This window comes from Rhinopithecus roxellana, chromosome 10 (genome assembly GCF_007565055.1).
Source record: "Rhinopithecus roxellana isolate Shanxi Qingling chromosome 10, ASM756505v1, whole genome shotgun sequence".
Taxonomy (NCBI): domain Eukaryota; kingdom Metazoa; phylum Chordata; class Mammalia; order Primates; family Cercopithecidae; genus Rhinopithecus; species Rhinopithecus roxellana.
Window position 1 is genome coordinate 24617541 of NC_044558.1, and position 144179 is coordinate 24761719.

Here is a 144179-nt window from a genome sequence, read left to right on the forward strand (position 1 = left end):
TGGGGCTGGCAGTTCTCTTACCCTGCCTCATAATGGCCAACCCTCCTCTCTGGCACTAGGCTCTTTCCTGTGCCCCATTCCAGTGTCTGTAGTCTTGCCACATGTAGATGGACATCTGATACCATGATCAACTTCACAAACAACTTCATTTAATTCAATAAACATTTACTGACTTGAGTTATGTCCCAGGCACTGTGCTAGGTGCTGGCGAGATGAAAAAAGGAAAATACTCACAGTTTAAAGGGTGTGACAGACACATAAAGAAACAGCCATAATATTGTGTGATAAATGCTTTAGCAGAAGCATGTACAAAGTGCTATGGAAACTCAGACGAGAGCGTGATTAATTTCTCCTGGGAAGGGTCAGGAAAAGTCACAGAGAAGAGTTTACATTTGGAAGGTAATCAAAAGTTCTCTCAGAGGTCAGAGAGAGGGGAGGGCATTCCAGGCAGAGAGCAAAGCCGAAACAAATCCAAGGAGAGTGAGAGTGCTTGATTTACTCGGGCAACTTGGACTGAGTCACCCAGTGGGCCAAGAGCAGTGTTTTTTCCAAGTGTGGTCCTCATGCCATCTTCATCTGTAATTCCTTGGGGAGCCTATTGGAAATATACATTTCAGGATCTTAACCTCATACTTACTGATTTGTAATCTTAACAATGTTTATTCATAACTACCCCTTCAGTGATTCTTTAAACCAAAAATAAAGCAGTTGTTCTCTACCTTGGTACGTTATAATCATCAGGGAGCTTTAGAAAATAGTGAGGCCTGATCTCATCCTCCAAGGTTCCCATTTAAGAGGTTTGGGATATAGCCTGGGCGTCTCCATTTTTAAAGCTCCCCCAGTGATTTTAATGCATGGAACCACTGCACCCAAGTTTGAGGACCACAGAACGAGAGCATCAAATTCAAGAAGGCAAAGCAGGCACTCAGAGACCTGTTACAAATTATAATGGAGGTGTAAAAAGTTCACACAAAGTTTTCCATGCCATGTTGGGGAGTTTGGTTTAGATTTTGTAGATGGTGAAGAGACAATGCGGGAGGTGGCTCCTACAAGCTCATCTTTCTTTTTTTTTTTTTTTTTGAGATGGAGTCTCGCTCTGTTGCCCAGGCTGGAGTGCAGTGGCCAGATCTTGGCTCACTGCAAGCTCCGTCTCCCAGGTTAACGCCATTCTCCTGCCTCAGCCTCCCCAGTAGCTGGGACTACAGGCGCCCGCCACCTCGCCTGGCTAGTTTTTTTGTATTTTTTAGTAGAGACAGGGTTTCACCGTGTTAGCCAGGATGGTCTCGATCTCCTGACCTCGTGATCTGCCCGTCTCGGCCTCCCAAAGTGCTGGGATTACAGGCTTGAGCCACCGCGCCCGGCCAAGCTCATATTTCTGTATAGGTCTCAATGAATGGTGGTGTAGAAAACACGATTGAATCTGGTTTGTACACCCATGATGTTGAGGGAAGGGATGCTTACTACCGCTCCATAAAGTGGGCTCATCTGTGCCCTCACAGTAACTGCTCTTCTTTCAGATAGAGGCTCTGAATACTCCTGTTGCTTTCTTAAGAGACACAGTGGGCACCTATCCTGTGCTCACTGTTAAAAAATCCTCAACTGTATCCCAAGTAAATTCTGAGCCATGCAAAGCTTCATGGAAGGAAGACCTAAGGGAGATTGGTGGTGGGCATTATATATTCACATGGTCTCCATTAGGCCCAGAAGTTACAGGTATTGACTTCAACCTTGAAGTTCAGGAATAGAAGAAAATGTGTTGCATGGACTATGGTGCCTGCAGAGCACAGAGAAGTTTTGGGATGGACCGCAATGGCATAGAAGAAGGAGAGGTGAGAGGTAAGGGGGAAAAGTGTAGTTAGAAGCCAATCACCACTCCACAGTGAGGTGTTGGGACTTTTGTGGACCAACTTGATTAAAGTAGAACCAGATATGCTGTGGGTACAGTTGTGAAGGAAAAGGAAAGGAGGTCAAAAGTCTAATGCCGGAGCCAGCTGAAGGCCCTAACTAGCAGCTAGTCACACAGAACTCAATGAAGTCTCTCCCTCTCATTGTCTCTTCGATTTTCTCCCCTTTCCCTCTTCTATCTTCTCAGTCTTTTCCCCTCTTCTTTAACCCTCTACATCCTCACTACCCATAGTGCTCCCAGAAACAATAGCAAAGCCTACCAGACTCCAACATTTCTTAATGGGCCCACAAGTTACAGCCTTTGTTGAAACTTAGAGCTAAGAAGAATGTTGGTGATTCTTTGGTACAACCTCTTCAATTTGCGAATGGACAAATGGAGGTCCAGAAAGGAGACATGATTGTCCAGAGAAAAAAAGGTCACATAGCTAGTTAGTGGTAGAATTCAAACAGATTCGTATCTTCTGACTTTCTCTATGAGCCTGCATCTGCTGTGCTACGCTCTGGTCACAATGCGGAATTCTCATGCTTTGCATGCTTTGTGGGGTAAATTGTATACACTTCATGTTTGGTTCCTACAACCACTTTGTAAGAAGGGTATAGCAATTAGTTCATCATGTCTGCTAAGTTCACTAAAGAAAGAATGTGCTTTGCTTAAGAATGCAAGTTTCACCAGAAAGGAAGTAGAAATTTATAAAACAGGAAAGTTCAGGTTTACATAATTTTAGGCCATATGAGTAGAATTTTTATAGAGTAGATTCTAAAATCACTGTTTTTCATTATCATAATGTAGAGTCCCAGAACCGTTACCCTAGGACAAGGAAAGACTTTGTCTGATGGTTGTGTGTTTGAGTGCAGGAAAAGACAGGATGTGGTTACATAACTTGTACAAAACACCAAGATGTTTTGACCTTGGTCTTGCTTCATTTTGAAGGCTTCTAAACTTGTTTGCTGGTGCCATCACGAGTAGGTGGAAGATGAGACCGTTGCTTCTCTCACAAAACGGTGCAATAAGAATGTTATCTGTGACATTATGGAGTCTGGGAATCCAGTGTAGCATCTGACTCGGTGCCTAGCCCAATAGCAGACACTCATGGGTTATTTTTTAAGTTGAGTTGAGATGAGGCCTGCAGGTCTGCAGCAAATTACTATTGATGTCATCTTGAACAAGTCGTTTTCTTTCTCCAAGCTCACTCTTCTCTCTTACAAAATAACAGACAAGAACAAGACAACTTCTGACATTCCTTCCCACTCAGAGATTGGCATCCCTTTCTTAAAAAAAATCCCAGAAATTTGGACTTAGGAGACCCTTTGAAGGTCAATTAGCCCAACCCACAACTTGTTCAAAGCAGAGCCAGATTATTCAAAGAAGTAGAGATTTGGCAACTTCATGGCTTGCGTAATAGTGAAAATCAGCCAAAAAGAATAATTGAGGTTAAAAAATCATTTGAGGGCCAGAATTACTCTCTTTGATCAATATCCATCACATTAATGAGGAATAGTTAAATCTCTATTTTGTTTTGGTTTTCTCCTTTGCTCTCTACTGATATATAAATATATACATCAGCAAAATGCACAAGTCTTAAGTGTACAGTGTGAGGAATTTTTACATATGTATCCACCCATGTAACTATCTCACAAATTAAGATACAGAACATTTTGACAACTGGAGAAAATTTCCTCATGCCTTCACTACCCTCTGTCAAGGGATAGATCTAATTTCTATCACTGTAGGTTTGTTTTGCCTACTTTTGAACTTCATATGAATAGAATCACAGCGTATATAACCCATTGTGTCTGACTTTTCACTCAACCTTGTGTCTAAGATTTATCCATATTGTTGCATATGTCAGGAGTCCTTTTGTTGTTGCAATTTGTGAATTTTAAGACTACCACAACTTAAGAATTCATCAGTGCAGAGTATTAGCTACAGACGAGCAGAAAAAGTCAGAATATTTGTGTCCTAATCTTGTTATTAAGTAGCTACATGAATCTCTCTCTGGGCCCATTTTCCTCAACTGTGAATGAAGAGGTCAGGCTAAAGAATCACTGGCAATTTTTCTAACTCTAAAGGCCAAAGAATGTATGTGAATTGGAGACCAAACAAGCGTCTGGAAGATATGAAAAAAATCACACATCTGACAAAGAACTCATACTAAGAATATGTAAGTGACTCCTACAAATCAATAAGCAAAAAAGAAAAGTCAATTAAAAATGGGAAACATGAGTGTGTGTGTGTGTGTGTGTGTGTGTGTATTTGCTGCTGTTGTTATAGTAGAGAAAAAATTGTTCAGTGGGAAACCTTAGGGTCATCATAATGACCATGTAACAAATATTTTCAAATATGCAGAAATGTTGGGCCATTCACATGATGCAGGAACTGATTTTTGAAAAAGGATCCCTTTGTATTATTTTCTGTAAGGGAGGCACCATGTTTAATTTTAGTGAATACATGAAATGCATGTAAAAGGGCTTCATCAACTGTAAAGCTCTCTGCAAATGAAAAGCATTATTATTATTCCAGATACAATACAAGTGCAGCTGACATCAACCACCATTTATCCCAGTTGCAGGTGTAACAACCAACAAGGGTATTTTCCTTTGTTCCTTTGCCACGGCTGTGAGAGAGCATCTGAACCCAATACATAAATAACAGCTGTGATTTTAATTGAGACTTTTGAGTGGATAAGCAAGGTGTACACTGAACGCATAGCAACAGATAGGTTTTCATTTGGGCAGCCACATTATTATTTCCTCAGACTTTGAAAAGGGAAAGTTTTAACAGGCCTCTTGGAAGTGACCCTTGTTTTTCCCCCCACCTGTTCGCAGTTACTGTCACAGAATGCGTCATCACTCTCCCACGCGCACAGTGGGAAAACAACTTTGCCATCCAGAGCAAAGGGAATTTTTATGCTGTGTCAGGGATACAAGAGTCTGCGTATGGTTCATTGTCCATTTCCCAATTAGGCTCCCTCCCTAGGGGCTGGAGCTTCCTGCCCAGAGAGCCTGCCTGAAATCCTTATCATTTCAGCAAAAATATGTCAGCACGAGAAGTCACTGCAAATCAGATTTTTACCAGAATGCTTGTGGTCTCTGCCTTACCCTGTTTTCCCCCAAGATTTTGCAACTCTGGTCTTGTCTTAGGAGGGTGAGAAATTATTCCATCAACGTAATCAACCCAGATTGGTCAACCAAAGGGAATTTGCTTGTTGAATCACATTTGCTGCTAGTACCTTCTTGGACAAGGATACCTCCATGACTCTGTCCCTTGACTGGGTTGTCTAACTATTGGGTATTTTCTTTCTTGTATTGGGCATAGATGTGTTTCAGACTTTGTATTTGCCCCTTAAAGCTTCCCTTATGATAGATTTAGCAGCTCTGTAGTAATACACACCGAAAACTAATCTAAACACTATATAGTTGTAGAGTGGAAAGAGTTTCAAAGCCTAGCAAATCTGAATTGGAATCAAGATTTATCACTATACCTGGGTGATAAGCCTCAGCTGCCTTATCTGTAAGATGGTGATAAAAATACCTCCCTAGCTCTGAAGATCATTGTAAGGTCAAGAGAGGCAATGCATGTACACCTTCCCAGAGAGGGTCTGGCCCATAGTAATTGCCTCATAAATAGTGAATGAGGTGATTGTTCCATAAACTGTACAGCTAGGGAAGATCCCCCAATGCAGGCACATGACTAGCCCAAGTTTAACAATAGCTTAATGGCAGATCTAGGAGAAAAATTAAGATCTAGAGCTTCTTTCCACTCTGGAGCAAAGGGGGCTACATCTAAGAATTGTTTCCTCAGGTTTGGGGAGGAGACAGCAAAGCAAAACACATCAAGGTAAATTATGATGCTTTGATGATTTCTTAAACTGAGTGGTCTATAGTTCATTGGCATGGAAGGATGGTTTTTGTTTTAGAAATATCATCTCGCTTATGTTTACAGCATATGTTTCCTGTTCAGCCAGAGGCATCCATATTGCTTTGAGGAGAGTTAGGACTGTTAGATTAGGACAGCAAAAATAAACTAATAAAATTGATTCTTGCATCCCACAATAAAACATGGATTCGAATGGTAAAGCTTTGACTTGCAAGAACCGGGTTCTTTATGAGAGAGGAAAAAGCTTGAGAATCCAAAGGGAAGGTCTTTAAGGAAGCAAGTTGTCTATGACATAAAGTTAGGTTACAAAGAGAATAGGGGAAGAGCCAGGTCACCCCACCCCCTCTCCGGGCTAGTGGGTAGTTGATAGTCACCTGACTGGAGGAGGGAGAAAAGTGATGGGCTGAGGGTTGGAATGAAGATGCTAGAGGGAACTATGGGGAGGAGACCTGGCAAGTGTAAGGGGACAGTGTACCTTGCAGACCATGCTTTGCCATTTAGGGGAGGGCCATGTTAGCTTTCTCTCTCAGTCTTTGCTGCTGAGAACCTTTTGTAAACATCTGCTTACATATCAACCCATAGATTTTCAGCAAAAGTGATACCCCACAATGTTCCCAGATTTTGCTAAGGTCCATATGAATTACCTATTTGGATATCTCTTTTTCAGTGACCAAGGTCACTAATAAATACCATGAAACATAGGCAAGATTTCCAGAAGATGCTTGGAGATGTGGAGCATAGGCCCTCAGCATTTGTACTGGATGCAGTAACCATCCTCATGTCCTAGGTTTAATTTTAGGAGTTGATACAGCGTGTCAATTAAGATTGTGGTCTCTGGCATCAGACCAACTGCCTTAGATCCTGGTTCTCTCCTCTTATTAGCTGGGAAATTTTAAGGAAGTTTATGAAACCCGTAGAGCCTTAGCTTCCTTGTCTCCCAGATCACAGTATCATAATTTCTGCAACATAGTTTGCAGTGACTAAATAAATTAATACACAGGAAGGACTTAGAACAATGCCTGCTACATAGTATAGTTTAATGATAGCTAGTTGTAGTTGTTCTTACTGCCTGTGCCAGTCAAATTTGTGTGTGTGTGTGTGTTTGTGTATGTGTGTGTGTGTGTATGGTACAGATTTGACAATCTTGACAGCTTTTTCTGTTTTTGCAATAACCAAAAGAGAAGTTATTTATTCACTATCTCACCTTTCTGGGGTTGTTAATTTGATTTTCTATTCATTGATTTGTATATGCTTTCAAGAAATATTTATGGAGTCTTTTCTATGTGTCTATCAGGCACTGAGCCAACTGCTGGGGATAAAATGGCATGTAAGACAGGCATATTCCTGCCCTCATGTAGTTTACAACTACAACTAGTCTATTCCAATAACTCTTTCCCTTTATCTGATTTTGGGGCCTGGGCCAATCTCCTGAGCACATTTCCTAGTACTGGCAATTGGGGTCCTGCAGCAGGCCATAAAATGCATGGTATATGGGTTTAATAATGTCAGGGGAAATTTTCAGTTAATCCCTTGGACTGTGGGTACACCCAGGATTCAAAGGCCAGACCAAAACGGCACGAAGAGAAACAGAGAACTGGTAATTATCTGGTGAATTTGGGTCATGTGGAAAGCCAAACCAAATTACTTTCGTGAAGGAAAAAATGATTTTTTTCTCTTGAAATGAATTCATTTTGGTGAGATTTTGTTAGGGTCTTCCCTTCCTTGCTTTGCATTATTAAACCAGGTATTTCCTAGAAACCAGTACAGTGTGGGTAAGATATAAAGACAAGGACTTCGAGGAAAATGAAAACTGCTGATCCACGGGGTATCTGGGGAGGCCTGGTCTTATTCCCAATATATAACATATAAGGAACGTTGTACTAAGTTGGCAGTGCTACCATAAATCCAGTCAGCTCGTAGGTGCTCTAATCTGACAGCTTCTGTTTATTTGTGAAACAGATGTTTTAAGTTAAACATTTTCTTGTGTCTTGTTGTTCAAAATTATATCGTATTATAATTTTGTATTTCTAAGGCAAAAACAAATGAAGGGAACATGCTTAATTTTTAGGTTATGAGTAATTTATTGTACTTTTAATAGAGGATTTCAATGTATTCCCCATCCAGGAAATGGTAATGGAAATTGCCTACTTCAACACGTAATCTATAAAATCTTGTTAAATACTGTAATGAGAATTTGTCACTTTGTCACCTGGCTGACCTTTTACAACCCTGAAACTCAAAGTGAAGTGACACCTCCCTCAATTCAGATGAAATGCCTGCATATTTTACTGTGTTTTCACCAAGAAATCCCTTCAGCCAAAATTTCAGCTAGTCCAAGTCAATTTTTAAGCAAAGTGCATAACCAGAAATTGGCACAAACATTTGTGTATCATCCTTTCCATATTCAAAAGCTGTCTGAGACTCATTTGATTAAGCATAAAAATAACTCTGTGAATGTCATTAGAAAGGCTGCTGAACATTCCATGTCTGGTCCCTTGAATTTGTATTCTGGGGATGCATTATTAAGTCACTGCTAAGTTGTTTCTCTTGTAAGAACCTGATCATGCTCTCTAGAGTCTGAAAAAATTATTTTCATATTGAGTTTAGAAGCCTTAGTTTTTCTATTTCCACTCAACAGAAAGGAAACAGCTGGTAAGTTAAGGAAGGCCAGTGTATTTGGCTACTGTAATCTCCACTGCCTTCCCTGGTTAACAGAATATCTTTATTCCAACCAGGGCTCCCTCCCTGCCAAATCTCCTTATTAAACTGAGTTGTGATTAGAAAAGAATAAATGACATTTTATTTCATATGTGGCTCCTTTCAAACTTCCATACTCCTCTTTAAGTTTTCCTCTTACAAAACTTTTCCTTGGCCTTCAGCATTTCTTCTCCCTGGCAGACCTTCAACATTGCAAAGTTCCTGACAAGTCCACACTGAATGAAGCACCTCCTCATTTGTTGCTGTGGGATCAACTGTTATCCATGCACTTATTCATTCCACAAACATTAATTCTTACACACAAAATGGCCATGTGTATTCCAGACTCAAGTGATCATCTCTGGGGATCATGTATTGGTTCAAAAATGGAATGCTCTTTTTCTGTCTCAGATTTGTTTTTCTGTTAGGTGCAGGTGCTTTATTTCAAAGTCAAGGAAGTCCAAAATACAGGTTGCACATGGTGGAATGGGTTCCAAATGGGGACAGATGTTGACAGAAGAAGTGTCAGTTGGGGAACTGACACTTATTACAAATGGATATTTAGGGTCCCAGTTTCTAGAAGTTCTGAGCCAGTTGGGTATGGCTCAGAGGTTTCTTATGTGCAGCTATATGTTGTCCCACTGATGTGTAGGGCTAGAGTGATAGCAGCGGATGTGGAGAAAGAGGATGGACTGAAAAACGACCTAGGAGGCAGAGTGTGCAGGGCTTGATGGCCACAGATAGTTGTAGGAGTGAGAACAGAGGAGTTGAAGATAACCTGTGTATACATATTTGTTCTTAGTTCATTTGTAAAAGCAAAAAAAAGATACTACTTATTTCAGCGATGGAAAATTACCCAGGATTGTTTCAGCAAGACAACACTAAAAATATTCCCCAAACAATTCTTTGGTCTCAAAAAATAAATACCAGATGGAGTGTACACTTTTTGATTGACTGCAAGGAATTTATTGAAGGTTGAAAGAAAGTAAAACTTAATGTTGCATTTAGCAAAGACTTTGACTTTTCTCCTTTGTACCTTCAACCTGGGGCGATAGTGATAGTCATATTGGTGTGACTATCTATTTGTAATTCAGAACTTCAAAGGAACCTTCTCTGTTGATGTATTTTTCTTTTTTCTACTAAAGTTGTCTTGCCTGCCACAATGAGCATTCTTTTTCTTTGTCTGAGACAGGGTCCCACTCCATTGGCTAGGTGCAGTGGTGTCATAATGGCTTACTGCAGCCTTGATTTCTCAGGCTCAATAGATCCTCCTACCTCAACCTCCCAAGTAGCTTGAACCACAGGTATGTGCCACCACACCCGGCTAATTTTTGTAATTTTTTTTTTTAAGAGACAGGGTATCACCATGTTGCCTGGGCTGGTCTCAAACTCCTGGGCTCAAGCAATCCACCTGCCTCCACCTCCCAAAGTGCTAGGATTCCAGGCATGAGCCATCATGCCTGCTCCACAATGAACATTTTATACCTTTTACTCTCACTTCAAACTTCCACCCTCCAGCATGCTTATTCACCACTGTCCTCACTTTGAGTGATGGCCTTGAATTCTACCTCATGGAGAAGGTAGACACTATCATATAGGCACACCCTACTTTTTCTGCTAAGTCTATAAACCTACTTGCAGCTGCACTTGTTTTTTTTTTTCTTCTTCTTCCCTTGCCGTTATCATCAAGGAAGTAGCATTTCTCCTGCAAGATTCTGGATTTTATGCCTTCTCATCTTCTCAAGGACTTCATTCTTCGAGTTTTCTCTTTTCTCTCCTTTTTCCCCTTAGCCTCTAACTTTATACTGGATTTTTTTTTTTTAATTTCCATAGTTTTTTTGGGGAACAAGTGGTATTTGGTTACATGAGTAAGTTCTTTAGTGGTGATCTGTGAGATTTTGGGGTACCTATCACCTGAGCAGTATACACTGAATCCAATTTGTAGTCTTTTATCCCTCACCCCCTTCCCATCCTTTCCCCCTGAGTCCCCAAAGTCCATTGTGTCATTCTTATGCCTTTGCATCCTCATAGCTTAGCTCCCACTTATGACTGAGAACTTACAATGTTTGGTTTTCCATTCCTGAGTTATTTCACTTAGAATAATAGCCCAGGTTGCTGTGAATGCCATTATTTCATTCCTTATTTATGGCTAAGTAGCATTTTATCATTTACATAAACATATATATACACACATGCACACACATATATACACGTGTGTGTGTATGTATATATATATATACACACACACATATATATATCACAGTTTCTTTGTCTACTCGATTGATGGGCATTTGGGTAGGTTCCACATGTTTACAATTGTGAATTGTGCTGCTATAAACATGCATGTGCAAGTATCTTTTTTGCACAATGACTTCTTTCCCTCTGGATAGTTACCGTAGTGGGATAGCTGGATCAAATGTTAAGTTCTACTTTTCATTCTTCAAATAATCTCTGCAGTGTTTTCCATAGTGGTTGTACTAGTTTACATTCCCACAAGCAGCTGAGAAGTGCTCCCTTTCACCACATCCATGACAACATTTATTGTTTTTTGATCTTTTTATTATGGCCATTCTTGAAGGAGTAAGGTGGTAACACATTGTGGTTTTGATTTGCATTTCCCTGATCATTAGTGATGTTGAGCATGTTTGCATGTTTGTTGGCCATTTCTATATCTTCTTTTGAAGATGTATAGATCTTGATTTTCTCCCACTCTGTGAGTTGTCTGTTTACTCTGCTGACTGTTCCTTTTGCCGTGTGAAAGCTCTTTAGTTTAATTAAGTCCAAGCTATTTATCTTTGTTTTTATTGCATTTGCTTTTGGGTTCTTGGTCATGAAATCCTTACCTAAGCCAATATCTACAGGGGGCTTTCTGATGTTATTTAGTTTCAGGTCTTACATTTAAGTCCTTGATCCATCTTGAGTTGATTTTTGTTTAAGGTGAGGGATGAGGATCCAGTTTCATTCTCCTACATGTGATTTGCCAATTATCCCAGCACCATTTGTTGAATAGGATGTCTTTTCCCCACTTTATGTTTTTGTTTTCTTTGTCTAAGATCGGTTGGCTGTAAGTATTTGGGTTTATTTCTGGGTTCTCTGTTCTGTTCCATTGGTCTAGGTGCCTATTTTTATACCAGTACTATGCTGTTTTGGTGACTATGGCCTTGTAGTATAGTTTGAAATCAAGTAATGTGATGCCTCCAGATTTGTTCTTTTTGCTTAGTCTCGCTTTGGCTATGTGGGCTCTTTTTGTTTCCATATGAATTTTAGGATTGTTTTTTCTAGTTCTGTGAAGAATGATGGTGGTATTTTGATGGGAATTGCATTGAATTTATAGATTCCTCTTGGCAATATGGTCATTTTCACAACATTGATACTACCTATCCATGAACATGGGATTTGTTCAATTTGTTTGTGTCTTCTATGATTTCTTTCAACAGTGTTTTATAGTTTTCCTTGTAGAGATCTTCTACCTCCTTGGTTAGGTATATTCCTAAGTATTTTATTTTATTTTTGCAGCTATTGTAAAAGGGGCTGAGTTCTTGATTTGGTTCTCAGCTTGGTCACTGTTGGTGTATAGAAGAGCGACTGATTTGTGCATATTAATTTCACATCCAGAAGCTTTGCTGAATTCTTTTATCAGTTCTGGGAGTTTTCTGGTGGAGTCTTTAGGTTTTCTAGGTAAATAATCATATCATCAGCAAACAGCAACAGTTTGACTTCCTCTTTACCGATTTGAATGACCTTTATTTCTTTGTCTTGTCTGATTGCTCTGGCTAGGACTTCCAGTACTATGTTGAAGAAGAGTGGTGAGAGTGGGCATCCTTGTCTTCTTCCAGTTCTTAGAGGGAATGCTTTCAACTTTTCCCTATTCAGTATTATGTTGGTTGTGGGTTTGTCATTTCACTTTGTCATTTCTGTTAGCATCTTTTCTAGCATCTTCCATTAAAAATAAATCTCTTAATTCTGCAGCCCTGTTTCTCTGATTCTTTCTGGTCAACATTCTTTTTAAAAGTCTTCTACACATTTTTTTTCTTCATTTCCACACCTCTCACTCATTCTTTACTTCAGCCTCAATGTGATGTTTGTTCTAATTTACCAAAACTACTCAGGAAAAGTACATATATCCTTTATATTATAAAATACCTTACTGAATATTTTATTTCCCTTCAATGCAGTAGAGCACTAACGGGCTCCTTGCAACACTTTGTCATCCTGACATTAATTTGGGGAAATTCCCAGCCATCATTATTTCAAATATTTCTTTTGCTTTTTTCTCTTCTCCTTTTGTGTTCCTATTATACATATGTTACACCATTTGTAGTTGTCCTACAGTCCCTGGATATTTTGTACTGTTTTTGTCCCCAGTATTTGTTCTCTTTGCTTTTCAGTTTTTTAAGTGTCTATTGCTATATCCTCATGCTCAGAGATTCTTTCATCGACTGTGTCCAGTCTACTAAGAAGCCCATCAGTCATTCTTTATTTCTGTTATGGTGTTTTTGATGTCTAGCATTTCTATTTCATTCTTTCTTAGGATTTCCATCTGTTTGCTTACATTGTCCATGTGTTCTTGGATGCTGTCTACCTTATCCACTAGAGCCCTTGGCATATTAATCACAGTTGTTGTAAATTCCTGGTCTGATAATTCCAATATGGCTGCCATATTTGGTTCTGATGCTTGCTCTGTCTTTTCAAATGGTGTTTTTGTCTTTTGGTATGGTTTATAATTTTTTGGTAGTTGGATGTGATGTATCAGGTAAGTAGGCCCCTTGTAATGTGGGGTAAGCTGTGGGGAGCAGGCAAGCAATCTATAGTCATATGCTTAGGTCTCAGTCCTTTAGTGAGTCTATGCCTTTGAACTGTGAACTTCACCAGTATTTCTCAGTTTTTTCTTCCCTTTTAGGTGGAACAGCATGGCTAGAGTGGGATGGAGTTGGGTATTTCCTTTCCCCCAAGTCAGTTAGTTTCTGATGATATCCTAGGAGGTTAGAATCTGATTAATTGGTTTCTTCTGGGGAAGATCTTTTAAGAACAGAATTCCCTGGCCTATTTCAAAATGGTTTCCTTTACCCTTCCCCTGCTGGAAGCATGAGGGGATTTTTCTCTTAGGCTTACTGTGGGAACTTGGTTGAGCTCCTGAGACCCCTAAAGTTTTTAATTATCTGACTTGTCAGCACTGAGTCCCCAGTAATTAGTCAATTACAGTTCAGGTGTTCTTCCACAGCACCAGTTCCCATGGCAGTTTCTGCTCATAAGCCTGTCCTGGGAAGCCATGATTCCCTGTATTTGCCTGTCTGTCTCCAGTCTTGTGGATAGCAATTTGCCTTGTGTCTTCCCCTCTCTTAGGGATCCGAAAAGAGTTGTTGATTGTTCATTCTGTTCAGCTTTTTACTTGTTTTGAGAATGGAGTTTTGACTTCTAAGCTCCTTACCTGCAAGACCGGAAAACGGAAGTTCCTGTGTTAAGAACAGACTGTAGAAAATGAAAGGATGGTGTATTATTTTTCTAGGGATGCCACAAAATATTACCACAAACAGAGTGGCTTAAGCCAATAGAAATGTATTCTCTCACAATTCTGGAGGCGAGAAGTAAGACATCACGGTGTCAGCAGGGCCACACTCCCTCTCTGAAAGCTCTAGAGGAGCATCCTTCCTTGTCTCTTCGAGGTCTAGTGGCTTCTGGCATTCCTTGGCTTGTGGCCTTTCCCCATGTATCAGTGTCTCTGTCCAAATTGCCCTCTCCTTGCTCTTAGAAGGACACCATTTATTGGATTTAGGATCCACCCTAGATCAAGGATGATTGAGTCATGGGATTCTTAACTAACAACATCTGCAAAGACTCTATTTCCAAACAAGGTCACATTCATAAGTGTGTGTGTGCAGATGGTAGGGCTCGAACATATCTTTTTGAGGGATACAGTTCAACCCGCTACAGCATTAGGTAACCAAATTAAATTTTAAGTGAGCAGTGGCAGGGCTTATGATGACAGTGCATATATGAAGATTGTAGGAAGTTGGATTTGGTGTATGTTTTTAAGAGAGAGATTATGAGATTTGTTCATGGATTTCATTTGCAGTGTGACAGAAAGAACAGCATCAAAAATGGCTTCAACTTTTGACCTGATATAGGGTGAATAGTATTTACTGATCTAGAAAGATGCAAGTTTTTGGGGGAGAGGACTATGAAGGACTTTCCCCAATTACTTTAATAATACAGCATTGAATTCAGGAGCAACACTTCTGGGGGCAAATAGACCTGGGCTCACAAATAATGTTATGCCTTGGGGTATATTACTTAATCTCCCTGGGTCTTGGGATTCCCATTTGTAAAATGGGTATAAAAAAAATACCTCTCTCATAATATTATTGGAATGATTTCATGTGATTATACATATGAGCCATTAATAGTCAGAGGCAAACAGGCAGTACTTCCTCTGTAAATCTTATCTATTCATCTCATTTTGAAAGAAGCCTACAGAGGACTGGGCACGATGGCTCATGCCTGTAATCCCAGAACTCTGGGAGGCTGAGGCAGCCAGATCACGAGGTCAGGAGGTCGAGACCATCCTGGCTAACGTGGTGAAACTCTCTACTAAAAATACAAAAAATTAGCCGGGTGTGGTAGCGAGTGCCTGTAGTCCCAGCTACTTGGGAGACTGAGGCAGGAGAATAGCGTGAACCTGGGAAGTAGAGCTGGCAGTGAGCTGAGATCTCGCCACTGCACTCTAGCCTGGGCGACAAAGCGAGACTCTGTCTCAAAAAAAAAAAAAAAAAAAAAAAAAAAAAAAAGAAAGGAGTCTACAGAAATTTGGAAGGCCCCTTCAAATGTACCATTCTTTTATTCTGACATCACTTTGTTGCATTAGGAAGATTGATGTGGCAGCAGCATACAGGTTAGACTGGAGTGGGAAGAGAAGGAGGCAGGGAGCCTACTAAGTTGTCCATTGAGAGATGTCAAGAGCAGTGGCATGAGAATAGTGGGGAGAGAGAAAACAGAGAGGACATTATTGAGGGAACTGTACAGGACCTGGCAAATGATGCACTGTGAGAAAAGATAAAGATGTCTGACTTTCTAACTCTGGAAAGTTGGAACACAGTAACTGATGAAAGTGGCAAAGTGGAAGTGTAGAGTAACCTTGGGATGAGAAAGGGGAAAGAGCATATTCAGTTTAGACTCACCAAATTGAAGTACTGACAGTGTAAGAAGTTAGGCACCACATAGAATCATGGCATGTGTAAGTGCTCCATATCTGAATGGTTGGTAGATCTAGGTCAATACTGTCCAATAGACATATGAGAGCCACAAATGTAAGCCATCTGTCATTTAAATTTTCCTAGTGGCCACATTTAGAAAAGTAAAGTGAAACAAATGAAACTAATTTTAATAATATATTTTATTTAACCAAATATAGCCAAAATACTTTCATTCCAATATGTAATTGCCATAAAATATTGATTATGTTATATTCCTTTTTTCAGGCTAAGTTTTCAAAATCCCATATGTATTTTATACCCACAGCACATCCTAATTTGTACTAGCCATATCTCGAGTGCTCACTAGCTACTCTGTTGGACAGTATAATTCTAGGTGGAGGTGATTGTCAGGCAGTAGATTGTGATAGCTGCATTTCAAAAGAGAGCATCAATCTAAAATCACCTGCATGGAAGAGGAAGCCAGGTAATAGGATGAACTTTTTAAGAGAGAGAATACTAAAAGAGAAGGGAAACTAAGACAGAATAGGGGAACAATTCATTTTGCAAAGGTTTGGTTTTTCCATTAGACTGCCCAGCCCCTGAAAAGAGGTGAATTGGTAATAGTGATTCAATGCATGTTTTTAACATATTCACCTCTTGGTTTTTTTAATTATACTATTTGCAAGCATCTTGCTCATGCATTTGTTTACTGTCCATCTCCTCATTACCATAATGTAAATCTGTTTTGCTCACAATTATATTTCCAGAATAACATCTCTCACACATTAGTGCTCAGTAAATGGCTATGAGATAAAAGCCAAATCTCTACCTTCAGAGAATTTACAATATGATGGGTAAGGAACCATTACATAGAGGAAAAATATACTAATGATAGATTCATAGAGAATTAGATTCCTAATGAATGATATTACTAATGTGGGGTCCAGGAGTTCAACAGAGAGAAAGAATCATTGATTTTGAAGGAGCCTAGAAATACAGAATTGAAGCATGGTCTGTGCCTTAAATGATGGCTAGCCTTTGAATATTTGGGAAGCAAGGGGAAGCTTTCCAAGTAGGGTGAATGACTTATGCAAAGGTGTGGTGCATGTGAATATTTTAGTTGCAATAGCTATTAAGAAGAAGAAAGATATCAAATTGAAAATGGTGGCCACTGAAGTTTTTCATAAAGTATGCCAAGCAAAACTTTTAAAATGCTATATCAAGTGGATTGAGAGAGGAGTACTGGTGAGCAGCCATTGCAATTGTCCAGAAGGCAATATGGGTTGGATTAACAAGGGTGATGCCTTTGGGGGTAGGCAGGAGGAGAGATATAAGAGATGTTTGAATAATGGCCTTAGCATATTTTGATCTCTATTTTTAAAAAGAGGCTGTTATTTGGCATAAATGACCTTGAAGGATGACCTAATGAGCATTGGATGTTTGAATGTGTTGCTGAGGAAAACTCCAAGGTTCTAAACTTGGTTGACTGAATTATGGTGCCATAGACAGAAAGTTCCAAATAGCAAATTGCTTTTAGAGGTGGAGACTGAGGGAGGAAAATGGGTTGAAGTCAAAGTGTAGGAAGATGTCCACATGGAAATTTCCAGTAAGCCTTCAGATGACTAAGGGATTCAGAGAATGTAGGCGCTTTCCAAATCTTCTGTTCTTTTTGCCTATATAGAAAGTGTTTACTTTATGTGTTTCCTTGTGGCTCTGTTGATTACATTTTTATGTGTGGTTTGGAGCTCCTCTGGCTTCAGACCTGTATTTGTTTTTGGCATAGTTAGAGTAGAGTGCTAACGAGCTCAAGGTCATGGGTTTGATCCCCAAAAGGGCCAGTTAGTTTCATGGAGAGGAAAATTGCATTCCATGGTTCACGGACTTCACCCCAATCCTGTCTGCTTGTCTCAAAACTATCTAGCATTGGTCCCAAGGGGGCCCAGTGAGAAAGTGTGAGTGGTTGTGTGTGCAAATCTATTTAAACTGCTGGAAGAATAACTCCAGATGGGTGGTTTATCTAGATTGCTTCTTCAGGAAACTTTGTCTGCCCTCCTTCCTCAACTCTTGGGACAGAGATCACCTTTTCAGAGACAACACCATGAACAAATGCACGCGAAACTGTCATTCTCATGTCTGCCCGCATCTGCATTCCTATGTTCATTTACTTCTCAAGGAAAGGGCAGTGTGAGCATCCAGGAGCATGTGGTTCTTTGGTACAAGTGTCTACTTTTAAGTATTGGAGTATTATCAGTTTGACTTTGAGAACTAGCTTACTAGTGTTGTACAAAAAAGCCCTAGAGAGCATCAATGTGCCCAAAAGACTCTCTAAGCAAACCTTTCCCCAACAGATTTTCCTTATCAGGCTGCTTTTGCTAGTTGCATACTTTTACTGGGAAATACAAGTCAACACAGAATTCTTGTGAAGTAGTCATACAAGGATACAGCATAGAATGCTCAGTGTTCTTAAGAAGAACGCCGGTATCCATAAAACAGCTCCTAAACAAACCCACCGAAGGCATCTTCCGTACAAGTACAGAGTTACCAGCACCTGCTGGGATGGCATCTAAAATCTGTTTTTGTGGATACTGCATTTTCAAAAATCAATCTTAGAGGTTCTCAAATTGCTTTTTTTTAGTTGACAGATATACCCTGGGTCCTACAAGAGTGACCCTGAAGAGGACTTGGAATAATGTTATGCACACACTGAAAGATTCAAAATAAATCTTCATGGCTTAAAAAGGACTTGAAAATTCTTTTCAAGTTCACTTCTCTTTCAGGGAATTGGAGATTGCTACACCAGGGGTATTTCTCTTATTTGGCATATGGAAAATTTTGAAGGCTGAGAAGTAAGAGACCAGACCATCAAATCCTATTTAACTGATTTCTAAGAATAATAATGATGTCTTAAAAGAATATGCCATGGAGTAAATATGACTAAAAGTAAAAGAATAAAATTATATGCTGATGAATCCAGCAAAACTGGTTGAAAAATTCTTAGTGTTCGGTTTGTGCACAGTGACAAGCAACATACTTATTTGCATTGTTCCTTCAAATTGATTACATTGAGGAGAAATTATTTTTATACTATAAAGGGACAGCCTGAAAATATCAAATAAGTAGTTAAAATTATTATATGAAAACGTTGTACGTCTGCTGGCTGGGATGGGCTGGAGTGAAGAAAGATAAAGAATTATGACACAGTAAGAAAATGCTAGACTTGAAATTTTTACATCTGCATTGTGGTGCAAGGATCCGCACTAGCCCTTTTTACCTGATTTTTCTGGTCAGAATCAAATTCGGGGAAATGTGGTCAGTGTCAGAAATGTTCAGGCCATGAGTTAAGAGTATATGTAGAAAATGGTGTGACATACACCAGGGCCTGTCAGAGGGTAGGGGCCTGGGGGAGGGATAACATTAGGAGAAATACCTAATGTAGATCATGGGTTGATGGGTGCAGCAAACCACCATGGCATATGTATAGCTATGTAACAAGCCTGCACGTTCTGCACATGTACCCCAGAACTTAAAGTATAATTAAAAATAAAAAATGAAAGAAAGAAAGAAAATGGTGTGACAAAGCCAATGGAGAGAATTCTACTTTGGCTATCTTAGATCCTTAATTAATACTCTCATTCTTAATAACAGCTGAAGTAATGATAATAAAAGTAATAGTAAAAATGCCAGAAACCACACAAAACAAGAGTTGATAAGCACACTAGTGCTGGACTATGCCAGTGGTTTCATCTAGCCACAGGAAAATTAAAAAGATGAAAAAAATTAAATTAATGATGAGTTTTCTATAAAGCTTAATTTACACAATTAAAGAGTCTGCCCTTTTTTCTTAGATTATATTCATGCCATGTTTTTAAAAAATTAATTCATTTTTAGTGATAAATGGTGATGATAGATGATTTTTTTATGTCCTTATTTTAGGCAAATAAAGATTTTGCCACCTTAGATTTTCTCAATTTCTACTTTTATTTTTGGAAATTTCACTATTTTGAGAAATCTAGAAGTTTAGGAACTATTGTATGATAATGTTTAATTCTTAAATACTAATTTGAGGCAGATATTGCCGTTTTTATCAAAATAAGAGGAACTAAACCCCACAGAAGTCATTTTAATTTGTCCAAAGCACATATTAGAGCATGACACAAGCCCATATCTGTCTGATTTCAGCGCTTGGTTCTTTTTTTTTTTTTTTTTTTTCTTCCTTTTTTCCTTTGTTTATTTTCTTTCTTTTTTTTTTTTTTATCATACTTTAAGTTCTAGGGTACATGTGCATGACGTGCAGGTTTGTTACATATGTATACTTGTGCCATGTTGGTGTGCTGCACCCCTCAACTCGTCAGCACCCATCAAGTCATCATTTATATCATGTATAACTCCCCAATGCAATTCCTCCCCGCTCTCCCCTCCCCATGATAGGCCCCAGTGTGTGATGTTCCCCTTCCCGAGTCCAAGTTTCCTCATTGTTCAGTTCCCACCTATGAGTGAGAACATGTGGTGTTTGGTTTTCTCTTCTTGTGATAGTTTGCTAAGAATGATGGTTTCCAGCTGCATCCATGTCCCTACAAAGGACGCAAACTCATCCTTTTTTATGGCTGCATAGTATTCCATGGTGTATATGTGCCACATTTTCTTAATCCAGTCTGTCATAGATGGACATTTGGGTTGATTCCAAGTCTTTGCTATTGTGAATAGTGCCGCAATAAACATACGTGTGCATGTGTCTTTGTAGTAGAATAATTTATAATCCTTTGGGTATATACCCAGTAGTGGGATGGCTGGGTCATATGGTACATCTAGTTCTAGATCCTTGAGGAATCGCCATACTGTTTTCCATAATGGTTGAACTAGTTTACAATCCCACCAACAGTGTAAAAGTGTTCCTATTTCTCCACATCCTCTCCAACACCTGTTGTTTCCTGATTTTTTAATGATTGCCATTCTAACTGGTGTGAGATGGTATCTCATTGTGGTTTTGATTTGCATTTCTCTGATGGCGAGTGATGATGAGCATTTTTTCATGTGTTCTTACTACTATGTAATTCCTGTTTGTACTAGTTAGGGCCTAGTGAGGACAGCAGAAACCCTTCTAGGCTAGGCATTTTAAACAGAGAGGATTCTTTCTTTTCTTTCTTTTTTTTTTTTTTTTAAGACGTCTCTCTCTGTTGCCTAGTCTGGGCTGGAATGCAGTGGCATGATCACTGCTCATTGCAGCCTTGACCTCCTGGGATCAAGTGATCCTCCCACCTTAGCCTCTTGAGTTGCTGGGACTAGAGGGGCACACCACCACACTCAGCTTTTTTTCTTTTTTTTTATTTTTAGGAGAGATAAGGTCTTACCCTGTTACCCATACTGGTCTCCAACACCTGGAATCAAGCAATCCTCCTGCTCTGAGCCCCAAAAGTGCTGGGATTACGGGTTTGAGCCACTGTGCATGACCAACAGAGAGGATTTAATACAGGTGATGGAAGAGATGAGTCGCTAAGTAAGGGAGGGGAGTCAACCCAGAAAAAATAACATCCTAAAATCACTACCATCCCTATGGCTAGAGATACACGGGGGACGGGGTGGTGTTTGGGAAAAACCATCTCCATGGATCTAGGTCCACTAGGGGAACAGAATGCTGCTTGCACTGGGAGGAAGGGATTATGGAGCCAAGAGCTGCAAGTACTGCTGAAGATGCTGTTGGAGGCAAAGAGAAAAGGAGGATAATACCTGGCTTCTCCCTTCTTCTTGTCTTTTGTCTTTTGCTAATGCCTCCTATTGCCCAAACTTACCCAGAAACCAGAACTCGCAGGTGCAGAGAAATGTAGCTCCTTGTGAAAATGAGCAAATCAAGGGAATGCTGGGAAATGAATATGAGAGCAAACAAGTAATCAGCCAGCACATTCTAGCACATATCTGTATTCAGTTTTTCCCCTGTACCTTTTACTATAGCAGTGAGGTCCAAACATACCAGAGGACGCTTTTCAGTATTAACTATCTAAGAGAATCTACTTGGTGATAGGTGAGAGATGAGGATGTCTCTATTTCCAATTCATCTTTAAAGCAGAAGAAATAAAAAGAAATTTGGCTCTGGGGTAACCTTACTTTTGAGTATTTTAGATCCTGTAAGGGTGGCTGAATTAGAAGCTCTGAACTAAATAGGATGGAGAAGCACAATCCTGGGTCATGTTTCTTTCTTATTGTTGTCTCCTTCCCTCTCTCCAGGAACAATCACCTCCCACCTCTGTTTCCATTTTAGAGATTTGGGGTTGGGAAAGAGTTCCATATTCATGGGGTGGTGATAGGTTCGGCCATAGCACATGTATAGGGACATTTCTATGATCCCTGTTATCACCTACATGTCCATTTGAAGGGAGAGACCCTACTCAGGGTCCTTTCTGAAGGAGGTTTGGACGTAAGCAGGAACCACTGGATAAAATAAGTGAGGTGGAGTTAGAAAATTATAGCACAGTTCCTCAATTTTTAAATCTCCTCTTAAAAGAGAAACCTCCCTACCAGGCCACATTTCCTACCTTACTTATGGTTCAAGGTCAAATTTTACTTCTGATGTACTGCTACAATTGTCTCAAATCCAGTGTACATCTGCTTCTGTTTTTAGTGATTGCTTTACTCTTTTACAAGCCATCTCATTCCATCACAGGGTGAAGAAAAGAACATGTAGAAACCAGATGTTGTATTAACTATAACCATTATCCTTTATGGGATCCCAGAGGTTTAATCTCTATCCATAAACAGGTGAGGAAGATACCAGCTTTCAGCTGAGCTTTATACTGAGGAGGCTTCACTGAGAAGGAGGCGAAGGCTCTGCCATCCATCTGTCATTATGACTCGGGAGGCTCATACTGGATGGGTATAGCCCAGTAGTTTCAACTCTATCAGACCCAAAGCTCTCCTTTTTATAACATATATTTTATGATCTACCCTTTAATGTCCTAAAGTGAAATTCACAGGTAATATCAACATACGCAATTTTAACAAAAAACAAAATGATACCTGAACTGTAACATAAAGGAGAAATAAAAGGAAAAGAGTTTGTAATAAAATAACATGCATTACAAGATAGAATGCTTAGGACAACTCTCCTACAAAACACACTGAAGTGGTCGGATGTTTATACTCGTGGAGAATCATGCGTGGGACAGCTGCATGTGCAGACTGATGCAGATGTGGAGTGGAAAGATTCAAATAGCACAATTAGCATCGCCACTGATGATGTGATTTTCTAAAACAGTGAAAAAGACTTGGTAAAGTTCTACCTTTTCTTAATTTGTATGGTAATTGCATCCCTGAAGAACTAGGTTTATGTTAAAATTGTGCAAAAACACTCTGAGTTTATAAATAAATTGGGGTTATATTCTGGACTTAGGTGATTATAAACAGGATTATCTCCTACTTGCAATGTCTGGAAACCTGGTGCATACTCAATAAATGTCAGAAATACTCTCCCCAGTCATTGCAAGAGTGCCAAATGTCTCCCAAATTATCTAGGACCAGCACCACTCCACCCATCGTGAATGCTTGTGTGGGCTGTCTAAGGCCACTTTGGAGGGCAGGGATATGGGAACATGCGTCTCATGGAACTCTAGGCTCTAAGTCCACAGTGTTTCTCCAGAAGCCCTGATTCGACCATAGCACTTGAGACTACACTAACTTTGATAAGCTGTCAAGAGAAAAATAGGTGGATTGTTGCCAGAGGTCTTGGTAAGATTCTTAATAATCAGCTTCCAGTGTCACTTAGGTGGGAGTGGTTTATTCCTAGACTGTATAAGAGCCAACACATAACCTTCCTCATGGAGGTATCCCAAGATTGGCTCTATATCCCTGGGTTTTACCTACATAGTGTGAAGCACTATCCAGAACTGACATACACATGTAGAAGAATGGCAGTGGGGAATGACACATTATTAGATACATTGGTTACCATGCAGAAATGCTTCTTTATCCTGATAATATCATACTCAATAATAGGTCATCACTCAAAGGTGCCATTAGTCATGTGTCTGTCTGTAGTGTGTAAAGCCAGTTTTGAACAAGAAAGTATCAGTGAGTATTCTGAGCTGTCCTCATGTCTGGATTGGGTGTACGTGGTGGAGTAGTAAAAGCAAATGTCTTCAGACTCAGATTTAATGTCCTCAGACCCAGATTCAAGCCTTCTTTGCTGGTCTGTGACCTTCAGTAAACTAAGTAATGTCTTTGAGCCTCCATTTCCTTATCAGTCAGTGTTTACAATAGTGCCTGATGCATAAGCTTGTTGGAAGGATGAATGAGATAATATAGATAAATCACTAGGCATAATGACTGACTCACAGTAAGTGCTCAGTAACTATTAACCACCATTATTGTTAGAGTGGTGGTAATTATCTCCAATAAAGATCTTACAGAAGAAAAAGAGGTTCTTTTAAAAAAAGAGGCTGTTATTTGATGTAGATGACCTGGAAGGAAGATAGAATTCCTCTTAGGGATAGAAGTGGTTTTTCCTTTAGGAAAGAACACCATTTGTACATATTCAGTAATAAAAGGTGAGCCAGCCCTGCCCCCACCCCTACCACCGGCAAAGCTGTGATAGTAGAAGATTGTCCTGCATAAGAATACAATATAATTTTCTTATAAGTTCTTTCCAAAGGAGGGGATAAAGGGTTTGATAGAAAGTGGTTCCTGGGAGAGTTTGCAGAAGAGTGGGAAAGATCTTGCTAAGATCACAGGAGGCACATGAGCAGCCAGAAATTCCTTGGATTCATAGTAATAGTGATGTTTGCCATTGAAATGGAAGATGTTTTCTGTCCTGTGCTTAACTCACCCCCTTTGCATTGTCTACAAAATCTTTAGTGAAAGGCTGTGGCTAGATCACCCTAGTGTGAATGAAAGGAGAGAGGGATTGTCTGGAGTGGAGCGGGGAGAGAAGTGATACAGAACACCATGACTACAGGAGGCAAAATGCTAAGAGCATGAACAAGACATTTGGAGGAAGAAGGGGCCCACACAATGATAGTCCCAGAGAGATTCTTGGACATCTTGAGGGAGCAAAGGTGGGAATGAATGTGAGATGGGACACCAATGGCACGTGAGAAAATATTAGAGAAAACTTTACTATAATTTCCTTAAAACTAAGTACAAAACTTATGAGACTTTTTTATATTTGGGTAACTTTCCAAATAGTTAATGAATTTTTAAAAAATGAAATGAGATGCTTTTAAACAAGAGGGAGATTACCAATCTTTATACCTTGTACTTCTATATATACTGTTGTGAGTTTGATATTCACAGTATCCAGTAAAAAATTGGAACGAATTATTGAAATGAAAACTCAATGCTGAGAGATCACATTCTTATAAATCTCTTGGTATGGGAATGTATTAGATGCCATTTATATATTATGTGCCTTATTTGATATGTTTGAATCTTCTGGCAAGAGAATATTTTCCCAACCACTTTGTGTCAGGGATTATAAGTCACTGTTGGGTGACAGTGAGGGGATTTTATGTACAACTGCTTTATTGTTAATGCATATATTGTACAATTCATACATCTCTTACATAGCTTTTGCAAGTCCTTTGAAACATATTTACTTTTAAATAGAATCTGTAAATTCTATGAGATATCTTCGTTTTTGTGTATGATTAGTTTTATTTTTCTGGGTATATTTTCATGTTTAATTGTTGCAATGACCTTAATAAAAATGCTATATAACAGTAGATTTCTTAAGGAATGACACATTACCCCAACATTATCCAAAAGAACTAATTAATCAAACATGACTAATTTTAATGTAATTACTAAAGAAAGATATACCATTTTATTATGACACTCTAGCCATACATTTTCAAAATATGCTTATTAAACAGTAAATGTAAGATAATGATTCAATTAGTTACATTTTTAGAAGTCATTAGGATTGATATTCCTCTGCCATAAGTGAATTGAGTAATAATTTCAAATACAATCAGAATTAATTTAATAAAAAATATGCTTTTCAACTAAGACAGATGTAATGAATGGCCAGTCATTATTTTCTGGTTTCAAAATAGCAGGGGAAATTAATTCAGTGTCTGTAAGTTTATTTATCACACTTGGCCTATAAGTGTGATAAAAATACATGAGGCAAAATACATGATGTAATCCCAATTCTCATAGTTCATTAACTCTTTTACCAAAAAGAGATCTGACATGGTATTTGGGCCCTTTAGGTAAACTGAATATAAGCTGCATGATATTTGAAAGGTTTTGATATTTTGAAGAGACATTTTCATGATACACAGACACAGATAAAAGATGTAAGTAGACAGCTTGAGGTTTCAGAGTCCCTCCTGTGGTGTGTTTAGCAGCGGGTACAAGATAAATATCCAAACAAAATCAGATTAAGGGATTAACAGAAGTGACTTTGCTATGAGTTGGTGAGTGGGGTCAATGGGTGGCTTGAAAGGGATTTTAGAGCTCTGTTTTTATTTTTCCTACTTTACATCAGTGCATTTTGGGCAAAATAAAATGAGTAATGTTTACTTTTAGGCCTCAGTAATATATAAAAAAAAAAAGGGCAGATTCTAAGGATTGTGGAAGGTCATGTTTCTGAAAGTGACAGGTAATTCAGCTCAGGTAATTCAACTCAGAGTTTCTCAGGAGAAACTCTATCTCCATCTTAACTCATATTTCAGTTGGGCAGTAACATTTGGTTTTGTGTCCTCTCTTTTTTTTTTAAATTTTAAAAAAGCTTGGATATTTTTCCCCTTGAAAGACCCCTATCAAAGATAGTTGAAGAATGAGGAGAGAAGGACCATGTTTACAATCAATGTAATTATACGTTAAGAGGGAACACATGGGCAGGGTGTGGTGGCTCACGCCTGTAATCCCAGCACTTTGGGAGGCTGAGGCAGGCAAATCACAAGGTCAGGAGTTCGGGACCAACCTGGCCAAAATGGTGAAACCCCGTCTCTACTAAAAATACAAAAAATTAGCTGGGCATGGTGGTGGGTGCCTGTAATCCCAGCTACTCGAGAGGCTGAAGCAGGAGAATCGCTTGAACTCAGGAGACAGAGGTTGCAGTGAGCCGAGATCATGCCACCGCACTCCAGCCTGGGGGACAGTGTGAGACTCCATCTCAAAAAAAAAAAAAAAAAAAAAGAGGGAACACGTGAAATATATGTTTTCAATGAGGTTCCTTTAATTCTAGAGTTTCAGCTTGGTCAGCCCTCTATAAAATTCTGAGCAAGATACTAAAATAATGACTGGGTTGGGATGGGGGCAGAATAAAGACAGCTTCAAAAATTCTCTGGGCCTCTGTCTTATCTGTGAGAGGTTTCTTTAAAAAACCAAAGCATTGTTCCAGATAGGAATTGATTATTTAAATTGATATCTTTATCCTGTACCATATGCACTTAAAGCTTCTGACAGTCTTCTTTCTTTTTTAAATAGAAATTACACAAAAAAAGATATCTATGTATCACTTTCTAATACCTAACAGGAAGGTCTTATAAAATATTAAAATAGCAATAAGCAAATATGTACTACAGGATTAAACACTAGCATTGGAAACAAAACAAAATCCAAAACCAAGAATCAACAACATTTTCCTTTTGTTGCTGCCCCCCACCAGATCTGGACTTTATGATCTTTGCAAGGGAGGGGCATAAAGTTTCACAATTCTATTTTAAAATAAATGATGCCATTGCATAAATCAGATTTATCTTTTGAAAATATTGGTGGAAAGCCCGTGTGATCTGAATGGAAAGATTCTTTCTTATGAGGAGAGTCAAACAGGTTCTGCTCTAATAAATTAGCACAATCTTTTAAGATTAAAAATAGCAAAACATTTTAAATAGTCTGATTACAGCTTCAACAAGTCAAACATACATTTCTATCTAGCCTATAGTTTTAAAGAGTCTATGTGGGTTTAACTTATTATTCCTCATTCCAATATAAAAAAAAGAAGAAAAGAACCAAGTCATTTTGAACATTAAGAAATTCATAAAGACTGTATAAAGTAAAAAAAAAAAACAAAAACAAAAACAAAGTAAAAACAAGAAACAAAATCTTCACAGATTGTTAGCCATCTCTTTCAACGATTTCTCAAAAATTCTTTCTTTATCAGTAGATAACCCCCATCTCATAAGGAAATACTTTCCAACATTTCCCAAATGAGATCAGTGACTGCTTTTCATGAGAGCTACTGCTCTTTGAGATGTCTGGGTGAAGGGAGAATATCTTCTATAAACCAGTAAATGCCAAAAAATACCCAAGGGGGATTTGGCAGAAGCTATTTTTTTGCAGGTAAATCTATGTATTTTTTCTTTTTGTTCTTATTTTCTCCACTTGCTGAATATCTATTTTAGAGCAGAGAGCACAAAAATCGATAAGGAACTTACTTATCTTTTAAATTCTTCTATTTGGCTGTAAGATCTTTTTTCCCACGTTTATTCTCCATGCTCTTGATCAAGTTCAGAAGATTGGATAATATATTGCTAATTTTGCTAAGTTTGAGAGCCAACAAAACAATGGAGCCTTCTAACTTTAAAAAATTTCCATCTCCTGCCCCTGCACCCCCAAATTCACAATTTGGTGAACAGTACACTACTTGTGAGTGATAAAAAGTTGAAAGGTGGTGGTGGCTAGATAGACCTAATGCTATTTTATTAAGCAATCTATCTATAGAATTGTTGTTTTTATACTTTAAAAAAATATGTCTATGCTTTCTTTTTTTTCTTTTTTTCTTTTTTTTTTTTTAGTCAAGTACTTTCTTAAAGAAACAATAGCACCACATTGGCATAGCTGGCCAAACAATAAATGGGAAAGCAAAATGTGCTACATCTTTTATTCTAAGCCTTCTCCCAAGTGCATAAAATAGTAACAGAAACCCTGGAGCCATAGAGCATGAGATGGTTTCATCTACACAAAGATTGATGTTCCAAGGGGAGGAAGGATTCTCAAGGGAAGACAGGCTTTTGTTTGTTTGTTCTTTAGTAAAATTTTCAAGGAAGTGATTTCTTTTCAGTATCCCATTGGATCCTAAGGGTGAATGTGTGTGTGTGTGTCTGTGTCTGTGTCTGTGTCTGTGTATGTAGAGTGGGTGTTGAGAGATTTTCATATCCCTAGAAGAGTGGATTCTGATGGAGCGCTGCATTAACTTTTCAGGGGAACCACCTCATCTTAAAAAGTTCAAATAATACTTTGATACTGTTTGGGGAAGAGAGAACAGAAATTTGACCTAAGTATCGAGTATGGTCAATTAAATTGGAAATAAGCCTATGAGTTGAAAGCTCATTCCTACCAATGTTTACCATTCCTTTACAAATATCTTGAAATTGCCTCATTCAAGAATTATAAAGCAATCTAATTCTGAAGCAAAGCTTGTAAAATTTTGGGTTGTGATATTTTGTTTGCTCCTTTCTATGAAATCCGAGTCATTCTGCTGGAGTATATAGTAATCGACTGACTTCCAGGGTTTGCATCAATTTGTCTTCTAGTGTTAATTCATTAAAAAATAAAATAGTGAGTTGGTATAATGAGTTATTTTCAATTTATGTATGATCCAGTTGGAGAGGATTATGTGTTGGAAAAAGTTAAGAAAGATAATATGGCAATGCATCTTTCAGCTTTTCTCCTTGGGGGATTTTTGACTGTGGATAGAATTAAGTGAAGGAAATAAGTCATAGACAGTCTCAGAATTATCACATCTAACTATGACAGAAAACACGTAAGTCTGCAGAAGTCTGCCTATAAAGTTTTTTTGAGAGGGAATAATTTTAAAAGGTACACACTGGGGACAAGAAATAAAAAGAAGTGCCATCTTGGGAAGAGGAGTCCAGTATCTTATTCCACAGAACCTGTATGTCTGGAAAACAGGCAGAGGGGAAAAATGATGTATAGTTTCTTTTACATCTGTCCATAGTGATTGGAATATTGCTAAGCATGCTTGAGGTACTCAATTCAAATAATGTTGGACTGAGAGTTAAAATACTTGTTGACTGAACAGGAATGCTGGCTCCACTAAATGGGACCTTCTTTTTGCATATATTCAGAAATCCAGGGAGTCTTTTTTTTTTTTCCTGGCCTCTGATCCTTGAGGTGACCCAGTGGGAGAAAAACTGAAGATGTTCTTTTTGTTTTTCATATAGACTTTCCAAGAATGTAAAATATACAATTTGCATGAAATAATCAAGTCTGGATACTTTTAACCAAAAAGTCCTAAGGTGAATAAAAAGATCTGAATGTTGGATAATTCATTGTTCTAATGAGAAAATCTTGATCTACAGATGGGGATCATTTTCTAGGCTGTGATGGACTAATACACTAACCAGTGGACTTTCTTGATACCAGTTTTCAGTTGAATGGATAAAACACATTCACAGAGAGCTAGGGGCTACCCTTCTAAGCAGGCATGGGAAATTTCTTGTTTTGATGGAAGTTTTTGCCTTTCAATTGGCAACTCTAGTCAAGCAAGTTTTAACACAATTTTTAAAAAATGTATATACAGCTAAGAATAAGAGTAAAGTTTGTTAAAGAAGATAACTTTGTGACTTTTTATTAGATATTATTTTAATATTTCAAATTTGGGGTCACTTTCCTTATATTGCGTAGAAAAGAAGGAAGTATTATGTTTTTCAAAATGAATAGAATATTATTTATAGTATTAAACAAAGTTTTACTAGATATATAGTAACTGCATAGAAGAGTCAGTGAGTACTAACAAATAGAGTAATTAACTCCCCTTTCACTGGTAGAAATCTCTTTGTTTTTCTCCTTTTTTCTTTTCCTTTCTCTCTTTTCACTTATCTTTGTATTCATAAAATGAAATGCAGAATTCAAAATCAAATTGAAAATCACATGCTTCTCACATATTTTGAAAAGTGTTTTAAAAGAGATTGAGCTGTTAGCTTTTAACAACTAGTTAGTTGGCCAGTTATTTGGATAGTTTCACTGACAAGAACTGAGATGTCAGGAGCATTCAATTCACCAATCTCTAGCTATGTTATAAATGGGTTATTTATAGAATTCCTTGCATCTCAGCAACTCAAGCGCCCTGATGTTGCACCCTTACAGCAACCCAGGGTAAAAAAAATCTGAATCTTTATCTTTTTAAACCTTATACCACCCCTTTGAGGTAGGTAGATGACATATTGCCCCCATTTTGCAGATGAGGAAACTGAGGCACAGAGAGGTGAAGTGACTTGCCCAAGGTCACACAGTGGTGAGTCCATGACACAGCTGGCAGATGTTTGTTTCTTCAGTGAGAAAAAGAAACCAGGACTGCTAAAATTCCTAGCCTTCTGCTTTTTCCATTCCACAGTTTCCTCTCTGGACTTACCAGTCCAATTTGCATCAGTGGACTTTTGTGTCTGAAGTTCCTCTCGGAAGGCATAATTGGGGGGACTTTGCCTTCTTTCCCAAATGGATGGCATTTTCAGTACCCTTCCCCTTGTGTCATCTTTGGCTCCAGGCTTCCCCTATTGTTTTGCTTTCACCTATTACCGTTTTGGCCAGACTCTTTCATATAACAAACTACAAAATAGCACCATTATACTAAAAAACAGAGTTTTACATACTGTTTGATATATCCTGTATAATTGATATGCTAAATTTACATAGTGCTCTATATGGAAAAAATAAAAAGAGGAAAGTTACTAATTAGGTTGTACATTAACTCATCATTTGAAGGAACTGTTTTGAGTTGAAGAAACTTTCTATGTTTAAAATATATGCCTAAAAATGATTGGCCTCAAAGTTGCAACTATTTGCATTATTCTTTTTTGTAAGCATGATGTGGAAAAATAAAGCTTTGTGTCTAAAATAAAATGCATCCAACTTATATTTGGTACAAATGCCACAGATGGAATCTTGTGGGTTAGAAATTGGTGTGCTTCTTGACGACTTGCTGCTGCTTTTGAGGAGGCCAAATTCGGCAAATATAAAGATTATGAAGGAAGGTGGTGGATATAGACTAACAAGATTATCAGACACTGTAAAACAAACAGCCCGTGTTGTGTAGAAAGAAGTGCAAATAAGGAAACAATTCATAAACCACTTAGACAACGTTGCTGAATGAATGGCTCCAGCAGCCAAGATTCAGAGAGGAATTTAGTGCAACTGGATCTATACAACACCCATGCATTTGTGGCTCTTGAGAGGCAGGGACTAAGGTATATATATATATATATATTTTCTTTTCTATAGAACATTATTGATAAAGGATCAACAGCAATCTACCAACTCCAGGACCATTTTTGCAAGGTGCAAATCACTCCTAAAGAAAATGTTGGAATGTTTACTTGTGTATTTCATTGGGGGAAACGCCCATCTTTTTAAATGTTATCAAACTTATTTTTTGGTAGGTGTTCCAAAGTTTAACAGGTAACTCGTGCAGAGCAAAGGATCCTGCGGTGGCATGTCACTCTTCACTCCTCAGGAGGGTCTTCCTACATTCTGTAGTTCTTGTTTCCTGCACTCCCTCTACTTGCGTTCTTCAAATGTACTTCCTATAAATAAGGGAGAAAAAGTGACATTAACTCAGTGAAGTTTTATGTATCCATCTATTTCTAACATTGGGTCTCAACTTTCCGTATCATATGCCTTACCAGTTGAGCTAATAGAGAGCTTGAACCTTGGTTTTCCTGAGAAGGGCATATATAGGTGGACAGGCCCTTAGTACTTTTGCCAAATCTCACTCAGTGACCTTTATGTACCCCTGGTGGCGTGAATACCACAGGCAGCTTTATAATCACACAAAGATGAGATTTGATTCATCTGCTTCTATCACAGATTCATTGATTGAAAGGAGATCCTGAAAAATCCAGCCCTCTGGCCTCTAGATCCTTTCCTAGGAAGAAAAAAAAATCCATCACATTCTGGGTTCATCCTCTGTTGTTTTATTGCAGTTTGTTCTGTTTTAATTTTTGTAAAAAGGAGATATTTATTTTTCATTGTTTTTCTTGTTTTCCTCTAGAGCAAGGCAGAGTTTTAGAAATCGAAGATTAGGAAATTTTATAATTTTGAGTCTGTAAAATCACAGACATACTGGGCTGAGCTCAACTCATAGCTCTTCTATTTTCTAGCTATGTAAACTTGTACGAGTGGCAATCTCTTGTGTTTCAGTTTCTTCATCCATAAACTAGGGTAACAATAATATCTACCTTATAGGATCAAAGATTAAATAATTTATATATATACTCACAATAGACCTGGAACATGGTAAGCACTACATAAGTATTAGCTGCTGTTATTATTATTAACTCATTTTTCCTCTTCTTGGTATTGTCACCTTTATTGGAAAGTAACCGTGCCAAGACTAAAAGTCCTGGGTTCCTAATTTAGTGTTACCATTCACTCACCAACAAGCAATGATGTTATCTTAAGGATATTGAGGTTTTTTTTCTTGAACAGGGTCTCTCTCTGTTGCCCAGGCTGGAGTGCTGTGGTGCCATCTCAGCTCACTGCAACCTCTGCCTTCCAGACTTACACAATCCTCCTGCCTCAGCCTCCTGAGTAGCTGCGACCACAGGTACATGTCACCATGCCTTGATAATTTTTTTTTTTTTTTTTTTTTTTTTTTTTGTAGACATGGGGTTTTGCTATATTGCCCAGGCTGGTCTTCAACTAGTAGACTCAGGTGATCCACCCGGCCTTGGTCTCCCAATGTGCTGGCATTCCAGGCATGAGCCACTGTACCCGGCCTGGATATTGAGTTTTGTTTAGAATAGAAGCCCTGTGAGAGCAGGGATGTGTCTGTCTGTTCACTGTTATAGTCTCAGTGTCTAGAACAGTGTCCAGATTATTGCAGGTACTCAATAAATATCTGTAAAATGAGTGAAATGAATGAATGTGTATGAGGGACCGTCTCGTGATGTGCAGAACTAAGTCATTATATTATAATACTTTTCCTACAGTTATTATTTTATCCTTGAATGTATTTAAATTGCAAAGTATGTAGACAGGAGTTTTGAAATAAAATCAAGGAGGAACTGGCACTTATATGCATAAACCTGAGGCACATCTTTTTTTTTGGTTTTACCTCTAGGCAGAGAGCCCTCTACAGAAGTATGTAATGGATAATTATTGGTATAGAATGAGGTTCATAACCAGAAACAAAAGTTCTCTCCATGATACCTGGAATCTTCAAACTGTTCCTTCTGGCTAAGGTGATGAAAACCCACACAGTCACAACATTGTGAGGAGCTAAAGCACATTTGAGATTACTCAGACCTGAGACCTGGAGAAGGTGAGAGGTTTTAATATGAAGTCTGGGGAAAAAGATCAACTGCCACCCCTTGGAAATAATGCCTATTGGCCAAGGTTCACAGGGATCTGGCAGTTTTTCTTACACATGTTTTCCAGTCCTACTTGGAACATTAGAGTTATCACCAAGTCCTTCATGAAAGGTAGTTGGCATTGTATGAGTTGATGGTCAACATCTTGTACTGACTGAGTAGAAGTAAGATGGCATTATTGTGTAAAAACATTCAAATAGCTCAGTGACCACTGCAAAAAGGAAAAAAAGCTGGTAGCAAGAAACTGGGCATTTGCATAGAATAACTTGAAATGCCATCTGTTTTAAATCCTGTCACTTTCCCTCAAATATCACAAAAGACCACTTAAGATATATTTGTTGTGGTGCAAAGCATCTACTGCTAAACTCCCAGTAAACTTGTGTTTTTCTTTTGTTTTTGTTTTTGTTTTGAGATGGAGTCTTGCTCTGTTGCCCAGGCTGGAGTGCAATGGCGCGTTCTCAGTTCACTGCAACCTCTGCCCCCTGGGTTCAAGCGATTCTCCTGCCTCAGCCTTGCTAGTAGCTGGGATTACAGGTGCCTGCCACCACGCCCGGTTAATTTTTGTACTTTTTAGTAGAGATGGGGTTTTATCATATTGGCCATGTTGGTCTCAAACTCCTGACCTTGTGATCTAACTGTCTTGGCCTCCCAAAGTGCTGGGATTACAGGTATGAGCTAAACTTGTGTTCTTAATCTTACATTGGGTTCTGCTTTCTTTCTTTTTTTTTCTTTTTTCTTTTTTTTTTTTTTTTTTTTTTTTTTTGAGTTGGAGTCTCACTCTGTCACCCAGGCTGGAGTGCAGTGATGTGATCTAGGCTCACTGTAACCTCTGCCTCCTGGTTCAAGTGATTCTCGTGCCTCAGCCTCCCAAGTAGCTGGGATTACAAGTGAGTGCCATCAGGCCCAGCTAATTTTTTGTATTTTTAGTAGAGACGGGATTTTGCTGTGTTGGCCAGGCTGGTCTTGAACTCCTGACCTCAGGTGATCTGCCTGCCTCAGCCTCCTGAAGTGCTGGGATTACAGGCGTGAGCCACCATGACTGGCCGTGTTCTGCTTTCTTATAGGAGTTCTCTAGAAAAATGAGAGAAGGACACATAGGGCCACAGAATAGCATCATTAACGTTCCCAAATTCCTTGAAACGTTTTTGTTCAATTCTCAATCAACACTGTTGATGGTCTGTAGCTCATCAAATCCCCAAAATAGATATTATTAAGGATGCCATCTCTCTGCCTAACTACTAACCAAATTAATTAACAGGCAGAGAAACACACTAATTTGAATTTTACCTTTTGTTTTTCTGTTTAAGAGGCATACCACCTCCAAATAAGAAGATCTTTAGGCATCTGCAATGCCCAAACTAAGAAAATGTTCAGGAATGAAATGGGAACAAATTAAAAGAAAGCCTCATAAAGCGTTTAATTTCCATTCTTCCTCTCAAGCCAAATTAATCCCAAATTTCTACAAGAAAACATTAAGGTACCATCTATGCTTTACTCTTTAAATTAGCGGGGGGCTATAGCAAAAAGAATTGAGGTTAGATTGGCCAACCACATACATCTTATTTTTTGTATCCAATAGAGAGATTCTTTTTCTTTTCTCTCAAAGCACAAGGCATAAAGTGTAAAGTCTAAGCAGAGGGATCCCCTGGTCTGTTTCTTCTGGGTCTGTCTCAGCATCACAGCAAAGCCAGGGGCTGAGACTCACTTGAGTGAAGCAGATGCTGTGCCAAGTAGCATGGTTCCCATGCACACACGTGCACGGTGGAGGCCATTCAAACCAGCTGGGATGTCGTCTGGTTTGCATTTGGCTCTCTTCCCAGGCTGTCACATGTGACTTCTTTGTTGCAGACAATGACAGTGACAAAACAAAAGCACTCAGGCACTTGGTCTCAGTTGCATCTGTTGCTTTGCTCATTGTCTTAACTTAATTACGCTGGCCACCCTTGACAATGGGCGGCAAGTGGAGGCATGTTAGAAGCAGCCGTCATCATCGGAGCTGGCACCCACCTTCAGTGCACTTCTTGAAGGGTTATGAAACTGTCCCACATTCAGTCAAGCAAAAACTTTTCACTTCAACAGCTTGTCCAAGACAAACAAACCAGCTGAAACTGTTTCTAGTATGCAAGTAGACAGATTTTTAAAAGGAAAACAGTAGTGAGTAAATACTGTTTCCTATTGACACCGACGAAGGTAAGACTATTAAGAAAACGTTGATCCTCCAGCTCACTGGGGTTGGTTAAAGAATTTTACCCTTCAGAAGGAAAGGTTAACCAACTCATTAGGAAATAAGTTTGTGGAGGGTTTAATTTGTGATATATATGATTACCCATTATGTACAGACAAACATATTTAGGGCGCTAGAAAAGGCCCTCAAGAGGCCATTCACCTTCTCCCATTATCTCTTGGTTCTTATCCTAGCTCCAAGCTTTCCTTTGGAAACCTATCCACAGACTTTTCAGATAAGATCACTGTGCCAAGTGTGGTGGCTCACACCTGTAATCCCAGCACTTTGGGAGGCTGAGATGGGCAGATCACTTGAGGTCAGGAGTTCAAGACCAGCCTGGCCAACATGGTGAAACCCTGTCTCTCCTAAAAATACAAAAAATTAGCCTGGTGTGATGGCGTGTGCCTGTAGTTTCAGCTACTAGGGAGGCTGAGGCAGGAGAATTGCTTGAATCCAGGAGGCGGAGGTTGCAGTGAGCTGAGATCGTGACACTGCATTCCAGCCTTGGCGACAGAGTGAAACTCTGTCTCAAAAAAAAAGAAGATCACTGAGGACTAATAACAATGGCAATAATAATAATTTTGCTTAACATTTGCAGAGGCTTTACAGTTTACAATATAATATCACTGAATCCTTACAATCACCATGTGAGGTGATGCAGTGTTATTCCTGTCAGTCCCATGTATAAGCTGAGGCTCGCTAAGATTTAGTAATATGCTTGAGGTCACAGAGGAACAAACTGATAGACCAAGGGCTAAGATAATAACAGTTCCCATTACTTGAACATTTGTTATGTGCTGGGGATTGTAGTATGTACATAAATTGCATATATTTTCTTTTTTCCTATAGTTCTCTCAGGGATAAGTACTATTGTCTTGACTGTTTTATCTTTAAGGAATCTGAAACCTAGGGTAAACAACTTGCCTAATTTCTTATGATGGAGATGTAATAGTGGTTGGAATTTGGACCTATTCCTTCTGATTCTGGAGCTCACCAGTTAACCACTCCGCTAAACTGCCTCCCCAAGAGGTAAAAAATATCTAGTGCTTTCAAGTCCAAATCTCTTTCCAATAGCAATAGTTGATAATATCATGAGCTGCCCCTGCTCCCAGATGGGGTTAGATGCTGGTTTAGAGGGCAAGGCCGTGCCATGGGACAGAAGACTCAATGAGGAGGGGGAGTATTACCACAAGCTGGGACCTATTTGTAATGGTATTTATAGAAGTCTAGGAGCACAGTATTCAATTAGCAAAAGCAAACTCCCTGGATATTATAACCCCTTTTTTTCCTCCCCACCCCACCCGCCGCCCCCCGCCCCCCGCCCCAGCTATCTTTATGAGATTTTGCCTGACAGATAGAATCTAAAAGGATAAAAATAGGCTCTTTAAACTTCAGAGAGGAAGCAGTGATGTTTTCAGTAGACTATGTTTCCATCTCCACCCACTCCAAACAAGTTAAGTATTGTATGACATGAAGTCTAGGAAAAGCCTGGCACTCTATAAAAAATACTGGGAAAATTCTGTCCAGCATGGAATATCAGCAGCTTATTGTACAGCATAAAGTACTAACTCAGCATTGACCTTCTTCCAAGAAGAGCAAAATGAGAAGAAAAGAGCAGTGTATGATTGGAAAGCGGGCTCAGATATCAGCCGTTTACCTGTTGAAAGGGATATGCTACAGCAATTTTGCTGGCTTGGCCTGGGGACATGTGAAATGGTGGAGGATGATTTAGATGTCTCACTATCAACTTTGATATCTCTTTACTTCAGGGAATCACAAGTTCAAATTCCAGGAGAGTTGGATCAGTCTTTCCTCTCTGGCAGCTAGGTAAAGCGAGGGTCATGCGATCTACTCAGCACTTTGGGATGTGACTTTAAAACCAAAGAACAAGGTGCACATTTTGAGGCACCTGTACTCCTCGTTTATGTGGCTGCTTCTTTAACAGAGTAAGGGACATGTACTTACTGGACACAGTTTTGGTCAGCCCAGCGTCACGTTTTTTTCTGGAAACCTCACCCCACCTTTTATGTGGTTGTGGAAATTCCCCCACCCCCCGCCACTATAATGGCTCTTCTTTGGCTCTAGTGTATTGGACCAGGGCAGGCCCCTCCCAAGAGCCAGTGACCAAGTGTGGTGGGGACATCGAGGCAGACCTATTTCTGAGAAACACAGAAATTTGTTGGGCAACTTTATTGCCCAACTTTAGCTCAAAAACTCTGTGATGACTTTGCTGAACTTTCCTTAGACCACAGACCCACCTAAAATGTTTCCAACCAATCTGCTCTCCCTCTCTTCTTCCCTTGGGCTCAGGCTTGCCTTGCAATCTGATGGCTTTGCCTATCCTCCCCTATTTCGAGTCACACATTAATTCCCTCTAATAAAACTCCTGTTCATTTAACACCTTCTCATCTTCTGTTTCTTGGAGGACCTCGTCTTACGCATCTGGTTTGAATCCCAGCTCTCCGCCACAGTAGTTGTGTGACCTTTGATAATCACTACATTGTGCTGTCCTCAATTTCCTCTTCTGTAGAATGAAAGGGTGGGGTAAGAGCACCTACCTCAGAGTGGTGTTGTAACTGGATGTAATAACCCTCAGTCATTTACCCGGCATGCGGTAAAAGTTGTGTGCAGGAGGGTCTACTGTTTAGAAAAAACTTGAACCTAATTGTTAGCACCATCAGTCTGTTCTGGCTTGTGTGCTGTAAGAGCCCTCTCTGGGTCTACATTTGTTCAAGCATTGATGTTCTGTAGGGTAAATTCTGCATGTTTGTCTCTCCACTAAAACATCAGTTCCTTGAGAGCAGGTAGAATATTTCCTTCACTTCTATATCCTCCCCAGACCCAAGCAAAGTGCTTGAGCAAAGGGGCAAACCAGGAAATGCTCATTAAATGGGCACGAATTTCCTGCAGGAATGATGGAATGGAGTCAGGTCAACAGCAAATGTTGCATGGCTGCTTACTTTTCCTCCTGTGGTATTCTCTACAAGGACAAATAGCATGGAACCCCCTTGCGTCTCATACAAGTGACAGGTTGTATATGGTAAATATCAACTAAGAAATGTAGGAGACAGTGCAGTGCTTGATTAACACACTGTGGTCTGTCTCAGGTTTGTATTCTGGTTGACCACTTGTTAGCCCAAGATGTTGGTGAGACATTTAGCCATACTCAGCCTGAGATTTCCTATCTATACAATAGTGATAATTGTGGTACTCACTCTGCAAGCTTCATGTGAAGATTAAATGAGGTGATTCCCTATAACCCTTGCCACAGGGCAAGTACCTAATCAATATCAGCTATTACGATTCTTTAAATTTACTTTTTAATTGTTACTATTGTCAAAGCAGTTTCCATGCTAGAGTGCTGCCCTTTCTCCTGCTGAATGTGGGGAAACAGTAGCTACCTCCTTGGTTTCCAGAGCTCCCTTGAGTGCTGGGAGAGTGGACTTACAGCTCTGTTTTCTAGTGACTGGGGCATTCCTAGGAATCCCCAGGAGTCAGAGGACTTTATTCCAAGATTATCTTGACTTAGCAACTTTCTTACTCTTTAAAGACTGCCACCTGATTCTATTTCAAATATTTCTGCCTATGATTTTAAAAATCTCTATCAAAATGGTTTAAAAGCCTGGGGAACAAAGAAAAAAAAATTGCCAAGGGTAGTTTCCCTTGCTGACAAGAGGTGTTTATGTTGCCTTTAATAGTCATGAAGGATGTTGTAAAATACTTCAGGATCAGGGCTCCCCAGACTGTTGATTTTATGGGCAGCTTGTTTAGTTAGCTGTTTGTTTGTGTTACATTTTTAAATTTAAAATATGTTTAAGCTTACTATCTTTCGCAGAGGGAGTTGATTTTGGAATTGTTGAAAGGTTCAAATGTGGTATTTTAAAAAGTGAAACACCAGATTCTAGTAATTTTGCTGATATATGTTAAAGATTCAGCACATTTGTACCTAAAAGCCGGATTTGGTTATTCTTTTTCTCTTAAGCCTCCGAAATGCCGTTGTTTCATCTGACATACAATTTAGGCTAGAGTTACTTAAACTGGTGTATGCAGTAACTCCTATTACAGTGTCCTTGGGAGATGTGAGGCCTAGGGTTTTTACTTTCTGGTGTCATTTCAAAGCAATAGTGATGAGTTCACAGGGTTAGGAGGAAAGGGTGTTGCCCTCTTTCACTCATTCCTTGTGTGTGTGACAAATCTGGGCAGAACATTCGAATACTGTGTTCTGAATTTTCCTCCTCACTGAATTGAGAGAAATTTTGGAAGTTTGGAAGCCTCTCTTGAACTTTTAGGATGAACAAAATAACACTGTGACAAGTTAAATTGATTTGCATCTGTTTGAGGTTGACGGCAGCCTTCAGCATATAAAAGTAAACATGCAGAGTGCCAGTCAGTGCTATTCCAAGGCAGCGAATAGCTCAAGAACATTTTATGCATGCATACAGTTTTTAAAAAAATCAGAATTGTGGCATTGTGCCAAAAGCACCTCACTTTCATCCTAGTGTTCTTTTGAAGAAGAAAACATATTATTATTTATAGAGAGACAAATCAGAGCATTCAATAGGTACCTCGGTAAAACAATACTGACAAAATAACAGTAATTATACTATGCATTTATTGATCCATTCATATTTTTCATTCCTTCTAGTCTTCCAGTGCCTCACGAGCTAGTCAAGCATGGCACATACTTGCACCATGACATAAACATTGCATACCCCCAACTCTACAATTGTCAGCTGATTGAGAACCTTACTCAACCCTCAACTTGCCATGGTCTTGCCCCTAATCCTTTGGAACTTTTATCTTGCTATAATTGTGAACTAAAACTGTGAAAATAGCACATCATATTTTCACAGATGGTAGGCCTAGTTGGTCTTCAATTACTTAACCTCTTGGTGCTGGCAAGACAGAAAGCCCCAAGTGAATGTTTATACATTGTACACAGAATTTTGTAGAAACTTTTGCCATGGATCCCAGCTTGGAAGCTTGGACCATTTGGCTGGTTTGGGTTTGATGTAAAGTTTCTTGGTCTTTCGCTAGTAACTTTGGGGTTATTTTACGAGACAAGAGTTGCCATCACGCTCAGCTTTTCATAGATCTTGCTCTTAACATTTTATCTTCATATGGACATTTTGACCATGTCAGTTAGAGAAGCCCAGGAGGACAAGGTAATCTATTGCCATCTTTTTTCCAGAGTGATCACAACAGATGCCTACTCAAATAAATGAATGTTCCTTTATCTGACCTGATGGGCATGAAGACGTATGACAGACTGAATAGAGGAAGTTAGAGACTAATGGTTCAGACATGGGAAAGTGGTGTTTGATGGGTTTTGTCAATAACCCCAGTCCCTAATAGAAGAAGGGGCAGGGGATGATAGAAGGAAGATTGGCTGGATGCATTGATCTTCGTTTGTAATGGGTCAATAATTAGAACTAGAAGTTTCTCAAGTTGCAAATTGGTTCTATGGGAAAGTTACTGCAATCTATAGATAGGGATCTACAGAATCCTTCTCTGCATATTAGATGAAAAGTGGTCAAAGTCCCTGGATCCTTGAAAGATACGATAAAAAGAAAACCAACTTCTTTCCACCTCCCCAATAATGCCCCTTTATTTCCTGAATAATTTTTGATTTAGGATGAGAAACAGGCTTTTGAGAAGACAAAGGAATCCTGCAGTTTTTACTGAATGATGATTAGTTTTTACATAGGAATTTACCTTCACTGAAAGAAAAGCCAGGAAACTGTTCTCACCTATAGTTTTGGAAAGTATTTCCCCCCCAGTTCCCTAATGGGTTCAACAATGCTAGAACACAAAGGTGCACACAGACACACACACACACACACGAAGAGGAGAATAGTCTCCTTCCCCTCAAAACTGTTTGCTATAGTTTATTACAGATTCTAAATTTCTGCCAAGGACATTTAGAATTAAAATCAGTTTGATGCACCTTTAGCATTCCTATTTCTAACCATCATACTACCACTTTTTAAAAAGTTAGCTTCTTGACCCTGGTTCTTAAAACTATAACCATACAATTAATAAAATAAAGGTGGGAATTTCCAAAATGTTTTCTAGCTCCTGTTACTTATCTAACAATAGGCAATGAGAGTTATAATTGAGTTCCTGGTATGGTAAGAACTTTCTTAGGGGCTCTCTGGAAAAATCAGACATGGACTCATAAACCTCTTGTCCCTTGTCTCTCATCATTTCCCTGCTGTTCTCAATCTCCATTTCTCTCTTCTGGAATTTAAACATAAGTTTATATTTTTAAATCATCTCTTTTGGTCACTGGATGAAAATGGGATGGCACTAAAGGCATTAAGGAGTCCCATTAAAGAAGGACCCTCAAATATGTGGGCATCAGGGAAAAGTTCTGATTCTAGTTAGGCCTTTGGGGATGATGGAAAAGCTGATTTTCACCTCGCAGGTCTGGAAGTTTAGTGGACCTGGAGAATTTTTGCTAACCTCAGCTACTCCCTCCTTAAAAATTGATCTGTCTTGCTTAGGCCAAAGGAATCAGTAACTGGGCTTTAAGTACTGAGGTGAGCATACAAACTGAGTATTTCAAATCTCATAAAAAGGGATTTGGATTCTGCTTCATCTAAAACTACTAATCTTTTCATTGCTCCTGAAGGCTTCCCTTTAACTAGAGACTATCAATGTTGCCCTTGGATTAAAAGTCAACTCTGTGTTATCTAGTGAATATTGCAAAAAAGCCCTACTCTTTTCCTATGGGCAAGTAAAAAGAATAGACCTCATCTTCCCCAGTGGATGTTAATGGTCTTAAGACATTGCAGAATTTATTACCTAAGAAAACAATGTTTCTCTTTAGTGGGAGGGAGGTCTTCAAGGGATGGAGGTGAGAGAAGGGGAATTGCTCTTTGGGAGCTCATTTATTTGCCTCCTTTTCCACCCTTAAACAGTGCACACATTAGAAGCTGTGTGAGGTTTTGTTTGTTTTCAAGAGATGTTTGAAGAAAGATCAAATGCTTGTGAAAGGCACTGGATTGGCAGCCCTAGAAACGAAAGTGCCCCGGAAGCTGTGTGAGCCTGGAAATATCCTAAATTTCTATTTATTTTGGCAATTTTACTTAAAACTACCAAGAACTGGAGTTCATTCTACAATTAAATTTTCCCCAGGCACCATGAAATGAAAACACACATTACATTTAATTTTAACTAGTTGAGAAAAATGGTGGTTTTCCGGAAGTTCATTATATGATCCAGAAACAGAAGCAATGGCTCTCACTTGGGACAGCCAAGCTACCCATTTAAGTTGGAATTATTCATAGAACCAGGGGTTCTCTGGGTTGGAATGTTTCTTAGGTCATTGAGTTCTCTTATTCTCCTACCACATGCTTGAAACTCTACTACCACATCATGGAATAGGGTTGGCAAGCTTGGGCTTGAAGGTTTTGGTGACACAAGACTGGCTTCTACTTCAGGAGACCAACTTCTTTTTCACATAGCTCCAATTTTCAGAGGTAAGTAAAATAATGTTAACTAAAACTTTAATAATGCTTACTATGGGCTAGATACCTTTTTAAGCACTATAATATGTTTTGGAATATACACCTCCCACTCCTTGCACAGACACACACATGCACACTCTACACTCACACACATACACACACACAATCTCAATAAACCCTCACAACTGTATAAGGTAAATTCAGTTGTTACCCCTATTTAACAGATGAGGAAACTGAGGCACACATAAGTTACATGATTTGCCCAAAGCCACAACGCAAGTAAGAGCCAAGATTTGAACCCAGGTAATCTGAATCTATATTTTATACTCTTAATGACTGTATTTTATTATTTTTTTATTTTTTTTGAGACAGAGACTTACTCTGTCACCGAAGCTGGCATGCAGTGGCAGGATCTCTGCTCACTGCAACCTCTGCCTCCCAGGTTCAAACAATTCTCATGCCTCAGCCTCCTGAGTAGCTGGGATTACAGGTGCGTGCCACCACACCCAGTTAATTTTTTTGTATTTTTAGTAGAGATGGAGTTTTGCTATGTTGCCCAGGCTGGTCTTGAACCCCTGAGCTCAGGCAATCTGCCTGCCTTGGCCTCCCAAAGTGCTAGGATTACAGACATGAGCCACTGTACCAAGCCTTAAAGACTATATTTTAGCATCTCCATTGCTTATAACTCTTGTTCATGCCTAGTACAGAGGTTTGCACATTGTAGTTGCTCAATAAAAAAATATTTTTCACCAATTTCATTTCAGGATGATTATTCCATACATATTCCAATTAGTTGTACACACAATTATCAATTTGCCCTAGGAAACAGTTGAAGTTGAAACACTGGAATTTTAAATGATTATTAATATTCTGCCTACTTCAAAGAAACATTAAGAGGAGTAACAGGTATATAACATTCACTATGAAATTCTTAGCCAGTTGCCACCTGTAGCAGTAGGTCCTTAAACAATTTCAATTTGGCCAGAGAAGGAAATTTCAAACATGCAAGACTTGTATAAACATAGCTCCTATGCCTTTCCTTTTTCACTCTGTACTTGCCTCACTGTCTTATGCAGGAGAATAAGGAATCATTTCATCTCAGCAGTGACACTTGTTTTCATGGTGTGTCTTTCTACCACTATTCATCAGCCTATGTCACTCATTTGTCCCATCCATCCATCCATCCATCCATCCATCCATCCATCCATCCAACCAACATTATATGCTATGTATCACTAGATGCTTGGGTATTGACACTAGAAAGAAGGTAATGGAAAGATAATAATAGATTCTTTCTGTTTTCTTTGTTCATATTATTCAGTAATCACATGTAGGCATTCAAGATAATTGCTTTAGAGTTGGTAAAACTCATTCCGAAAAGAACTGTCTTGTAGCACGTAGTTTGCTAGTTAAGCATTCTTTAACTAGAAAGTCTTTTCATTCTTCCTTCCCTCCTTTCCTTCCTTCCTTCCTTCCTTCCTTCCTTCCTTCCTTCCTTCCTTCCTTCCTTCCTTCCTTCTTTCCTTCCTTCCTGCCTTTCTTCCCTCCCTCCCTCCCTCCTTCCTTCCTTCTCCTCTCTCTCTTTGCCTTTGCTTTAGTTCTTCTTGAATAAAGTTTATGATTGGGTATAATTATAGTTTATTCAAACCTTTCCACAGGACATGAATTCTTAGTTATTCAATGGAACTCTGGTCCGTTGAAGAGCCATCTGTGTTTATATGCTACTCTAAGGTGATGGTTGTCGTAAGAATTGGCCTCTGCCTGCAGCTGGTCCCAAAGCATGGATGTCTTAGCTGGAGAACTTAACATCTCCTGAATAAGGTGACTGGCCACTTGAGCTAAGGCACCAGCCTGGCTTCTCTCTGCTCTGATAAGCCAGGATCTACTTTGCAACCACAGCAGCAGTGGTTTGGCTCCCATGGGGGGCTTTGGCATGCCTTCAGTCCAACCTTTTCCTCCTGGATTGAGCCTTGAGCATGTCCATCATATTTAAGTAATCCTGGATTTTCAGTGAACCACTAGAAAGGGTGATCCTGGAATAAAAAGCATGGCAGGGGCATGGAGGACCAGGCAGAAAAGAGGTTCCTTTATACCATGACATCTTCAAAATAGATTACCTGGATGAAATGCTTCACTTCTGGGTTAGTCATATTCTTGCCCCAAAGTGTCATCATTTGTTTGGTTGAGAACTTCTGTCTTATACCCTTTCTCAGCTCTTCTAATTCGCAACTTGGAGGATGGCGAGACTTTTTACTTTATTATCTATGAAGACCCCAATCCTACTGATTAAACCAAGGGATCTGAGAGAGAAGATCTCTAAAATCTGAATTCTGTGATTCTATTTAACTGTCTTCACTCTCAGGGAAATCCAGCACTCTTGCTCTCATTCACTCCTTTTCTTCTGGTGGAAAAATCTTAAATTAGTAATGACTTTACACAGCATTTCTGCCCTCTCTTTTCCTTCTGGGATTCTTTCTTAGTTGACCCACTTTGATTATGTGCTGTTGTCTGCTGGCCAGAAGAAGAGCAGCTTAGAACCCAAGCACATCTTTACCCACTTCTGGATCTTAGTGTCCTAGTCTTCAAAATAAGGTGATTGAACCAAATGATTTCTGAGGCCTCTTCCAGATCTAACATAGTATGTTCCTGGGGTTCTCATGGAGCAGAAACTCAGGATTTCAGATATAAAAATAGATCTGTGGTGGGGTGGTAGAGGGGAGTGTTTTCTAGGAGCTGTAATCAAAATGCAGTGGTTGTCGTCAGACATCAGAAGTCTTCTGTCACTGGCCGAATTGTGTCCAAATTCATGTGTTGAAGTCCTAACTCCCAGTACGTCAAAATATGACTGTATTTGGAGACAGAGTCTTTACAGAGATAATTAAGTTAAAATGAGGTCAGTGGGGTGGGCCCAAATCCAATCTGGCTGGTGTCCTTTCACACAGAGGACGTTTAGACACAGAAATATGTATGGAGGGAAGATGAAGTAAAGACACAGGGGGAGAAGAAGGAGGCCACCTACAAACCGAGGGGAGGAGCCCATGACAGAGCCTTCTCTAAGGTTCTTGCAAGTGCTGAGACTTTGATTTTCGACTTTCAACTCCCAGAACTATGAAAAAATCCATTTCTGTGGTTTAAACTACCCAGCCTATGATACTTTGTTATGGCAGCCCTAGCAAACTTATACATCTTTTATATCTGATTCCAAAGTGCAAAAAAGATGAAGAAAAGTGCAGTGACCTCTTCTCAAAAGTTACCTCACAGACCTCACAGGGTTTTAGGCAATACCAGATGCCCTTTGGCCTAAACCCTGGACTTGACTAAGAAATGCAGCCTCCAATGACGTTGCGGGAAAAGGGAATCTGGGAATTTCTATGACACAATTCAGTCTTGCTGAGCATTTGGGGCTAATATTTAACTCTGAACATATATTGACATAGGCAATTCTTCCATAACAGATTCATACAAATTTAAAAATGCATATAGAAGCCTTAATTTTTATTTGAATTCTTTTATTTAATTGTGTTTTAGAGGCAGAGAATAGTGTGTCTTTTTTGCCTCTTTTATAATTTTTATTCTTTTTTTCATTTTTGCCACTGTCTTTCTTTAGGCTTTCTAGGGCATTACATTTTTGTTTTCCATTTTCTCCATGTTTCTTAGCGACATTCTCTAAAAGGTTACTTCTATTTCCATCACATCATCATCTAGCTTCAGCAGGCCTACTTTTCTTCATTTCTTCTATTGCATTTTCTGCTTTTCATTCTTGCTGTCTGCTCCTCTCTCATCATCCTTGCCTCTGTCTGCTTAGTCCTCCTGTCCTCCATTTTCCTTTTTTGCCTCTGCATTCAGCATTTCTACTTCCAATCTCCCTCCTCTGCTCTTTCTTCTTTCCTCTGATCTGCAGACTTGCTTCTGTCCCCTCCTTCTGTTCCCCTCCTGGATGTGTCTTTGGCCCACCTTTCCTTCTCCTCTGAGACTTCATGTTCTTGTTGGTAGATGGGGGCTGATACTGTAAACATCACAAAAATAATTGCATTGAGAACAAGTGGTTCCCATGGTGTCCCTGAAGACAGAGCCTTTGAATGAGTTCAGAATGCTGCCCAGGCTCCATATGATGCAGGAGACAGCACTCGTGCTGGAGAGGGGTCTAGACCTCAGTCATAAGACCCACCATTCCAGAACTTTGGGACGCATCTCTTGACACCTACCCCCTCCCCATTTAGAAACCAAGAGGCGCTGGGTCACCTGGAAAGAGAAAGAATGAATCTGCCTTTGCCCCAGCAAGCACACTTTCCTGCCACATTCACTTAAAAGTCTTTTCTGAGATCCTTGCTTCCTGCCTGGCCAGTGGCTACTGTGTTCTGTGTGTGTTGGGTCTTGCCCAGTCCCCTTCCATCCTTCAGAGGGACTCCCTGGAGTCACATCTCCAATAAGCCACCATGGTCCTCTTCCAGCCTCAGCTGAGGTTTAAGACCAGGAAGCAGCGAAGGTGTCATTGTGAACTTCTTGATCTCTCATCTTGTGCTTTTGAACAATATTATTAGTTCTAGCTCCAAAGATTAAAACCACATGTTGGCATTTCTTTTTTCAGCAGAGTCCCCAAAAGACTGAAATGAGAGCTATTTCTTTCCTTACTCAACTTTCTTGCCTTCTCTTTTTCCTCCTTTACCTTCTCTTTAGTTCGTATGTTTTCTATTTAATGGCTAAAATTTTAATCTCTTATATTCTTTTGTTCATTCGTTCACTCATTCAAGAAAAATCGATCAAGTGACTAAATGTGCATTGGATGTTTTATGTACTTCTGATGGCATAGATGGTACCTCTGAGGTTTGTTTACAGTCTAGCTCTTAGAAAATGATGCCTGCAGATTTTGATCATTGCAAACTTCTAGGCATTCTTATAGCCAAACAGAAATTTCTATTTTTAATGTTTCTTGTTTAATTATGTTTGCTACTGAATATGAATTTTGAATAGTTCCCATTAGCCTTTTATTTTCTTTGCAAGATTACAGAATCTCAGAACTTGAAAGGTTACAAGCTTCGTTATTAAGTACAATTATGACCGACATTAACGATGGTCCAACAATTACCTCGTGCAGGCATGTGTAAAGCATCTCAAAATATATGCACAAGCTACTTAATTTTGACAACCAACTGATGTGGTAGATATTATTATTAACCCAATGGTACTGATGAAACTGAAGCTTGGATATGTTACATTATTTGGCAAAGGCTCTCAGCTGGTGTATGGGAAAGCCAGGACTTCACTTTTGTCTGATACCAAAGCCCATGTTTGTTTAGCCACTGTTTTGTTACATCTTCCAATCATCACATCGTCCATAGTGGTGGAAGGGGAAATTTGCAATGCAGAGTGACCAAAGTGATGAGGACATGAGGACGTAATCCATCCCTTTGGTGCAAATGAGCTTTTTTGACTTGTAAGCCAGGAGACTATGGGGCAGGGTTTCTGCTTGGCCCACCCACATGCACGAGAGAGACCACTTGAGGATGGGTGGATCCCACCCAGGTGGGCTTACCTTCTGGGTCTTGGGCATGTCGGTGTGGCGCTGGGCACGGACAGAACGGGCTGACTTGGCAGGCTTGAGGGGTGCGCAGTACATCTCCAGCCTTCTCAGATCACAGCTCCGGAAGCAGCACTCATCCACGATGCCTGTCTGAGGCGCCCTCCGACTGCTGGAGCCATACCCTGTGGGCTTGTCTGTACAAATCAAACAGAGTGGCCTCATGTTAGGGTGGAATCTGTTTTCTTCAGTCTTCCACCCAGCTCCTGCCTCTCCCCACATCTAGTCAACCTACATACTCTGCAATGTCTCAACCTCTTCTTGAAACTTCCCCAATGATTCCTGACCCCACGGATCTTTCTGAATGCCAGTATGTCTCCTGGAGTCTGTACCACATTCATTAGCACTAACTCATTCACCACGCTATTTGTGGTAATTCTCCCCAAGTTTTGCAACCTGTAGGCAAGGATCTTGTCTATGCCCAGTCCTACTCTTTTCTTATATATTGGCTCAGAGGATGATAGAAATATTAAAAGAAGACTGTGCATTGTTTTCTTAATCTTGTTGGCAACTCTGCATTGTTTTTATAAGCAGGACAGCTCACATGTTTGCCTTTTTGTGTAACTGCTCTGACGACATAGTCAGGTTGAACATCAAGGAGGTTTTAAGTTTAGAAAGGGCTCCTCATTTTACTAATGTGAAAACTGAGACTCAGAGGTGGCAAAGACTTGCTCAAGATCATTCATGCAGTAAATCGTGGAGTCAAGATGCAAACTCAGATCTACTTGCTGCAAAACCCAAGTGCCTCATTGAGGAGCCCAGGAGAACTGTTATATGACTCTGGAAAAGTCACTAAGCTCTCTGGGCCTCAGTTCGCCCATTTATATAATGGAGTTAATAATATCTCCCTTGTAAGAATTATTTGAAGATTAAATGAAATCAGGTATGAATAATGCATAGCACAGCACCTGACATATAGTGTAGGTCCTAAATAAATCATAGCCAGCTTTCTATGAGCACCGTTTCCAGGGTCCTATGTGGTTTGTGGAGAAGCATTGTCATTATTGACCGTATACAGAAGTCTTGGGACTTGAAACTAATTACAATACCAATCTAGTAGGGCTCCCGCTCTTATCATCCCAAGAGACCAGAACAATGAATTCTATTTCTTATCAAGTAACCACCAAACTGAAACAGTGAACAAAATGTCCATCTTTCATGTGGTTCTGTTCTAGCTCAGGCAAGGGCAGAGGAAAAGAAACTTGCTTTTTCTTCTCTTCCCTTGTCTCTGCTGGTCTTCTCCATGGATGCTTAGGCTTTATGGAAGACATTTTATAAATCACAGGCACAGAAGAATCCAATTAATTAATCTGACATGTATTCAATCTTAATTTCTGACAGAAGAAAACATTATGTTTTAAATCACAAGTCTATGTTTTTGTAATAATGACACCATTACTTGAGGATAGGGTTTTGAAAGTCAGAATCCTCATGTATTTTGCACTCCCTCATTGGGGGAGATCAGGCCCATGGTAATGGCCTGCTACCAAACCAGTTTGGCTGCCTCCCTGCTGGAAGGGCCAGCATTCATGGCATCCTCTAAGAACCCAAATGCTTTCCTGATGCTTGGCACAGGATCCTGGTGGCTGCTTCCTCCCGTAAGGCAGGTTTATTGTCCTTCTTAGGGCAGCTGGAGGTAGTAACTCAGTGAGGGTTCATTTGTGGTCTTTCTGGGCGGGGTCTGCTGTGCAGCTCTGGGAGCAGACCCTGTGGGGTCTCGATGGCTGTGGCATTTGGGAGGGATTGGGCTCTGGCAAGCCGTGCCTCAGCGGGTCCCCTGAGCAATGTAAACAATGTTTTTTTGTTTTTTTGTTTTTATAATCCTTTCCTGGAACTATAAATTAGAGGAAAGACACAAATGGGCTTACACGGTCCTTTGTAATCCGCAAAGGACTTCTACATACTTTTTGCTAAGTGGCTAGCCAGTAAAGCACAGCTGATACTCTTTGGCTTCTCTCTTGGGGGTGGGAAGGAAGGAAGAGGTGACTTGGCCTATTTTGTGATCATTGTATCTTTTGTCCATTACAGGTAATGATTGCCCTTTGTTGAAACTATAAATTTCTTAATGGGATGTAATTGGGATTCGTTTGTTGATTATGAAATAGTAACTTGATATTTGGGGGGTGGGCTAGTAGGAGGAGCTCCAGAAACTTTCAAGGTTAGCCAACTCAGAAACAACTGATTTCAAAATTCGTGGTTAGCCTTTGAAGACAGATAAGGGCAGGCTTTGGGATTCCAGGACCTATTTAGTATTTCCCTTTCAAGCTCCTCTAACTTAATTCTGCTTCCAAGGTCCCACACGTGCTGGAGCTCCTTCATCTTGGGATGGCAGAGATCATTTCTATGATCGCATATTCGCTGCTTGGTGACTATAAACAACCATGAAACTCACCACATGTCTGTTTCCTCTTGTAAAATAGAAAGTCATCATCATCACAGCAAAAAAAAAAAACAAAAAAACAAAAAAAACAAAAAACAAACAAACAAAAAAAAACCCCAGGAAATACCAGGTATCTGGTTTATCACCTTGCTTAAATGAGCTCAGAGTTTGATATGACTCAGTCAGACTCTGAGCTCATCTAAACTCTGAGCTCATGCTTTTTAGTCTGTAGATCGATGGGTTTAGGTACAGAGAATTTTAGGACTTTTCTGCAATGTTCCATAGAGAAAGTTGATCTTTTGTTCTACGTTTGTTTTTTTAAAAAATATTGTTGAAATAGTGGTATACAGACTTAGATTTTGCCATAAATATAATTACCAATTATCTCTAGTGGCCACAATCCTAGAGAGATGTTTTTGTTTGTCTCCTCATAATGTCTACAATGGACTTATTGTACGTCATTGGGAATATATGAATATAACAAGTGTTTACCTATTGCCTTTTGAAGTTTAATTCGTCCTTTGAAGTGCCCTGTAAGCTTGATTTCTTCTGGCTCTACATCAAAATATTTAACAAACAAAAATCTCATTTCTCACCAATTGAAAGATCACAGTTGAAGGTCAAAGTTTTGTTCCATATCTTCAAATGTTACATATTGTTTCTTTTTCCAGAACCACAATAAAGATATTTGCTGCTATGGTCTACAACTAGAAGCCTGATACAATGTAATTTATTAGAAAGATAATAAAACAATTTGCTTCAGTATTTGACATTTTCCTATTTGAGATAAATAGTTATTTTTAATGACTTCTAAATTATAACTATTGTCATTTCGACTAATTTTTAAATGAGATAGAACTAATTGTTCTATCTTTGCCTTGAGAAACTCTTCATTTGGTGCTGTATAATTCTGTTCCAGTGGGCAGAATCAGAGCTGGTAGGTGAATGAAAAACAAATATTGGCTTAATATAAGAAAAGCATTCCTAACAATTTGAATTTACAAGTGTTAGATGTGGGACAGCTTTCAATGAAAAGTAATGAACTCCCCATTGCAGGAAACAGTTCAGTAAAGGCTGTAATAAATGTCTGTCAGAGATCCTAGCAGAAGATTCCTATGTTGAACACAGTGGATGACTGCTATGGTCTTTTCTATTCCAGACATTCTATAACAAATGAAGAGATTAAGGAGAAAACTGGCTTGGGCCCAATATTCAGTATGGTTGGAAACCACTTCAAGAAAGAGGTTCAAATATATTCTAATGTAGAAGGTGAAAAGTTGTTTTCTATCTATTTGAAGTTCCCCAAGATGCTCTAAACACTTTTTAATTGTCCTTACTCGATGCTACAAAAAAAAAAAAAAAAAAAAAAAGAAAGAAAGAAAAAAGAAAAGAAAAGACAGGTGCATATAGTCCCTTCTACAGCAAGGTGTGGTCCAAGAGTTCTGTTGTACTGGCGTGATGAAGTGTTCATGCACTTACTCAACTGTTAGAATGAATAGGCATGTACAACATGCCACATAATTTTTCTTGCTGACAAAGTCTTGACATTGAAAATTTATATATTTATATATTTATTTTGTCAGTTTGCTTCAAAGGTTTCATAGCATGTGGACCAAAGATTGCTTACCAGACAAGTTGGCCACCACCTAACCTAGACTTTGACTCCTCCATGAGTAGACATAATGTTTAGTTACAATGTACTGCTGTATCTTAAAAGCTGGCCAACAGACAGAATTCCAATGGTTAAACAGCTGGCTTCTATAATAACAGCACTTCCCTTTAAATAATGCATGGTCAGGGGAGTAATTCAATAATCTTTAGGGCAAACTTGCTAGTTACAAGGGTTTTGGGCAGAACTGTGGCATCATCAAAACCACACCAATTAGCTGAGTCTCACATTTTGTCATGGATGCAAGCAATTCGCTCTCCTCCATTTCCGAAGGGAAATGTGTAATGCTGAGATTTAACTGGGGTCATCACTTCTAGAACAAAGGACTCCGGTCGTTCATCGCTGGTAAAAATGGTACTACCTCCTCTACTGATGCTGCCTAAGTTTGTGTTTCTTATAGATTTCTGGGAATGCAGTTGACACAATGTATTCAGCTTTAATTTCCTTTGAAACTTCCCATCTTGCTTGTTTTATTTTAACTATTTCAACTCTGTCATTGGAAAGGGAAGACATTGATTTGAAGAGTCAGTATTTAAATAATAAAAAATGCAAACGTTTTCGAGTTGGGATACAACTAGTTCTTAAGATATACATTTGTTATTCTTTGATTTCTAAGGAATAAAACTATTCTTTAGAAATTTGCTAACAGGAAGAGTTTCCAAAGTTGATCACTTTTTTTTTTTTTTGAAAGGAGGAAAAAAGAGGTAAGACAATTAACTTGGATTTTAGGGGCTATTTCTAGAAAATGCTAAATTATGTGTCTGATAAAAAACACAAATGAAATTATTAGCTAATAAGAAATGAATCTGCATTTCACTTAGATTAACTAAGGATTGATTACACAACCAAATATTACAGTTCAGATCTGAAGAATCTGGAAACTTAGGTTTTTCACACCAGTTATTTATTTCAGAACTCCAGACACATTGCCAATTTAGAATAACTTGGAACGGTTAGATTTTTAGGGCAAGATTTTCTCCCTGGGCTGCCTTATTTAATATAAATTCATTTGGTTTGCATTATTTTGCATGGGATACCAGTAGGGAAATTGTATAAGATATGAATAATCTTAAAGTAGCCTTCATTTTAGCATTTTAATTACTATTTTCATTTGTGGAAAAGGGAGAATCACCTCCCAGTATTTCCTACATCTCTGATGGCTTTATAAGGAAAACTTGAGTCCTTTCATAAATTTCTAATATAAGGAAAATTGTGATTATATTATTACCAAGACCCCAATGTAATACATTGAATGGTTGATAATTCCAGAATTCATAGGATTTGCATTTACTTTAAAACCTTTTGACAGTCAATATTTTGCCTTTAAATTTTTTTCTATTGAAATCACAACTTGAATTAAAGCAGTTATTGAGTTATACATTGTCATGTGCTTAGTAAAGATATGGAAAGAAGCTTTTACTACTGTCAACTGGCCACATCTTTTTACATTTAGAATAACATGAGTATGTACACACATATACTCAAACACATATTAGGGAATTAAGTGAATTACTGTGGTATCAAAGCTGCTGTAAAACACTTTGAAATTAGGATTTTTTTAAAAAAGATTTTCTAATATGTCTATTGCCTGCCTTATACTTTGCTAGGAGACCCTGTACATTTCTGCTTTTCTGTGCAAGGATCTTTCCAAGTAAGACTGACCTTTGGCATCTGTAAAAGTGAACACTGAGAAAATGTTCTCTTTTCTATGAACTGCATGTCATAAACTTTTCTCGAAAACCTATCAAATTTAGGCATCGATTTCACTTTTGGCCTGTGTTAATTTTTAATTGCCAGTGTTTGCTGGTCTCACTACCTCTCAATTGGACGAGGTCATCTTTTTCTAGGAATTATGGCTCTCTATGACCTGCCCCCACCCTCACTACTCAGCAACTTTTTCTCAGCTACTAAATCCCCATAACCCAAAAGACGAAAGTGTTCTGTTACCCAATGAAGTCAATGTCTTTGTTTCTCTGAGTCTAAAAGGAATGAAGCAGAGTTCTATGGGACTGCCCCTTTGTTGAGAGCCTCCTTTCTTTTGGAAACCCAAGTCAAGAGCAGGTGTGAAAAGAGTGCTATTCAGCTCACCTTGGTTTCCAAGGCCAGGAAGCTAAAGTGCAAGTCCTAGGGGCAATAACAGCAAGAGATTCAAAGCAGAAACATTACTGTTTTAGGACTCTTTGGAGAAATGGGCAGACAGAGTGGGAAGCAACATGATGTATTACTTTAGCCTGATACAATGCCCTGGAGGATGAGCATCTTGCCAGGACAGCACAATTTACTAGCTTAGGTCTGATTCCAGGGCTTGGAGGAGATAGATGTAGCCAACAAAATTATACTTTGGCAAGAGAAATGCTTTGCTGGACAGAAAAATGTTGTCCTAAGGGAATGGTTTGGTTTATCAACGTCTAAGGTGAAAGATAATCAAATGCCAAGAGGTCATTTTTATGTTTGAATTATTTCAGTAGGACCTGCTATATAAGTTAGCTACCATTTTCTAGTTACATTGTTTGTATTATTTAGAACATATTACAGAATTTGAGTATGATCTGCCTCTGACATCTGTCATACCAATGACAGAAGCAATATGTGAAGTGGCTGAAAGCACAAGTTTTGGAACCAGACAGTCTGGATTCTACCACTTTTTTACTATTAAGCTTTGATTTGGCAAAGCACTCAGTTGTCTAAGATTCGGGTCCTCATATGTAAAATGGATATATAAGAGTACCTCCCAGGACCCATGTGAAGATTGAGAATGTATGCAAAGTGTTTTGCACAGTGGCTGGTGTATGGTAAACTATATAAATGTTAACTATTATTATTATGGTGTTGAATTGGTTAACATAGCTAGTTGGGCAGGTATCCTCTTTCTCCATTAATCTTAAAAATGCATCCTTTCCAAAGTTTGATTGAAGCAGACGGCCTTTCTAGATATTGTTGTTCACTAAAGTAAATGAATAGCTGTTCTTTTGAAAGAATATCCAAACTTTCTGTTGTATAGACTGGTCTGAATAGTTTTAATCTAGAATAGACACTATGAAAATGAATCTTTCAATCACATCAAATAAGGCATATGGGCTTATTTTGACCCCTTGTTACCTTTGATTTGTCCCAAATAATCCACTGGTTAAAATCATTGACTTTTTGGTATCTATGTCAATGCTTCTTATTTCAAAACAACGCTGCAAGGCCTGGGATGAGTGTGGTGAAACACATGATCAGAATGGTTTCCCAATCACTTTCATCCAGCATAGTATTTCTCTCATCTCTGTCTACTTCGTGCCTCATCTCATTCTGTTCTCTTCTTTTTCTATTTCCTTTCCTTTCCTGCTACTGACAGCCTTTGACATTCTTTTTATTCACTGATGTACTTTTGAGCAAGGTTTATGCCACTGTGGAGTTTATGGTAGGCTAGGTATTAGCATTTCATTTCCTCCCTGGAATGACTGAAAACCAGGGCTCCCTCTCCTGCCAGCCATGCTTTGGGAATAAACAGTTACCCGGTATACAATATCACCAGGCCCGCTTAATCACTACTCCATCTTGGACCCATGCCTGAATGAGATGAAAACAGACAGCCAGAGAAGGAATAAGAAGGGATGTTGAGGAATCACATACATGGGCCTTAGCTATCTCATTTTTTTTTTTTTTTTTTTTTTAAAAGACTGACAAAAACTGTAAGCTGAGACTGGCTCCAGCCTGGAGATTGTAGCTATGCCACCAGCATTATCTCCTGTACTTACACTCTTATTGTTATTTTACTCTTTCAGATGTGGGAAGAGAGGCCTTGTAACAAAACGTAAGGCATTTGTGAGTAGAGGGTAACGCCCTCTTTCTGGTGCCATAGAAAGATGAATCAGCCAAAGGGATATTAAAACACATTCTCTTTATTTTTAGTTTCTCTCTAAAGTCTTTCATTTCATTTTTTCTTTGCAACTTGGCACCTGCCCTCTGTTCTCAGGGGCCCTGCTCCCCATTAGTCTCCTCACTCAGGGATCTGTTTTTTGCTCAGGGCACTTCTGGACATTGTCCCAGGGGTGGGAGTGACATGGTCAGGATGGCAGGTGAAGGGGTGGCGGCTGCCAGGGACGTCTGGCGTGTCTGGAGGGAGAGTGTTGGGAGGTGGAGGCTCCTTAAAGAGAGGCATCCGGGCCTGCATCAGGGAGTAAACTGTTGGAAGACAGCCTCCACAGCAGCAGAAGCAGCCCTTGGCACTGTCGCAGGGAAGGGAGCAGCCAGAGTCAGCGACAGATTGAACACAAGAGAGAGGGAAGGAGGGAGGGCGAGTGGGAGGAGATGGTATGGTGTTACATGATATAAATAACTGCATGGTGCAGACTTGAGTGCCAGTTGGGTTGTGTGTGATGTCCCTTTCATGCTGGTGTATCAACAGTGTTGTTCTTGGATTGAGAGGTCCTGGGGAATGTTTCTATAGCACCTAGCACAGTGCCATATGCAGAGAGGGAATAAAAACAAGGCAATATGGTATATTGAAAACAACATTGGATTACAGCCCCAAATCCTCTGTGTGGATGCACAAGTCACCTAAATTCTCTGAGATTCGGTTTCTCATGTAAACAACCAAATGTACTAGATAATATCAAGCACCCCTTCTAAAAAATGACCCTAAATATCCAGATGGTCATGCACTACCCACTTTGTAATCAATAATGTGTGTGTGTGTGTGTATATATATATATATAATATATACGGCATATTAATGTTTATATATGTGGCATATTAATGTTTGTGTGTGTATATATATGGCATATTAATGTTTCTAGATAATAATAGGGGAGTACAGTAGTGAAAAGAAGTTTGATGAGAAAACCAAGAGTTTCCTCTTCATTAGATCTAATTTTGGATGTAAACAAGATTTATAAGCGGAATTTAAGGAAAGCAGGGATTGGTGTTGAGTTTGATGAAGGAAAATGTCTAATTTGGAGTTAGGCTTGATTAGGGGAAGGAGACAAGTCCATCTATGTGGATTGCAGAAGCCAGCTCAAGGTAGGGCACAAAGAGCCCTTAAGAGAATCATTTGCTGGAGCTGTTGAAGCAGGTGATAGACTCAAACTACATTTTGAAAACCGGAGTCCTGAGGAAAGAGAGATGGCCCTCACTTCTGTGGGCACCCAGAAATGAGAGTTAGTATGAGAAGAGTCTTTCTAACAATCCTTGGGCATGGCCTTTTACTTTTATTCTTCACAAAGTCGCATCTTCATAAGGTAAGCAAATGACTCTTTCTGCCCTAGGAGGACTGTTAATATTATTGACCAGATTGCTTAATTTCCTAGTGTTCAATATAGACCAATGTTTTATTTAACTAATTTGCTTGGTGTCTGTCAATTCTCTGTGTGATATTCACTTATTTTCAGGTGGACAGATGCATAGTTTCCTTGGAAATGTCTAGCCATAACTACATGTTATCTTTGATACTATGAATGGGCTTCTAGACAGGACATCATCTATGCCACTGGTATCTAACATCTGCCCAGAATATAAAATCAGAAGATAAAGATAAACATAGTTTTTCAAATGCCATCCTCTTCTTTGTTGATAAAATAAATTACTGCTAAGGTCAGTAAAATTTAAAAGTCTATACGAAGAGTGCTCAAGCATGTTGTGGTATTATTTTTTCAAAATGCCAAGCAAGTATGCAGACTGAGGCTGAATGGTTCATTTAGGGTGTGATTACATTATTTCAGGAAATTTCAGATAAAATCTGCACTCATCAGACCATTATATCTTTTCTTTCTGTAGGATTTTGCTTCTATTATTTCTCTCCCTTTTATTCTTAATATGTTATTGCTTAAACATGACCATGAATCTTTAAGTGCCTTCCTTAAACTATTGTATTTTAGAATGCCATATATCTTAGGATATTGTAGCAAACTCAAGGACAACTGAAGAGGTTTCTTAGTAATATTCTGGTCTTCACTGAGCCTGTTTTTTAGCCATTACACTCCTCCCAGTCCCCTCCCCCCTGAAAACTATTTTTCTGAATTGAAGAAATGAACTATGCATGAGGAAAAAGAGAGAGGTGTGGTTAAGTTACAGTTTTTCTCCACTCTAAATCATGTTCTTATCTTTATTTCATCTGGGACCAACATCATGCCCAGATTCCCAAACCTCCTTAAATGCTTTTTAACAAATATAATTATCCATCGAGAAAAATCTCTGATTTGTTTTACCGAATTCAGCAAAGAGAAATATTCTCAGCTTATGATATTGGCAGGAGAAATCATACTCTTTCTTATTTTTCTTTTTTCTTACATACTCAAACATGCTGTGAATGGCCACATCACTCTGCTTTGGGATCCACTCTGAGGCAATGGCCTTTTGGCCTTCTGGCCAACTGCTCACTTCTGTGAATTTTCTTTCTGAGAACTGGAGACTGTTGCCCCAGAAGTCATTTTCCAATTTATCACAGAACCTATCCATGGTTACAGAATTAGTTGGCCTCCTTGAGGATACGCAATGTGAGACCTAATGTGACACACAGCTGGGGAAGCTCCTTTGGTGCAGGGACACTGGGCCAGGATAACTGCTTGTGGGCCATTTTATTTCCCTGGACACTTGCTTTCTGTCTGCTGTCTTTGTCTCACATCTGGGTTTGAGAAAGCTGTGTGGAGGCCTCACTTATGCCAATAGTTAGGCATAAGTAACTCTGCCCTGCTGTAGCAGAAGTGAGGGCCTAAGTTCAGGATTTAAACATTCCTTTCTGATACACAGTCTTTCAACAGGGCAGACTCTATTCTCTCTTCTCAGCTTTCCAGTCAAGTACCTACTACTTTGCAACCCCAATGGGAAGCCTCTTCCCCTTGGGGAAAAAGGAGAATATCAAAATCCACTGACCTCTTGCTGGGTATGGTCTTTTTAATCTCCACTATGTTAACTGAATGCCTATTTATATAAAAGCTACATTTAAAAACCTTTAGGCTGATAAATGAAATGACCCTCAAGGTATTGTAGCAGCTTCCATATGATAAGGATAGGAGGAAAGAAGTGAAGCTTTTGACTCTGAGTAGTAGGAGTTCTGATAAAAGAATGTAGACAGAGTTACACACATCCTTATAACTGAACTGTATGTTCAAGTCATTGAAGATGACTTAAGAAAAAGAATTTTAGTAAAAAGCGGACTGCTGGTTCAGGAATATTTTAATCTGCTTCTAAAGACTTGCTAAGGTTTATTTTTCTTCTCAAACAACTTGTTCATCTTCTCCTCATCTCTCTTCCTTGCTCTGGTTCAGGAAGACACTCTGGTAAAAGTCACTTATGAAGTCCTAGCCTCCTCATGTCTTCTCATCAAGCCAGTGCTCCCACGGTCCACTGAGATCTGCCTTTGGCAGTCATTTTCCCTCAGTTGGACTCCGAGCCATCATAAATTCTTCGCATTTTTCAGAACATCTGTGCCTTCTTTTGCCACATCTTTTTTCTTGGTACTCAACAGGTCACAAATCACCCTGTACTTCTCTTTCCAGGCTGTTGATGTCTTAATACTCTCTTTTCAAACCAAATTCCTCTCTTGTGTCTGGCTGTGGCTCTTGGCTCCCCAGCCTTCTCATCTCCCCCATCTGGGTTAGTCATCTGTGGCATCACCAAGGGGTCTCTTTCTCTTAGCCTTCTATCTGACCTGAACTTTTGCGTTTCTCTAAATATCAGAGTGACTAAACATACCACATTACTAGGCTTGAAGCTTAGTTAAGTTCTGTAATGTGATTTAAACACAGGAGGGCAGAAAACACTTCTATGGAAGCATGAATGCCTGAGAAGACTCAAACTTAGAGGATACTAATTAGCTACTGAGACAGAAGGCACTATAACAAGACCCAAAGATATAATCAAATGAAGTTGAAAATGATTCCATTAAACACAAGTTTCTCCTTGACATTTAGAAAAACCAGGGCCTTTGCAATAGTACATTACCAATAGCTTCCCTTTATAGAGTGCTTCCTACTAAGCTACTATAGTAAATATTACTTTTCTTGTCTTATTTACCCATGTGCAGTATCTACATGGAGTCAGCATTATTACTACATCCATTTTACATTTTAGAAAGCTGAGTTTTAGCAAGGTTAAGTAACTTGACCCAAATCATGCATCTAGTAAGTTGCAGAGCCAGGTCACCTTAATTGGGGACACCTTGAAAGTGAGAGAATTCCCTGGTGATGAAGAAATCTGAAGTTGATACCTTTACTGGGATCCTTGTGGGCACATGATGCTAATATCAATGAAGAATATGGGTGAAGGCATCTAAGTGGACCCACTAGCCCCAGGGTTTGAGCACATGCAGTGCACAGAGTTTTATCCTAGGTATTCTAGAGAATGCCAGAAGGAATGCCATGCATAGCTTTTTCCCTTGAGATAGAAGTCTGTGTACTTCTGCAGTTTAGGACATGGCTCTTGCATGCTCTAAAGTTATAACAACTTTAGCAGACACTGAAATAGAGAAGTTTTTACCCATAATCTTGATATCCCAGCAAATCACTTTATCTTCATTTTTCAAAATTGTTTCTGTTTCTCAACCAGATACATACATTATTTTGGCATAGCTCCAGCCACAATCTAAATTTAATGCAGTGTTTTATTTTTTCCCACTTAACATGACATTGTAAGCATTTCCCATATTGCTATATAGTTTTCATAATTATAATTTTAAAATTGCAGAATATTTGACTGAGTAGATATGCCATCATTTGTTTCTTTAACCATTTTCCTATTACTAGGCATTTAGGCTATTTCTACTTTTATCATCATTTTAACTAATGCATCAATAAATGTCTTTGTACACATAACATTCTACTACTCATAGATCATTTATAAGAATAAATTCCCAGGAAAGGAATTACTGAGTCAAAAGGTATTATCAGACAATCCTATTTTGATGAAAGCCCACAATTTTGCATAAGGACTAGAGGAATTTAATCAACAAAGCAGAGAATTATATCCAGATTTTCTCCCGGGATTAGAAAAGAGACAGCCAAGGTGGGGCACAGACAGGGATCTTACCTGTGTCCTGTGAGTTAGAATAAATGAACCGATTTCTGTTTTCAATTACTAGTGAAGTTTCCTTTGAAGGAAACACGGGGCGTAACCAAGACTTGAGTTTGGCATCCAAAGGTTTTCTAAGTAGAAGTGAAACCAAGGAAAATGAAATTGATGACAAGAGACTCTGGTTCTCTCAACTTTGAAAATTACCAAGTACCTATGAGGTTTCTTCTCTAGGGTAGGGAGATGGGTTCATCACACAGCTGCCAAGACAGCACCACACCTCAGTGTATGGGTGTGGGAGAGTTTGCATCCTAAATAACAAAGGCTCTGCTCCTGTGCTCCTTCTGAACCCAGGTCCTCTCTGGAGAACCTGGCCCCTCCCTAATCTGGTGTCTCTACACCTTTGTTTGGGTCATGATATCCCTGACAATCTGCCTTCTCATTCAATCCAAAATTTGGCTGAACACTCCTGTCCTTCTTTCACCACATTATTATTCTCCTTTTTATAAACATTCGATCACATATGTTTCTTGAGCACCTACTGAAGTCTAGATGCTATTCTCAGTACCAGGGATAAGAAGTTAATAACACAGACAAAAACAGGATAACAGGTCACTATCTCCTTATAATCAGGATAACTGTAACAAACTTAAAGGAAACTGCAACGCAGGGATGCTGGACTCAACAGTTCAAGGATAATTGCTCAGAGAAATTGTTGAAGTCTCAGTCTAGCAACACAAAATTTCTTCAGGCCCCCATGAGAATTCTTGTCTGATGACTTCATTCCCATTAACCTTCTAAATATGGAAAATGATTACTTTGTGTATCATAAACAAGGTCTTAACTGTATATTAGTCCTTTTTCTTTCTGTTTTGTGAAGACTCGTATATTCTTTCCAGTTTGATTTTGAGCATCTTGAGGGCAGAAAGTGTCATCTCATGCTTCTGTGTTTAGAAGCACAATACTGGGCACTTGGACACTTCACAAGTACTCACTGATTGGTAGATTGACAAGTTGGGTACACAAACAGTACATAGAGAAAAGCAACAGAAGAAATCTGTACTTTGGAAAGAAGAAACCTAACACCAGGGCCAGTCTCTGTGTCTCCATTTCCTTTCTTGTTAAAAGAGGATGATCATCGTATTTCCCTCTCCAAGGTTGTTGTGAGTTAAGGCACAACGAGAGCTTGAGACAGCTTGTGGCACTGAGCAAGCACTCCCAGCATGTCATCTCACATCACCCTCCTTAGCATCATTATGATGAACTGATTGTGACGTTGTGTGGTGAAGTGCTTAGAACACAGGCTCTGGAGGAGTTTGCCTGGGTTGAGGTGCTGGCTTAACCATTTCTTTTTTTTTATTTGAAAAACAAATTTTTTGATTTCACATGTTTCATCATTTGAGTTCAGAGAGCATTTCAAAAGTACAGTCATCTCTGTATTTGCAGATTCCATGTCCACAACCATGGATAGAAAATATTTGAAAGAAAATTAAAAATAACAATATGACAAAAATAATACACATTTTAAAGATACAGTATAACAGGTGTTTACTAGCATTTACATTGTATTAGATGTTATAAGTGATCCAGAGATGATTTTAAAGTGCACAAGAGCAAGTGCATAGGTTACATGCAAATATTAATACCACACCATCTTACAGAAGAGCCTTGAGCATACCATTTCTAACTACGTGATGTGAGGAAGCTCCTTAACCTCTCAGGTGGCATCCAAAAAGAGGCACATACTCACCTCACAAGGTGCTTGTGATGCATGCATGAGTGAACACTTATCCATTGTTAGTTAAAATTATTCAGCAAAGACTCAGTGAATGGCCATTCTGTGCCTGGGCCTGGTGCTCAGAGTGTAGAAGAGGACACAGGATACACAGTCTCCCCACCTCCCCCTGCATGCCTGCAGTCCATAATGTGCTTTGGCATCATCAATCCATATAGCTAACTCCAGAGAGTGCCTGGCAGTTCAAAAATCATTTTCACATACATTTTGTGCATCAGCCATTTCAACAACCTTATGGTGCCAATGAAATTATTCTCACTTTCATAGATGAAAAAACTGAGAGTTTAAGTGGCTTATGAATCTGGAAGTTCCTTTGATTTCAAATGGCAAGACTTCTTCACCCACATACTTGTCCCCAAACCTCATGAAAGGATGAAATTCAGGCCCATAAATCTGTGGGGGTTCCTGAAGCAAGTAGTCCCCAAGATAACTAACACATACTAGTGGTTTTCAAACTTGAGCCTGCATCTTTATCACCTGGAGGGCTCATTAAAACATGACCAACAGGCCCCACCTTTAGAGTTGCTGTTTCAGCAGGTACTGGGGTGGTGCTCAAGCACTTGCATTTTCCACAGGTTCTCAGATGATGCCAATGCCTGTGTGCAATATCAACTTCTAATATGTATGTATAATATATAATTAAGTCCTGGAGCACTGGAGAGAAGGGGAGAGTCAATAAAGACTGCAGTCCTGGGAAAGACCTCTTACACTTTCTTACACAGAAAGCCTTCATATCACTTGTGATAATTGCCTAACAAAGGTATCTATATGTCAGTCTGGTAGCAGAACCAGTCTTATTGCAAAACAGAAAGAAAAAATTTATAACCCTTCAAAGTAAGAAACTGAACTGAAACAAAAACACATGTTGACCTTTTTCCCTTCCCAGCATTTTTTATTTGCACAGTCTGTGTCCTTCTGAATTCCAGCTAGCACCTGAAGACAACAAGCCAGGTCTCAGGGAAGGAAATGAGAGCCTTAATAGATTCCCCAGCCAAATGGAAAGCTAGAAACACAAGCCCGTCTTCTGATATTGAAAGCTGCCTTTTCTAAATACCAAGTTCAATTTATTTTTAAGCTTTCAAAATTGTCAGATGGCCAGTCAAGCCAACCTGCTCAATTGTAAAATTCAGCTCAGAAGACAGACTTCCCAGGAACCCAAACCGACCTTTCCTATGCATTTGCCCTATAACCTCCTAGGGTAATGCAGAGAAGCGAAAAAGGTAGTGTGGGTTTGGGGCACCTTCAGTACCACATCGTCAAAATATCCTTTCATGGATCATTCAAACTTCGTGGCAAAGGAGGGTGAAAGGGAATACACCACTGATGATTGCCCATAGAACCATGGTAATTATACAAAGCAGAGGACGTTTAATTTTGCAAAAAAATATATATATATAATTTGTTATTTATCAGTTAGTTTACACCTAATCATCAGAATTTCTCAAGCGAGTGATAGGATCAATCTCACTGAGGAAACAGGGTTAATTAATCCAACTGATTGCATACATAAGTGGCAGGAAGAAGGCACATGAAGCTCTATTTCTTTTCTGAGCCCTTCTGATGAGACTGTGCATGTGGTTCTCTTAGCTTTAAATCCAACAGTGCCTGAAGGCAGGAAATCCATATTGGGAGTGCTGGGAGGGAAGGCAGGGGCCACTGCTGGCTTCCCAATTAGAGCATTTCTCTAGATCCCTGTTTCCGTTTTCCTTTAAATAAGAAGTTGGGTTTTTAATGATTCTCTTTCTAGTCACTTCCTTCCTGCTGCCTTGCTAGGTCATTTCAGCACATGCCTTCTCAACGAATCTATTTCTGGAAAAGACAGAGGAAAAATGACCTCATTCACTCATTGAGAAGTCAACAGGGCATCCCCAGGGCTGGCTGGTACCTCTGTGTGGAGGGGTCTCCCTGGCCTCCCTAGCGGTTTCTCATGCAGCAGCCACCTCGGGACTCTGCAGAGGAACCTGGCACAGGTGCACAAACACATATTAGCACCACTTCTGTGGTGAAGGCTGAAGGTAGCTTGAGAGGTGATAGGATGTTTGGTCTTGTCCCAAGGAGCACACAAGCTAATCAAAAACACAGACCGAGATTGTCTCTTCACTCTGTTAATGTTTCCTTTGCTGTGCAGAAGCTTTTTAGTTTGATGTAATCCCATTTGTCTATTTTTGCTTTTGTTGTTTTTGGGGTCTTGTCCCAACTAATGTCAAAAGACAAATACTGTATGATCTCACTCGTATATGGAATCTAAATAAGTTAATCTCATAGAAGTAGAGAGTAGAATAGTGGTTACCAGAGACTGGGACGTTGTTAGTTAGGTGGGGAGATAAAGAAACTGTTCAATGGGTACAAAGTTACAGTTAGACAAGAGTTCTATTGCACAATAGGGTGACTCTGGTTAACAATATCGTATTGCATACTTCAAAATAGCTAAAAAAGAGGATATTGAATGTTCTTACCACAAAGAAATGATAAAGGTATGAGATGATCAGTATGCTAAATACCCTGTTAGACTTTTACACAATGTATGCACGTATCAGAACATCACACGTACCCCATAATTATTTATAATTGTTATGTGTCAATTAAAAGCAAACATACAAACCAAAACACCATGGACCAAGATGTCAATATGACCAGAGCAGAAACCTATTTGAACCTTAGCAATGGACAGACAGGTCCTTAGAAATCCTCCAGTTCAGAGATGCATTTTGGTAGGAGGCGTATCAACCCTCTGCATGATGTATAATTAGGTATGTTGGTGGATTTTCCTGGAAAGAAGACACTCAGAAGATTCTCAAAAGACTCCATAATCTGAGAAAACTAAAGAAGCACAGGTCACCTGTGACCAGGGTCACAAGAGAAGCTGAGGCAAAGTCAGGAAGGACTCCCTGCTTTCCTCTGCAGTCTTCTTTCTATCACACTCTTTGGAGACATCGACGACTGGCCTGCACATTGGCTGCTGGTGATTTGGAATCACATCCCAAATGCCAGATCCAATGTCAAAGGACACCTACAGATCCAAGAGATCTCAGCTTCGCATTCACCGAAGAGTGTTCTTCAAGGAGTTCCGTGCAAAAAGCTTAGGAAACAGCTGTAAACGTTATCTTATTTTGCAGAGTCTTAAAGTTCACCAGCCTATTCAAGATTGTGGGGGAACAGCCTATTCAGGTTCCACAGTGAAGAAATCTGTTTCATGGTACTAAAGTCCACTTTCTCCACACAATAGACCACCCAACTCTCATTTTCCAGGAATGTCCATTGACTTCCTGAGGAACAAAGGCGCCTGTATCCTGAAATTCCTTCTTTTTTCTCTTCTTTTGATTAAAGAACATGAGAGAGTCCTTTGGGAATGTAAATAATTACTGAGTAACAAGGCATTATAAACCACGAACAGCCCAGAAAAAGTTACTGCTGGGTCTGTGAGAAGAAGACGTGAGGGAAGTAGGTTTGCTGTAGGGGATTGGTTCAGAATAACAGAACTCTGCTAGACTGAAAGGTCTTCAGGGCCTCCTTCTGAGGGGCATCTCCTCCATCCAGTCCATCTAAGGCAGTACCACCCGCAGGTTCATCATCCCATTATTTCTTTCAAAATGTTGATCAAATTTGACATGGTCTTGTTTATTTGTTGCTTGACTTGTAATTTGTCTCTGTCCTCCCCCATACCCATTGGAACGTGGGATCTATGAAGCCAATAGCCTTTTATTCCCTATTCACTGCTGTAGCCACAACACTGGCAACAGTTTTACACAGAGTAAGTGCTTAAGGAATATATTTTGTACACACGTAGGAACACGTTAGTGAATGGATACAGAAACTGTTCATCGCTGCGTGTCCAGTGTCTACCCTGTGTTCAAAAGATGTTTCACGAATAAATGAATGGAGAAGGGGTGGCCTGCATTGTTTTTCATGCTCAAACTATGCTTGTGAGTATTGGGAGAAATGAGTGCTATTCAGGCCCTTCTTGGATTGATACAAAATTGAGTTTCCTTCCTCAATGACGAGTAATAGACTAGAATGTTTTTCAGATGGCACTAAGTCAGGTAAAGAAACATTAGAAGGTAGGATTTGAATTTAAGGAGACCTTTAACAATTTAGAAGAGAGGAGTCATTAAAAACAGAAAGATGTTTAAAATAGACAAAAATGGGCTCCATCTGGCAGAGACAAGTACTATAACAAAATAGCTGTGGGCCCTGAGTGAGCAGGAAAGTACTACAACAAATTGTAATATGAGGCGGGTGTATGTAGAGAATTATGAAACGAAAGCCTAGAGAGTAATCTTTCCACAAAACTTGGCATTGCTGAGGTTTTAATTAGAGTGGGAACTCAGATTTCATTCTCCTATTTTAAGGCTCATTTGGAGAACCTGGAAAAGATCCAGCTAGGAGAAAAAAAAAAAAAAAGATTAACTGGGTGAAAAATGAAGTTAAGATCTAACCCAAAAAAGAAAAGGCTAAGAAGTGACTTAATTACCAGCACCAGGTATAAGAAGAGTGATTATTACACAGAAGATTCTTCCTCATCTCTTCTGAGGACTAGACAAGGGTAAACAGACTCCGGCCACATTGGAAGCATTTCCACTTAAACATCGGGAAGAATTTCTTGATTATAAGGGGAAACATGCTGACCCCAGGCGCTGTGGGAAGCTGAGCAATTGCTACTCTGGAGATCTTTAAACGTAGGATGACAACCATCTGCCTTGGAAGGCTTAGCTAGAGGCAAGGGACCGGACCTAAGGACCTCTTGGCTTTCCTTCCATCTTTGATTCTTACGGCCGCTAAGCATCCCCATTCTACAGAAATCCTCCATTCCCGTCATAAGACAGACCCTATACTGTCCAAATCCGCATGGCTTCCCCTGGGAGGAGCTCGATTGTTCTCTTCTGAACGGGAAGGAAACCGATCGTGTTGCCTCAGCTGCTTCCCTTCTCCAGCCCCCACAGAGAGAGGACAGCTTTGGTCCTGATGGACCTCCGCAAATACTGGGATGGGCCGGCTTCTCCATTTGTGTGGGATTGGAAGATGTGGATTCAGTTGGAGACAGCCGCTTTCTCCAAGAATCATGGAGTGTCAGCGCTGCAAGACATTTCAGAGCGAATCTACACCCATCTCCTTGCTACTCAAATCAGGAAACTGAGAACTTGGAAGACTAAATGATTCTCTCCAGGTAGTGCAGCTGGTTCTTTTTCCACGGGACTAAAATCCAGGCCTCTGGCTCCTTATTCTACACTATATCCTTGCTACCTGTGTTTCTGCTGCAGTTAGAAGGAACATTTTTAATGTAGATAGAATGTCTAAAATCCTATCTTTGGTAGCTGGACTGCAGGTGAAAAAATGAGCAAGGGAGAGCAGAAATTCTAACAATAGAATTTCTGGCAGCATTATTCAACTTGAGTGAACAAGGATAGGTCACTTAGACTCTCCAGCAGGTCAGTTTCTCTGTATTTAAGTGAGGCATTTGGGCCAGGAACATTTTAAGGCTTATACAAACTGCAATATGTTATGATTCTGTGATTTGAAATTTTAGCTACGAAAATAATAATGAATAGAAACTCAGCTCCTGGTCTACAGGAATGAGTTTTTTGGGAGATCATTTGTGATGTAATTGGATGGTGGTCAGTCCTTTCGAAACTCTAAAATGGCAATTTTCTTTCTATTTTTAAAAGTAATTTACAAATTTAATATTGTGATGGGGAATATGCTTTAGCACCTGTACAAGGAAATCTCCAAGCCTCTTCTTCTATGCAGTCCCTTCACTGAGCTTTGGACAGGCACCCTAGTGACTCATGGGAATTATTTTCTGAAAGCTCTATTATACATCAGTATCTCTGAAACCAAAGTCAACATCTTTGCCATTGACCAAAGTCAATGTCAACCAGAGTCAAGTCAACAAGGTCAAATCCTCCTTTGGACTTGCTCATATCTGCACCATTATCTTCTTGCTTACCCAGACTCAAAATGTTACAGTCATCTTTGACTCCTTTCTGTTCCTTTAACCCGGCAGGCAATATATTGCATCATGTCTTTCACTATCATAGATCTCAGGTCCTGCCACTCTTACTGCCTGCTGCTCCTGCAAAATTTCAGGCACTCATGACTCTCCTGCTTCCAGCTTTTTCCTGCCCTTTAGATCAGCTGAAGCAAAGGGGCCGGGAAATAGAATAATGATTTCAGGAATGACAAGTGGGAGTGGGCCATATTTGGGAAACAGGCTACAGAGTGAAATAACTTGAGAGAAGCATGATACCCCAAATCTTCAGAACTCTTGGGCAGAGCATGGGCTTCCCATGGAATGTGAAAAGGGGTCACAAGTTATTTTATGTAGATATTGGAGAAAAGCGTGACCCAAGGAAACTGGAAAACCTGAGTGCATGTGGTTTATACATATGCTATATCATTTACCTTTTACAACAATCCTATGAGATAGATACTGTTATCATCTTCACTTTACAGTTGAAAATAGTGAACCACAGAAAAGTTTCTTTATTTGTCTCAGGTCACCCACTTATTAAATGCCCAAACCAGGATCCACTCAAGACTTTCTGAGCACTAAATCATTCTATTACACTGTTTCTTCTTCTTCCTCTTCCTCTTCCTCTTCCTCTTCCTCTTCCTCTTCCTCTTCCTCCTCTTCTTCTTCTTCTTCTTCTTCTTCTTCTTCTTCTTCTTCTTCTTCTTCTTCTTCTTCTTCTTCTTCTTTCTTTTTTTTGAGACAGGGTTTTGCTCTATTGCCCAGGCTGGAGTGCAGTGGTACAATCACAGCTCACTGCAGCTTCAACCTCTCAGGCTCAACAGATCCTCCCACCTCAACCTCCTGAGTAGCTGGGACTACAGGCATGCATTACCATATCTGGTTAATTTTTAATTTTTTGTCGAGATAGGGTCTCACTATGCTGCCCAGGCTGGTCTCAAATTCCTCGGCTCAAGCAGTTTTCCTGCCTTGACCTCTCAAAGTGCTGGAATTTCAGGAGTGAGCCACTGCACCTGGCAACACTGCTTCTTAACTTGAGTAGAAACTTCCTGCCTAGACAGAAGTCATTGGGAAAGCTTAGTGCATCTTACAGTATCTTCTAAGAGAAAATTGGTGTGAAACCATGGGGAATAAAGCCCAGTACTTGACATGGGATTTCAATTCATTTACTTGATATGACATAGTGGGTGATGCAAAATAGGTACATTTTTCTTTACCTTTTTCCACAAGTGACTTTTCACTTTAGTTTGCTTGGCCTGATAAATAGAGTGAAGTGAAAATGCATGCTCTTTGCATTCTAAAAACCTCACTACCTCAACCTATCATTTTTTATTAAGCGCTGCTGATTCTAATTGTCATCTCTTATGATACTGACAAGTTTATTAACTGCTTCTGTCTTGTTTGACACCATCCAACAATAACAGGAAAAAAAGGCAAGTGAGGATAAAGACATACTTTTGAGCAGCCACTCATTTGCTCTAACACATCTGGCTAATGCATAGAGTATAAAATTGCTCAAGAAATATGGCCGCCAGTAATGTTTTTGTGCCCAAGTTGATCTAAACTCTGAAGCTGAGCCAGTCTTATATGCAGACAGAATGATAATAACAAATGTTGACTAAGTATCTACCATATATGCCAGGCACTGTGCTAGGCACCACTGGTTATCTTATATCATCCTACAGGAACCTAGTAGGGAGGTGTTATTGCTGTTTTTGATAGCATGAGAAATGGTTCAGAGATCACACAGCTCATTAAGTGATGCTAACAGGACTGGCATCTGGATCTGGCTGACACTAGATCAGTCTTACATTTTGTAGTATCTTGATTTGGGGCACTCAATTGATAGAATGTAAGGAGCTCAGGGATAGCTTCTTTGGCAGAGATTCCTAGTAATTTCCCAATAGCTATTTTCCCTCTTTCTGCAATAACAGAAACCCTAATTTTCAGCTAACTGTATTTTCCAGCCTAACTTAGAGCTCTGTGTGGCCATGTGCTCAAGCCCTAGGAAATGAAATATGAGTGAAAGTGTCACATGAAAGCTTCTGGGATCCTTCATTTAAAGATAACCAAAATGCATCCTTTGCTTTTTTTATCTTCCTGTTGGCTAGAGCATGGGTATAATGTTGGACCTCCAGCAGCCGTCTTGGGCCCTGTAGATGAGGGCCACCATGCTGGGATGGTGAAATAGAAAGCTAGAAATGGCTGGGTCTTGAAGATTTTGTGGCACAGAGCTACTTTGCACAGCAGATGGTTCAGCAGCCCTGAACTGTGCATCTTGGGACTACTACATGAAAGAAATAAACTTCCATATTGTTTAAGCCAATGTAATCTTGGAACTCTGTTTCTCAGAGTATTTTTATGATAACCTCCTCTTAAATGAACAAAGAACAGATCACTGGCTGGTTACTAATGCCTCAAATGTCTCCATTATGGCTTTGTTCATTCAGTTAAGATATATTTACACAGAGTTTCTGGAAAGGAAGGTAACAGATCACTTAGAGTACATAACTGAAGCAACAGTAGGCAAAAAACAGGCAATCTTGAGGTGCCTATAACTTTCTTTTTTTTCTTTTTTGAGACAGTCTCACTCTGTCACTTAGGCTGGAATACAGTGGCACACGATCTTGGCTAACTGCAACCTCTGCCTCCCAGGTTCAAGTGATTCTCTGCCTCAACCTCCCGAATAGCTGGGATTACAGGTGCCTGCCACCATGTCTGGCTAATTTTTGTATTTTAGTAGAGATGGGGTTTCACCATGTTGGCCAGGCTGGTCTCGAACTCCTGACCTCAAGTAATCCACCTGCCTCAGCCTCCCAAAGTGCTGGGATTACAGGCATGAGCCACCATGCCTGGCTGAAGTGCTCATAATTCTGTGGCAGGCATTGGTGCTGCTATTGGGTGTGAGGAGTCAAGAGGGAGCGGGCAGAGTGAGGTCCTTTCTGCTCTTGACAATATGGAAAAAAGAAACCCAATTTCCTTTTTCTTTTCTACCTAACAGTTCTGTCCAGGGCAGTTCTTTTCTAGGAAATGTACCCCATATCTCTGATTACACAGAGCAAAAGTTCAGATTACATCAGTTTGGGATTAACGGTAATGATGACACCTTTGTATTGACAATACTAGACTGAAACAGGAGAGTTAGGATCAGGAAATGAAAACATTCTCCCAACACCACCTCAACTTCATGGGCAAAAAGGGGGGCAACCTCCATGAGCAGTCAGTCATTGATGTATTTACCAATAAGTTTGTTCAACAAACTTATTTACTATCTACTATGTGCCAGGAATACTTTTTATGGATTAAATATTAAGAAAATGTTAAGGACATTTTAAATTTATGATGATAAAATCATCTCATCTAGGTAGTCTTCTTGCAGAACTAAGCTGAAAGTCAATTTAAAAACAACCACTATAAAGCAAGCAAAACAATTGGTTACCTGCTACATTGAAGGCACTGCCCTAAGTGCTGTGTAATATGTGAAAATGAATAGGCAAGGCAAAGTTGCAAACTTCAGGAATTTAGGACCCAGTAAGGAGATGTATTAATTCATAAATAACTGTGATATAAAGCAGAATATATTTGAGTGCCTCATGAGGTACAAGATACAAGGACCGTGCAGAGGATAAATTTTGCTGAGTCACTGAGGAGTGGCCTCCACTCAAGAGTAAAATGACCATCTCATAAATTGATATGATACCCCAACATCATTTATTAAATAGGGAATCCTTTCCCCATTGCTTGTTTTTGTCTGGTTTGTCAAAGATCACATGGTTGTAGGTGAGTAGCATTATTTCTGAGGCCTCTGTTCTGTTCCATTGGTCGATATATCTGTTTGGGTACCAGTACCATGCTGTTTTGGTTACTGTAGCCTTGTAGTATAGTTTGAAGTCAGGTAGCATGATGCTTCCAGCTTTGTTCCTTTTGCCTAGGATTGCCTTGGCTATATGGGCTCCTTTTTTGTTCCATATGAAATTTAAAGTAGTTTTTTTCTAATTATGTGAAGAAAGTCAATGGTAGCTTGATGGGAATAGCATTGAACCTATAAATTACTTTGGGCAATATGGCCATTTTCACAATATTGATTCTTCCTATCCATGAGCATGGAATGTTTTTCCATTTGTTTGTGTCCTCTGATTTCCTTGAGCAGTGGTTTGTAGTCCTCCTTGAAGAGATCCTTCACATCCCTTGTAAGTTGGATTCCTAGGTATTTTATTCTTTTTGCAGCAATTGTGAATGGGAGTTCACTCATGATTTGGCTGTTTGTCTATTATTGGTACATACAAATGCTTGTGATTTTTGCACATTGATTTTGTATTCTGAGACTTTGCTGAAGTTGCTTATCAGCTTAAGGAGATTTTGGGCTGAGATGATGGGGTTTTCTAAATATACAATCATGTCATCTGCAAACAGAGACAATTTGACTTCCTGTCTTCCTGTTTGAAAATTATTTCTTTCTCTTGCCTGATTGTCCTGGCCAGAACTTCTAATGCTATGTTGAATAGGAGTGGTGAGAGAGGGCATCCTTGTCTTGTGCCAGTTTTCAAAGGGAATGCTTACAGCTTTTGCCCATTCAGTATGATATTGGTTGCGGTTTTGTCATGAACAGCTCTTATTATTTTGAGATATGTTCCACCAATCACTAGTTTATTGAGAGTTTGTAGCATGAAGGGGTGTTGAATTTTATCAAAGGCCTTTTCTGTATCTCTTGAGATAATCATGTGGTTTTTGTCATTGGTTCTGTTTATGTGATGGATTATTTATTGGTTTGCATATGTTGAACCAGCCTTGCATCCTAGGGATGAAGCCAACTTGATTGTCATGGATAAGCTTTTTGATGTGCTGCTGGATTCAGTTTGTGAAAAGGGGTCACAAGTTATTTTATGTAGATATTGGAGAAAAGCGTGACCCAAGGAGACTGGAAAACCTGAGTGCATCTGGTTTATACATATGCTATATCATTTACCTTTTACAACAATCCTATGAGATGGACACTGTTATCGTCTTCACTTTACAGTTGAAAATACTGAGCCACAGAAAAGTTTATTTATTTGTCTCAGGTCATTCACTTATTAAATGCCCAAACCAGGATCCAAAATGTTTATAGGATTCTCTGATGGTAGTTTGTATTTCTGTGGGATCACTGGTGATATCTCTTTTATTATTTTTTATTGTGTCATTTGATTCTTCTCTCTTTTTTTCTTTGTTGGTCTGGCTAGCGGTCTATCTATTTTGTTGATCTTTTCAAAAAACCAGCCCCTGGATTCATGAATTTTTTGAAGGGTTTTTCATGTCTCTATCTCTTTCAGTTTTGCTCTGATCTTAGTTATTTCTTGTCTTCTGCTAGCTTTCAATTTTGTTTGCCCTTGCTTCTCTAGTTCTTTTAATTGTGATGTTAGGGCGTCGATTTTAGATCTTTCCCACTTTCTCCTGTGGGCATTTAGTGCTATACATTTCCCTCTAAACACTGCTTTAGCTGTGTCCCAGAGATTCTGGTACATTTTTTCTTTTTACTTATTGGTTTCTAAGAACTTATTTATTTCTGTCTTAATTTTGTTATTTACCCAGTGTTCATTCAGGAGCAGGTTTTCAGTTTCCATGTAGTTGTGCAGTTTTGAGTGAGTTTCTTGATCCTGAGTGCTGATTTTTATTGCACTGTGGTCTGAGAGATTGTTTGTTATAGTTTTCATTCTTTTGCATCTGCCAAAGTGTTTTACTTCCAATTATGTGGTCAATTTTAGAATAAGTGTGATATTATTGTGCTGAGAAGAATGTATATTCTGTTGATTTGGGGTGGAGAGTTCTGTAGATGTCTATTAAGTCTGCTTGGTCCAGAGCTGAGTTCAAGTCCTGAATATCCTTGCTAATTTTCTGTTTCGTTGATCTGTCTAATATTGACAGTGGGGAGTTAAAGTCTCCCAGTATTATTGTGTGGGAGTCTAAGTATCTTTGTAGGTCTCTAAAAACTGGCTTTATGAATCTGGGTGCTCCTGCATTGGGTGCATATATATTTAGGATAGTTGGCTCTTCCTGTTGCATTGATCCTTTTACCATTATGTAATGCCCTTCTTTGTCTTTTTTGATCTTTCTTGGTTTAAAGTCTGTTTTATCAGCGACTAGGATTAAACCTGAGCTTGTTTTTGTTTTTTATTTGCTTGGTAAATATTCCTTCATCCCTTTATTTTGAGCCTATGTGTGTCTTTTCACATGAGATGGGTGTCCTGAATACAGCACACCGATGGGTGTTGACTCTGTCCAATTTGCCAGTCTGTGCCTTTAATTAGGGCATTTAGCCTGTTTCCATAATGCAGAAAACTGAAACTGGACCCCTTCCTTACCTTATACAAAAATTAACTCAAGATGGATTAAAGACTTAAATGTAAGACCTAAAACCATAAAAACCCTAGAAGAAAACCTAGGTAATACCATTCAAGACATAGGCATGGGCAAGGACTTCATGTCTAAAACACCAAAAGCGACAGCAACAAAAGCCAAAATTGACAAATGGGATCTAATTAAACTAAAGAGCTTCTGCACAGCAAAAGAAACTATCATCAGAGTGAACAGGCAACCTGCAGAATGGGAGAAAATTTTTGTAATCTATCCATCTGACAAAGGGTAATATCCAAAATCTATAAGGAACTTAAACAAATTTACAAAAAAAAAAAAAAAAAAAAAAAAAAAACAAGAAAAAGAAAAAACAACCTCATCAAAAAGTGGGCAAAGGATATGAACAGCCACTTCTCAAAAGAAGACATTTATGCAGCCGTCAAATACATGATACAAAAGCTCATCATCACTGGTCATTAGAGAAATGCAAATCAAAACCACAATGAGATACCACCTCATGCCAGTTAGAATGGCGATCATTAAAAAGTCAGGAAATAAAAGATGCTGGAGAGCATTCAAGAAATAGAAATGCTTTTACACTGTTGGTGGAAGTGTAAATTAGTTCAACCATTGTGGAAGACAGTGTGGCGATTTCTCAAGGATCTAGAACCAGAAATATCATTTGACCCAGCAATCCCATTATTGGGTATATACCCAAAGGATTATAAATCATTCTACTATAAAGACACATGCACATGTATGTTTATTGCAGCACTATTTACAATAGCAAAGACTTGGAACCAACCCAAATGCCCATCAATGATAGACTGGAAGAAGAAATTGTGGCACACATATACCATGGAATACTATGCAGCCATAAAAAAGGATGGATTCATCTCCCTTGAAGGGACATGGATGAAGCTGAAAACCATTGTTCTCAGCAAACTAACATAGGAACAGAAAACCAAACACCACATTTTCTCACTAATAAGTGTGAGTTGAACAACAAGAACACATAGACACAGTAGGGGAACACCACACAGTGGGGCCAGTTGGGAGGTGGGGGTAAGGGGGTGATAGCATTAAGAGAAATATCTAACGTAGGTGATGGGTTTATGGGTGCAGTAAATCACCGTGGAACATGTATAGCTATGTAAGAAACCTGCACATTCCTCACATGTATCCCAGAACTTAAAGTATAATAATAATTTTAAAAATTGGTATGATACCCCATTGCTGCGGTTTTCTGTTTGCAGAACAAGAAGATAGTAAAGTTATTTTTCCCCCCCATCCCCACCCCCAACTAGAGGAATTTCAGCAACAGGCCTCTCTCAGGATGTCAGAGAAGGGACATCCTGAGAGGCCTGTGCTGACATTCCTCTAGGGGTGAATCCTAACCCCTTCTCTGAGGAGGGATTTTATGAATTCAAGGTCTTTTACAGCTGTATAATTCAATGGTTCTTCTACCTCTATTCTTGACACAAACTCTTGCTCTCTGGATTACCTGGGCTTTCTAAGCCTTGTCATATTATATTCACTTGGCAGAAGTGAAGCACAAATGTGCATAGGTAGCGAGGCCTGCAAGGAACACCAGGCTCACAGATTCTCCTTTCGTCTCATCCAGTAGCATAGAGAGAGGGTGAATTCCCAAGAAGAAGTGTTCAGACATGTCAAACGTGAGGTTATGAGATGAAGTCTTCAAAAGTGTTTTATTAAAGTGATGGACTCTTCCGAATGGAGAAAATCCATCCTGAGTGTATCTGTTTTAGAGGAGTGACTTTTCATATAGTAGATTCTCTACAGGGTAAGTGCTTTCTTCCCAGGGTTTTTATATTATTCCCCTGTCATTCTTTTTCTTTTTCCTCACTAAATTTCATGCTGTCTTTGCCCACTTCACTTATTTGCTGCTCAAAGCTAAAAATCTCCCTACTTTTATGCGACTCTCCTAGAAATTGCTCTATGACAAAGAGTAAGAGAGTAGCATAAAGAGCTAAATGAACTATTTTGGATGTGACAGGAATTGTGTTTGCCTTTTGGTGCTGCTTTCCAACTTTCTTTGTGAAGTCTCTCTTGCTTCGATGGCCCCAGCAGCTCTCTGGCACGAATGGAAACACAGCCATCGTACACTGCTCCACTTGGAGACAAATGGATGCCCAATTGCTCTGGGACTAAATTCTGCTTGATAAAATGCTGTGTTTCCAGATTTTTCAATCTCTTCTTCACACTCTATCTGAAGGCTAAGACCTTCATCATCTAATTTGAAGGTGGTTATTATTACTCTTCTGTGTTGGCAAATACAGATACAGGGCATATTTGCCTTTCTTTCAAACTCATTTGGAAGACTTAAATAAGTTATCTCACTGCATTTAATTTCATTTTCTCAATATCTACATGCTGTTTGTTGATACAATAATATCCTTCTGTCTCTGCCTCTAGTTTTGAATCATTCTTTCCAATTTGAATAAGATTCCAATAATACTTTGGGTGGGTTTTCAGAAGAAGGATCTTGGGTCATTTTTCCTAAACCTCTGTTAATTGAAGACAGGATTTGGGATCTAGGAATGCAGAGTCACAGAGGTTCAGCCTTGAAAGAGGCTTTAGAAGATCTTTATAGTAGATTAGTTATAGTTGCTTAGTCTGTTAACCTGTTATAGTAGGTTAGTCTGATGGTGTCAGTGGATAACAAGGAGAAAGATTTTGGAAAACCGAAAAGCTACTGGGAAGAAAATAAGCAGGTGTCAAAATATACTCTCTAAAGTTATATCAAGTGAATCACAGTTTCATATGCAGAATTTTTTTATTTTATTTTATTTTTTTTTGAGACGGAGTCTCGCTCTGTCACCCAGACTAGAGTGCAGTGGCCGGATCTCAGCTCACTGCAAGCTCCGCCTCCCGGGTTTACGCCATTCTCCTGCCTCAGCCTCCCCAGTAGCTGGGACTACAGGCGCCAGCCACCTCGCCCGGCTAGCTTTTTGTATTTTTTAGTAGAGACGGGGTTTCACCGTGTTAGCCAGGATGGTCTTGAACTCCTGACCTCGTGATCCGCCCGTCTCGGCCTCCCAAAGTGCTGGGATTACAGGCTTGAGCCACCGCACCCGGCCGCTCATATGCAGAATTTAAAGAATGGTTCTGCACACCTAGTGTAGCTTTTCTATTCTCAGGACTCTTCTACATAGAACAGATGACTCCTGGGTAGGAATTAAGTTCATCAGTGAAGTTTTTATCAAAACCTGTAACTCCCTGATGCATTTGATCTTCATGGATCAGAGAGTATTGCTCTCCTTTCTGTAGATCATTTCAGTATATGTCAAACAAATAATGTGAGAATTACTGAGTGTTTTTTATTACTCTCTATTTCATTTGTTTACACAGAGTACGTAACGAACTTTCAGGAAGCCAGAACTTCTAGAAGCTCAAGACCAAGGTGCTGAGATGTAGGCCTGTGGACAGTGAGACTTTCTTGCTACAACAAATCTAATACCAGTTTTTGTAACAGTGGGCATATAACAATGCATGCTGTAGATGACGAAAAGAAGAGAAAGTGAAAAGAAGATGGGAGATTGATGAGAAAGATATTCCAACCACTGGGAAGGAAAGAAAGCTTGAGGAATATATTATATAGCTCACCGCTCACATGATTCCAGTGTATATGGATCTCTCCCTTCCTTGCTCTTCTTTGGCACTGGCCGTGTTCACCTTTCTGGCTAATCTCTAAGCATCTGAGGCAGGAACCCTGTCAGTTTGGTTCAGTGTTGACCTGGTGTAGCTGTGTCCCCACCCAAATCTCATCTTGAAGTGTAATTACCATGTGTGGAGGGAGGGACCTGGTGGGAAGTGATTGAACCATGGGGGTGGTTCCCCCATGCTGTTCTCATGATAGTGAGTGAGTTCTCATGCGATCTGATGGTTTTAGAAGGAGCTCTTCCCTCTTCGCACTCTCTCTCCTGCCACCATGTAAGATATGTCTGCTTCTTATTCTGCCATGATAAGTTTCCTGTGACTTCTGCTGCCATGTGGAACTGTGAGTCAATTAAACCTCTTTTCTTTATAAATTACACAGTCTTGGGCAGTTCTTTATAGCAGTGTGAAAGTGGACTAGTACAAATGTCATATCCTCATCATCTGTTATAGAGCCTGTCATATAATAGATGCTCAGTAAATATTTGTGCACTAATCAATCATATTTTAGCACTGAACTTTGCAGATCTATAACACTCAGTCTGTGTTAGGGCAGTCTTGCCAATTACAAAATTGTAGGCCATTCAGCATGCTTATTTGACATCCTTCCAGAAGGCATGGTGCTCCTCTTACTGTGGTTATTGACCCTCTGAGTTTGAAGATAACTAATGAAGACATTGAAAGCGTACTTTTTAAAAAGATAGGACATTCTCTTCTTATTGGCTAACTGCACCTATGGGAAAAAGAAGTCTTCTGAGCCAGAAAGAGTTGGGTCAAAGAGGAACACTTGGGCTGGAATCTGCCAGAGAAACTTGGCCCTTCAAGACATGTAAGCAGCAAAGCAATTTAAGGACATGGGCCCTAAAAAGAAAACAGTACCTGCTTTGCTGAGCAGCCTTCTCTGGAAATTGCTGGGTTAGCAACACGTTGCAGCCTGTGAAAACTTGTGACTTCAATGTGAGAAAACAAGGTTTTAATTAAATTGGTTTTAATTTAATTCAAAATTAAATTTTGAATCTTCCTCAGGGAGTTAGAGTTTGGGGGTAGAAAAGCTGAGAACTTTATTACAATGAAAGGAGTCTTCTCAGAAATCCTGGAACCCCACAGTTCTTAGTGAGATACATCATTCACATGTGGCTGCACTTTTGCCTTTAGAAGCACTGCTGCCATTAGCATTCTTTCACAGTCAAGCAAGGCTAAAGCTGGAATAATGTGTTAGGTGTGTGGCCTAGAAGGGTCTACATTGTGCTTTTCCAAAGTGTTTTTTATAGGATGTAGGTTTTCAGGAGTGGGAGAGCTCCCTATAGGGCTTGGCATTTCTTAGATTTGTTTGCTTGTTTTGCTTTGTTTCGAATTTGGAAAGATGATCTTAAGGAGGTACGGTAGGATTAGGGAACTTTTCTTCAGGTCTCAGTTAGTGGCCTCTGGTATTCAATTATATTCAGGCAATGTTAATTGAGCATTTTCTACATGCAAATCACTGTCCCAGGTTCTGAGGACATGCAGAGGAATATGATGCCAACTCTGTTCTGAGGAAGTTCACAGATGAACACATTCTTAACCCTAGTATAAGTAAGGTTGGGAAAATTACCGTATGTACAAATAAAGAGAGGCCTGTAACAGGGAAAGATAAGTTTCTCTTATGATGAAATTGGAAAAGGCATTGCTAAGAAAGAGATGAGCTTGGCCTTACAAGTTACTCAGCATTTCCATGGCTAGGGATGTGGGGATGGAAGAAGCAGCAAAGAATAAATGTATGCTATGGAGAGCATGCTGTCAAGGTTGTCAGGTACCATGCATGCTTGGGTAGGCTGCCTGGATTTGTTGCACTTAGAACCTATGTGCCTTTAAGCACATTCTGTACTTCTCTGTGTCTCAGTGGCCTCACTTGTAAAGTGAGGATAATGATAGTACCTATTTCACAGAGTTGTTTGGCGATTCAGTGAGTTAATACATGTAAGTGCTTAAAACAATGTCATGCATATAAGAGCTTGAAAAGTGCTCGCTATTATAATTCTTCAATATAGATGTTCAAACCTGTCTTTTTGGGCTTATCTTGCACTGCTCTTTACTAGCATGACACCCAAACAACTGGCTGGATGTCTCATGCACCTGCAAACATACTCCTTACTTTGCTGACTATGTGCTCTTCTATTGAGTTAGTTTCTGTGTCCAGAATTTCTCCATCTATCAAAATCCTCCCTGTTGAAGGCCTACCTTAAACACATGATGTGACTTCCAGAGAAACATGAGTACCCTCATTGCACTTCACAGGCATTGTGGCAAGTTTTTGGAAGCTCTCCCCTTCTGAAACTTGCCATTAACCATGGCTACTACCAACCCTGCAGAGTGACACATAAGGTCTAGGGAATGACAGGGTTTTTTCTTCCTACCCCCTAGAAGGAAGTACATGCCCCATGGGGAAGGGAAGATTCGTCTTTCTGCTATTCCTGGATTTCCCTGAAAGATAACAGCAATACAGAGGAACAAGATAAACATTAACATCTGATGGCCACCTGCATGTGCCAATGTTTGTCTTAACTGAGTCTGAAGGCCATTGCCACCTTTGTGAATAAGCCAGAGCATGACACTCTCCATGAAGCTCCTAAGAATATTTAGGCCGGCCTATTTAAGAATGGAAAAGGGCCTTGTTTCCTCAATTTTGAAAATTGTTCATAGATTGAGCCAGTAGAGTTATCCAATGTGGATGGAAGGTTCCCCATGAAGGGGTCAATTGAGTCAGAGGCAAATGTTTGGTGTAGAGCCAGGCTGTTGGATAGAACCCCAAATATTTGGGAATACACGGATGAGAGGGAAGAAGAAGAAATTACACTATTTGCTTTTTACCTATCAGTCTGAGGACAAATTGGTGATTTCAGGCTCATGCCTCTGTATCACAGTGTGTTAGCGTCCACCATTAATGTGGTGCTTGGCAGAGAGGTTCAGGGCTGAACACACAAGGGCCAGAGCTGCTTTTCCACATCAGCTCTCTCAAGCCTGGAGAATCTTGGCTGGGAGTGTGGGGGAAGGGAAGGGGAGGAAGGGAGGACATGGCCCCAGCCACCCACTGTGCCATTCCTGGGTTTTGATTAAAGAGGAAAATATTGGCTCTGACATTCTCGATTTGCAAGATCCAAATGTATTTTGACTTTTTAGAAGAACTAAGGGTTCAGGTTTCACAAGAATGATCCTGCCTAGAACTTCTGACTCAAACCTAAAGCTGTTTGGCTTCTCAGTAGTTGAATGCACAGCAAGCGCAGTTAGCAAAGTGACATTGCTATGGCTGCAAGTTGCACAACAGCATAATGTCAGCCTTCTGATGAGAGCTGGGCTGTTGAGCAATGCCACTTGGAAGAGAGAGGTTGCACACAGAAACGTGTCCAACAGTTCTAAGAATGTTATATCTTTATAAATATTCAATATATTTCTTTATGTGTTAGGACCCAGACTTTCCAAACCTCTGATTCATGTTTTTCCAGAAATCTCAGGTCAGGCAGTACATTTTCAATTGACATGTTCATTTGGAAATATCTCACAGTGAAACCAGAATAGGGCATTTCAAATCAGGGAGGACTTCCACACAGAGATCTACACTCATTGCATCTACCCTCTCTTCCAGTCTCTACCTGCACCCCCTTCCTTAATGCTTAGTTTGTAGTAGCTGAAATCAAAAGCCTCCATGAGGCAAGGTGGCAGACTCAGGCAAAATTCCCCATCCTGTCATCCTAGCAGGGAAGAGACAAGCATTCCAGTATGTCCAGTAGAGGACTGAGGCACCCTGTAATCTCTCCTCCCAGGATGAACCTAGCAGTCAGCTTGGATGGGATGTTGTTATTTCTGTCTCTGGCCCTGGGAAGAGACGAGTCATGAACACAATCAAGGACAAGAAGTTGACTAACCATATGTAGAGTTGGGATCCCATTGGATATTGCTTCCTGGAGAATGAAAAAATGTGGCTCCATATCGGGCAGGTGCTCAGCAGCAATGGCTTATGGCTCTTCCTCTACTGACCTTTTCCTTTATCTGTTTGGTCATTATGCTCAGTGTTAATATGGGTTGCTAAGGATCCATATGTACATGGTAATTTGGTAAAACATTTCCCTCATAGAAAGCAGAACTTTTGGAGCAGGGCATAGTGGCCATCTTAGGAGCATCTGAGGAGAAAGTTTTGCCCCCTTTTACATTCTTAAAACGGACATTCAACTTGTCCAATTTTTTCCATTTAAAAAAGGTGTGTGTGTGTGTGTAGGAGCTAATGAAGTATGAACAAATGCACTTCAAAGGCTAAACTGGACTGTAAATTCAAATGAGAAGACAGTCTTCATTTAGGAAAAATCAGAGAAAATACCTCAGGGAGGAAAAGGTATCAAATCTAACTGTTAGCATGTAATAATATTTTGTCAGGAGTTTTTCCCTCATTTCTGCTCAACTACAGAGTTTCAGCTAGCATTAATCTTCTAATCAAAAGGGAACAAATCTATTTATAATTGACATAAATGATAGTCCTATTTATAGTTCTATTTGGCGTTCCATGTTTCTCTGTGGGAGATTTTCCCTGAAACAAAAGCCTACTTTTTGAAGCAACTGTGTTCCAGGGACAGCCTTGATCATTTCTGCTGCCCGAGAGATGTATTTAATTAACCTCTTATCCCTACTCATGGGATGGCAGAATGTGAAAAGTACTGACCAATATTACAGCAATTCCTACATTTGCCCTTGTAATTCCAGTCCACAGAAATCATACATGACCCAAAAAGGAATGACAGTCCCCACGTTCCAAAGGAAGGGGCATGAATGCATCTTGGCTAACCCACTTTCAACTTCAGGATGTACTCTAGCCTAGTCCTCCCTCAATTCTAACAATACTTAACTCAAATTACCTCTGGAAACTGGTAGCAGGTTCTGATTTTCTAAGAATTTTGTGGCAATTCCACAGGTATTATCTCACCTGGTACTAAAAAAACTGTTTTTGGTAGGCAGGCAGGGCTGACTGTATCCATTTTACAAAGGAGAGAATTGCCTGACGGAACCCAGCTAACCAGCGAATTCAAGACTTTTCAGGGTGTCCAGGTCTCCTTAGCTCATATTCAGAACTCTTTTTGATATCTAATGTTGTTGTGCTCATAGCAAAATAAATATTATTCAAATATACCCAGACATTCACTTAAATTCTCAAACTCTGCCAAAATTCACTCAAATTCTGCTTAATTTATTAACAAAACTCTGTTTTGAGGAATCCTTATGCTAAGAGAAAAGCAACCAACAGTGCCCATGTTATCTGCATCAAATCCTATCTGGACTGGGGAATACAGAGGATAAGATGGGAGGGGAACCTCATGACTCCAGGTAGAATTTTGACGCATCATTGAACTTGAGTTGGAAAGACTGGCCTGGCAGCTCTACAAAAGGAGGGATTTTTTCCTGAGCTTTTCATCAACTCAAAGTCAAAGCAGCTTGTTTGCCCAGTATTTCTGGCCTCTCTCAGGCTATAGAACACAACCATACCTCTACCTAGCCAAGGACCCAGGCAGACAGAGAGTACATGAAGGTGCAAATTCCACCTACTTTTAAACATTAGTAGACGATTTCACAAGACTGTATATATAGAGAGAAGGATGAAAATTTTTTGTATTCTTTTGGAAATTCAGTAAACATGTTTTGAGATCTGCCATATCCAGGAAGAATATGAGAAAAAATGTTATTTTTATATAGTATTACTTACTTTAATTGTATAGGTTTATGATGATTATTCTGACATACGGGTAAGAATTGTTTTCTTAACCAGAGTTAAGGTAACCTTAAGGCAGATTTGTACATTACTTTTTGGGAGCATGATGGACGTTCATGAACATTAGTTTTCTGCTCTGGCTTTTTCGTTTCAGCTTCCCCTTGGTTTCTAGCACAATTCAAGGTACACAGTTATCCATAAAACATTACTGAATTTAATGACATTGAAAATAATGACTTTCTTCTTTTTGGTCAATATTTTGCAACTGTCATTCCAGTCAAAATTCACTAAGTTGGATCCATTTCTGGCACCTGAGATTTGATTCTATAATCTTGTAACTTGTTGACAATCCTTCTGCAGGGCAAACAGGAATGCGAGCCCCTTTCTAGTTACTCAGAAACTTTAGAAATTGACATTTTTGAATGTAGCACATGGAGCTGTTTCTGTTTCATTTTTTCTAGTGTATCTGTGCACTACCTGGCATTGACTCAATTCATTATCTCAGCCCAGCCCCCAGGAATAGACTGACTCCTGCCATTCTAACACAAGTTGCACATACTAAAGGATTTGCTGATGCTCCTCCTGAGGCATGCAATAGTGTTTTAAGCTGGAGATCACAGCCAGCTTCCAACAAAAAGGATCATGTTCTGTTTACCTAAATTCCCTCAGTAGTTTCCTTTAGATACAGCACTTCTCACTCCGTACTTGAAAATACCGAAAAGTCCATGGAGGCCTTCCGACTCAGCCATGTCTACATTTCAAATGAGTTACTGCCTTCTTAAGGGCATACATAAGTAATCTAGGCCCATAAGGCCAAAGAAAAATGAATAACAATTAATTCCATGCAGACAGGGATAGTGCAGTGTATGAGGGAGTAAGTGGGATCTTACAGAGATTAATAAAACATAGCCCTCACCTTTATGGAGCTTATAGTTAAGCAGATGGTAGGAACACTGACCAAAAAAACACAAAGTGCTGTAAAAGTAATATTATTGCTTCTCTCTCAGAGGAAAGAGGGTTGACATCTGATGGAAGATTTTACAGAGGAGGTGACATTTGAGAGAAGAAGAGAGGAAAGCCCAGGAAAATAAAATAGGTGGTAATAAGTCACATAGGTTGGATGTTGGAATATGTAAACTCAGTGAGTCAATCAAGTCAATGTCTCAATGACTATGGCAAGTCATGCAGGCAAGTGAAGTGGACCAGAGCAAGGCAATTGAGAGTGGTGGGGGTTTTTGGTAAAGCAGAAAGCGTGTGCCAATATGAAGTCATTTAGTAAATACTGGCAGATGATTCAAATTTTAGTAAAAACACGGTATTCACCACACAAAAACACTTATGAGGACTGGATACAACTTACAGACTGCCAGTTTGTGAACTGTGCTGTAGGGATACATTAAGAAAGTCAGATAGAGATCTTACACAAATGCCTTACTGTCAAATTGGGGAGTTTGGACTCACTCAATTTACATAGCCATGAGTGGTCCCTGGATGTTGTTTAGAAAAGGGATAAAGTGATAAGAATTGCTTTAGAAAGATTAATCTCATGGGTGGGATGGTTGGCCTCAAGCAGTCTTACACACAGCATGATCATGGAGGAGGTTGTTGCAATAGTTTTGGTGGGTGATGAGGAGGATCTAAATAGTGATGGGACTGGAAGGATCTTCCAGTAAATCAGTAATAGCTGTTCTGCATCTTGGTGCAAAACAAACTGTAATGCTACAACTTGTTTTGTCTGAAGAGTTGAGTTGATGGTCTCCACTGTGCTCAACACTAGGGGTGATTGTGCAACCCATCCATTGAATTGGCTGGGAACCTGGCCTTTCCTGCTTTACAAGGTCACTGGCCAAAAACTCCACTTGCTCTTGAGGAAATATCTGTTTGATGATGTCTAAATTTTTGAATGTTCAGTTTTTAAAATCTGCCTCCTTCCTTCACCAGAATGACTTGATTGTCCTTTAAATTCTAGCTGAGCTGTACCCTTGCTATGTTTGGGGAGGGCTATACAGTTTTATAAAGATAAGGTTTGTGTCTTATTTATATAAACCAGCAGCAGTTAGTCTGGTAACTATGTGATAGCACAAAGGCAATGTAATAAAATAGACAGGTGTATAGTTAATATCCAACGAGATCTTGCATATCTGGAGCAGGAGTGGCATAGGTCAGTGTATGCTGAGTCAGATAGGTATATAATGAATAAATTAATCCTGCAGGGGCACATACTTCACATAAAAGGGTAACCAAAAACTGCCACTCAAGAATGCAGGCTCAGCTATGCTGGATTGCACCATTTTTTTTCATAAGACAAGTTGTTAATCTTTGTTTTTGTTTGTAATCTCTTGACTTTTATATTTCCAAAATTAAAACAAATACATATTGGGTGGACCAAACAAAACATGTCCGTGGACTAGATGCAGATGGGGTGAGAGTGGAAACATTTTGTGACATTGCTCTGGAATATCAATTCCATGTGCATAGAGCTGTACTTTACTCATTTCTTTCATCATTAGCTTTGGCTAACCAGAAGACACTCAATAGATGGTGTGTATTGGGATACCGTAGGGGACAAATACTCCCATCTGACTCAAGCCTGCGGCTGTATGACTGGAATTTCATGGGTCCTCCCACAAAGCAACCTCTTTGAAGATGGCGTCATTGTCCCTTGGGTATTGCTAAATACAGAGCAGGTGCCCAGCGGATGATTCTGCAATTAAATTGGGCAGAACTGTTATTTTACTTCCATACATTACTAAAGCACCCAGCAAAAGGAACGAGAGAATGCTAACAAAGAAACAAACGATAATCTCCATATCCAGTCAGATTTCTTAAGGGACTTTTTTAGAGATTTTCATGAACAACAGTAGATATTCATTCCGGAAAAGGTATCAGAGATTATCTTGTCAACACCAATTCAATGGGTGGAGTGCCAATGAGTCAGGGATATCACTGTATTAAAATAATGTGCATTAAATTCAAACATCAAATATATAATTTTGGTCTAAGTCCAATACCGTCTTATGCTTGTCAAGAATACAGTCAAGAAGTGGCACGTTCTTAAAGTTCAAGTAAAATGTGTGTGAAAAAAAATGTGAAAACTGTATTAGTGGCTTTTTTTCCCTGCCAAACTGGAAAGAGAGATCACAATTATCACATTTCAAAGGTGGAATGTCTTGGTTCATTTACATATCATTGTTTCAATGGCAACAAATTTTGAGACCCAGATGACTAATCATCAAATCTACCAAGTTATTTAGTGGTAGAGTTCTGAGTAAATCAAAGATTTTCTAACTCTCCAATCCAAAGCCCTCCCTTTCTTTTTATTGTCATGTCAAGAAATACAGGTTAAAAACTGGTCCTCTCTCACTTTACCAGCCCTGCTGTGGGACAATGTCCTTTTGAAGAAGCACACCCCTCAGATATCAAGGCCTTCATTAAAAACCTTCATTAAGGCTGGGGAATTTGAGTTTCAGAATGACCCTCGTGAAGGCTGGAAGCCAGCTGTATCTCTTTGAAAAGCAGCTTTAAAGTTTACCCTTCACCTTCTGATAGGTGACCAAAATAGACTTTTCTTACCTTAAAACCATTTCTCTAAAATCCCAATGCAACGGGAACCCTAATAGAACTAATTAACTCAGACCCATAAGAAATAATATTAGAATCTGGCTGAGTATAACAAAGGATGATATTTGATATGAGTAAAACACTCATTCGTCCACATAATGCAATTAGATTTTTTACTTTTTTTGAAGCACTCTTGCCTGGCTGTTCTTGAAAAATGTAATTATTGAAAAAGAAATTGGCAAGATCTTAAGGACTGGGGCTCAGTTCCTGGCCCCAGTGATGGGCTTGGAAATTGCAGCTACAGCAATTAGAAGTTCCAATTTCCAGTTCACGGAAGGTCAGGCCATGGGGTTATCCTTGGAGCAGTTCTATAATTCCTCCAAGGAAAGGTTCCACCAACTTGAGAGAATCTGGACTGAATACAAGTGAATCAGCATATATATTGTTAATGGCCACAAGCAGGTTTGACCTCAACATCATTTTTGAAATCTGCAGTAAGAGTTGAGCTCTGATCTTTTTGTGTTCTCTCTTATCAAATGTGAGCCACGAATTAGCACATACCTCTTATTTCCTGCCATTCTCTAGATGGGGCTTCTCAAACCTTAACATGCATCCAAATCCTGTGGGTATCGGGTGAAAATGCAGATTTTGATTTAATCGTTTTGGGGTCAGGGCCCCTGATTCTGCATTTTTAAAAAGCCCTCAGGTTTCTTTGAGTAGTAAGACTTTATGTCTATGTCTATTTTCACACACTAAGCTTTTTTTTTCTTCTATGCAACATTGATACATTCCCCTTAAACAATTTGTTAATCAAGCCAATTAGCCCATTGTAAACAAGAGATACAAGAGATTTTTTCTTGCCACAAAACACTTTCCCTAGCCAGTAATCAAATCTGGTTTCTTCTAAGAGATAGACGTTTCTGTTCTTTATTATTACTATTGTTTTTGATATGTGTGTTGGGGAGGGAGATCAAAATCATTTATATTCACTGAAACCAATCATCCACTGAACGACTTTAAAACACTAAGTGGCCAGTGTCTACTTCAGAACCAGCCAGAAGTAAGCCTTTCTGTGTCTTTAGCTTACACATCATGATGCTTTTGTGCAATGTTACTGAACCCCCATCTGACTTATCTGGTAAGGGAGATTTTCATAATTGCATGCAAAGCACCGATAATCTACAGAAATGCCAGCCAGATTTGTGGCACTAATACCTTTCACAAGTCTTATGATTCATATGACTCAGGGACCACAGACTGTCTAACTTAAGGGAAGCCTGAAAAGATACTTATTGTATGTGTGTCATTGATCTTCTCAAAATTCATCCTCAAATATCTGTTCCATACTAGGAGGTAAGAATCAGCAGAAAAGAAGGAATCTTTGGAGAGCCCAAAACATCTCTACACCAAATTGAGAGAGTGGAATTATAAGGTGAATGCAATTAACTGGCAGTCACATCTATGTTGAAAACATAGTCATCCCTTTAATAGGGAACATTTGCTGTGCTTGACAAACTCACGGTGAAATGGTTGGATCCATAGGAAGGAACATGCTGAAAATGGTTTCAATATGATCCTGTTTTTTCACTCAATAGCCATTGATTGAGGGTGTCCAGCCAAAAACAATGAGAAAATGAGCCAACAATAGTTTTACCCTTTGACCATATTAGATGAAGTTGCAGCTGAAATTTGTTATATGTTTCAGGAATAACAACGCATCCATATGGAACATATATTTGGCAGTGTGGCAGCTGATGAAACCAGGAAAATTATACAAATTATCAATTGCTCGCTCCTAAATTACCCCAAAAAGAAATTAGATCCATTTTCAGTAGCTTTGCCTTCAAATTTCTTCATTCTATGAGTCACCACTACCTTCTGCCAAACTAAATATGTCTATGAACGGCTGGAAACTTTAATGGAAAGAAACATAAAACTCAAACTACGTAGGAAAATTTAAGCTTCTTCATGGAAGACCTTCATGGAAGACTAGCAAGTCAGGAATGTGTGAAGACAGACAACACATGGATAATACCTTTTGTTTGGGGTCGCTTCTGAGTCAGCGAGCAATACAACGTGCTGGCTTGACTTCAAATTAAAATCAGCTCTTTCCTTTATTTCTTCTGCAAGCCTCCAATCTCTCAAACTACTAGGGTTTATTAAGGTACACAGTCCTACAGTCTGGTTGATCAGATTTGGGATAAAGAGACTTCATGATGTTATCCAATGGATGGTAGAAATTAGTAAATGAAGATTTCATGAATGGTTAAGAGCTTAATTTTCTAGAAACTATTCTGAGGTGTTACACCAGAAGCATATGACATTGCAGTTCACTTTGAGTTTATGGACTGTGGTTATGAGTACTACCCTCAGATGAGTTTATTGAGTTTAAGTTTAAAGGGTCCAGCTGTGCAAAGAGCTCTGGACCAAGCGTGAGGTGACTGAACTGTAGCCCTGGCTTTCCGACCAGTAGCTCCGGCTTTTCCGACCAACTTTTGTGACCTCATGCACATGATGTTTTTCCTGGACCTCGGTCCCCTCATCTGGGAAGTGAGAGCACTGGACCAGATTGCTCTATATGGTTCTTTCTAACTCTTTAATTTTTCAATTCTGCGTTGGCAAATAGAAACCATATGTAGTGTTCTCTAAGGGCTGGTGCTCCAGCTGTGATTCACACATTAGCCAGGGATGTACCAATTGTTGCATACCTTCCCTTGCCCACCACTACTCCTATTAAATAACTCAGATAGAAGTAGAGAGGAACTCAGTGGAGGTTCTGTTCTCACTTTCATAAGTAGACCTTACTGGTGAGGATCTAGTAGCCTTTGAAAATTACCTATTGACTAGAATTAGCTTAATCTTGAGCTAGGCATTTTCAGTGGAGCAGCAGTGAAGAGGTCCTAAGAGGCAACATCTAAAGTAGACTTGTTGACTTTTTTCTTCTATATCTTCAATCGCAGATACAAAATGATGGCAGTAGCAAATTGTAAGTCATGGTATATATTCTAGGGACTGGAAGAAGGAAATAGCTTTTGGAATGACATTTTCAATATCAAATCAAGAAATTGTATTTAGTGCTCCATATTAGATGCTGTGAAAAACAGGGAGGGGGGGAAAGCCCTTAAAACTTAGTCTGTGTTCTTTTGAAAATGCTCAAGATAAAATAGAGAGAAAGAAAATTTACAGTAGCAGCAGTAGCATTTGATTGTGTTGTTCAAAAGTGTTCCAAGTACATCAAATGTTGTGTCTCTGGGAGCCATGGGATGTGAGGCCCCTGGGATAGAAGAACCACAGAGTCACTGATCCATATGGTGATAAAACTCACAATTTTGATTTCATGAAAGCCATTCTCAAACCAAAAAAAATTAATTCCCCTAAGTCAGACTGTGGTAAGAAAAGAGTTTGGATGTACAACTTGAGAGTGCAAAGATACTTTTTCTGATTAGTGAGTACATTTCCTCTGCTGAATGCTGCTTTTTGAGACTAAGCAGAAATCACCAATAGCTGACTTGAGAGAACAGAAATCTTTTGCCTATATGTGATATCTCTCAGTGACTACCCAATCACTTCATGGAGAACAACAGAGTCTTTAAGCAAGCTCAGTGTGGTAAAATGATAGACCCCATCTCTTTGCTGCTTCTCCCAATGAGAAGAAATAAATGGTGATACTGAGTGAGCATTCTGAGGATCCATTAATTAACTCTTGGGTGGTCTCAGTGTAAAGTGATATGTGAACAGGAGGCAGCAACATGCTTTTCTTTTTAATTAATGAGGTTGAGAAGATATACTGCCAAATTAACTTTTCGAGATTATAATTGTTGCCTAAGGTTTGATAGAAGTCAAGCCATTGATCTAATTTGTGAGCCATGATTAGGGATACAAGGCAAAAAGCATCCAATTCACTTCATCAATCGTGACATATTTGGATGGCCCTTCGTTTCCAAAGCCCTACTACAGCTGAGCCTCAGAACAACTCAGAGGAGTATTTTTATTCCCATTTTATGATAAGCTAGGTAAGGCTCAAGGACGTTAAGTGACTTCTCCAAGGTCACAGAACTGTTCAGTAGGGGAGCTGGGTCAGGCCCAAATATGGAACTTCTGACTGTTTCTGAGCAATTGAATAACTGTGATAGGACTCAGATAGGAAAGGTATAAGAAAGAAGGAGAAAAATTGTGGTCATTACCTTTGAACCAGGCTTTTTCACTTGTGAGGAATTGAGAGTTTATTTATTATGTGTCTGACAAGGGGACAGCCACCTATGTTAAGGTCAAAGACAAGCGGCTGGGTGCGTTGGCTCATGCCTGTAATCCCAGCACTTTGGGAGTCCAAGGCGGGAGGATCACCTGAGGTCAGGAGTTCGAGACCAGCCAGGCCAACATGGTGAAACTCCGTCTGTACTAAAAATACAAACATTAGCCGGGTGTGGTGGCGCATGCTTGTCATCCCAGCTACCTGGGAGGCTGAGGCGGGAGAATTGCTTGAACCTGGGAGGTGGAGGTTGCAGTGAGCCGAGATCGTGCCACCGTACTCCAGCCTGGGCAACAGAGCAAGACTGTCTTGAAAACAAAAAAAAGATAACCAACTTCTTTTTAATTTGCTCCAGGTGGTCTCAATCAAACTTCTAAGCACAGGGTTCTGCTCTGAACCATTTCTGCCTGCCCTTCCTTTTCTTACTAAAATACATGAATTCCATGGCTACAAGGCAAAAAAGAAAAGGCCTGCAAAAGGTTTTAAATAGGCTATAGGAAGAACTTCTATTTTTCAGAGAAAAGCTTTCAAAACCACAATGACTCTTCTCATGGCTTGCTCCAGGCAATGGACCACAGGCTCTGGATTAAAGAGTGACTGAGAATTGATGTGTTACTTTCACTTACGGTCTTCTAATCTCTCTAGTTGCCTCTCTTCTGGAGATTTGTCTAGTCTAGGAATCTTGACTGGGGGGTGATTTTGCCCCCCAGGGTACATTTGGCAATGTCTGCAAACATTCTTGATGGTCGTGACTGGGAGGAAGGGACTGCTGGCACCTAGTGGGTAGAGGCCAAGTGCGTTGCTAGATATCATATAATGCACAGGGCAGCTCCCTCTCCCAGCAAGAAACAGTCTGGCCCAAAACGTCAATAGTGCTGAGGCTGAGTAAGTCTGTTGCCAGTGGTGCTTGGGGAAAGTTGAGTGAGGAGTATGAGAATAAGGTAAGATTTTAAAACAGTCTGGGCATGGTGGCTCATGACTATAAATCCAGCACTTTGGGAGGCTGTGGTGGGCAGATCACTTGAGCCCAGGAATTTGAGACCAGCATGGGCAACATGGTAAAACCCCATCTCTACAAAAAATACAAAAGTTAACCGGATGTGGTGGCATGTGCCTATTGTCCCAGCTACTGGGGAGGCTGAGATGGTGGGAGGATCACTTGAGCCTGGGAGGTTGAGGCTGCAGTGAGCTTTGTTTATACCACTGCACTCCAGCCTGAGCAACAGACTGAGACCCTGTCTCAAAAACACAAAAACAAAATGAAAAAAACCCACATCACTTAGTCTCATAAAGAGGTTGGGGATAGGGTCAGCAAGGAGGGAGAAAGAAAAATCTATAGTGTCCTTAAATCCATTTAATCCAGAATTCTAACTGTTGGTGCTCCTTTCCCCAGTTTTATAGGTAATCAGGAGTGGGCTGCGTGTGGGTTGGCTCAGTGCACACTTTCTAAATCATTTGCCTCTGATGAAAGACCCATTTCATCAGGGTAAATGGCACAGAGGTAGTACCATCTTCCCAGCAATACTCTCTGGATTGCTCCTATGTCTGACAAATTTTCAAAGTTTAAAAAGGTCCCTCAAACAGCCTTTTAGTACCTCATAAAGATCAGAGATGAAAGAAGAAAAGCAGAAGAGATTCATAGAGTATTTGCTTGGGAGTCTGCAAAAAAATCAGGTGTAAATTTCTTTTGGCTTGGGACAGTCAGAGAAATCTCCAGAAAGAAAAGCTGATCCAACAACTCGTCAGACTGTTTCAGATTTTCCGGGAGCGCAGCTTTGCTAAGTCATTCCAAAGCAGTTCTACCAAAGTTGACATTGGAGAGAGTGACCAAAGAGTCAGAATAGTATAATATACAATAATAGTCAAATTACAACCTTAAGTGGACTTGGAATGCCCGAAGTACATATGAATGCTTTTCACACCATATAGGAGACAGGCAGGGAATTACTTTAGTTTGTACACATTTCCACAGCAAGGGAATAAAAGGGTTAACCTAAGTCTCAGGTGACTTTATTGAAGATCTATGCTTATTTGGATGAATTTGATTGGAGACTTCTTCTGGTCATTTTAATTTACCAGGTAACTGTGACACAGACATGGCTAATTGCTGCTAAATGGAGGAATACTGCAGTGGGATCAGAAAACAGAATGACAGTATCTTCTCCCTTCGTCACTAATTAGCTGTGTGACCTTGCACGTGTCACTTCTCTCTGGATTTCAGTCAGCCTTTGGCTAATTCTTATTATTATCATTTTCATTTACATGAATATATGGGGTAAAAGTGCAGTTTTGATACATGACTAGATTGCATAATATTGACAAGATTATTTTTCTAAAGGACTTCTAAGTTTGTAGCAATCTTCAATTTTATTTTCTTTGAACAATCAAGTAGTCTTAAGAGGGAGAGATTACAGAGATGTATACTTAATCAATAATCAGGTTCTTGGGTATTTCCTCCCCTCTTTTTGACCCCTCTTTTTTTGGCATGGAAATCTTTATTCCTGCATAATGCCTGAGCATTTAATGCAAAAGATTTTAATTTAAAAGAGGCTGTGTGGTCTCTGCTGGTTGCACAGTTTCTCTTTGTGTCTGTGCTGCTGCTGATCAAATATTGCAAAGCCATTAATTACCTTAGGACAAATGCAGACGGCCATGTGCAAAGGTTCTGGCCAGTTGCAGAAAGCAATATGCCAGATGTAAAGTTAAGTGAAGGGTTTTTCTTGGTATTTAAGGTTCAGTGAAAAAGTAAGAGGGGCAGCTATGCCAAGAATGAAAAGCCAGAGCTTGCCAAGTGCTTCTTTAAGTGGCTTTAGCCAATGTGAGACTAAACAATGCATTAAATAGGCATACAACTTACTGCAGTTAGGGAATTGCATGTCAAATAACACCTCTTTGCTATGTTTTAAACATGATCTCACGTATAGATAAAGACAAACAAAATGCTGTGTTGTCATCTCCTTAGTCTAACAGCTAATAAGGCCTGGGGGTTTGAACTTTCCAGGCAACCTAAAGTAATTCTTTGGGATGTCTCAGGGAGAGGTGTAGGATGGAACTCTGCCAGGGCGGCAGCTCAATGCAAAAACGATTTTTTGCCACCATGGGTTGTCAAAGACGTCTGGCTGCACAAAAGAGCAAAGCCCTTGCAGGCTTTTATTGAGAACAATGAGACATCTTGGGAGAGAACTTGTGGCCATTTTCACTGTGTCTGAATCTTTGGTGTGGGCTGTAAAACCAGAAGGAAGGCTGCTGGAGAGATGAAGGCAGCTCTAATGGAGACCTTGGGCAATGATGGCATGACACAAGATGTCTGGTCAAGGTACTGGAGGCCCATTGAAGTAGCAGAATGCCAAAATTCTCTCCTGCATCCAAAGTGTCTCCCCTACCAGCCACTGAAGATAGGATACATTTCAATACCAATGGTCTTCAAACAACTGGTTGAGTAATACCAGCAAAGGTGGTGGTCTTGCATCCCAACCACTGGCTGCTCCCACATCTCCTTTTATAGTCAAGTTGGGGAAGTTTCTTCCTGTCTGGATTATGGTGTCTGTGACCACCTCCCATTACTACCACTCTAAAAGCACCCCAAGAAAAAGTTTAGTCCAATTAAACAGCATTTTTTTAGTAGGTCTGTGAGAAAAACCAATGGAAGAAATAGTTGCAAGTAATGAAGCACTTGAGGTCTGCAGGAAGAGGAAGAAGATTTGTAGTTGGCCAGAAGAGAAGCTCCCCAGATCCTACTGCATATCCTGGTGTTCACAGGTGAGGTGCAGTGTTCTGTCTGAATTCAGCCTGCAAAGGGTCTTGTACAGCAGCAACCTCTAATCAAAGAAGACTTTTCTTGTGCATCCTGAGGAAGTTTTCTTAGCATTTCCTCAATTTTTCCAGAAGCTAAAATATAGGGTCATTAAATAGATATCTTTCTCATGCCTCTTTTCAAGGAAGTGTTCAATATCAGTTTAGTCATCCTGGGATTCTTGCTCCTTATCTCCCATAAGACTACCGGGATTTTGGAAGTATCTCCCTATGCTACACACTTCTTGGAGGCAAGAGAACTTAACTTTGTTTCTGGAACCATTCAGTGGGGTAAGTTACAAAATGTTCACGTCTCACATTTCTCATTTGTCCCATGAAGCAATAATCTTTGCCCACCAAGACTGGGGTAAAGACAAAGTGAGAGAGCTGACACAACTGGATTTTGAAAAAGTAAATATACTAGATAAACATGACATTCTTCATGTTATTATTACTAATACTACTACATAATTCTTACTACTCATAATAGATTTTTAATCAGCTGCCTCCAAGGAGAGAAAATGAGTGTGTAATTAATTGGGCAGTTCATGTACCTCAGCATTGGCAACAGATTCTGCAATTGATCTCAGAAGAGAATAATTAAGTGTAATAGCTCACATATGTGATGCTTACTATGTGCCAGGCAATATTCTAAGTTAACATATTCTAATATAATGATAACTAATTTAATCCTAACACCAACTCTATAAGGCAGGCTCCATTTTACAGATGAGAAAATTGAGGAACAAACAGGTTAAGTAACTTGCTCAAGATCACTCACCAAGTAAGTTACAGAGCTGGGGTTCAAGCCTGAAGTGTTTGGCAATAGAGGCCATGCTGTTGGTCTTGAACCCTTCGCTCTCCTGTTTATAACTCTCCCTCAGGAGGGAGATGGTCTCGAAGGGCATTAGTATGTCAGAAACAAATGCAAATTATTTTCTAATTTTGCATCATTTTCTTAGTGGTCCTATGGTTGCGGAGACTGGTCCTTTACTACTTAAAGATAGTAGCAAGCATTTGGGGTCAATATAAAAACACATTGCTTTTCTTTAATAATATCTGTGGCCTATTAGCTTAGTGGTACTAATGAGGCCAGGGTCATAAGGTCAAACCCCACATGTACCAATTAGTTTCAAAGAGAAAAGCTTTCCCACAGCTAGTGACTGTACCCCTAACTTTGACCAGCTGTCACACAGATGCATAGCAGGCCATCTAAGGGGTACCAATAAAAGGAATGAAAATGGTGCAACTCAAATCCAGCCCCACTCAAAATAATGCTAATGGTGGGTGAGTGTGATGCCAGATTCCCCGATTATACACTCTCTTCTTTAATTGAAAAGGTAATAGGCTGGGAAGAGGCTTTTGGTGAAGGTTTAGAAACCTGTAGATTCTATTTGTCCCCTCTAATTTAATAAAGGGCATCTAAAAATGAACATACTCACTTGACCTCACAGTCAGGAGAGTGAGAGAACGTAAAGATGAGAACTGTTAATGGGTCTATCCTAACAAAGAAAAATGACAGTCTGTTTTCATGAGGCATGTGCTTCTTTGGCTCCTTGGTCCAAAAGACCTGCGTGTATTTGGTCATATCTAAGCTTCTATTCCATCCCCGAGGGATTGAAATCCAGCTTAAAGCAAAACAAAATGAAGAATCTGGCTCCTTTTACTTTAAGTGAGTGGAATCTCCTATCTCTGGGGACCAACAGAAACTATGTAAATAAGATAAAAGAGACTAAATGTTATTTGGTCACTACTTAAATCCAAGGTTTTTCTTTCTTGAATAGCACCAGAGCTTTGTTAATTACAACCTAGACTATGAGTCTGTTAAAGTTAGAAGAGGTCATTTATTTTAATAAAATTCCCTTGTTTTATGGACAAGGACATTTAGACCCAGGAAGTTTAAATGCCTGCCAAACTCCTACAGCTAATGAATGACAGGTCTGGGAGTAGTTTTCTGGACCGTATATATCAAAGGAAAGAAGCTTGACTTAATAATAATAACCTAGATCTAAGAAGGTTGTTGCAATCAATAACAATGAAAGTTCGTTGTAAAGTTTCACTTAAAGCCCTTACAAAACAGTCTGTTTTAACACATGAAGAATGCCATTCGTTTATTCAGACCTGTTCTTAATAACTATACATTGGAAGTATGTTTTACAAAAGCTATAAATCCTGAAGAGCTGAAAGAATATCCAACTTTCTTTTCTAATTGATTTACTTCTCCATTTCCCCAGACCGCCAAGGTAAAGCATATACAGTTTATTTAAGGGACTGTTTATAGACTCTTAAAACTAAAAAAGACCCCAGAAACTCTCTTTCAGTTGCTGTTAATTGAAACCATCCAAGATGGTTGGTTGTCTGTCAATTTTTTAAGAATCTCCAAGGAGAGAAATTCCACAGGCCCATAGCAGCATGTTAAAATGGTTAATCACCATGGCTGTCAAAAATTATATCTATGGTAAGCTTCACTTCTCCTATTTCATTTGAAGCTCTTTTTTTTCTTGGTGTTTTTCATGCAAAATGAGGTTGTAATGAGCCACCCTTTATAAGGGCTCCATCAATCTAGTAAGAAAATCGCTAGCTCCTTCCCAATGTGCTTTCATCTCCATTATGCCACCATTTTTCTCACAGGACTACAAGAACACAAGGCTAGCTGATAGGCTCTCCTATCTTCCCTGTGATGCATAGGAAAGAATGAGTAATTAGCTGTTCATTGGGTCTTTCATTTCATAAAATGTCTAGGGAAGCTGCATTAATTATACATGAACTGTTCCATTTATGATGGGATAATGTTCACAAACAGATAATCTAGAAGGTTGCTTTCACTGTGCTGTAGTGGAACTTGGGCTTGAAGGGAAAAATATGAGCTCATTCACATCATTGGGTCAATCTACACACAATAAGCATTACAAAATATTTTATTCAGAACTGTTCTAATAGAGTTAAAAAACTCTCCTTGTTAAATATTGCAGATTGACAAAAATGATAGATATGGAGGCAATTTTCTTTTAGATGTTTGAATTTCAAACTAAAATCAGAAATTGCTTTCTACAACTAAAAGAATTGTACTTCCAAAATGGATTTAAAGCAGTTTAAAATAAAAGGCACAGCCACAATCAAACTTTGAAAATAAGTGTAAAGAGAATAATAAGAGTCAACTGACAGTGTATAGAGGTGGGGAAGAATGCTTCCCTCTAAAAAGTATTTCAAAGACTGTGCTTAGAGCTGACTTCTCCACACACAGTAAATCTCAGGGGATGAAAAGGAAACTGAATGAAATTTGTTGACAACAGTTAATGCCTGTAGGAATAATTGGCTCAGACACAAAACAGACATCAATGTAGCTTGGGGATGACCAAAATGCAGCAGCCTCTAAGTGATTGTTAGTATATATTTTTTCAGTTCAAAAAAAAAGCAGTTTTATTAAATAACTGGATAACCATGAGGTGAGAAGTATTGTCTACAGTATTTGACAACCTTAATTCTTGATGATTCTTTTTTTTTTTTTTTTTTTTTTTTTTTTTTTGAGACGGAGTCTAGCTCTGTCGCCCAGGCTGGAGTGCAGTGGCCGGATCTCAGCTCACTGCAAGCTCCGCCTCCCAGGTTTACGCCATTCTCCTGCCTCAGCCTCCCGAGTAGCTGGGACTACAGGCGCCCGCCACCTCGCCCGGCTAGTTTTTTGTATTTTTTAGTAGAGACGGGGTTTCACCATGTTAGCCAGGATGGTCTCGATCTCCTGACCTCGTGATCCACCCGTTTCGGCCTCCCAAAGTGCTGGGATTACAGGCTTGAGCCACCGCGCCCGGCCAATTCTTGATGATTCTTAAGACTAAGATCCCAAACAAGTAATTCCATTCTATTCAATTGGATTCAACTGGATTCAATTCAATTCAATCCTGTCAGTTCAACAATCAAATATGGGCAGCTACTATAGCATCCAGGCAATGAGCTAGACACTTGGATTCAAAGGTAAATAAATATGTCCTTTGGCATCAGGGAGCCCATTGACAGGGTATTATTCTTGGCAGGGTAGACCCTTGTAAGGTGAGACCACAAATGGAACAAAATATTCAGGAAAAACATAAAGGATATAATCTATTCTCCATGGTTATTTTTCTATTACGACAATAATACTTAGTTGCATTTTTCTTTTACCACTCAACTCAGCTGTAAGCCCCTTGAAGTCAAGGTCAATCTCTCATTCATTTCTAGGCATCTCATTCATATCTCATCCAATGAGATATGAATACATATAACAGATAACAGCTTACACATAACAGATGCTCCATCAATGTTTTGAATTAAATTAAAATAATCTAAATGGATTAACTTCTTTTGGGCAAATAAGATTGTCCAATTGATTAGAAAGTTAACAAGAATACTTTTGTGCATGAGGGTATGTCGAATTAACATAAGTCACGGAATTCTAGAAGCCAAAACTCATGACACACATACTTTCAATGACAATACTGACAACATATGATTTACAAAACCACTTCCTAGCTAAAGTCATACAGTAAACATCAAGATTTGCTATATATAACATTTCCTTTTCAAGTTATTCAGACACAATTTTTAAAAATTTGCGAAATTTGATTGTTGCACTAACAGAACAAGAGAACCTGGAAATTGGTTTCCATTTTATTTGTCCAATGTTCTTAAGTATCTGTGCAAAAACATGTAAGTATCATACCGTTACTTAGGAACAATCATTTTTTCCATTCTCATTTTTCATCATTTAATGCAAACATCATAGGCATAGAAGGATCCAATTTTCATGCACTGTGCATGGAAATTCTGGAGCATGTCATGTTGAACATCACAAATCAACCTGGCACGTAACAGAGGACACTTCTAGGCTTGGCAATTACCTAGTGAACTGGATCAAAGGAAATTGCACAAATGGATTATCAAGGGGAATAAAAGTCCTCTTGGGCATAATAAGTGAGACACACATTTTCATTTTTTTAAAAACTGAATATCAGTAGCTGCAAATTATAGAATAATTATGACCCACTGTTGGCTCATATGATGTCCCACAGTTATCTTCCACAGGGTATTTTAAAGGTAAAACAAGTCTGCTATTGGAAAACCATTCACCCAATGCTCTCATTCATCTGCTCTGCAACAGAGAACTGGATAGAATTGCTTTATTGCCAGAAAAATAAATGAGTTCATTCAATTAAAGCACTGGCTGGAAGCAAATAGTGGGAATTTGCCTATTCAAATAGTAGAAGGTACTTCTGATTCTTTGTCACTAGTGATTTAAAAACTATTTGTTGCCAAATCCACTGCAAGTACTGATCACCAATCCCCTCACAAGCCTCTTCCTTCCCATCTCCCTTACTGATCTCCAGACCGGTATACACAGGCCACCCTCTACCCTGCCAGTCATACACACACATACCCCACCTGCCTAGGGAGAAGCTGACATTTGGGAAGGATGAGAGAGACTTCACGTGTGTGAGTCATTACAGGAGCTATTCAAAGCATAGTGGGTAACTGAGGTAAGCTGTCTACACTGGAGTGATATGAACCTTTAAGAATGACTCATGCTCAGTTTCCTGGAACTCTCTAAAACTCCAAAGAATTATAAGGAATGAGCATCTGGCTTTAAATATTTTGCAGCCCTATACAGTGAGATAGATGCATGGGAGCTAGATTCTTTAAGTGATCAGTTCCCATAGGAATCATTGACTTTTGCTTGTGTATATTATTTACACACCTTGACTTGGCTGTCTACTTTTCACTGGCTGTTGACTTTCTAATCACCTAAGAGCTACTTAAGAGATAAGTGACCCTGTACTTGTCAGAGACCCTTTTCCAGATGGTGACATCATTGAAGGGTCCCAGAGAAGAACTATGCCAAAAGAGAGCAACAACAAAAAATCAAGGTCAATTGGCATAGAGGGCAAATTCGTACGGCATTTCGGTTTGTATTTAGAGACAGTCTATGTATTTGCAAACAGTCCTGCCTTTAAGTGGAGTTCACCTTCTGTCTGTTCATGGTGATTTCATGTTGAATGGGGACATCTAGGATATGCCCTCTGATATTTTTTCCCAGATCCACATGACTGGAGAGTCCTTACTAGTTTACTCCAAATCACATGGCACTTAAAGCAGCCCTGCATGTGTTCCATATGTTTATATGTGCAACTATAGGTTTTGAAAACAAAAACATCAATACCTCAGGGCTATTTTTTCCCATCCTTTCATTGAAAGGAATGAAATAGTGAGGGTAGATCATAATAGTTGAAAGAAGGCTTAGCAGGAAGTAGTTAAAGACGAATTGTAAAGGAGGAAAATTCCATCCTAGATCTGCAAAACCTGCCAAAGCCCCGCCGAAACACTATGCTTACTTTAAGGTGAGGAATCTCAGAGGCCTAGGATGGTTGCCAGACACGGGCAGTCATTCAGTTATTCACACACTCCCTGCGGTTGTAAATCCACAGAGCTGTACACGTTAGACTTGAGCAGCACAGTGAGAGGGAGGGCTACTTACTGAAATAAAAGCCCCTGTCTCCACACACGAACTGAAGAGCATCCACCAGCTCAGCCCCGCAGAGCGTCTCCGGTCCAGCCGTGGCGGAGCTGGTGAAGGTGAGCAGGCACAGTGCCAGGTAGAAGAGATGCGAGGAGGACATGGTGTGCATCTTCACCTGCCCAAGAAACAGAGGGAGGGTCAGGTTTCTTCCTTGGTCCTTGCAAGGGGAGTGGGGTTGGACAGAAGTGCATTGACTCCCACGATTCCACAACTGTCATTAATCAGGACTACCCAGCACAGAAGTCAATAAAGTACACGAGAACCCAGTGGGAGTTGTGGATGGAGCATGTCTCAGCATCCAACAACCTATGTTTATTCCCCTGGCTACTGTGGATCCTTGGAGGAGTCCTCTCTGAACCCTTTCATTATGGGTTCCTATTTCAGTGAATTGAGATAAAATATCTAGAAACATTTACTATGGAAATGAAAGATGCTATTATTACAGTGGGATCCCATATCACTCTGAGACCCTGGTAGGACTTTTGAATTATCAAAGATTGTGCTCAGTACAGATTCGGGGCCAAATAAGTTTTGTTAATTTAAATTCTCTCAATATTGGCCATCCACAGATGCATTCATTATTGAGCAGAATATTTTTAACCAAAACATTATTCCCTATTTTTGACTAAAAATAATTTACTATGGCCAAAAAATGGCTTTTGACAATACTATATATCATCATAGGGTTTTTTTTTTTCTCTCTTATTATGAGAGAGAGAGAGAGAGAGAGAGAGAGAGAGAGAGAGACACTGATTCCTTACCTGGGGAGTATCAGCAGTTGACACAACCACAAATAGAAGAAAATAACAGAAACAGAAAAAAATATGAGAATCGAAGAATGAAATTGGCTCTAGTAGAAGCCACTCCTGCATTCTAAAGCCCCTGGCCTCAAGTCCAATATCAAATCAACACATGTTGAGAATCCTTTCTGTGTGTTTTTATTTTATTTTTAGTCACAGGAATTCTGGCTTCATCTCTTGGAGGGACTTATGTGTCACTGTATCTATTTTATAGCAAAATATACCAAGGGACCCCTGGTTGGCATGACTTAGTCAATGATAGACAGCCAAACGGCAGCCTTGCCAAAAGCAGCAGTCCTGTGGCTCAAGTCTCCATCCTCACTCTAAGTAGTAGAAACCATGCTAAGGCAATCATTAAGTTTTTCCATATTGTTACTTGTGGCACAAAGATGTGGCTTTTTCCAAGAAGCCTCCCAAGGTGAGTTGTTTCACTTCTCCCAGATGCATCTACTTTCAGCATCATGGGAAGAGTCACTGACAGGGTGTTAGGTGAGGGGCCCTATTAAAAGGGTTGTGGAGTCACTCTGGAAGCTATAATTATAAAAAGAGGCTTTTTTGAACCTCACAGTAGTGGCAGGTCCATTCAACCCCATCACTTTTGAAGAAACAGTCATTTATTTTCTGACCACCCTCCTTGCCCTCCATGGACTCTCAGTTTAATGACTCTATATCAGTGGCAAAATTTCCCCCATCATTCTAATGAAGATTTCCATTTTTGTAGTCAGACCTTCACCTCAGCAATTGAAGAAAAAAAAAAAAAAAAAAAAAAAAACCCAAACCCCTGTCTCTTGTTAACAAAATGTAAATATTTAGTTAATGGTTGTAAAGCAGTTGAAGATGAAAAGCGCCCTCTATTTGCAAATGATCATAAATAATGGACATAAAATAGAAGAGGAGGTAAAAGCTCAACTGAATATTTACTGCATTTTTCTCAACAGGGCCTCTACATGGAAATCTTCCACCCCCCTACATAGCCCAAAACACTGGGACTGGAAGAAGCAAGTTATCATCCAATTCTCATTTTTTTCTCTTTTTTTTAGTTGTAAAATTAGTGGGGTTTTCCTATTCAGTATTTCCATTAGAAACCTCAACAAATTCAACCCAACTGGACCTCATAGCATTTTTCAAAAGAACAAACCTGTGATTGACCTTGCAGAGCATACCCCCGCACTGCGGGAATGGGCCAGTTCTAGAAAGTATGTTATTCTACCAAATCCTATTTCTCCACCCCTCCCTTCTTTGTTGAGTTTATAGCAATGCTGAAGTCTAAGCACCTGCAATGGTAGATGCCTTTAAGTTCTTCAGTTTTCGTGAAATCCAGGGAAAAAAATTACTCAAGTTATAGCCTTAGTGAATTTCAAACTTCATTAGATGTCAAAACTATATTTTTAATAGTGAGCTCTAGTATAACACATTTCAGTGCAGCAATACATATAAATCTCTAGAACTTAAGAATTTCATATTTTTTAATAGATTTTCCTTTTCCTTTCTTTTCTTTCTTTCTTTTTTTTTTTTTTTTTTTTTTTTTTTTTTTTTTTTTTTTTGCTGAGTTATATTATCAGATAAATCTCAGTACTTATAGTTCTAGGACAAGATAGAACCTCTAGTGCATTTTCTTTTAGTTTAGGGAACAGTCCAGTACACCCACAGAGAACCAGATAATTTATCACATTATGTTCCCACAAGGGAAAACAATACCGAACTTGCTTAGGAGTTAAAAGTGTGAAACAAGTGGTCCCATATGTTCATTATTTCCTTGGCCTTTTATTTTGCCAAACACAAAGAAATGAATAGAGGGAAATGAAAGATATGATAGAAAAAAAGGGGAGAATCAGAAAGACATGAGAAAAAAAGAAAAAAAAATCAGAAAACACTTTCTCAAAAATCATTCACAAACCAAATTTTAAAAGTTCTTTCTTTTATAGAAATTTTAAATAAATGGAATATTAATTGATTCCAGATGTCTGGGCTACAATGAAAATGCCCTGTAAAATTTGAGGGCAACAGTCATAAGAAAATACTCACTGTAGGTGTAATCATTTTTGTTTGTTCCAGGTCTTTTACAGCAGGTCAGGGTGGGTATTATGAGGCCGATGTGAATGGAAAACTGAGGTCTTAAAAACATGTGCTGCTTTGTGGGTGGGGTTTGTGAAAGCATCTAGTTACATTTGGACACCCAGGCAGGTACGCTATGAGCCTGGGTAAACTGCCTTTTGTCCATTGAAACAATGAACAAATTGCACAGCTGGGATTTAAGTCAATCTTTTTCCCCCAACCAAGCCACCTATTTCCATTGTATGCCTATTGTAGCCGCCCAGATAGTGACCCAAGCTCCAGTCCACTCCCTTACTCCCTTCCCCCGACTCACTCACTTGGAAATACCTTGAGACTCAGAGTACAATCAGTTTGTGAGTTCTGCCTCTGGGCAGGACACCTTTACTCACTGAATTACATGGGAAAGACCACGCAGCTCCCTCAAACCACTTCCTGCTTCAAGTACAGAAAAAAGTAACAACTTATTAAGAGCTCCACTTCTGAAGTGTTCAGCATACACAGCATGAAAAGTGCATTTGGAAACAATTTTCTTAACTTGAAATTAACGCAGAGATAACGTTCCACAGCCTCGTTTATGATCCCCTAAGTAGGGAGACAAAAACTCCAGCTGCTAGATCACATAGTATGTATACACAGTGACGTCATTTCTTTGAAAGCAAGGTGGCCTGCATGTGTTGGTATCTCAGGAACAGCAGAATCAGGTGCCTGACAAGGGTGTATCTTTAACTCCCAGAGCCACTTACTTGACTAGGGAAAGTCCTAGCGGTGAAGTGTTTGAAAGTAGCAACTGAATGCTGCACTAAGTGGCAGAGACGTCTTATGAATTGAGCCCTCAGGCAATTGAATCGGTGGAGACAGTGACAGCAGCTTAAAAGCGCTTGTAAATTGAAAAAAACACAAGTCTTGAAGGACATAATTTTGCTGAGAATGGAAACTAGAACTACAGCCAGCAATCGGAAACGAGAAGTCGGTGCACCGACAGCAGCAGCCAGATTTACCTAAAGGGACTTCACGACACCGAATATAAAATCAGTTTTACAACACAAAACCCCAAGTCCCAACTCTGCCCATGAAAGTCCTCTTCTAAACAGAAAAGTTGGGCGAGCAGCTCTTAGAAAGTTTCTGCTTTCCATATACAGTATATATTTGTTTAAATTATGCAAATATGCAAGGTCAGCAAGAGTTGTCAAGGAGTTCTTTTTTGGAAGAACAAATTACACTTTACTCTAACTTTAACTCTCTGAGCATAAGTGCAGAGTTCCGGCACCTTAGCTCCAAAGATCATATTTAAAAGCTTTAATATCATCTAAAATATAACTCTTCATATATAGCCTGTCTTGTAAATAAAGTCCTGATGAGTTACACACACACAGACGCACACACACGCACAAGAACATGGTCTTAAAAATAAAACATCTGCACCTGCAAAAGAAGAAAAAAAATCCCCAAGTTCATCTCCACGCTCTATAGCCCTTAGCCATAGACAGGATTTAAAGGAATCTTCTATAATGACACCACGGAAGCCCTGCAGAAGTGGAGGATTTAGCGTAAGTACCTTGCAATAGTTTCTACTCAGACAGATATCTGTGCAAATGCATCCATCTCCCCGAGCTATTTTTCAGATTCCACAGAATTGCATATTCAGCAATTTATAAATAACTCCCAGTTCCGAAACAATGAAAATTTTAAAGTGAATAACAGTTCTAGGCAGAAGCAAACAGTACACAATTTGAATAAAATTCCCCAATGACTTCAAAGAGTAAGAAATATTTACCTTCAAGAAATCACAAAAGCAGCACTTAAATAATTGGGTTGGAAGACTGCTGATTTTTCCCATTGCTTCTGAAGTACAAAGTCTGAAAATGAATTGGTTAGCAGGAATAATGAAGCAAAAAGAAATCCAGAGAGATGGGAGATGTTGAGAGCAATGTCACATTTCAATTTTGAGGACTTTATTCCATTGCGCAGGCTCTATGTGCTCTGAATTTAGCAGTGACAGTGAGATTTAGCAAACAGAAGAGGGATTTAGAGAAAATCCTCACATTTATCTACAAAACACAGACACTGTAGACAGGAAACAGCTGGGGGAACATTTGCCTTCTCTCTCTCTCCCTCTTCTGGCAAAGTTATCGAGTAAGGACTTTTTTGGGCATGGTGACAAATAACATCATACCTTTGCATTTTAAAACTAGAGCACAGAAGCATTTTTTTCCCTTAAAAGAATGTGTGTTAGTGACAGGGTTAGCAGACATTAAAATACTTATGCTGCCATAGAAAATAAGGATCTGTTTTCTGATTAACTTTCTGCTGGGCACGAAGACACACACGTCTGCTCATACACCTTACCAGTATTAAAGGAATATACATGGGGGATGGGAGAGCAGTTTTACATTCTAGAGCAAATGCAAAATATAAAACAAAAAAGAAAGAAAGAACGATAAGACCCTCTCCAGCAAACTCTAAATTTTAACCCCGAAGTGACTGGGGTAAAGTAGATTGGAAGACAGCACTCGGGTGACCCCTTGTCCTAGTTGCCAAGTGAGCGGAGTGATCTCATTTCCTAGAACCTATGGAGGGGCAGGCAGCATCCGATTGGTCCCTTTAGGACACTGTCTCATACTTTCTCTCCTGCGATGAGGCAAAGACTATGCCAAGCTGTAAAAACCAACTGAAATAGAACATTTTTCTTTATTCTTTAACTAGGTTGCCTGTCACTGTCCCCTCCCTACCCCACCACTCTGGGAGAAGGGGACCTGGGGGCCAAACAATTTTCCTGTTGTTTGAATTTTCCACATAACTCAAACCTGTGTGTGTGTGTGTGTGCGTGTGTGTGTGTGTGTGTGTGTGTGAGAGAGAGACAGGGAGTCTGTGTGCCAGAGTGTGTTTTCTTTCTCTGATTTTTGTGTATTCTAAATAACACCAGCTGGCTAGCAATACCCTCTCAAGGGTTATGATGTCATTCAAATCCCTCAACTGGGTGACTGGCCGGCAACATGGTCCAAGCCAGCTGTTTTGCTATTTATAATGTACACTTGCCTTTGCCATTGAGAATTCAGTTCTGATCTTTTGTTGATACAGTGTGTACCTATTTCCCTTTGGTTTTGTGAAGCAGTAGATAAGAAAGTGGATTATAAAATAAGGTTGCAAAAGCCCAGAGCAGACATACTTCTTTCCCTAGAGAGCTTTCCAGGCCTGGTTTCCCAGGAGTGGTAGAAATAACCTGGACCTTGAATTTTTTCTTTTCTTTTTTTTTATTTCCCACATGACTCTCAGGGGACTGACACATCAACTGAAAACAGAGTTCTGCTTGAAATCCTACTCTGGCTCTTTATGTTATACTGGGGCCAGAAATTTGTTTGTAGAAGTGGATGCCCTAACAAAAAACAAACAAACCTGTTTTCTTTGGAAGGGGGTTGGGTTTGTTTGGGTCTTCTGTGTGGTTAATACCTTGTAGCAATGTTTACCTTTCAGAAATCAAAGTTAGAAATCTGGAATTATGTTGTGTCAATGGTGCACTATGTTCAGCAACATTTTGTGAGCTCTACTATGTGCCCAACTACGCACATCCCTAGGAAAACAAAGAGGAAGAAGATATGGTAAAGTCCCTTCAGGGGCTTGCAGTTGAATGTCAGAGACAAAGAGGAAAACTTCACAGTCATGTAATGGGCATGTGCTCTTTTTAAAAACATGAACAGTGCACAATGAGAGGGAGTGACACATTCTCTGGGAAGACAGGGGAGTAAAATATTTTGGAAAATCCAAAATGAGGGAGGCAAACTGTGTCATGAGAGGCTTTGGGGTACCATGTTGGGAAATTTCAGTGGATGGGATTTGACCCAAAGAGTATACTAAGAGGTATCATCCAGAGGTGGCCCGGTAGGTGGCCCTGGATTATTCTTAATGCAGGGATTACCCACATGTGCAGCTGTGTGAGTAATCCCTGCATTTAAGAATAATCCGTGGCTTCCTTTAATAAGCTCTCCTTGTGCACTTGATTTACAACAAATCTTTTTCTTTTCTGCGGTTTTTGTGGATCACACCCTTTCTGAAAAATGTCTATCCTCTTATGGACTTCGACGATGTAGATTGTATGGAACAAAAGAGCTGATCTCACCTGTCTTCCAGATGAGAAAGAACCTCTTCAACCAAGTTTGGAGAGTCAGACACTGGCTGGAGTCTTGGTGCTAAGTTCCTTGTTCCAACATTGGGCACCATTACAGGTAAAGGCCAGGGCTTTGTTTAACCCCTTCCCATTGCAGTTTTAGCATACTTTAATTGTTCCAAGATGTCCTAGAAGCTAACTATATGTCTTCAAGTCTGTCACCCACTTTGATGTGCTCTCTTGACATGCTTGGTGCACAGATAACCTTATCCACAAGCATTTCATATGAAAGGCTGTTTTGGGGACAGATGCTGTACTTCAGCGATATTGACACACTGACTCACAGTCTCTCGGTTTTATAACCCCAATTACCCTTAAAGGATAATTAGGTTTTAATTTATGTCCCAGTTTTTATGTCACAATCAAAGAAAACTGAAATTTCAGTGAGTCGTAATTGTCATCAGCTGTGCTTTGGAAACATTCCGATGAGAGCTATCAGTTTCCAATGGGGGAAGCAATTTCCTGAAGTGATTAATGTATATTTCAATTGGGAGAATGGTCTATATTTTTGGACAGGGTGAGCCAGCAATGGAGCAGGGCAATAATTCCTAGAGAAAAGGTCATTTTCTTTGCTAATTCCAGGAGTCAATACAAAAATGAAAGAGCAATAAACGTGCCACCGGATTACTTTTTAATGGTTAAGTGCTGTACCTGCTTAGGAGTAAAAGAAATGAATGCACCTATTACTACAAATTCAAGGTAGTAGTAAATCTAAAGCCCAAGAAGAGTTCGGGTTATGAGGTCCCATTGGAGAGAAACATCTAGGGTCATTATAAAATCATGGAATGATTATGTAGTCTCCTGCCAGCAAAAATCTGACAGTGAGATATGGCCACCAAAATAGCTAACTGCAAGGATGTGCTCATCATAAGAATATCCACTCCTGGAAATTCAGAGATTCACAGTTTCACCTTTTGCATGTGTAATGCCTGTGGGATATAAATAACTCTCCCCTAAAGCCTTCTTCTTGAGTAGCATATTTGCATAAAGCTACAGCCTCAGAAGCCTTCTGACACCTTTCGCGCACACACAGAAAAAATTGTTCATTTCCTTAAAGGGCAAGCTGGCTAAGGTTCACAGAAAGCATGGGTGGGGTGGGCAAGGAGGCCCTGTCTTCTCCCTAACTTTTTTTTTTCTTCTAAAGCCATGTTCCCAGTCTCCTGTGTTAACTGGAGAGGCGTTAGTCCAAAAGGTAGTTTCATATCCATGTACAATAGGGCGTGTTTACAATTTATTTCATTAATGTCTTTGCTGATTCCCAAGGAAAGCTCAGAATGGACATTTGGAGGTAAGGGAATTTTGGAATCAAATAAAGGGTGAGGCATAAGGTTCTAGGGCAACCACCAGGCAAAGAACTTGGGGGAAACTATTGGATGCTTCTCTTGGATCATGGTTTGTGAGGATGGTTGGTCATGGGTTGCTCAAACTAATGTTTGAGGTCAAGAACTTGTCAATTCAGAATACAAAACTCAGAGGAAAAGACAGAGTTTCAAAAACTCAACATGCTGCTGAGCAAGTGGCCTAATGTCAGCTCCAAAACATCTGCTCAGAAAGATTCCTGTGATTCCCCAGGAAGATTTGCTCAAAGGAGCTGCTCTAACTCCTTGAAGAAGCGTTTCGCCCACGACTGGGGAAAACAGAAATAGGGAGGAGAAAACCTCTCACTAAAGAAATCAGTGCTTTCTTTTCAACATCGATCTTGGATCTTATTTCTTCTAAAATGTCAAAAGGACAAATGCTGGAAACAGAAACGAAACTGTTGTGGTTGTGTGAGCAAAGTTGTTCTTCGTTATGGCAGAGGAGAAGTCACGGCATGGGGTAAGGGTGGGTTGGTGGAGTGAGAGAACCTGAGGACTCGTCACACTTGCCCCACGTTGCATAGAAGGTGGGGAAAAGAGACACCAATGCCAAACTTCAGGGGCAGGACCCACGTAAACGCTTTCTTGGGGAATAAAAAAAATGTGCGCGCCCTCTAGTGGACTTCTGAGAAACTGCCACTGCACTCTTGACCGTGGCTGTGCGTTCTGTCAGGAGTGGGGGGTTTTTTGAAAGTTCTGGATTTAAATACATTTTAAGCTGCATTTATCTTTAGTTTTGTTAAGTCTTTTGAAATAAGTAAGATAGATATTCAATTCACTGTAGTTTAAAAAGGGGAAGATTGATAATGGGGGAAAGAAAGATCATAAACTTCATCAGGGCATGGATGGATTCCTCACGGCCATATTCCCAGCTCCTAATTCCGGGTGCATGAGCTCGAAACATTTTGTTGAATGAATGAAAGTCTGGAAAAAAAAATGATGATAAAGGTAAAATGTAAAAATTGCGTAAACCCCTTGAGGGTAAAATAACCAACCTCCTCATTTTATAAGAAAAATAAGACCAGGAAGAGGGGCTGTTGGAGGATAGAAAAATGACTTGTCAAGCAAGACAGATTTAGGTGCTCACAAAATAGAATTCAAACCCAGTCTCCTTGTCTGTTCTGCAGTATTTCTATCATATTAGTTTTCAAAATGTGGGTTATAACACCCCTGGTCAAAGATGTGGCGTTAAAGAATCACTTAAGTATAGAGGTGGTTCCATTTACAATTCTCTTTCTGATCCTGAATTTCCAAAGAAGAAAGTCTCAGTTTGGTACTAGTTTGTCTTCAGTGCTTCCCTAGCACTCATTAGTCTCTCTTTATTTTATTATTTTTTTACATTTAAGTTTTAATTTTTGTGGGTATGTAGTAGGTATATACATTTATGGGACACAGGAGATATTTTGATACCGGCATGAAATGTGAAATAAACACATCATGGAGAATTGGGTATCCACCCCCTCAAGCATTTATCCTTTGTGTTACAAAAACCTCTCTTTTTAACAACCAAAAAGTGACTCTCCAGTCCAAAGTCTTTCCGGCAGAAGTTTCTATCCAGAATTTAATAATACTATTTTGTTTTTATGGAATTTTCTTTTAAGCAAACCTTCTGTTTAAGGCAAATGATGCTATATTTAAAATAGATATTTTAAAGTTTAGTTTTAAAACATATGTATATAAGTCTTAAGAATATCAAGTTAAGAAAAACATATATATTTAAAGTAAGTAAATAATTTGACAGGTGGCCGATGGTTATGACACACAATTGTAGGTGGTGTTTGAAAGCCTGGTGTTTGGAAATCACTACAATAACATGCCATTGTGTTAGAAAAACAAATACATAGTCACAACATAAAGGCAGGGAACAAAGACCCTCTACTCAAAAAGATGCCACCATATAAATGCATTAATTACATTTCTAGATAATTTTAATCTCCATTAAGCTCACTCATTTTTCACTTCAGTCTTTCACAGAGACTGGAAATGTTGAAGAGGGGTTGTCAGCCAGAAAAGCATCTGAGTTAGGCCTTGAAGCATGAATTCACCTCCAAGATGAAAAATCAATGATAAAGGCTATTCCAGGCAGAGGGAACAGCATGAGTAAGCTTATGTAGGGATGAGAAAGTTCACAGCGATGGGGGGATGTGGGAGCTGAGACTGTGGCTATGAGCTCAGAGTCCTGCCCTGTGGAACCCTTTTACCTCTCACTCCCCATCAATAGCCTCCTTCACACAGTTGGAAGACTGGAAAACAGTCTTAATTTTCTCATGTTCCCTCGTACACAAAGATTTGTGTGTAACTAAGTCTGTGATTAGCCCTGGGAATGAAGAGTGCCTCAAGGTAAATAGCAGATGTGGGTTACATCAAAGCCTAGGCCCACGAGAGGCAAGCCTGGGTAAGAACTGAGGTACATATTGATCATCTATTCACCTTTCCAGATATTCCGTTTGTAAAGCTTAATTGCAGTGTTTATATTTGGGAGGTAGATTTTAATAGAAAAATGAAATGATTACACTTGATAAAGATTTTCCATTGTAAGAGTTGAGGCAAGATCTTGTTTCTGGGGAGCAGTGAACTCTCTAGGAATGCAGGTTCATCAGAACATCACACACTTCTTGTGGGCTGATTAAGGAAGTTTTATTATGCTCCATGAAAGCAGTGCATGCAGCCCCAGCCTCAATCTTTTACCTCCAGATGGCTAACTGTGGAACTTCTCAGGGTGCTTCCTGTTGGGGTCCCCTGCATAAACAGAAGTTAGGACATTCAATGGCAGAGGGGACGCTGCATCCAGAATAGCCCTTCGTAATGCTCTATCTGGGAAGCACATACCCTTCAAAATAGTATCTTGTCCTGGCTGGGCGCAGTGGCTCAAGCCTGTAATCCCAGCACTTTGGGAGCCCGAGGTGGGCGGATCGCCTGAGGTCAGGAGTTCGAGACCAGCCTGACCAACATGGAGAAACCCCGACTCTACTAAAAGAATTAGTGGGGCATGGTGGCTGGTGCCTGTAATCCCAGCCACTCGGCAGGCTGAGGCAGGAGAATCTCTTGAACCCAGGAGGCAGAGGTTGTGGTAAGCCAAGATCGTGCCATTGCACTCCAGCCTGGGCAGCAAGAGCAAAACTCTGCCTAAAAAAAAAAAAAAAAAATAGTATCTCGTCCTTTGCCCAACACAAACTCTTTAACACGGGTTAAACACCTTGCAGACACTCAGATATTCCTAGGACACCCTTTGCTCCTTTCACAATACCTTTCACAAATACCTCAGCTTCTTTTGGAGCTCCAGATAAAATGTTAAACCCAGTTGTATTAGTCACGGTTCTCCAGAGAAACAAAATCAACAGGATGTATACAAGTATATATAGAGAGGTTTATTTTAGGGAATTGGCTCACATGATTGTGGCAGCTTGGAAAGTCAAAGTCTGCAGGGTAGACCAGCAGGCTGGAGAACCAGGGAGGGGAGCAGAGGTAGTCTGCTGGCAGAATTTCTTCTTCTGAGGGAGAGGTCAGTCTCTTTTTACTAAGGCCTTCAACTGATTAGATGGGACCACTCACATTATGGAGGTAATCTCCTTTACTCTACTGACTTAAATGTTAATCTCACCTTAAAAAGTCACAGAGACATCTACAGTGATGCTTGACAAAGTATTTGGGTACTGTGGCCTAGCTAAGTGGACACATAAAATTAACCATCATATCAGTGCCTCTCAAAAGGTGCACTCACTGGTCCTCCCTCACTAAAACTGAATAGTAATAATAATATTTTCCAAGTGGCAAAAAAGAAAACCCAAGTTAATAAATTATATTTTCCAATTCTAAGTTTTCTTCTCATTCATTTTTCTTACACCTGTGACTCCTGCACTTACTGTTTCTTGATCATTGCCAAAAAGAAGTTGTGGCCACTTGGCTTGGCCATGTCATTAATATTTTATGAAGATGACGCTCATTGGCAACAAGAAAATAAACAGTGGTTTTTTTTTTTTTTTTTTTTTTTGGTCTTATCCTAGAACACACACGCACACCACTCAAACACATGAAAACAAATACAAAAAAAATAGGCACCTGTGCTTAGTTTCTCTAGATAATAAAAGTACACTAATTCCCTGATAAGAAAGTTACCTGTTTAGACCAATGGAGAGAAGTTTCAGGCCTAAGGTGATATTTGAATTGGGATGATTTCCTGCCCTTTAGCAACATTGGGAGAGAGCTTTTACATGTTTATGCCTCTAGAGACTGACTCTGTGCCTGACCCTATGTGGGGCTATGAACCTTTGTGTAGCATGAGGCAAGTGATTTTTAGCACCTCTAATACTTTTCTGCATTTTTTTTTTTTTACATTAAGCCAGTATTTTACAGTCAGGAAAAGTCTCCCAAAACAATTATATGAAACATGATTGATAGGTGCTATTTGTACCATCTGTTCTTAGTGTTGACTGAAAATGTAGCATATACATGTGTGTTTATGTGGATGTGTATTTTTTTATTATACCTTAAGTTCTGGAATATATGTGTGGAACATGCAGGTTTGTTACATTGGTATACATGTGCCATGGTGGTTTGCTACATCCATCAACCTGTCATCTACATTAAGTATTTCTCTTAATGCTATCCCTCCCCTAGCCTCCCACCCCCAGACAGGCTCCGGTGTGTGATGTTGCCATCCCTGTGCCCATATGTTCTCGTTGTTCAACTCCCACATATGAGTGAGAACATGCGATGTTTGGTTTTCTGTTCCTGTGTTAGTTTGCTGAGAATGATGTCCCTGCAAAGAACATGAACTTATTCTTTTTTATGGTTGCATAGTATTCTATGGTATATATGTGCCACATTTTCTTTATCCAGTCAATCATTGATGGGCATTTAGGTTGGTTCCAAATCTTTGCTGTTGTGAATAGTGCTGCAGTAAACATACGTGTGCAAGTGTCTTTATAGTAGAATGATTTATATTCCTTTGGGTATGTACCCAATAATGGGATTACTGGGTCAAATTGTATTTTTGGTTCTAGATCCTTGAAGAATCGTCACACTGCTGTCCACAATGGTTGAACTAATTTACTCTCCCATCAACAATGTAAAAGCATTTCTATTTCTCCAAACCCTCTTCAGCATCTGTTGTTTCCCGCCATTCTAACGGGCGGTGGTTTTGATTTGCATTTCTCTAATGACCAATGATGAAGAGCTTTTTTTTCATACATTTTTTGGCCACATAAATGTCTTCTTTTGAAAATTGTCTATTCATATCTTTTGCCCACTTTTTGATGGGGTTGTTTGTTTTTTTCTTGTAAATTTGTTTAAGTTCCTTGTAGATTCTGGATATTACCCTTTGTCAGATGGATACACTGCAAAAATCTTCTCCCATTCTGTAGTTTGCCTGTTCATTCTGATGATAGTTTCTTTTGCTGTGCAGAAGCTCTTTAGTTTAATTAGATCCTATTTATCTATCTTGGCTTTTGTTGCAATTGTTTTTGGTGTTTTAGTCATGGAGTGTTTGCCCATGTCTATGTCCTGGATGGTATTGCCTAGGTTTTCTTCTAGGATCTTTATGGTTTTAAGTCTTTCATTTAAGTTTTCCCAACATCATTTATTAAATAGGGAATCCTTTCCCCATTGCTTGTTTTTGTCAGGTTTGTCAAAGATCAGATGGTTGTGGATGTGTGGCACTATTTCTGAGGTCTCTGTTCTGTTCCGTTGGACTATTTATCTGTTTTGGTACCAGTACCATGCTGTTTTGGTTACTGTAGCCTTTTAGTATAGTTTGAAGTCAGGTAGCGTGACGCCTCCAGCTTTGTTCCTTCTGCTTAGGATTGTCTTGGCTATACAGGCTTTTTTTTTTTTTTTTTCTCGGTTCCATATGAAATTTAAGATAGTTTTTTTTTTTTTTTTTCTAATTCTGTGAAGAAAGTCAGTGGTACCTTGATGGGAATAGCATTGAATCTATAATTACTTTGGGCAGTATGGACATTTTCATGATATTGATTCTTCCTATCCATGAGCATGGAATGTTTTTCCATTTGTTTGTGTCCTCTCTGATTTCCTTGAGCAGTGGTTTGTAGTTCTCCTTGAAGAGGTCCTTCACATCCCTTGTAAGTTGTAGTCCTGGGTATTTTATTCTCTTTGTAGCAATTGTGAATGGGAGTTCACTCGTGATTTGGCTCTTTGTTTGTCTGTTATTGGTGTATAGGAATACTTGTATCCTGAGATACAAGTATTTTGTATCCTGAGACTTTGCTGAAGTTGCTTATCAGTTTAAGGAGATTTTGGGCTGAGACGATGGGTTTTTCTAAATATGTAATCATGTCATCTACAAATAGAGACAATTTGACTTCCTCTTTTCCCATTTGGAAAACCTTTGCTTCTTTCTCTTGCCTGATTGCCCTGGCCAGAATGTCCAATGCTATGTTGGATAGGAGTGGTGAGAGAGGGCATCTTTGCCTTGTGCTGGTTTTCAGAGGGAATGCTTCCAGCTTTTGCCCATTCAGTATGATATTGGCTGTGGGTTTGTCATATTAGCACTTATTATTTTGAGACACATTCCATCAATACCTAGTTTATTGAGAGTTTTTAGCATGAAGCACTGTTGAATTTTATTGAAGGCCTTTTCTGCATCTATTGAGATAATCATGTGGTTTTTGTCTTTGGTTCTGTTTATATGATGGATTACGTTTATTGGTTTGCATATGCTGAACCAGCCTTGCATCCCAGGGATGAAGCCGACTTGATCATCATGGATAAGCTTTTTGATGTGCTGCTGGATTCGGTTTGCTAGTATTTTATTGAGGAGTTTTGCATCGATGTTCATCAGGGATATTGATCTGAAATTTTCTTTTTTTGTTGTGTCTCTGCCAGGTTTTGGTATCAGGATGATGCTGGCTTCATAAAATGAATTAGGGAGGATTCCCTCTTTTTCTCTTGTTTGGAATACTTTCAGAAGGAATGGTACCAGCTCCTCTTTGTACCTCTGGAAGAATTTGGTTGTGAATCTGTCTGGTCCTGGGATTTTTTTTGGCTGGTAGGCTATTAATTACTGCCTCAATTTCAGTACTAGTTATTGATTTATTCAAGGATTTGACTTCTTCCTGGTTTAGTTTTGGGAGGATGTATGTGTCCAGCAATTTATCCATTTCTTCTAGATTTTCTAGTTTGTTTCCATAGAGATTTTTATAGTATTCTCTGAAGGTAGTTTGTATTTCTGTGGGATCAGTGATGATATCCCCTTTACTATTTTTTATTGTGTCTATTTGATTCTTCTCTCTTTTCTTCCTTATTAGTCTGGCTAACAGTCTATCTATTTTGTTAATCTTTACAAAGAACCAGCTCCTGGATTCATTGATTTTTTGATGGGTTTTTCATGTCTCTATGTCTTCCAGTTCTGCTCTGATCTTAGTTATTTCATGTCTTCTGCTAGCTTTTGAATTTGTTTGCTCTTGCTTCTCTAGTTCTTTTAATTGTGGTGTTAGGGTATTAATTTTTGATCTTTCCCACTCTTTCCTGTGGACATTTAGTGCTATAAATTTCTCTCTAAACACTGCTTTAGTTGTGTCCCAGAGATTCTGGTAAGTTGTGTCTTTGCTTTCATTGGTTTCAGGGAACTTATTTATTTCTGCCTTCATTTCATTATTTACCCAGTATTCATTCAGGAGCAGGTTGTTCAGTTTTTATGTAGTTTTGAAGTTTTGAGTTAGTTTCTTGATCCTAGGTTCTAATTTGATTGCACTGTGGTCTGAGAGACTGTTTGTTACGATTTCCATTCTTTTGCATTTGCTGAGGAGTGTTTTACTTCCAATTATGTGGTCAATTTTAGAATAAGTGTGATGTGGTGCTGAGAAGAATGTATATTCTGTTTATTTGGGGTGGAGAGTTCTGTAGATGTCTATTAGGTCCACTTGGTCCAGAGCTAAGTTCAAGTCCTGAATATCCTTGTTAATTTTCTGTCTCATCGATCTATCTAATATTGACAGTGGGGAATTAAAGTCTCCCACTATTATTGTGTGGGAGTCTAAGTCTCTTTTTAGGTCTCTAAGAACTCGCTTTATGAATCTGAGTGCTCCTGTATTGGGTGCATGTGTATTTAGGATAGTTAGTTCTTCTTGTTGCATTGATCCCTTTACCGTTATGTAATACCCTTTGTCTTCTTTGAACTTTGTTGTTTTCAAGTCTGTCTTATCAGAGACTAGGATTGCAACCTCTTCTCTTTTTTTATTTCCATTTGCTTGGTAAATCTTCCTCCATCCTTTATTTTGAACCTGTGTGTGTTTGCATGTGAGATCGGTCTCCTGAACACAGCACACTAATGGGTCTTGACTCTTTATCCCATTTGCCAGTCTGTGCCTTTTAATTGGTGCATTTAGCCCATTTACATTTAAGGTTAATATTGTTATGTGTGAATTTGAACCTGTCATTATGATACTAGCTGCTTATTTTGCCCATTAGCTGATGCAGTTTCTTCATAGTGTTGATGATCTTTAAAGTACCAGTTTTTCCTTTACACATGTTGTGCTTCATTCAAGAGTTCTTGTAAGGCAGGCCTGGTGGTGACAAAATCCCTCAGCATTTGCTTGTCTATAAAGGATTTTATTTCTCCTTCACTTATGAAGCTTAGTTTGGCTGAATATGAAATTCTGGGTTGAAAATTCTTTTTTTTTTTTTTAAGAATGTTGAATATTGGCCCTCACTCTCTTCTGGCTTGTAGGCTTTCTGCAGACAGATCTGCTCTTAGTCTGATGGGCTCCCCTTTGTGGGTAACCCAACCTTTCTCTCTATCTGCCCTTAACACTTTTTCCTTCATTTCAACCTAGGTGAATCTGATGATTATGTGTCTTGGGGTTGCTCTTCTCGAGAAGTATCTTTGTGGTGTTCTCTGTATTTCCTAAATTTGAATGTTTGCCTGTCTTGCTAGGTTGGGGAAGTTCTCCTGGATAATATCCTGAAGGGTGTTTTCCAACTTGCTTCCATTCTCCCCATCACTTTCAGGTACACCATTCAAACGTAGGTTTCGTCTTTTCACATAGTCCCATATTTCTTGGAGGTTTTGTTCATTCCTTTTTATTCGTTTTTCTCTAATCTTGTCTTCACACTTTATTTCATTAAGTTGGTCTTCAATCTCTGATATCCTTTCTTCCGCTTGATCGATTTGGCTATTGATACTTGTGTATGCTTCACAATGTTCTCAAGCTGTTTCTTTCAGCTCCATCAGGTCATTTATGTTAGTCTCTTAAGTGGTTATTGTAGTTATCAATTCCTCTAACCCTTTATCAAGGTTCTTAGCTTCCTTGTATTGGGTTAGAACATGCTCCTTTAGCTTGGAGGTGTTTGTTTTTACCCACATTCTGAAGCCTACTCTGCCAATTCGTCAAACTCATTCTATGTCCAGTTTTGTTCCCTTGTTGATGAGAAGTTGTGATCCTTTGGAGGAGAAGAGGCATTCTGGTTTTTGGAATTTTCAGCCTATTTGCACTGGTTTTTCCTCATCTTTGTGGATTTATCTGCCTTTGGTCTTTGATGTTGGTGACCTTCGGATGGAGTTTTTTGTTGATGTTGATACTATTGCTTTCTATTTGTTAGTTTTCCTTCTAACAGTCAGGCCCCTCTTCTGCAGGTCTGCTGGAGTTCGCAGGGGGTTCACTCCAGATCCTGTTTGCCTGGGTATCACCAGCAGAGGCTGCAGAACAGCAAAGATTGCTGTCTACCTTTCTCTGGAAGCTTTGTTCCAGAGGGACACCTGCCAGAAGCCAGCCAGAGCTCTCCTGTATGAGGTGTCTGTCGACCCCTGCTGGGAGGTGTCTCCCTGTCAGGAGGCACTGAAATCAGGGACCCACTTGAGGAGGCAGTCTGTCCCTTAGCAGGGCTCAAATGCTGTGCTGGAAGATCCACTGTTCTCTTCAGAGCTGGTAGGCAGAAATGTTTAAGTCTGCTGAAGCTGTGCCCAGAGCTACCCCTTCCCCCAGGTGCTCCGTCTCAGGAAGATAGGAGTTTTATCTATAAGTCCCTGACTGGGGCTTCTGCCTTTCTTTCAGAGATGCCCTGCCCAGAGAGTTCGGTGTGTATTTAGTTACTCAGTTTTGCACTTTACTCTTGAAACCTTTTGAGCCTCTGTAAGTATTACCTTGGTCTTGGCTTGCTTATTTGACACCTGTATTCACTTGCTTATCAAACCTCACCCTCTTATAATGCTTCTCAGGTCCATCTTCTTCCTTTTCAGTTGCCTGGCATTGTTCCATAATGGATTGATGAAATTCTGATTATTGCATGAGCTTCTAACTAGTCTTCCCTCATGGCAATCTAGCCATTGTCTTGTTGCTGAAATCGTCTTCCACACATACCACGTTAAGCAACATGCAATGACTCCTCAGAGTCCTTTGATCACATCTAAGTCTTCCTCCTGCCATTCAAAACACTCTCTTCCTCAGCAGCCTCATCTCTTGCTAATGTTCAGAATGGCTTCTTCATAACTAACCTGTTATTGTACACCAGTATGCCCCAACTCCCAGCTTGGTGCTTGGTTTTTAATAGGTGCTGAATAAATATTTATATATTAAGAATGATATTAATATATGCTACAATTGCTGAGTTTGTATTATGTTTAATACTTTATTTCATATTAATTTTAATAATCTGATTTAACTATCACTCTATTTCCATTTTTAGTTCAAAGTGGCTGGGGGCAATTCTTGAAACATACCAGATACCCAAAAATGTTTGTTGGATGAATGAAGAGAAAATTGGGCTAGAAGTTAAATGATTTGGCTGATGTCATATGGCTACTAAATTACAGATTTCAGATTCAAAATCAGGCTGTTCTAATACACAACACTATGTGCTCTTCCAGCCCAACATTACAAATTCATGCAGACTTTTCACTATACTATGTTACCTACAACAAAACAAAACAAGCAGCCAGAGAAGCATAAATAGACAATTAGTCTCCATAAGCAAGATTGGAAGAGCCCAAGCCAGAATCTCAGGCAAAGTCTGACTCTGTCAGGAAGCCACTTATACTCTTTCAGTTATAGTAAGAGCAAAGAGCAAAGGATAGGTTTTCTGGGGTATGTCTTACTGTAGCCTTAGATGTGTGAAACTGAAGTAAAGCAAATCATAATGCCAAACTTTTATCTACTGTGTCACACTCTGATTTGGATAGGCTTTGTTCTGATGAGATGTAAAAGCCTTAACATTCCCACTTAATAGCCTGGAATGCTCTATTTCTTACAATCCTAGAGTCTTGGGTAAACTCAGTCTGTACTTCCTAAGGTTAAAGAAGCATCTACATGTTGTCCTAGGATAAATAATATAGCAAATTCCTTTCCACCTGCCCCAGAATCAGTGCAGTTTGGGAGTTTTCAAAAAGCTATTACTTTCCCTGTTTGGCAGTTCTCAAATGGGCTCATGGTAGATTAGAGACAGTTTCTGAAGTCATGCTGACTTTCTTGAAATTCAAGATAGTTTGACCAGGTTGTATGCTTACTGACTAGCATTTTGGCTTTTTGCTCCCAGTTCTTTGTGGGTTTTTTCCCTCTTTTCTTTTCCCTCTTTTCCTGGCTAATGAATACTAGCTGAACTAGTTCCCTTTAATCAACTACTCTGGCTTCACAACCCTGACTCTTCACAAGGAAAATGGTGACTTCAGATTTGGATCTTGCAGGGGTTAGAGCACTGCCAACCCACTGGCAGGCTCTTTACCAGCTTGGGTTCCCATCGAGGTAGCAATCCCACATCCTGGACTGGTGAGCTTCTCTGCAAGGTGCCAAAGTTGTTAAATTCACTCCACTGCTTTGGAAAGCAGAAGACATCCAGAGGCAATTGTAGCATTTTCAAAGTTTGGAGAGAAGTTAGGGCTTCTCAGTGAGGGGATCTATTTTTCCCAAGAGGACCTCTGTTTTTCCCAAGATGTTTTCCCAACATCTGGCCTTTTCCAATCCCCTCACTTTTGTGGATTTTGCAGGTAAAGCAAATGTTTCAAACCAGTGACTATTCAGCAAGTGGTGCCCCCAAGGACAGTCTCAGTGGGGCAAGGAACTCCTGTGATCCAAATTCAAACAACTCTTAGGACCCAAACACAAAACACACAAAACATAAAACCCAAAGCTGCTGGGAATTGAAGAGAATCTTTCCAGTGGGAGGGAAGAACTGATAATCTATGCTAAGTGAAATCAGGAATAACTGGACAATAGCAGTTGTTACCATTCAACACCGTTGGTGGCAAATTTGCGTTTTTGCTGTTTATAAATACCAGTTCCACAGGATCTCCATTGAGCCCTTTTGAAAAAGTTCAGTGGCACTCATGTCCCAAGCATGCTAAACCCAGTGTTGTGTTTATCCTACAATACAAGAGGGAATTTCTTTGTGAAGGGATTTTTCTTTGTGAACCATTACTGAAATGCATGACTGCAAGATGCAACTCCTTAGTGGGGGCAATCCAACTACTCCCATGGAAGCCAGGTCACCCCAGATTGGAGAAAACTTCATTCTCTTGGAACTACTAAACTATGTTGCTTGGAAAATATATTAATACCATTCATTGTCAAACAAGTTGGTTAAGTCCAGAAAACGGGCAGGAAATACCAGGCTGCATTCACATAGGTGCCCTGAACTACAGCATCTCTTCGAATTAGACTATTATTGACTTTCTTAAATAAATGTCATGGGGTAAAATCATGCCTTATGCAAACCAGCTGAAATGTGTGATGTAACTATGTTAGCACGTTTTTATAGCCCTGAAAGAACGCAATGGGGTGGGGGTCTATCAGTAATCATCTAAAGACGCCGAGTATACATTCCAGATGTTCATTATGTCCCAGCCATTTGCTGGGAGTAAAGTGGGGGCTTTCTTCTTGTCCAGGAAGTCTGATTTTAGTAATTGAAACAGAGAGTCACTTGAAATATCATATGTTTGGAATTATAATACTAAATCTCATAGTTCCAGTTAAGTAAGTGTATATGTGCAAAATAAAACAAACATATAAAAAGCAGTGGGGGGAGAGAGAGAGAGAGAGAAAAGGAAAAAAGAAAGAGCAAGTAAAGGCAATACTATAGGACCTTTGCACCTAAGCTCTTTCTTTCCCGTTTCAACCTCACAACACCTTGTTCATTTCTACTGTCAAGCTGAGCCTTTACCGATAAGGTCCAGGGACATAGGAAATAAATGCACATGCATATCAGATTGACTGGATCACTGAATAACAGACCTGTGCAAAATCAGACTGTTCAATGGCCTGCACTATCGGAAAAAGACACTCACTCGTTGTGCTGCTTAAATTGCAAAATCTTCTCCAAAAGGAATTAGTTTTGAGCTGTCTTTAATGAGTTCCCTTAAAAACTATTTAGACTTTTAGACTGTAGAAATCTGCTTCAAACGCTCTTTATCCTGGAGGGTAATGTGTTGAATCACACTAACTTTTTTTGTTGGAGATATTATAAAATCAATACAACAACCGAAGCCCTTTACAATTCAACCTGGCTGACCTTTGCAAATGAATATACATACATGCCTTGCATTACATAATTTCACCCATCCTTCTGATCAAACTGGACTACTTTTTATACTCTAGACATGCTTCATTCCATGTGCACGCTCAGCTCCTGCTAAAGAATCCTCATCCCCACCTCAATCCCTATGTTTGGGGCTGAAAAGTTGAGCACATTTACCACCTGTCCTTCATTAATCCTCCTGCCGTCTCTTCTGTGCCCCCAACCCCTGCACCAGCTAGAAGTGATGATTCACCTCTGTGAACTCCCATATCACTTGAGTCATGACTTCTTCTTTCTATGCATGTATGTAAATATGTAGACACGTATCCATATATTTATTGATTCCTTCATTCATAAAATATTTATTGAGCATAATAGCCAACATGCCATGAAATAGAACATGTTGATGAGTGAGTAAAACCACACCCCATCTCTCCTCTTATGGCAGTTTACCATCTACTGCAGGGAGACCATTATTCATGAAATGATTATACTAATTAAAGTATACTTACAAGCTGAGCTGTGAATCATACAAGAAATACATGTTCCTTCTTTCTGTTTGTTGTTTTAAAGAGTGTAACAAAGGTACTTGATCCAAGTATGGACTGAAAGGGAAGGAAGCAAGGGAATCTTCCTTAAGGAATAGATATAGAGGCAAAGGGTTAAGTTATCTCAGTTTCTTAAGGGAAGACTTTACTCAGTACTTGTCTATGCTAGAGCTTCAGGCAGAGCTGGAGGGACTCAAAAAAAAATTTTTTTTAATGAAACAGCATTTATAAATGCAGGTCAGAATAAGTGAGAAGCAGAGGCTCAAAATACCTTCCTCCCCATCTACTGAAGGAAAACTGTCTCTCTTAAAAATACAAACAATCCCTGGAAAGGTTACATTCACTGGGAGCTTAATAGGAATTGCTTTGGGGTTTTATATAAGACTAACAAAGTTTATGCTTTTCATCAACACTATATTGCCTTCCAACATCTCCCACCTCCTCACTGAAAACTGCTTCCAACACTAGTCTCAAAAAGGAGGTTACAGTCAGAACTGGTTACTCACTTCCTTCTTAAAGACCACATGGTCATCCTACATGCTTTTAATCCTTCTTGACATCCCATCATGGGGACTCTCTAGACTGCTCTGTCCATCTCTCAATCTGACTTAATCTTCTATACCCCTCCCCCAAATCTTTCTATTGTGCCCCTGGAACTCATAGCAGGTCGTCAGCAAAATTCCCCATTTCCTCATCTTCTTTTGCTTCCTCTTTTTTCTTTAACTGAAACCCATGTGCCTCTGGAGGAAAGTGATTCTGCCTAGTCCTCTCTGTGGAGACTGTTTCTTTTTCTCTTGTATTTCATGCACACCAGGGTCTGGAGATGATGGATAGATGTCCTCTTCAATCCCTATGACTATTTTCAGATGATTTCTCTCCCTCTTTCCCAAACTGCTCCATCTCCAGCTCCTCTGGAGCACAAGTTATCAGAATATACCTCCTGCTCTCCCACTTGTTGCCACTATCCATTGTCGTTATTGTCAGTCCCCTTTATTCATTAAAGATTTGTTGTCTAGATCACTGCCTTCTTTCCACCATTGACTTTGTTAGCATTCTTAAGTACTTTGGCATCTATGTAGACAGTCTCTTTGGCAATCTGGCTCCTCAGCTTTTTTGCCTCCTTGTATTGAGTCATCTGTTCTTCCATCGTACCTCATATATCAACCCTAATTCTCATACCCTAAACTTTGGGTAACTTGCATTACCTCCAAAGTCTCCATTGTAAGTATTTCACTCCCTGTATTCCATTTTCTATTTTCCAGCCCACCTCTTCTAGTACTCCATCTCTAACCATTCCTTGCCACTATTGGGATCTCAAATCCTTTGATTCTTCTATAGTTCCTTATTCCTTATCCCATTATGTCCTCAATTTCCCCTTTACTCAACCCATCATTCTGTGACCCATTCCATGACCCATCACTTTACTCCATCCCCTGTGTGTACGTACCTCATCCATGTCTTTTCCCATCACATTTGTAAGGGAAAACCACAGTTCTGAATCTCCATCAACTCCATGCCTACACCTGTACAGCTGAATATGGTTGGAGAAAATGCATCACCAAGCTGAATGGCCTCACTTTAGATTTTTGACCACAAACATCGAATCAACCCTCAGCACTGTCTGGAAATGCAAGACCTTTCCAGAAACAATGTGAAGAACATTAGGGGAAAGGACAAGACTAGGAGCAAGAGGACTGGGTAGACTTCATATGAGAGATTCAGATTAAGAGATGACGGGTCTATGGATTAGATAAGTGGTCACAGGAATGTTGGTCATACTTGTTATCAAAAAGACAAACGATAACAAGTGTTGACAAGGCAGCGAAGAAAAGGGAACCCTTGTATACTGTTGATGAGAATGTAAGTTAGCACTAGCCACTGTGGAAAACTGTAAGGAGGTTGCTCAAAAAACTAAACTTAGAATTACCATATGACCCAGCAATTCTACTTAAAATATTTGAAATAAGTTTGTTGAAGATGCACTCCCATGTCCATTGCAGCACTATGAAATCAATGTATCTACAACAGATGAATGGATAAAAATATGGTATATATACCACAGAATATTAATAGCCTTTAAAAAGAAGGAAATTCTGCCGTTTGTGACAATATAGATGGCACTGGAGAACATTATGCTAAGCGAAATAAGCCAGGCACAGAAAGACAAATACCACATATTCTCACTTACATGTGGGATTTATAACAATCAAACGCATAGAAGCAGAGAGTAGAATGGTGGTTACAGAGGTTAGGGGGAAGGGTAAATGTAAATGAAGAGATAATGATCAGAGGGTACAAAATCTCAGCTTGAAAAGAGGAATACATTTTTGTAGTTCTATTACCCAGTGTGGTGAATATAGTTCATAATAGGGTATTGTATACTTTGCAATTGCTAAGAGTAAATTTCAAATGTTCTCACCACAAAAAATGTTAAGTATCTGAGGCAATGGATATGTTAACTAGCTTGACTGAACTATTCCACACTGTATTCTTAAATCATAACATCATTTTGTACCCCACAAATTTATACAATTATAAATTATTGATTTACAATAAAAATTTGTAAAAAAGAAAAGTTAGGATATTAGTTTATGGAAACCAAGTGGAGAAAGTGTTTTAAAAAGAATAAGGAGAGGTTAGCAATATTAAACTCAAACTCAAAGTATGAATCAGAGTCACCTAGAGGACTTGCTAAAACATAGGTTACCGGGTCACATCTCAGAGTTTCTAATTCAGCAGATCTTGGGTGGGGCCCAAGACTTAGTCTCTAATATGTTCCCAGGTGACATTTGTTTTATGATGGCAAACCACTGCTGTAAAGATTCTGAGTGAGTTGAGATTTGAAAAGAGTTTATTGGTTTTGAAAATGAGGAAAAGAAAAACATATCTATGTTGTGTTGGGTGGAAAAAGATGCAGGGAGTTAGGAACAATTGGGAGGAGAAGATATGAAGAAAGTGAGGATGGACAACTCTTTCAAGGCATTCAATTATCAAAGAAATGAGGCCAGGTGTGGTGGCTCACACCTGTAATCCCAGCACTTTGGGAGGCCCAGGCGGGCAAACTGCTTGAGTTCAAGACCAGCCTGGGCAACATGGTGAAACCTCATCTCCACAAAAATTATGCCTGTGGTCCCAGTTACTCAGGAGGCTGAGGCAGGAGGATGCCTTGAGCTCAGGAGGTAGAGGCTGCAGTGAGCTGAGATTGAGCCACTACACTCTAATGTGGTGACGGAGCAGGATTCTGTCTCAATCAATCAATCAAATAAGAAAGAGGAGTCAGATAGGGGGACTTACAGGGAAAGCCTTTTCATTTAAAGTTAAAAGAGATTTGGACATGTTTATCTGATGACGCCAAAGACCTGTAGTGAAGCCCTGAGAAACAGAAGGGAACGGGAGGGACAGGAGGCAAATGCTATCTTAATGAGCTGGAGGGCAGAGAAAACAGGTGAGATTCGCAGATGGAGGGGCAGGTAATTGAGAGTCATGGATGGTGGCAGATGTGGAGAGGTTTGTGAATGGAGGAGCCCATCCTTTTTTTTTGTTTTTGTTTTTGTTATTTTGAGACGGAGTCTCCCTCTGTTGCCCAGGTTGGAGTGCAGTGATGCGATCTCGGCTCACTGCAACCCCTGCCTATCAGGTTCAAGTGATTCTCCTGCCTCACCATCTTTGAATTGCCCAGTTTTTCCCTTAAGATAGAAAACAAGCTCATCTGCTTAGAGCAAAGGAGAAGGTAGCAGAGCAGGAGGTTTAAAGAGAGGAGAACGCCTGAAGTAGCTCCTGAGGAGAAAGGGAGAGAGTTGACTATGGACAAACACATGCTGTATTCAGAGCAGCAAGGGCTCAGCTGTGGTTGGACTCCATGATTGCAGAATAGACAGACTTCTCCCAACACTTGGCAGCCGTGGTTTAGAGGCAGAGAAGGCTGACTGGAATTTACCCAGGGTAGGGGTGACTTTCTCTCTTGCTCTTTTGAGAACAATAATACCTCCATTAACGAGCGCTCTGGGAATAAAGCTCTTTACTATGAAAACAGGCAGTCTGAAAAACAAAAACATGTCCATAAATCATGAAAGCAGAACATTTGTAACCTTGTGACAAAATTGCTCAGCATGCAGTTTCTTTTTGTCCTGGATCAGACCCTAGTCTAGATCAACATGTAAAATCTTTGAAGACTGTCTTCTGTCCCAGGTCCCCTTGACCTGCTTCAGGGGTCTGACATCTCCCGTTCTCTTCAACCCCACACTTTAGCAAACCTGGGAAGGATATGATAATCAATCTTGTTACTGCTGATTACAGACTGTTGGAATCCCTCACTCATGTGTTGCTTTAGTTGAGAATATGTATTTCAAATGTCTTTTCTCCAGCTGTGGAATGATATTGGACTTTCCTTCTTTAAAAAACATTTAGCAACAGCAGGAGTACAGGAAAAGGAGACAGTATATCTGATTTCCAGTGCCCTGTATTGTATGCAACAGCCAGAAAGGTATCGGTATCTGATACAGATTATGCTTAGCAGGCATCTAGTGAATGGATGAACAAATGAGTAAATGAATGAATAAATAATGATGATGTGTTGGAGTAGGGATAAAACTGATGCAGAAAGAGAAAATACACATTGTTGGTGGAAGTACAAATTATTACAACCTTTGTTGGGGGCACTTCTTAGTTGGGTTTCCTTAGAAGTCAACCAAGACAGAAATTTTGAAGGTAAGTACTTGCTTTAGTCCATTTTGTGCTGAGTCTGGGTAATTTATAAAGAACATAAATTTATTTCTTGCAGTTCCAAAATCAAGGTGCTGACATCTGGTGAGGCCCTATTGCTGTGCCCTCATAGAGTGGAAGGTGAAGGGCAAAAGAAAGTGCACCTGCTCCTGCAGGCACTTTTTATGTGTGTATGGATTATAGTTAATAAAACAAAATGCAAACTTCTTCCCCTGCTTCTATTCCCCACCTTCTAATCTCAAGAGAATTGAATCTTAAAGAATTCCAACAGTTATCTTGGGGCTCTTAAAAGCCCTGATGTTGGGATTATTCCATTCCTAGCATATCACAAAAGTGAGTCCTCGAGGCTTCTTTCCCTGTTGCATTTTTTACAGGGCTCTGCTTTTCTGCAACCAAAAGACATGATGGCTGATCAGTGTCTTTTTAAGAGAAACACAAAAAACAAATACATTCTGCCTCAGGCTGTACTAGATGTCCTTTATAATTGGTTGCCAGTTGAAACGTTCTCATCCTTGAAGAAAGTCCCCTAAGTGGTTATGACACTTTTTCAGGCAGGGAAGGCACTCCTTGGGGGTACCTTGAGGGTACTCAAAGCTTTTCAACATTTGGCTGAGAAGTGGTGTGTCACAGAAGTGTCTGATTAACGTAGATCTTCATTTTGAGGAACTGCTGCTTTTTCTGGTATGCTGGGGGACAGAGGAACTAATTTGCCCTCATGAAACTCCTGAACTGCTGCTGTTTCTTCTGCTTTCACAGCCTCTCCATGGAGGAGAGGATTAATCAGCTAATTGCTCCATGTAATCAGTATAGGAAGCCACATTTAGAATAGAATGCCCAGCTTAGATGGTTTAATTTTGGGCAGGGAGTAGGGGGAGAGGTACAGAATCCCCATTTCTCTTTGTCGGCATTACTGAATAATAATAATGACAAAGATAATAATTTCTCATCTGAATGATCACAACAGCAACCCTGAATGCTCTTCCCGTCTCTAGTCTTGCCACTTTTAAAATCATCTTCCAAGATGTGACTGCAGTGATCTTTCTAGAATGTGCACTTAACTCTGATGATCCAATTCCTGAAGACTTTCAGTGGAACTCTATTTTCTTACAAAGCAAAATATATACCATTAACCAGGGTACTCAAAGCCTTTCATGGTCCAATCTTTGTCAAATTATCTAGCCACATCACTTTCCACTTTCCATATTTTTGTGCTTTCTGCAGTGTTTACTGATCTTTACATGAAGCTTATGTTCTCCTGTATTTGCAAGGTCAGAGATGCTGGCCCTTTGGGTTTCCATGGCCCCGTTAGTGTCTTTCCCTTTCATAGTACTTACTATAATGTATTGTAATTTTATGTTTTATTGCCCATATCCTTTATTAGATGACAAACTTTTCTAGATAAATATAATCTCTTTCTTTATAGTCACAACATGCCGTAGTCATTCAATAAAGTTGTTTACGTAGATTAACTTCCCTCTACTCTTTCCCCATCAAATGCCTTTGCTTGAATACCTCAGTTCACTCACCTTTGTAAATACCTCATTCCACTCTTACTATTTTAGGTGTAGTCAAGAATAGCATTGCAGATTGGGATCCCCAAGCAGAAGACACTGCAATGAAGATTCACGTGCTGAGATTTGGGGGGAGGTTTCTCAGGATCAGCACCTGCGGAGGAAGTGAAAGAAGCAGATTGGGAAAAGAGAGAAGTTGGGCTGTTGTATGGAGGCAACAAAGCCTTAGCTGACCCCATGGAAAGCTCTAAAGCTGGGGTAGTCCTTGAGGGTTGCCCAAGTTGGGGCAGAGAGGCTGAGTTTTTATATCCCTACATCAACCAAATGTTGGGTGCAGACTGACCCTGGAAAGGGTTATGACCTTGGCAAGGTTATAAGTTCTCTCTTCACCCAAGAGCAATTGGTGTAGAGGCCTGAGAACTGACAGCTCTTGATGGGCAACACTTGCAGCATTTGAGGTAGTAATCAGGAATTTCAGTCCTGAATAGGGATATGGACAGTGCAACCTTCTGTATCAACTATAAATATGAACTCTGGAGTCAGAATGCCTGTGTTTAAATGTGAGCTCTACCATTTGCAAAGTGTTTCAGTTATCTATTGCTATGTTACAAGCCACCCTGAAAGTTAATGGCTTAAGAAACAAGTCATTTATTTAGATCACAGATCTGCAATTTGGGTAGGGTTCAGTGGGGATAGCTTATTTTTCTGCACATGGGGTTAGCTGGGATGGCTCATCAAATGTTGAAAGAACCACCTCCAAGATGACTCACTCACATGGCGGTCAATTTCAACATGGACAACATGGCTTGAGTTTCCTTATGGCATGGTGGCTGGATTCCAAGGATGTATTCTCAAGACAGCTAGGCAGAAGCTGTATCACCTTTTATGGTCTGGCCTCAGAAATCACAGAGCATCACATTTTGATAGAGGGGTGTTGCTATGGTTCCAGTATTGCCCCTGCTGCCAAACTCATGTTGAAATTTAATTGCCATTGTGACAGTATTAAAAGGTGGGAACTTTAATAGTAGTAATTAGGCCATGAGGGCTCTGCCCTCACGAATGGATTAATGCTGTTATCTTGGGAGTGGGTTTGTTATTGTAGGAGTGGGTTCCTTATAAGTTTCTGTTCATTATAAATTACCCAGTCTCAAGTATTTGATCATAGAAGCACAAAATGGACTAAGACAGGGTTCGATACTACTTTGTAAGAAGAGCATGTGAGATTGAATTTACTGTTATGACTATGTTTGAAAAATACAATCTTCCACAATTTCCCCTCTGGCCACTATAATTCGTGCCAATTTTTATGCAAAATATACTCATACCCTTCTCCCAAGACCCCCAAGTCTCATCCTACTACAACATTGGGTACAGCCACTTGAGTGTCATTCCGAAGACCTATGACTAAAGAGTCAAGTTGTCTGCTCCTCTCATACCCAACATATAATGGGGGACTTCATACAATAATCCCCATAGATATTTCCATTCAAAGAGGGAGAAAATAAGAAACACACAACTGTTATGGCACTACAACAGTTTTGAAATACAGCCAGATGCTTGCTGCTAGTTCTTTGATTAAGCCTCATTCTACTACCTGGGAATGGTTCTACACAGCTCTTGGTTCTGCCCCCTGACTTTTGGCTCCATACTCTAAATTTTGCAGCTGAATAATTTTCTCAGTCTACATCTTAGTCCAAAGCACTCTTTTAATTGTGTGCAGTTTCCATCCCTTTTAGTCTGAATTGACAGTGCTTTTACCAGAACTATTCTCTCTCTCTCTCTTTTTTTGAGATGGAGTTTTGCTTGTGTCGCCCAGGCTGGAGTGCAGTGGCACAATCCTGGGCTCACTTCAACCTCCACCTCCTGGGTTCAAGCAATTCTCCTGCCTCAGCCTCCCATGTAGTTGGGATTACAGGTGCCTGCCAACATGCTGGCTAATTTTTGTATTTTTAGTAGAGACAGGGTTTTGCCATGTTGGCCAGGCTGGTCTCGAACTCCTGACCTCAGATGATCCGTCCTCCTCAGCCTCCCAAAGTGCTAGGATTATAGGTGTGCACCACCATGCCCAGCTCAGAACAATTCCCTTAAAAACTCTTTGGATTTTCTATGAATCATTTTGACATGTACCCACTAGAAAAAAGTCATCCACAGACCTATTTGAGGCAGGTATTTCTTTCCATTGGACCTCTGTGAGTGTCCTAAGGAACATCACCCTTATGATTCTTAGAAGCCTTATTGTTTAATGGAGAAGATCTGTGAGAGACGACACTCATACCCTCAGAAGTTATTTTATCTGAATATATCTCTGAGACACCACCTTAAATATTTCTTAGGTCTTAACAAGGGATTTAAAGTCACACCCTGTATTCAGTCCTCTTTGCCTTGAAACCATTTATAGATATGAAAATCTTGGAGAGGCTGGGGATGAGACATAGTTTTATTTCCAAACCCTGAAAATTCTGACTGTTTTGTATATAATGGTTTGTCCTTTACCTCATCTCTCTCCTCTCACATTTTATCATAGGCAGCTAGAAGAAGCAAGATGACTCTCCCAATATTCTTCTTGAAAGTCCCCTTGGTTAAATCATCAGATCTACTAGGTACATTTTATTTTGACCATGCTACCCCAGGTAACTGAATTACGAAATTTTCTGCCACTACATAATACAACATGGGGATCTTTTCCTGTAGCTTTGAATAACATTTTATTCACTTTTCTTTTGGATATAGTAGCTCCTTGAAGCTTTTTAGGTTTTTACTAAAATTCTCTTCAAGATCTTTTAGGATTCTGCTTACTGTACCAAAGCCAATGCCACATTTTTAATATTTTTTTAAAGTGGCAACATCCAATTCCCATACAAAAAAAATTAATTTATCTCTTACTCCATAGCAGACCATCCCAAAACTTATGGCTTAAGGTAAAACCAACGATTTATTTGGTTCATCGATCTTCAACCTGGGCAAGGCTCAGCAGGGATGTTTCATCTCTGCTCTACTCAGTTGTGGTGGCTTATCTGGTGGCTGGAGGATTCACTTGCAAAATGGCTTATTCACAGAACTGGCAATTTGGGGTTGATTACCAGTTCCTCTCCATGTGAACTTCTTCATAGGGTGATATGGTTTGACTGTGTCCCCACCAAAATCTCATCTTGAATTGTAGTTCCCATAATTCCCACACGTTGTGGGAGGGACCCAGTGGGAGATAATTGAATCATGGGGTGGTTCCCCCACACTGTTCTAGTGGTAGTGAATAAGTCTCACAAGATCTGATGGTTTTATAAGAGGAAACCCCTTTCACTTGGCTCTCATTGTCTCTTGCCTGCCTCCATATAAAATGTGCCTTTTGCCTTCTGCCATGATTGTGAGGCCTCCCCAGCCATGTGAAACTGAATCCATTAAACCTCTTTTTCTTTATAAATTAACCAGTCTCAGGCATGTCTTTATCAGCAGCCTGAAAACAGACAAACATATAGGGTGAACTAGGTTTTCTCACAGCATGATGTCTAGGTTACGAAGGTGAGAGTCCTAAGAGAACCAGCTATAAGCTGTATCACCTTTTATGACCTAGGTTCAAAAGTCATGTAGTACCACCTGTGCCATAGACATAAGTTTGCCCAGAGTCAAAAGGAGGAGACATAGACCCCAGCTCTTGGTGAGAGGAATGTCAAAGTCTTATTGTAAGAAGAGAATGGCCATATTTGAAACATATAAGCTAAATCAGGCATATTATTTAACCTTTGGGTACCTCAGTATATTCTAAAAGTGTAGTATCTTGGAGAAGACACACTACTGCAGTTGTTTTGACTAGCACAGAGTGGAGGGAGCCTACCTTCTCCTTTTATCCTTTACATCAGAATTCTGGTAGACTACAGCCCAGGGCAAATATGGTCCATTGCCTGTTTGTGTCAATAAAGTTTTATAAGAACACAGTCACATTCATTAATTTACATGTTGTCTATGGCTTCTTTCACATTATAACAGCAGAGTTGAGTAGTTGTGACAGAGACCATATGGCCTGAAAAGACTGAAATATTTACTATCTGTTCCTCTACAGAAAAAGTTTGCCAATTCCTGCTTTATATCCTTGTCAATCATAGAAAGTTAGAACTGGGAGGGGCCTTATAGATGACCTCTTTGAGTACACTCTATTCCATACTATGGATGACAATGCTCAGGCCCAAAGAGGAATAAGTGACTAGTTAGAAGTAATGACTTTTAGGCCAAGGCAGGAGGATTACCTGAGTTCAGGAGTTTGAGACCAGCCAACATGGTGAAATCCCGTCTTTACTAAAAATACAAAAAGTGGCTGGATGTGGTGGCAGGTGCCTGTAGTCCCAGCTACTCAGTAGGCTGAAGCAGGTAAATCACTTGAACCTGGGAGGTGGAAGTTGCAGTAAGTCTAGATTGTGCCATTGCACTCTAGCCTGGGAAACAAGAGTGAAACTCCGTCTCAAAAAAAAAAAAAAAAAAAAAAAGAAGCATTGACTTTTTTTTTTTTTAAACTGTTTACAGTGTAATTTGTTCTATGCTGCTAAACACTTTACAAATACTCTCTCCTTTCATCCATAGCAAACACAAGGTAAACCCTATTTTAATTCCCAATTCATGTCTGAGGAAAGTGAGAACTCAGTTGAGTAATGTGTCTAATTACATACAAGCAGAGCTGGAATTCTAACCCAGGTCTTGCTGAGTCCAGAGCCAGTGCTCTCAATCACAGTCTTTCTCAAAGTGTGCCCTGCAGTCCACTTGTCTCAGAACCACTCACATGAGACCCACTGTACCACACATATGCTATACTCAGGGCTCTCAACCCAGGCGGTACATTGGAATCACCCGAGGAGGTAAATATACCGGTACTTGTTAGAAATATAGTCCTGCAGACTAAGAAAGCCTGTGATGGGTCCCTACGCATCCCTCTTTTTGGCAAATTCTCTTGGTGATTCTTTTCTCATTCAGTATTGAGAATCATTTTTCTCTACCCACTAGAACTGGGTTTTTCTAATTGCTACTTAGGAGTTTAGTAGATAGTATTGTTGTTCAACTGACATCTTTACATCAGTTCCCACTTACTCCATCTTACTATTGCATCTACAAAGATACCGTGAGAAAGGCTATTATGAAAGTTGAGCCAAACCTTAAGGTGGCTTTAATGGAATGACCAGGAGGAAGGCACATCTATTCCCTCCTGGTCTGACTTTCTCTTGAGTACACATTCTCCTCTGAAGTGAAAGGAGCACAGAGAGTGGTAACCCAAATTCTAATTCTGAGAACAGGAGGGACTAGGAAAGGAAAAGAGAGAAAACCTGGGAGTGGGAAAAGTTGGCAGCTTCTGGGGACTGGAGAGCAGCTTCTGGCCCAGCAGAATGATTGTTGAGTTTTTCCCTTCACTTTCCTTTTGCTTTCAATATTCATGTATTTGCAGAAGATTTGAAAATGGAAAATAAATGCAAACAGCAGCCCTTTTGGCTCTAACCAGCCAAAGCCAGAGAAACTAACAATTTTTAAGTAATCATTACTCATATGAACTCATTTAAATCTTGGTACTTTGAAGGAGTGCAATAATTATATCTCCATTTTACATATGGTTGTTTGGTTTTATTTACAGAAGTTGTGATTTCTACATACATCACAGATGTTTGGTGAGTTGCCCAATAAGCAGGGCAGGAATTTAATCCTTATTCTTTGAGCACAGGAATGGCAAGAGAGAAGCTTCCTAATCAAGGCTCTCACATTTATCAATAATGTCAAAGCATTGTTATGACTTAGGCAGTGGCTTTTGAAAAATTATAGATTCTTTGTATATAAGAAGAGATATTCTCATTCTCATTTTGCTCATTTAACCTGTTGGCAAAATTTGACAATGTTTTGCAAAACTTGACAGTCTCTTGGATTTGTAAAAATTTACTTTGTAATGCAGATGCTAGAAGAGGCCTCTAACTCCCTATCCACATGTTGCCCTTGGTGGATTAACCACCCTGGTTTGCTCAGGACTGAAGGGCTCATGGGACACAGGACTATCACTGCTAAAAGTGGGAAGGTCGTTGGTAAAATAGGGTGAGCTTGTAAGCCTATTGGTTGCCCCAACTTGTGTACAGAACTCAGCTATTTCCTGAGTTCACAAAAAAGGATATACTCACTAACATTTTATAATTGACATTTCTCATCTCTTTCCTCTTTCCCCTCCCTCCCTCTTTGAGGAACAAATATAATTCTTGTACAGAGGAGTTTGCCTCTCTTCCTGAAGCCATGGTACCACCCATTTCACGGCCCCAGGGCCTTAGCGTCTACTCCAAGTAAGCTTATCACAACATTTCTTGACACAGACACTGTGCTCTCCTGAAGAGGAATGCTGGCAAATAGTTTTATCTTGGCTTGTTGCTGCTTTTTTCTATATATCACCTTGTTCCAAATTGATATGTTTTGTGACAAGTCCACCTAATCTGTGATAATCCTTCACTATTCATCCTATGAACCCCAATGTACTTAGTACAGAATGCCAAACAGAATGTCATATACATGACCAGCTGGGTGGCCTAAGACAATTCACTTGATTTCTCTGAGCTTGGATGCCTCACTTAAGAAAGGGAAGAGCAAAACAAAATGATTTTAAAGATTCCTTCCTACCCAGACATTCCTTTGTGTTATGCACTGAGTTGAATGCAACTGGGTCATGGGAATCTTTTCCAAGTAGCTTGGAAAGCTCACAACAACATCGTTTAAATATGCACTGATGCAGAACATGGAAATTGCAACAAAGTTGATCCTCAGACCTTTGCTAACAATGATATAACAATGGCCATTAGTGTCTCCCTCATTTTCAGAAGTCCCTGCTCTCTGCTCTGTTCTCCTGTGGCAGGGTGCTATTTAGACAGTTACTTATGTGTTAAGCACTTAGAAACAAAGAGGTGCATTCTTTCTACCCCTAATTTTGAAAGTACTTTATACATATTGCAAAAATTTCGGAAAATGTAGAAAAGCACAGAGGATGACAAAAATCATCAATAATCTCTCCATGCAGATATTACCAATGTTAAACTTTTGGTGCATTTTGTAACCAAAAAAAATGTACTATGCTCTTTTATAATTAGCTCTATTCACTTAGCAATAGATTATCCTTTCTTATTTTATGTGAGATTTCTAGTAGCTCAGTTGGATTCCATTTTATGAGTAGCCATAATTTATTTAATCGAGCCTCTCTGAATATTGGGGGTGCCCAATCCTTCAGATTTTTTATAAACAAACATCTAAGACTGAACGTGGTGGCTCATACCTATAATCCCAGCAGTTTGGGAGGTTGAAGTAGGAGAATTGCTTGAGGCTGAGAGTTTGAGACCAGCCTGGGCAACATCCTCATCTTTACAAAAAAATTTTAAAAAACTTAGCTGAGCCTAGTGTTAACTTGTCTATAGTCCTAGCTACTTGGGAGACTGAGGTGGGATGATAGCTTGAACTCAGGAGTTCAAGGTCGCAGTGAGTTATGATTGTACCTACACTCTGGCTTGGATGACAGAGCAAGACAGTCTCAAAAACAAACAAACAAACAAACAAACAAACTCCAGACATATAATGAATTACTTTTTTTTTTTTTTAATCAGATATCCTTATGTCTGACTACTTTCTTTTTTTTTTTTTTTTTTTTTTTTGGAGACGGAGTCTCGCTCTGTCGCCCAGGCTGGAGCACAGTGGCCGGATCTCAGCTCACTGCAAGCTCCGCCTCCCGGGTTTACGCCATTCTTCTGCCTCAGCCTCCCGAGTAGCTGGGACTACAGGCGCCCGCCACCTCGCCCGGCTAGTTTTTTGTATTTTTTTTTTATTAGAGACAGGGTTTCACTGTGTTAGCCAGGATGGTCTCGATCTACTGACCTCGTGATCCGCCCGTCTCGGCCTCCCAAAGTGCTGGGATTACAGGCTTGAGCCACCGCGCCCGGCCCCTGACTACTTTCTTAACAGATATTCCTAGTGGTGAATTCTTGGGGTAGACATTACAGACATTTTTGTTTTAAAAAAACTGTCCAAAAGTGTTGTCTTCCAAAAGTTTTCTCAATTTACACTTCCCCTAACAGGACAGAATTGGGGCTACTCCTTGCAGTTTTGCCAACAATTAGTTATGACCAAGGATTACGTTGGTCAAGTGCTTTCGGTAGGGGCAAAGTCTAAAGTGGCAGCCAAACTGCTATTGCTCTTTGATCTTGCCATGTTTATATAATATGTCTGGAAATAGAGCAGGAAAGCAAACAGTGACATTGATCATTTGGGGTTAGAGTTATCCAGTAAGTATTGAAACACCTAAATATATGTCAGGGATTCTTAACCTAGTGTCTGTGAACCTTACTCCAGACTTTTATCCCACTTAATATAATAGTCTGCTCCAAGCTGAACAGGCCGATTTAAACCAGACGCCATGACTAGGCCACGAGGAAACTTAAGAATAATTGAAAGGTTTATAGGAAAAGGGGGAGTGAAGGAAAACTACCCATAGCGAGTGCACTTGTCATATGGATCAACTTATTTCATCATTAATACATGGTGCAGACATGTTTATACCCATTTTGTCAGTGGAGAAACTGATAACTTTGAGAGTCTGGGACTTCCTTCATGGTCATGCAGCTAATTAAAAACAGACCTGGGAGCCGAACCGTGATTGTTCTAACCCTAAACCAGTGCTGTTTCCATTATAACACCAGCACGTGTTTGCCTTCCTGGAAAGGAAAAATAAGGCTGGGAGTAAACATAGTGTAAAAAGAGTATTAGATTAACAGCATAATACCTAGCCTGCAATAGAACTTGAATGTATTTTTGTGGAGGGAGTAAATGAATGACGAGTATTTACATCTACTCCTTTGCTTAAAGTGTCCTAAGCAATAGGAAAAGAGTTGGTAAGGCTTTCTCCTCCACAGAGTTGTTTGGTTCAAGACTTCACCCTTTAATTATACCATACTTTCTTCACTCCAAATTAGTCCAAAACAGCCTACAATAGCTTTGTGTGCCTGGGTGGGAGAGGCAGTCTGGGAGATGTGTTAGGGTGATATGAACTTTCTGATTTTAGTAGGTAGCATATTGGTGATTTCATGTGGTTCAGCTTAATAGTTCAAAATGCTGGTGTTTCTTTCCACTTTTAGTACTTATGAGGGAAAGAGAGCCACTTTCTCTTCCCTCTCAAGATCTTGTGGACACCCCTTTCTCCTTCTAAACAGAAGGGGCAAGGCCAAGTTGCTTGCTCTTGATGTAACAGCACTTAGCATAGCTCATCATCTGGGTGTTGGCTGCAGTGGGCAAAGGTGGTGGAATTGGCAATGGAAAAAGCTTTGATGGGAAGGTGTGGAGGTAGATCCAGAGAAGGACCACTTGTTCAGCAGGGAGCATGGCCCCAAGCACAGAGACTGAGATAAAGACCAGGACCCTGATTCCAAGAGTGGGAGGAGAAGGGCAGAGGAAGAGGCAGAGGAGAACAAGACAGAGTTTACATAGGACCTGAGAAATCACATGAATATTTAGAACCAGGAATAAGCCACAGCCTCAGAAGTTAGGCCTCAGGTTCAAGGTAGAAGGAGGTGCAATCTTTATTTTGTTCTTTAAATGTGAACAGGAGAACACATTTTTCCACATTGCACTGAGTCCAACAGAGCCCAGGCATTGGAGCTGTTGCTGTTAATCCTCAGGGGAAGTTTCAGGCTTTACCACTCAGTATATTCTCCAGGGATCTAGTTGCCTGGTCAGGACTGAAGCTGTACAAAGAGACATTCTTCTCTTTGCCAAATGTGTGGTGGTTCCAGAGCTCAGGCTGCACGTTGGGGCATTCACGGGTTAAGATGGGCAGGTTGGGGTTTGTCTTTTCACTTTCACATCGTGTTTCTCCATGGAGTCCCTGTGAGCTGGAGAGAGTGACGCTGAGAGTGTGCTGTTGAGGGAGGGTTTCCCCAGACACCTGGGAGGTTGAGGCCATGACCCCAGTGTCCCTAAGCCTGCCAGCCTTTCCTGACACCTGGCTGCTGGGTGAACACTGGCATAAGTGGATGCGAACCTCAGGCATGCCTAACTTTGCCCCATCACTTGACTGCAGTACTGAAGCCCCCAATTGCCTTAGGGGAATTAAATATGGAGCTGGAGACCTGAGCAAATCAGGGTTCTTTTAACCTTTTTTAGAGTCTGTGACCATGCCACGCCATAATGTATGCTATGGTCTGAATGTGTGTGTTCCCCTGAAATGTCAAATGTTGAAATCTAACCCCCAAGGTGACAGTAAAAGGGGATGGGGCCTTTTGGGAAGTGATTAGACATAAGGGTAGAGTCCCCATGAATGGCATTAGTGCCCTTATAAAATAGGCTCAAGGGAGCTTGTTTCTCCCACCATGTGGGGGCACAGAGAGAAGGCAACATCCATGAATCAGAAAACAAGATCTCATCAGATGCTAAATCTCCCAGGGCCTTGATACTGGACTTCTCAGTTTCCAGAACTCTGAGAAGTATATTTCTGTTGTTTATAAGCCACGCTGTTTATAGTATTTTGTTATAGCAACCCAAATGGAATAAGGCAATGTGTCAAGAGGCTTAGCAGTGTACTGGGGTGAGGAGCAGGGACGGCACAGACAGGCTGATGTGAGGCAATTCAGGCATCCTGCATTCACAGCTTTTAAATAGTTACCTTAGCCGGGTGCGGTGGTTCACGCCTGTAATCCCAGTACTCTGGGAGGCCGAGGTGGGTGGATCAAGAGGTCAGGGGTTCGAGACCATCCTGGCTAACATGGTGAAACCCTGTCTCTACTAAAACTACAAAAAATTAGCCAGGTGCGGTGGCAGGTGCCTGTAGTCCCAGCTACTCAGGAGGCTGAGGCAGGAGAATTGCTTGAACCCAGGAGGCAGAGGTTACAGTGAGCCGAGATTGCACCACTGCACTCCAGCCTGGACAAAAGAGTGAGACTCCATCTAAAATAAATAAATAAATAATTACCTTAATCCATTCACCCAATAGTTACTGAGCCTGTTTTCTCTACCATGCATTGTGTTAATTTTAGAGATCACAGCAGTGAATAAGACAAATAAATTGTCTGTCATTATGGAGCTTCTATTCTAATGGAGAAGGGATAAGCAAGGAAACAAGTAAGTAATCTCATTCTGTATGATGATAATGTTATGAAGTAAATACCCAGGGTGATGGACTGGAGAGTAGTGGGAAGAGGCTTGTTTTACATAGGGTTGTCCCAGGGCAATTGATTGAAGGTCCAACAGGTGAGGTTAAACCAGCTTTGGGAGGATCTGGGAAAAAGCAGGCCAGGAAGAGGAAAAGGCAGCTACCAGGGCCTGAGGTGGGAAGGGGCCGGTATGTTCTGGGGCTAGTGAAATGAAACAAGGCCAGAGTGGGAGGAGAGATGCTAAGAAATAAGCCTAGAAAGAAGAACACAAGGGAGGATGGGCAGCTACTTGGGGGCCCCATCTGGGAGTTTGAGTTTTATTCGTAACACAATGGTAGGACATCGGAGGGTTTTCAGTGGTAGACTGGCATGATAGGAATCATCTTTTAAAAATGTCACTCTGGCTGCTTTCTGGGAATTACAAATGGGCAATGGAGGATCCAGATAAGAGATTTCAAAGCCCTTTGGCAAACTCAGTGCCAGTCCTTGACTTCTTGTGAGATCTCCTTGAAAAAGCACTTGGCAAAGGGTCACTGCTT

The 144179-nt window shown here is 39.8% G+C and overlaps 1 protein-coding gene across 5 annotated transcripts; it reads right to left on the minus strand.

Moving 5' to 3' along the window:
* Nucleotides 1-25425: 25425 nt before the first annotated feature.
* On the minus strand, nt 25426-108850 carry IGF1 (insulin like growth factor 1). 5 transcript variants are annotated; one of them, XM_010357271.2, is made up of 5 exons: nt 108524-108850; nt 103853-104009; nt 49165-49346; nt 47586-47637; nt 25426-32147 (listed from the first exon to the last, which is right to left on the minus strand). In XM_010357271.2, the coding sequence occupies exons 1-5, from the start codon at nt 108584-108586 to the stop codon at nt 32122-32124; spliced, it is 480 nt and encodes a 159-aa protein (XP_010355573.1). In that variant the 5' UTR covers nt 108587-108850; the 3' UTR covers nt 25426-32121. The 5 variants fall into 5 exon arrangements, with proteins under 5 accessions (XP_010355573.1, XP_010355574.1, XP_010355575.1 ...); XM_010357272.2 differs by lacking the exon at nt 47586-47637 and having other exon boundaries at nt 25450-32147; XM_010357273.2 differs by lacking the exons at nt 47586-47637; nt 108524-108850 and adding an exon at nt 106720-106884 and having other exon boundaries at nt 25450-32147.
* Between the last annotated feature and the right edge of the window lie 35329 nt (nt 108851-144179).

Bases quoted from the DNA above. Each gene is read 5' to 3' on its own strand.
- IGF1 (XM_010357269.1), bottom strand. From the start codon at position 108,586: ATGGGAAAAATCAGCAGTCTTCCAACCCAATTATTTAAGTGCTGCTTT. The intron at 104,010-108,523 runs GTAAATATTTCT...TTTCTTGGGCAG, and splicing joins GCTTTTGTGATTTCTTGAAG to GTGAAGATGCACACCATGTC. The intron at 49,347-103,852 runs GTAAGTAGCCCT...TGATTTGTACAG, and splicing joins AGACAGGGGCTTTTATTTCA to ACAAGCCCACAGGGTATGGC.